The sequence below is a fragment of the Leopardus geoffroyi genome, chromosome B3 (assembly GCF_018350155.1).
Source record: "Leopardus geoffroyi isolate Oge1 chromosome B3, O.geoffroyi_Oge1_pat1.0, whole genome shotgun sequence".
NCBI classification, from domain to species: Eukaryota; Metazoa; Chordata; class Mammalia; order Carnivora; family Felidae; genus Leopardus; species Leopardus geoffroyi.
In genome coordinates, this window is record NC_059337.1 from 84,315,800 (window position 1) to 84,450,965 (window position 135,166).

Below are 135,166 nucleotides of genomic sequence, written 5' to 3' on the forward strand. Positions count from 1 at the left end.
CTGCTCTAAAAAAGGCCCCTGTGCTCCATTCAGTTCTCTCTCCCTCAGAGCCCTGACCAATTTCTCCCTTCCTTCCTTCCTTCCTTCCTTCCTTCCTTCCTTCCTTCCTTCCTTCCTTCCTTCCACTTTTTAAATTGGTGTATGTAGAGCATTTAAGTTGCATATAATTATTGATTTGTTAGGGCTTATGTCTACCTTTTTTTTTTTTTTTTTTTTATGTTTCTTCTCCAAAGATGTCCATGTCCTAATTCCTGGAATCCCTGTGAATATGTTACTTTATCTGGCAAAATAGACTTCTAAAATGTGATTAATTTAAGGACCTTGAATAGGGAGATTATCCTGAGTTGTCTAGGCAGGTGTAATATAATCAAAATGGGTTCTTAAAATCAGAGAACCTTCCCTGGCAGGGTCAGAGGCAGATGTGATTATGAAGAAAGGCACAGAGAAATGTCATGTTGGTAGATTTGAAGATGAAGGGGGCCATCAATCAAGGAATGTGGGGACCTCTAGAAACTGGAAAGAGCATGGAAATGGATTCTTCCCTAGTGACTCCAGAATGGAAAACAGCTCTCTAGAAACTTTATTTTAGCCTCCTGTCAGACTTCTAACCTACAACCAATAAGCTTGCATCATCTAAGCTGCTAAATTTGTGGTAACTTGTTACAGCAGCAATAGAAAACTGAACTTTCTGTTCTTTTGTTTGTTTCAAGTGTGTTTGTAACTGCTTATTGAAGCATTTGTATCATGGCTGCTTTGAAATCTTTGTCAAATAATTCCTTTTTTTAAGTTTCTTATTTTGAGTGCAGAGCCCGATGGGGGCTTGAATTCATGAACTGTGAAATCATGACCTGAGCTGAAAATGAGTTGGACACTTAACCGACTGAGCCACCCAGATGCCCCTTTGTCAAATAATTCTAACATGTCACGTTGGTGTTGACATCTTTCTCTTTTTCATTCAGTTTGAGATCTTCCTGGTTTGTGGTATGAGTAATTTTTTACTGAAACCTGGATATTTTTGTATTATGAGACTGTGGACCTTATTTAATTTTTTTAATGTTTATTTATTTTTGAAAGAGAGAGAGATAAGAGTGTGAGCGGGGAAGAGAGAGGGAGAGAGAGAGAGAGGGAGACACAGAATCTGAAGTAGGCTGAGACTCTGGACTTTATTTAAATCTTCTTAGCTACTAGCTTTCTCTGACACCACTGACAGGGAAAGTCTGGGAACTACCTTGTAATTGCCAAATGCAGAAGTCCAAGTTTCCCACTCAGCTTTTAATGACACCAGGAATGGGGTTCCCATTATTGCTGGTCAGTGGTCAGTAGACACCTCCTGGTCTCCACTGACACGCTAGGGGAGGCGGGAAATACCTCACTACTGGCTGGTGGGGATGAAAGTCCAGGCTCCCTACTTGCTCTTCACTGACACCACTCCAGTGGGGGTGTAGGGGCACCTTATTTTATCCTTATCCTATCCTGGTGGAAGTCTAGGCTCCCCAGTTGATTTTTGGGTGTGGGTAAGGACAGGTTTTTCTGTGGTGTTTGGCTGGAATGGAATGGTTATTGTCTAAATGTTTTATCTTCCTAGGCTGCTCCTTTTCTGGTTCTTTGGAAAAGCTTTTGTTGTGGCTTTTGTTTTCTTTGTGCTATTTAGAATTTCCAGTTGCCAGCTTCTTCAGTTTCATCTAGATATATGAGCCAAAAAGAAAACCCAGGTAACTCATCATGCTTTCCTCAGATCCCAAGGTCCCGAGTCAGTCTGCCTTCTCGACAACTTTCAGTCTTAAGTTTGCTTTATATATGACATCTAGGGTTTTTGGCTTTTAATTTTATAGCAGGAAGAGTAGGGGAAAGGATGCTTACTTACTTCCTTATCCAAGAAGTAGAAGTCTGCCAGGGTGCCTGGGTGGCTCAGTCAGTTGAGCGTCCGACTTCAGCTCAGGTCATGATCTTGCAGTTGACTAGTTCGGGCTCTGTGCTGATGGCTCAGAGCCTGGAGCCTGCTTCGGATTCTGTCCCCCTGTCTCTCTGCCTCTCCCCCGCTCATGCTCTGTCTCAAAAATAAACATTAAAAAAAAAAAAAAAAGAAGTAGAAGTCTGCCTGAGGATCATTTTTAAAGTTGTTTTTTTTTCTTTGTGGGTTTTTGGATCACATTTTGGCATTTTTTCCCCCAAGTCTACATTTTTAATAAATGTATAGTTCTATGATGGTTTGGCTTTACGTGGGTTTTCAGTTCAGGTCTAATTTGTAGGTTTTATCTCCACCCCCCCCCCCCCCCCCCCCCCCGTAGTATTAAGACATTAAGTCCATCAACTTTCCTTTACCAGCTGCCTACCCTCACTGGGATAGCTACAACTTCAGCTCATGTCACTGTCAGAATGGTTTTTCAACCACTCTCTTGTGCATTCAGCTATGAGTTTAAACAGATGCTCATTGTGTCTTAGTTAACATTTATGAGTGTTTAAAAAATTTATATATTTTATCATGGTAAAAACACACACACTAAAGTTTCCATTTTATTTTTAAAGTAAGCTCTACCCTCAACGTGGGGCTCAAACTCATGCCCCTGAGATGAAGAATTGCATGCTCTACCAAATTAGCCAGCCAGGTGCCCCTAAACTTTCCAGGTTAACCATTTTTAAAGTTGTGTGTGTTTTTTGTTTGTTCGTTTTTGGTTTTTTTTGAGAGAGAGAGAGAGAGAGAGAGAGAGAGAGAGAATCCCAAGGAGGCTGTCAGCACAGAACCCTCTGCAGGGATTGATCCCAGGAACCATGAAATCATGACTTGAGTTGAAATCATGACTTGAGCTGAAATCAAGAGCTGGACACTCAACCAAATGACCCACCCAGGTGCCCCCATTTTAACCATTTTTAAATGTACCATTAAGTACCTTCATACTGTCGTGCAATCACCACGACTATCCATTTGCAGAATTTTTCATCATTCCAAACAGAAACTGTATTCTGGATGTTTTCAGGTTATCTGCTTCTGGCTGGTAAAGTGGGAGACATTTCAGGTGGAAGGCAGAGCAAGCGAAAAGGCATGAAGTCTTCAGAGTCCTAATTTCTGAGACACAACAGAGTCTAGTGTGACAGGAACCAATACATAGATGGTGTAGTGGGAAGTGATACATGTGGTTGACAGAATGGTGTCAGCTTGTACAGGCCAAGCTAATCCCATTGGAGGTAACAGGAAAGGAAAATTATAAATAAGAAATTGAGTGGCTTAGTTTTGTTATTTAGGAAGGTAATTCCAGTAATAGGGAGATCTTGCAGAGATAACAGTGCTATACTGATTATTGTGCAAAATATGAAAAGTTTGATGTATTTCGTCCAGTTTTCTGTTTAGAGCAGGGTATCAAATCCTGTACCCGTTCCTCCTTCATGGCTGGAAGTAGAATCTAGCATGGGGCAGTTGCTAAGTTTCACCATGAAGCAGTATGCAATTGCTCAGGGACTGTATGTAGACCTAAAATAAAAGAGAACCAAAGATGAGATTACAGGTGAATCTTGACTTTTAAGAGTAGCCAGAGCAAGAACTGGTGAAGAAAATTAAGAGTTCTTTCCGTTTGTTAAATACTGTTCTTTGTTTAAATTATGTATTATTTACTCCAGATTAGGGATCAGAAAACAAAGCCAAATCTGGCCCCACACTTGTTTTTGCAAATAAAGTTTTACAGTAACACAGCCATGCGTCAGTTATGCACTGTCTCTAGCTGCTTTTGTGCTACAATCGGCAGAGTTGAATAGTTATAGCAGAGACAGATGACTGGCAGAGCCTTAAATATTTCCTATCTAAACCTTTACAGAAAGTTCGCTAAGTCCTATCCTAGAGGATTATGGGGACTGAACAGTGAAAAGTGCATGGGATCAGGCAGAAGAAATACCACAAGAAGCCAGGGCAGGAATGAATGAATGAATGAATGAATGAATGAATGAAAGAAAGAAAGAAAGAAAGAAAGAAAGAAAGAAAAAGATTTTTTCAAGTAATCTCCACACCCAGCATGGGGCTTGGAACTCAAGACTGTGAGATCAAGAGTCACACGCCCCACCCACTGAACCAGCTAGGCACCCCCAGGCAGGAAAATATTTAAAATTATATGCCTATAACTCTCTGCTGACAGCTCAGAGCCTGGAGCCTCCTTCTGATTCTGTCTCCCTTTCCCTCTGCCCCTCCCCTGCTCATGCTGTTTCTCTCTCTCAAAAATAAACATTAAAATTAAAAAAAAAATTACATGCCTATTAGCTGTAGAAATGCTACACTGCCTCATTATCCATTTTTTAGTTTGTCACTTCTGATCATTAACTCATTTTAAGGCTCTAATAACAGAAACAGCTGTTATATACATGCAAATGGTTACTGAATTAATTGTAGTAGTTAGCCAAAACATCACAAGTAAATTATAATTTTTAATTATAATTTTTATAATTTTTAATTATAATTTTTTATAATTAACTATCAGATACCTGGTTAAGTAAATGCAGGACTGGGTTATCTGAGAGGTTTCCAAACGAGGTGAGCCTTAGATACAGCAGAACACTGAACAGCACATAAAGAACAGAGATATCCACAATGTACGGTACAAAGCGAAAACAGCTGTTTAAAATAGGATTTGTATACCACGATCCATTTTTACTGAAGAAAATAATCTGAGAAATTATACATCAAATTTATTTCTATTTTGCATTTTATTGTTTTCTATTTTTTGGGCAATGGCCATTTATTAATTTTGTAACTAGGAGAAGTAAGCTTTTCATATTACTGGGGAAAAGTAATATACGTCTAATATTGACCCAATCAAAGGCTTAAATCACAGCCTCACACTTCAGAGATTTGTTCATCAATACTTTGAATATATTTTCTCAATTTCTTTGACAGTAAGGGTCACTGGCTCTCAAGACAAACTTTTACCTAGAAAGAGAATGAATAGAAAGATTAAAGGTCTGCTCAGTCATTTGTACACCATTAAATTATGAACACACTGATGTTTCTGCATGTTTTTGCTAATCTAGAGGTTTGCTTTGACACCTTTGCTTAATATAGCAAGCTCTCCTGAACTGTGAGCATAAAGGCTAATGCAGAATATGTGGTTTACGCACAATCTTCCTCATGTTGTTAGTGAAATTAACCTAAGCACCATGTCCATTTTTTTTTTTGAAATTAAAACAATGAACTCACATGTGTCCAAGCATACCTCCTTTTCTCTTGAGAAAAAGTCCAAGACATTTAAATATTTTAACATTGGAAAAAAATAGCAAACAAATGAGAGAATGAACATATTTGGAAGAACAATGTTCAAAGCATGACATAGCTGTTAAATTTTGGCTTCTCACACATTTCTGATTTTGCTAAAATATTAATAAGGATCCTGTAGCCAATATTAATTAGATCTGTAGCCAAATATGCATGGGAACTAAATCCAAAGTTTGGAAGATAGCAGCTTTTCCTATTCTCATGCTCCCTTTAGTACATATTCTGAGCACATGGCTGAAGAATAGGACAGTGATCCTTAGAAACTACAAATAAAAAAGGAAAATAAGCATATGCTTACAATGAATAACTCTCCAAACATGTGACATAGACTATTATCTGATATGAATACATGTACATTCTCCATTTTCCTTTCTGCCCACTCTTTTTTATTGTTCAGAGATAAATTTGCATATCCCTCATCTTCCTGGAGGTAGCCTAGCATATTGGAAATAAGGAATTTTGACAGCCTGGTGTCATTTACTCTGTGATCTTGGGCAAGTACTTACAAAAAAATTCATCTGAGTCAAAATCTCACTTGAAAGATGGAGAGAATAACAGCGAAAATCCTTACAGAATTGGCTTAACATACATAGTTATTAGGTATGAAGGATATAAACTTCTAAATTAACAGGCTTGGCATATAACAAGATGTGTTAATTTCTTTCCCTTCTAGCACCCTCTTACAATTACAAATTAAGTGCTTTTATTTTTAAAAATTTTTTATGTCTTTATTTTGAGACACAGAGTGCAAGCAGAGGGAGGGGCAGAGAGGGAGACACAGAATCTGAAGCAGGCTCCAGACTCTGAGCTGTCAGCACAGAGCCTGACGTGGGACTCGATCTCTAGACTGTGAGATCATGACCTGAGCCGAAGTCAGACGCTCAACTGACTGAGTCACTCAGGCGCCCCACAAATTAAGTGCTTTTACATATACAGTTTATCTGGGGTTGGAAATTGAACTCAGTAAGTGGTGCCTAGCTGACTGAAATGTCTCAACTATCTTGGACTTGAGTTTTCAATTATGTTTCTATTCCACCCATTCCATTTTGTAGTTGTCTCCTTGAAGAAAAACATAAACTCAAAATAGGAGTTGGATAACACTGTTTTCTTGGTCATGTCAACATTACATTCCCAGCCACTACTATGAATGTTATGTATGTATGTTAGCCTTGTTGCTGTGTAAAATTTCAATTACTGCAGGTATGTATGGGTGTAAGTAATGATTTCTATATCTAAGAAAATCTGGCTGGGCAGATTAAAAAGCAATGTCTTTAATTTTCACTGAGTCCGAGAAAGGCAACATATAAATTGCCAAGTCTTAAGACTGACTTTCAGACTTAACAGTTATTAGTTGGACAGAATTTTCCTTCTTAGTGTTTATTGTCAAGAAGAAAAGCACATACAAATGTTAGTTGTTATGAACATTAAAAAGTGAAGAATATTAAGTAATCAGATAATTTACTATTGAAGTGTACTTGCATTTTAGAATTCTCTCCTAAATAAATACTGAAGTACAATTTTCTAAGAAATTTGGTTATTGGTATACGAAATGATTACAAATATATCAAAAGTTACAGTTGTGAACATATGGCAAGATTTTAGATGAGAAAACAGGATGATTCTACTGCCTTCCAAAAAGCCCTAGAGAGGACACCTGCGTTTTGCATTCTAAAAAGGAACAGCTAGTCCTATGAAACTAAGGCCTCTGTACATCTTCCATCCCTAAGAAATAGCACCTCCTATTTAATTTATAAAATGTTGAGTGGTGTTTCTTAACAAGGTGGGCATATTCCAAACTTTCTTTCTTCCTTTTACTGAGAATCTCTATCAGAGACTGCTGCTGTTACTCATGGGAGGTATCTTACCTCTCAAGGGTTGGGGCAGAAAAAGATGCAAATCACTGCCATAGAGACTCAGGTACAATAAAACATTAGTTCCTATGGTCTGTATGTATCACATGCAATAGTCCAATTCTGCTTTGTAAAAATTCCAGATTCCGAATACTTGAAAAACATGTATCATTTTATTTGTACACTTAAAAAAAGTTGTACATAGAAACCTGTAATACAGTTCTGTAAAACTGAAGGAACTGTCAGGGAAAAGGGAGGGGTTACCTTTTACTGATTGTTCATTAAAGAAGTTAGAGAAATAAAACAAAAACACAGTAAAATGTTTAAAAAATTAAAGAACATTTTCCAGGTACAAATTTTATAAATACAAAACAAATTCACAAATTATTTTGAATGCTAAATAAATATCTAGTTAATAAACTCAGACTTAATATCTCCAGCCAGCATTGGTACAGCACTTCAAGGATATAAAATTGGATGCATTCATGTGTAGTGTTGAAAGAATGTGCTTATTAAACATCTTAGACATATATGCTTTTTTTTCCTAGACTGTGCTATAATAGAAGATTTATCTGTATGGACAAATCTCCCTTAATACCACACTTCTAAAAAAAAAAAAAAATCAATGACAAAATAAATCACAGGTGAGAAAATATTTTCAGAGATATTGGGACACATGAATGATCTCAAAATGTACAAAAACCTCTGTAAACCAGTACTGTAACCAATACATCTATCAAACTTATTAGATACTGAACAAAACTGTAGCAAAGGCAATCTTTCCTACATTCTCCTGAGTGCTTAATATTAAAATTGAGAATATAGTGCAGGCCACACTTCAATGTGGTCAATCAGTTGTTATTGCTTTATATATATATATATGCTTTAGAGCATGATTTAATGTTCCATTTTCATGAACAATTTGTCTTTCTCAAATATATCCTTCAGAAGGACAAAATTAGATTCGCGACTTCTTTGCAGCTGGTGGTGTGCTAACTTGATCCACATTCCCAGGCGCGACATGGAGTCCAAGTTTTTGAGCCTGAATGTGAAAAAATGCTTGAAGCCTAGTTCCAGCTTTTGCTTCACTTGTGTTACGAGGGTTGTACTCAAAGCAGTTCGAAAACATTAACTCAATATCATCGATAAATTCCGCTAGAAAGAAAAAAACAAATGAGATTAGAATAAAAGTACATAAATTATAAATATACATTTTGTTTGTATCACAGCTGGAAATGTCATTAAGAAAACGGAAGCCCACTTTTTTCTTTACATATTGAAGTCTCTGGGATACCTGGGTGGCTCAGTTGGTTAAGTGTCTGACTTTGGCTCAGGTCATGATCTCATGGTTTGTGAGTTTGAGCCCTGCATTGGGCTCTCTGCTGTCAGCACAGAGCCTGCTTCAGATCCTCTGTCTCCCCCCATCCCCCTGCCCCTTCCCTGCTGGTTCTATCTCAAAATAAATAAATAAAAACTTTAAAAAAGAAAGAAAGAAAGAAAAAAGAAACTGAAGCCTCTACTCCATATTGTTTTCATGTAAAAGACAAACAAATGACCTGACTCTACCCTGTTCCCCAAAAAAGAAATTGAAGCCTCTGAAACAAGGTAGTAGAACTAAAACTTAAAATTGTTGAACTATAAATGCTTTAAAATTGATTTGTTGAAACTATGCACTTATGCAATTAGGAATGTTATATAATTACATAGAACTTCTATCAAGATCAGATTCTATAAAATATCTAAAACTCAATTAATCCCTATGCATCTTTTATCTCTGTATACATAGACAAGCATTTTAGGGACCTCTTGGGATGCCATCTATACAACCACATTAATATACATCATTTAAATCACGAGAAAACAGCCTTTACCTCTTTAAACAAAAATAATTATCAGAGAAAAACATAAAGTACTTACATGCTAATTTATATTCACATTTGTTCACTTTTTCACGAATTATATTTAAGGCAATGGGCTTTTTGATGATGTCATAATAGTCTGGGACCTGTAAAATAATTCAAATATATCTCCTATAGAAAATTTATCAGAGATAAGTTGTGCAAAGAAAAAGCTTGGGGCACCTGGGTGGCTCAGTCGGTTAAGTATCCAACTCCTGGTTTCAGCTCTGGTCATGGTCTTGTGATTTGTGAGACAGATAGTCTGGCGTTGGGCTCTGTGCTATCAGCTTGGGATTCTCTCTCTCTCCCTTTCTCTCTGCTAAACCCACCTCATGCATGCTGCCTCTCTCTCAAAATATATAAATAAACTTAAAAAAAAAAAAAGGAGGGGCGCCTTAGTGGCTCAGTCGGTTGAGCATCTGACTTTGGCTCAGGTCATGATCTCACGGTTTGTGAGTTCAAGCCCCGCATCGGGCTCTGTGCTGACAGCTCGGAGCCTGGAGCCTGCTTTGGATTCTGTGTCTTCCCTCCCCTCTTCTCTGCCCCTCCCCCGCTCATGCTCTCTCTCTCTCTCTCTCTCTCTCTCAAAAATAAACATAAAAAATTTCTTTTTAAATAAAAAAAAAGGAGAAAAAGCTTATGATTTTGCTTGTGTGCTCTCTTTCTCTATTTCTCTCTACTGTGCCTAACACACCCTTTGTTCCATTCAAACTACCCATCATTTCCCATATTCTCATTTCTGGGTCTCCTTTTCCTAGAATGTCCTTATTCTATTTCTTACTATTGAAATCCTACCTTTCCTTAATGACCAGACCAAACAGTTCTAGTTCTTCTATAAAGAACTAATTCCTGCTATTCCCTCCCTTTGAAATGGTCAAATCAATCTCCTTTTCTTCTCCACTTCTGGAGGACCATTATAACTTCTATTACAGCACTATAACACTGCCCTATCCGCTGCAGCATATCACATACGGCCTTAAGTATATAAAGAACTCCAGCACCATCTCAAATCCCTTAGTTTAGGCCATCTCTGTTTTCTTAGGGTACCAATAACGATACTCAGTTGAATTAAATCTATTCATATTCATTACATGGAAAAAAACTTTGAGGTTATTTCAACATACTGTCATCATTCGTTGAGAATCAGTCACAGGATTAGAAAGGACTGAGAACACAATGCACCCTAACGCCATTTTTTTCAACACAGGAACCAACGTTCCAATATGTAGTGACTAATGGGAATTCTGACTACCTCAAAGTTGCCAAGAAGACTAAAATCAAATAATATACATGAACACATTTTATCAAATCTAATAATTTTACCTGGATTTTGGAAACGAGTTTCAAAAAAGGCCAGCTGTCATCATGCCGTACCAGTTCCACAACAAGTTGTTCAAAAGCAGACAATTCATGAACTCCTCCTTGTCGGCCTGAACTCCTTCGATTCAGTGTCATAGGAGATGATTCTAAATAAATGATTAAATTAATTTTAGGTGATGACAAAGCAAAATATTTGATCACTACAAGCTAAACGGTATTATAAATACACCTAAATTCTGGGGCGCCTGGGTGGCGCAGTCGGTTGGGCGTCCGACTTCAGCCAGGTCACGATCTCGCGGTCCGTGAGTTCGAGCCCCGCATCGGGCTCTGGGCTGATGGCTCAGAGCCTGGAGCCTGTTTCCGATTCTGTGTCTCCCTCTCTCTCTGCCCCTCCCCCGTTCATGCTCTGTCTCTCTCTGTCCCAAAAATAAAATAAACGTTGAAAAAAAAAAAAAATACACCTAAATTCAAAGAGAAAATTGCCATTCTGTATATATTGAGATAAACTAACTTACATTGGAGATATGAAAATCTGGGTCAAAAATTACTATTTCCTTTTTTTATTTTTTAAAGATTTTATTTTTAAGTAATCCCTACACCCAATGTGGGACTCAAACTTACAACCCTGAGATCAAGAGTCGCATGCTCCACTGACTGAGCCAGCTAGGAACCCCCACTATTTCCTTTTTGATCATAAAATTTCCAAATGAACATTCACTGGGAACATATTGTGTTTTTTCTTTTTCAATTTTTTAATGTTTATTTATTTTTTAGAGAGAGACAGTGCAAGCAGGGGAGGGGCAGAGAGAGAGGGAGACACGAATCTGAAGCAGGCTCCAGGCTCTGAGCTGTCAGCACAGAGCCCGATGCAGAGCTCGAACTTGTGAACCATGAGATGACCTGAGCCGAAGTCAGACGCCTAACTGACCGAGCCACCCAGGTGCCCCATCATTGGGAACATATTGTAACAACAGTGTACTATAAAAGAAAGTTTCTAGAACTTTATACATTTATAAAGTTTATACATTATTTTTTAGCCTGTTTTATTAAAAATACATTTTCGGGGCGCCTGGGTGGCGCAGTCGGTTAGGCGTCCGACTTCAGCCAGGTCACGATCTCGCGGTCCGTGAGTTCGAGCCCCGCGTCGGGCTCTGGGCTGATGGCTCAGAGCCTGGAGCCTGTTTCCGATTCTGTGTCTCCCTCTCTCTCTGCCCCTCCCCCGTTCATGCTCTGTCTCTCTCTGTCCCAAAAATGAATAAACGTTGAAAAAAAAAAAATTTAAAAATACATTTTCAACTATAATAAAATGAAAGTAAGCAATTCTCCAGTATTTCTGAAAACACATCCTTAGGAAGGTAACCTCTTCAGATCTAGCAAGTAGGCCTCTTTATAGATTACCTTGCATAAAAGAAAAGTAATTCTCAACAATGAAGTAAAAGATTATTCCTATAAGTCTTATTTTTTATATGGAGACTTTCTTAAAATGTTTTCTCATAAAATCTAAGGTGTATATAATGAAATACATTAGGAATGTATGAACTAGAGGAAAAGTGTATGAATGAGTAGAAAAGGGCAGCATAGTTCATATTATGAATTCAGGTGTTTAAATTTTCTACTTAAATGTAAATCCATACATTTTCCCCTTTGTTTGTCCTTGGAGCCAGGTCAGTAAATTCATAAATCAATTAACAACAACAAAATTTTTTTCTTAGCAGAGTTTTTTAGAATACAAATGCTTCAGGTGTACTATTTTTTCCAAGTAGCTTGAAGTTCAGAATTGGGGAAGAGCAAAACAGATAAGGGGATGGGAAAAGCTAAATTAGATCTCGGTGCCAAGTTACCTGATAGAACCCTCCCAAACCCAACAACCCGGTGACTGCACATACAGACTAATGGGTCTTCCGTTCTTTCACCAATGGATTCCTTAATCCTGTCATAGGTTTGAATAATACAATACAACTTATCTATAATTCTTCAAGGAACAGTAATGCTTTTTATGTTTAATTTTATTTTTTTGGAAATATCAAAGTTTTATTACTATGGACACTAAAGGAAGAAAAGAATAGGATTGAAGAGATAAATAAAGAGATTATATGGGATAGAGATTACTATAAAAAATGATTATCAGAATTAAAAAGACAGCTGATGATTACTCCCTAACAATATTACTCTCCCAGCTCTCCCCTGCCCCCAAATTCAGTATGCCAGATAGGAAACTTAACCAAATAACCCAATGTAGCCTGTGTAGGTTATGATGAATATATGTGTTTTAAAGTAGAAAGGGTGGAAGAGAATGAAATGTTAGAATATGTTATACCAAGACTGTTCAAATGTTGGCCAAATCTCTCCATTAGAAACAGAACACTAAAAATTTTTCACAACTATCTTGCTACACTACTAGAAAAATACTGGCAATATAATTTACCTTACTCCTCAAATGGCTAGCTGCCCCTTCAATGAACATTATGGTTCAGGCTGGGCTGTTCCCTAGTAACTTTGTGTATCTTAGTGACAGCTTTTAAAAAATGATTCAAAGTATCTCAACACTCAATCTTTTTTTTTTTTAATTTTTTTTTTAATGTTTATTTTTGAGAGAGAGAGAGAGAGAGACAGACAGACAGACATAGAACTCAAAGCAGGCTCCAGGCTCTGAGCCGCCAGCACAGAGTCCGATGTGGGGCTCGAACTCACGAAAGCCAAGATCATGACCTGAGCTGAAGTCGGACGGTCAACCGACTGAGCCACCCAGGCACCCCACAACACTCAATCTTTCAAAATTATTCCATTTTCTTAGGTAAGAATAGTTTAAATTAGACTTCTTCATACCTGTAGATTGTCTTTTCCTTCCTCTTCTCTTGGATTCACTATCTTGGAGAGAAAGTTTTGAAGCAACACTTAGAGATCTTGACTTCTCACTTGACTTTGTGGCAATGACTCTGAAGTTAGGGAAGTTGGGACTATTTTCTGGTGTATTATTAGCACTTTTCCTGCCTCTGCGTTTTCTACGAGGACTAAGTAGTTCCACAAATACATCCGCTTGCAGTGGGCCGTAACTCTGGCGAGTAGAACGACCGGCAATTCTTAAAGACTTAGTTTCTGTTGGAGGAGCAGATTTTATCTTTCTAAGGCTTCTACCAGTGGTTTTAGAGGAAACAGTTGTTTTGGGTGTACTCTGCTGACTCCTTGAAGTATATCTTCCAGGATCTTGTCGTTGGCCACGACTGGAGAAAGAAGAGCTAAGTCTCCCTCTTGTTTTAATTGGCAATCTAACTTGTGGTCTTCCTCGTTTTGGTGGGCTGTAAATATTGTTTGAAAACATAATTATTGTACAGAGAAATGATGCAATTAAGATTATTTCTATTCCCCTTGTTCTACTATTCAGCCAATGAGTTCTATATACATTTCTTTTGTCTTCTTACAGTAACAGTTTTTCATCACTTTTCATTACCACTGATGCTGAGGTAACCTACAGTTTTGGCCAATGACTGCAACTAAAATAGGCCTTAAACCTATGGTTCCTGAATAGTATGTTAAGAATCTCTTTGCCATCTTCTGCTTCTTACTGTAAAATACAAAACTAGGTTCAATCTTCCATTTTATTATTATTATTATTTTTTAAGTAAACTCTAACCCCAACGTGGGGCTAGAACTCACGAACTCATGACCCCAAGATCAAGAGTCACACGCTTCAATGACTGAGCCAGCCAGGCAACTCTAGGTTCACTCTTTTAATTGCCTTTAAGCTGTAGACAAGTATCAAATAACTCCATTAAGCCTTTTTTATCCATCTCCCCATATACCTGGGCTTCCAGTTTACTTAAAATATTTCCAAGAATTTCCCATATCATCTTTATGTTAACACAAATACTGCCCTTATAATCTACCGGGGCGATAGCTCTTGCTAGTTGGAGCTATTGTTGGGGCTCTTGGGTTGCTCAGTTGGTTAAGCGTTTGATTTCAGCTCAGATCATGATCTCATGGTTCGTGGGTTCGAGCCCTGCGTCAGACTCTGTGCTGACAGCTCATGGCCTAGAGCCTGCTTTGGATTCTGTGTCTCTGTCTCTCTCTGTCCCTACCCTGCTCGTACTCTCTCTCTCTCTCTCTCAAAAATAAATAAACATTAAAAAAAATTAAAAACAAAAAAACAAACAAAAACAAACAAAAACAACTTGTTTAAAATAGATGGGGCAGCTCTTTCTACTTACCCCTCCTCAGACTGGCCTTTTTGTACTTTGTCAGTTCTAAGTTGCCCTTGCTTCACATTCACTTTCCTGTTTCCACATGAATGGGGTTCAAATGTTAAAAAGGGACAAATAAAGGGAGAATGCTCTAGTGCTGCCACGGCTGGAATAGCCAGGCACTTGCTAAGTTGCAGAGTACTTGGCTATATGGTAGTATATAGAAGTTGACCCCTTCTGGGTGCTAATGTGGTAGAAGTATAACAATATAATGTGCTTCTTGGCATATCTCTTTCTCTTTGTTCGAGTATAACTCCTTGAGAAAGCAATAGGGGCACAGGGAAGCTGCATTCATCTTTATCTCATGAATATCCTCTGGAATGCTTATTTGCTGCTCCAGGCATAAAATGAAGTAAAATCAAACTTAATGGAGGTCTGAATTAGTATTCCTGTCCAAACTTGAACTCATATTTGATTTTATGATCTGGGTAGGTTCATATAGCTACTATACTTCCTCAGGAATAATTTCAAATCCTTATAAAACTAAAGCAAGGATAACCTCAGGCCACTTATTACCCACCGGTTTTTAAAAAAGTTAAGGGCCCCAACCATTCCATTTGTATTTGCGAGGTCAAGACACTGTGTGAATAAAACTCACAAACTCTCATTTTATTGCATGGACTTACCTGACTTCTTCCTCTTCCTGTGAGTCATCTTCATCTTGTTCTACCTCATATTCTTCCTCCTCACTTTGACCCTCTTCATCATCATCATCAACTTCATCATCCTCACCTCCCATACTGTCTTCCATCTCTTCATCACTCTCCAAGGATGGTCTCTGTCTAGAGGAGAGTCTTCTCGAACGTTGCTTTGGCCGACACTCTGGACAAAACCAATCTCCTTCAGGCACAGTCTGACAAATCACAGAAATGATCATTAATCATCTATCACTCAAAACCTCAATCACTCAATTTAATCTAAGAAGTAGAAGAAGGGAAAAATACCTTTAGCTTTGGCCGAACACAGTACGTATGATGACCCCGATCACAGCCATCACAAAGCACCATGTTTTCAGCATCACCCTTCTTTCGGCATATCTTGCAACGAGCATTCAGTATAGATTTAGACCATATCACGCTACGATCCAAGGTGGAGAGATGAAGAAAGACTTGGGATAGACTAGCAGAAGCAAGGAGAGACTCTCTCCAACGGTCCAGGACTGTTTTATAAGAACGTCCACTGTCACTGGCATCTTAAAAGAAAAGGTAAAGTGATTAAAGTTTCTAGGCAAACCTTAGACATCTCCTAGAACTATTTTCTTAGTAGTTTAAACAGATTTGATTTTAAAGTTTTTCTAATACTTAACAAAAAGATGTTAATATTAAAAAGAAAACTTCATGTTAAAGAAAATATTTGCTGAGCTATATCTTGTTTATGACATAAGGAATTATTTAAACCCGTATATCAAATGCTTGAAGATTTCAATAGTTAAAAAAGAAAAATAACTTAGGCAATGTGTTCTCAATCTAGTCTTTGTTACCAAATCTTGACCTAATTTAGAGGACTGGCTAAATATGATTACAAGTCAGTGACTATTCATTTGAATCAAGAATATTACTTCTTCTTTTCGGATAAAAGATGGACTTCTCTCTAAGTATCAATCATATGAGGTTTCTTTTGGGGCTGATGAAAATTTTCTGAAATTAGATCATGGGGAATGGCTGCTGAATTATACACTTTTTAAAAGGATGAATTTTACATATGTGAATTATATCTTAATAAAGCTATTATTAAAAATATCAATTCTGTACAAATGCCAACTCTGTTATCTTCTATCTCTAGGAAAATACATATTTTTTATGTTTATTTATTTTTGACAGTGAGACACAACATGAGCAATGGGCAGAGAGAGAAGGAGACAGAGGATCCAAAGCGGGCTTTGCACTGACAGCTGAGAGCCTGATGCGGGGCTTGAACTCATGAACCATGAGAGCATGACCTAAGCTGAAACTGGTCACTCAACCAACTGACCCACCTAGGCGCCCCTCTAAGAAAATAACTTTTAAATGAGGTAAATAAAAAATGCTAACACCCCATCTCCCAAAAGAACTTTCAGCACCAATATTTATATAGAAACATTTGGAACTTTCTGTCATTAATAACATCATTCCTTTATCTTCTGGACTAAAAAATTTATTAAGCGTCATTTCATTAGATGCCATTAATCTAGTCAGTCTATCATTTTACATTGGTACGTGATTTCCATCTTCAATTATTGCTGGAGCACCTGGGTGGCTCAGTCAGTTTGTGCTCAGGTCATGATTTCACGGTTTGTTGAGTTCAAGCCTTGCCACAGGCTTGCTGCTGTCAGTGAAGAGCCCGCTTCAGATCTTCTGCCCTCCCCGTCCCCGCCCCCACCTCTCCTGGCACATGATCTCTCTCAAAACAAAACATTAAAAAAAATAAGCTTCAATTATTGCTACCACCTTAATTTTCCTAAGATATACTTAATTATGAAGGGACTACCACATAATGTCAAAATTCTACAAGATATATAAGACTCCATACGTACTTTGTTCCTATTGTACCATATTTCCTACTATTATCTTAAAAAAAAAAAAAAAAGTCCTCCTGGGCCATAACATAATGCTTAAAAGAATGTGAGCTCTGCATGGGGTGCCTGGGTGGCTCAGTCAGTTGAGTGTCCGGCTTCGGCTCAGGTCATGATCTCACAGTTTGTGAGTTTGAGCCCTGCGTTGGGCTCTGTGCTGACAGCTCAGAGCCTGGAACCTGTTTCAGATTCTGTGTCTCCCTTTCTCTCTGCTCCTCGCCTGCTCATGCTCTCTCTCTTTCTCTCTCAAAAATAAATAAAAATTAAAAAAAAATTTTTTTAAGAATGTGAGCTCTGGAGTCAGTCTGCCTTGAGGTGAGTACTAGCTCCCCTATGTGAGCTTGGGCAAATTACTTAACCTCTCTGTGCTTAGGTTCTTCAAGAGTAATATGTATACTATCCACCTCTGAGAACTGGTGGGAAGATTAAGTGGGATAATGTACATAAGAAAAATAAAATGCCTGTCATGCATAAGTAAATGCTGTTAATGTTATCATTATTTCTGAATTATACTGTTCCTCCTATGCGCAACAATTTAGAAGATGACACAAGTGTGTTCTATGGTCCCTACCTTTAGGAATTAGGAAATTTTTATATAGCTGGGAGAGTGAAGATATACACGAGGAGCTGAAATCATAAAGGAACAGACCTGCCAAACACTAGTGAGTCTTGAGCTCTTGTTTGACTGTTAGGGTGAGAGAGACAGGACATGGAATCAAGGGCTCACCCAATGTGTTGAATCCTTTCTGAAAAGCTAGGACACCATAAGGCTATACCTTTAAGTGTAAGGGTGGAAAAGGATACCAGGCAGAAAGAAAGATGTAGCAAGGAAATCTGCTCATTTGGACCTTGGTGTTGGGTGGAAAGGGAAAATAAATCTACCACGAGAATATGTAACTATAAGCAATGCCTTAAAACAGTTTAAAACCTGAAAAAAACAAAATTTTTAAAGGGGGTTCAGGTTGGTAGTGACCTCAGGTGAATGGCAGAAACAAGTACAAATCTTTGCACATTCTCTCTGAAGAAATTTCCATGGATCAAGTTCTGAGGAATGAGAGTTTCGTCAAAACCCATAATGCACATGTGGAAACAAAACGTTACAAGCAAGAGCCCGCAGAATCTGACCAAGAAAGACCTGAGATATCAGAATTAGACACAGAATATAACAAAATAACTATTTTAATATGTTTTAAGAAATAAACGTTTGAAAATATAACCAAGGAGTTTGAAAATAATCAGAACCTCCAAAAATAAGAGATTAACAGCTCAATGGGAGAGGGAAAAAAATGAATGGGTCAAACGGCTCTTCAGGCAAAGCTAAAGAGAAATATTAGCCAAGTGGGAAATGCAATAATACAGTCTTTGTTTTATTTCTACCCTTTCATTTTGTGTTTTCTATTTACCTTGGTTTTTTGATGTAAGTCTTCATGAAAAGTTCTGGCCTGAGCAGAACCTCTAAGGAAGGAGGCAACAAAAATTGCTAGTTCAAAGATCTTGAAGAAATCTTTCTGGGTAAATCAGAGGACATTCTTATTGTTAAGTGTAAGAAATAAGTTTGCATAGGCCAATGTGGAAGAGTGGAAGAAAAAGACAAATTGTGAAGAAACTTTGGAATTTTGGAAGTCTGTTTGATTGTTAACTCAAAGGTTGGTGACACATTATGGGTTTGATCAAAGATGTGCTTTAATAAAATTAAACCAGTGGTAGGTAGCTCAAGGTCAATTTTTATCCCATCTACTTTTAAATATTCTATTTTTTCTTTTTAAAAGTTTATTCTCATTTATTTTGAGAGAGACATAGAGAGCAAATGGGGGAGGTGCAGAGAGAGAGAGAGAGAGAGAGAGAGAGAGAACACCAGCAGAGCCCAACGGGGGGCTCGAACCCACGAACTGAAGATCATGACCTGAGCCGAAATCAAGAGTTGGATGCTTAATCTACTGAGCCACCCAGGTGCCCCTTACTGACTGAGCCACGAGGTGCCCCTTAAATATTCTAAATACAAAAGGATGTCCATATTTTTCTACTTTTATATAGTATCAATAAGGATAAAAAGTATACATAATTGATTCCATTTTTTGGTTTATTTTCTTGCTTCTTCTCCTGATTATAAAACTCTCAAGGGGAGACAGATCTTGTTTCTCTTTTATCTTCCATCATGCCAGCATAAGTTCCTCAAGAAATTACTAATTAAAAGTATGTTACTAATATGAAATAATGGTAGAGTCATATGATCAAATATTACACTGGGAGATTTCTTATTATTAACTGCCACATACAGTAATTCATGTGACCAAGCTATGTAGGTTTCTCCAGGGGATAAAACAACACAAAAAAACTCCCACCTTCTAGTAAAAAAAAAAAAAAAAAAATTCTATAAATAAATACCATATGCAAAATAAATAAACATACCTTCCATTACTGTTCATCGTTTTCACTGATAAGTAAGTATACTAAAACTCACCAATGTCAACTTTTTATATACCACTTTTTAAAAAATGTTTTTTCTTTTTGAGAGAGAGACAGAGAGATAGTGCACAAGCGGGGGAGGTGCAGAGAGAGAGTGGGGCACAGGATCGGAAGTGGGCTCCAGGCTGACAGCAGAGAGCTCAACTCAGGGCTCAAACTCACGAACCGTGAGATTATGACCTAAGCAGAAGTCAGATACTCAACTGATTGAGCCACCCTATATATCAGTTTTTAAGTTTCATTATCTGAGGTATGAAAGGTAGAAAGGAAAATGCTAGGAAGAGGATATTGTTTTATAAGCTTATCCCCAACCCCACTCCTTTCCAAAAAAATTAAACCCACGGTTTTTCTTCAAAAGCTAAATATTCAAACCAGTGCTCAGCAACATAGAAAGTAAATTCATAATTCTTTAAAAAGACAAAATTCTTTAAAAAGTTAAAAATTTACCATCTCTCACACTAGATTGATCTTCCTCTTTTTCTTGTCCTTTTTTTTTAATCTCCCTTTTGATCTTTATTAATTTCTGTGTTACCTAATTTCAAACTGATAAAGTTAGTTTGAGGATTTTTTTCATAGCTTACGGGTAATGACTTTATGAAGTAATGACTTTATAAGGGATGAAATTACCAATCTGAACAAACAATTCTCACATATCTTACCTAAAATAATTCAAATATGAGTATCTTCCTCAAGTTAAAAAAGCCTAGTTTTATTAATGTGATTAATTAGAATAAAAGGGACATACTAAGGAAAGTGGAACAAGAGTAGAATTTTTATTTCTTATTTGCTTCCTCAAGAAACTGAAATAATCTTTGAAGCTAAACTGGGAAAATTCCTACCACAATTAATTTACTATGTTGAAAAATAATCACAAGCCTGGAGAATTTTAATATATATGCTATCTCAAACATTCACAAAGTGGAACCCCCATTTCTCTCCCACATTAAGGTATACTTGATTACCTTGATCTAATGTTTAGATTACCTTAGGGGCACCTGGGTGGCTCAGTCAGTTTGGCGTCCGACTTTGGCCCAGGTCATGATCTCGTGGTTTGTGAATTCGAGCCCTGGGTCTGGCTCTGTGCTGATAGCTCAGAGCCTGAAGCGTGCTTCGGATTCTGTGTCTCCCTCTCTCTCTGCCCCTCCCCACTCATGCTCTGTCTCTCTCTCAAAAATAAATAAACATTAAAAAAAAACCCAGATTATCTAGGGGTGCCTGGGTGGCTCAGTCAGTTAATCGTCTGACTTTACCTCGGGTCATGATCTCACAGTTTGTGAGTTCGAGTCCCACAGTGAGCTCTGTGTGGGCAGCTCGGAGCCTGGAGCCTGCTTCAAATTCTGTGTCTCCTTCTCTCTGTGCCCCTCCCCCATTCACACTCTGTCTCTCTCAAAAATAAACATTAAAAAAAAAAAAAAAAAAAAGGATTATCTTAAAAACCCAGAGACAGCTCTATCTCTTGTTGTTCCATTCAAAACAGACCCTCCAAAAGCTTAAATATAATATAAAAAGCTACAGACACCAATTATTCTATTAATTTTTTTAATGTTTATTTACTTTTGAGAGAAAGAGACAGAGCGTGAGGGGGAGAGGGACCGAGAGAGAGGGAGACACAGAATTGGAAGCAGGCTCCAGGCTCTAAGCTGTCAGCACAGAGCCCGATGCGGAGCTCGAACTCACAAACCGTGAGATCATGACCTGAGCTGAAGTCAGACACTCAACCGACTGAGCCACCCAGGTGCCCCTCTATTAATTTTTTATGTGGCAGCAATGGTAGATGATAATATCCATATTATAAATGATTAACATCTAACTTTGATCAATATTTACCACTAAAGTAAGTTAAACTTTTGTTTCACCTATTTTTTAAGACTTCAAATTGAAATTGCTCCTTTTTATCTGTTAGGATGAAATGAATGTTCCAACACTGCTATATACAAACCAGCATAAAGAACACTATAGCTCTCAGCTCTCATATAACCTACTAGATATTAGTTGCAACATTCTCCAGTGTTAACTTTTCCCCTTTGTCTAAGTTTTTAAAAAGATGTACTGATGAAAATACGGACACACTAAGCAATTTGATTTTTTTCCCCTTGAATTTATAAACAACTTTAATTGATGGCAATTTCAGAAATGGAAAAAGCTGAATTGCATCTTATCTCTTTTGGAATCATGGGATTAATGAGTAGTGGTGATATATTTCTAAGAGCTACATGGTTTACAAATAACTGTCAATTGAAATTTTAATTGAAGTAATTGTAGATTCACATGTGCTTGTAAGAAATCTCTTGTACATGTAATTCAATTTAGACACAGAAAATATTAAGAAATATTGAAGACTGGGAAGTAAGAGTGACATAGCAAATACAAACTAATATTTTTGTGAGCTTTGATCACATGTATTTATTTCTACAACTGCTACTTTCCAATCTGAAAAGTGGTTATTAAGCTCATGGTGGAATTATCAATTTATAAAAAATATGAATAGACTTATTAGAACAATGAGATACTGGCCATAAACTCTTCAATTTTAAAACAGACATTTAAAAAATATATTCACATTCTGATAGCACCATATATTTATGAAAATTTTGTTCTTAATATTCAACAATATTCACGTAATTTAAAAAGGATTTGGGCGTCTGGGTGGCTCAGTCGGTTAGGCATCCGACTTTGGCTTAGGTCGTCATCTTACAGTTTGTGGGTTCGAGCCCTGCATTGGGCTCTGTGCTGAGAGCTTGGAGCTTGGAGCCTGGAGCCTGGAGCCTGCTTCAGTTTCTGTGTTTCCCTCTCCCTCTGCTCCTCCCCTACTTATGCTCTGTCTCTCTCTGTCTCTCAAAAATAGTATTAAAAATTTTTTTAAATGATTTTAGTCTATTCAAGTTGCTTTCTCAATATGAGACCAAAAAGATATGGCTTTAAAAACTGTTTCTTCTCGCACCCCACTACTGAGATACAAACTATCTTGAATATGATGAGCTATAAATTAAACATTAACCATAGGGAAGTAGAGGCAGTTACGACATGAAAATTGATTTGGAACTTGAAACACACATTTTCCCAAAGACATAGTGATTATATTCCTAGCTTAGTCCCTAAAAGCATATTAATTTAATAAACTGCTAAAACATGATCCAGATAGTATTATTTCTATCATCCTAGCCATAAATTATAGAGAATTTCCTCATTTGTATTTAACACTTGGTATTTCTGATTTAGTGCTTCTTATACAGTGCTCAGGTTAGTGACCCACACTGTTAAACCATACCCCCAGTGGTGGAGATTTAAGTAGCTTCTTTGGGATTCTGTTTTTTTTTTTTTTTTTTTTTAAATTTTTTTTTTCAACGTTTATTTATTTTTGGGACAGAGAGAGACAGAGCATGAACGGGTGAGGGGCAGAGAGAGAGGGAGACACAGAACTGGAAACAGGCTCCAGGCTCTGAGCCATCAGCCCAGAGCCTGACGCGGGGCTTGAACTCATGGACCGCGAGATCGTGACCTGGCTGAAGTCGGACGCTTAACTGACTGCGCCACCCAGGCGCCCCAGGGATTCTATTTTAAATAACAAGAGAAATACTCATCTACAACTTTTGATCATTCAGGATCTGGCTAGTCACAGGTTTTGGTAATCTTTCTTTTGATGAAACTTACACACAAAAGAAAGGATTAACAGATACACTTAAATAGACAGTCATTAAAGATCAGTATCTACAATAAAAAGTACTTTAGCATTATTTAAAAAAATCTCAGGCTTTTAAGTGAAAATATAATCTCAAGCTTTTCCAATTAGCCAATTTTATTGTGTCAGCCCATAAATTTCTATTAAGAGGCAATTTCAAAATCATTTAAAATATAAATAATATTTTGAAGTAAAAATTGATACTTACCAAGTGGAGCTTTGAGAAAACGCCGCTCAATGCCCTGCTCTATCTGAAAAAGTGCCATTGCCAGATAATGAACCACATTGCTTACTGACTGTGGTGTGCTTGCATTAGTTGAGACAGTACTTGGAGTTTCTGTTTTTATGCCCAAAAGTCTACAATGAAAACATGGAAGAGTTTATGGTACTTAAAAATACTGTTAGGTAAGACTTGAGTCTAACTCCTTCAAATGCTTACTCAAACCTGTGTAAGAAATAGTTTCCCCAATCTCAAAGGAGATCACATAAGCTAGCAGGAAAGGGAGATAAATACATGAATCAAGAACTTAACTAAATACCAAGTCCTTTAAGGTCAGAAGGGCAAATATTTGGAGGAGGAAAGGTGGATGAGACACGGGTTAGGGGAAAGGATTTAGGGAGATGACCCAGTGGTGGGCCTTAAGGATAAGCAGACCAGGCAGCTTCCCTCTATTTCTCTTGCTTCAACTTTTACTGGGTGGGATACTTACAGCTGCCTCCTGAATAGTTTCTTAGCCATCAATCTTATTCCCTTTTCAATAAATCTCCATGCCACAGCTAAAATGATCATTTACACGTACAAACCTATTCGCTCAAAGCCTTTAGTACTATTATCTTCCCTCCCGGTACATCTTCCCCACCTTTAGGTCTCAGGTTCTTGGTCACTTCCTCTGGCACTTCCTGTGCTGTCTTCCTTGATCTACAAAGACAAGTAGCCCTCCTATGTACTACATTTGCACTGGGTATCTGCTTCTACCAGAACTCTTATCCTGTTTCATAGCTGCTAGCTTAATGTCTCTTTTCCACTTCCTTCTAAATAAATTCCTTAAGGAGAGTTATCCAAAAAGAACTCTGAGAAAGTCAAAGCATCTATCTACAGATCTACAGATATAGATTCTGTTTAATAATTCAAATAATATTTAAGCCCAACACAATTTACTAAGATATCCTATAGAAAAATGGACAATATAAAATTACTTTCTGAAATTAATAAAACCCTAGGCTCAAAGACTTTTTATTTTAAACTTGAGCAATTATCATTATCCTAACAAGCTGCCTTTTGTCTGCACTAGCACAAAGTGGAGTAAAAGAGAGTTTGTGGTTGAGGAAAATTATTTCAGTGGTTACAAGTATTAAAAGTCCTCACGGTAAGATTTTAAAACAATTTTTTGAAGAAAAAAACATTTACTAAAAAGAACCATATAGAGTGGCAAGAAAAAGTGAGTTACTTTAGAAAAATCATTTTTGTACCTGTCTTTTACTATGACCTTTGCTTGCTCATCAATTTCCATCTCTTCTATACCTTCATTCACAGTTTTAATGATCCCATTTTCCTTGTTTTCCTCACTTAACAGCTCATATCGTCCACTCTCTAAGGCCGATCTCCAGATATGTCGATCTGTAACCTGTAACAAAACTCAGGTTTACCAACATGGGAAAATGGCATATGTTGTTTCTAAGAAGTATGAGATTCAATGTACATATGAAAAATTCATGAATATTCTAGAAAAGATTGTAAATCAAAAAGGGATCTAAAAATAAGGTTACTAAGTGGCCAAAATGGAATTCATATCATTTATAGATGGAAGCTTTAGTACCTCATTTTTTATATAGGGAAATCATAAACAATTCTGAGATTGGTCACCTGATAGTACCAAAAAAGTGACAGATGATAGCAAAGGAATGAACAGAACACACATATCAAGCATGAATTACTTACAGATTTTAAAAAGGTAACAAAGAAACCAATAAACAAACCAGACTCAGCAGAGCAGGCAGGAGCTAGTCAAGGAAGAAGAAAATATCCTTACACATTTTAACATCTCAGATGAAAATACCGCAAAACAGTTATTTTAAACATACTAAAAATTACTATTAAAAAGGTCAATTATGTTCATTAAATTCTGTTTACAAAAGCAGATAGCCATATAGTACATTTAAGAAAGATTTCTATTCATATATTAGTATTTTGATAGAGGGGAACTAGCTCAGTTTTCATAAAAAATATTATCACTCCCATGTATTTATTCAAAACACACATGCCTTGCCTGTATCAAATAAGTTAACAAAAATGATGAAAACTTTGGTAATTAGGCAAAGTAAAAATGGGACCAGGTACTAACCTTGATTGCTCCTAATGTTCCTTGGTAGATTCTGTCTTCAATATCCAAAAGAAAATCTCTCAGCCTCAATTCAAGCTGTCTTTCCGCAGACATCTGAGATGAATCATATGCAGTGGAAGATCTTCCCCGACTATAGGTAGGTTTGCTATCAGTTTGAGGTTTGTCTGAAATAGTTACCAATACCTTTATTATGATTTTCTTATTAAAAACACAATTTCCCCAATGTGACAGTTATGATCATGAGATAATGGATTTATAAAAACACTTAGTAAATTCTAAAGTACTAAAAGGGGTGGGGGGGGGCAGAAATGTTTGCACATCAGATATCTGATGAGGGACTTGTGTCTAAAATATACGAAGAACTCTTACAACTCAATAAAAAGACAACCTAATAAAAAGAATGGGCAATAGGGATTTGAATAGACTTTTCTTTAAGGAAGATATACAAATGGTCAATTAAGACCGTGAAAAGATGCTCAACATTACTGGTCTTTAGGAAATACACACCAAAACCACAATCAAGTACTACTTCATACCTCTAAAATGGTTAGAATCTAAAAGTCAGATAGTAACAAGAGTTGACATGAACGTGGAAAAAATTTAACCCTCATACACTGTTGGCAGAAATATATAATGGTGCATCTGCTTTGGAAAACAGTATGGCAGTTCCTCAAATGATTAAACAGAATTACCATATGACCCAATAATTGCACTCTTAGATATACACTCAAGAGAAATAAAAACATATGTCGACACAAAAACTTGTACACAAACATTTATAGCAGCATTATTCATAAAAGCCAAAATGCGGAAAAAACAGAAACATCCATCAACTAACAGTTAAGTAAAATGTGGTGTTTACCTACATAATGAAACATCATTTGGTTATGAGAAGGTATGAAGTACTGACACATGCTACTACTTGGATGCACCTTGAAAACATTGTGCTAAGTGAAAGAAGCCAGTTACAAAAAACCATATATAGTATATGATACCATTCATATAAGATGTTCAGACAGGGAAATTTCCAGAGAAGGAAAACAAATATGGGGTTTCTTTTCAAAGTGATAAAAATGTTCTAAAAGTGACTGTGTGATGGTTGCACATCTGTGAATATTAATGAAAACCACTGACTGTACACTTGACATGAGTGAACTGCATAGCATATGAACTAATCTCAATAAAGCTGTTAAAGAATTGTGATCTGAAGTTTTTAATTCTGAAGAGAACTAAAGTAGACATGACAGTATGCCCCTAAATTTAAGAGTTCTTTACCTAGAGAAACTCAGTAATATGAAAACGCCAAAAACGCCTTATTACCTTCTTTTACCTGTTATCAATGAACCAGCCATCGTATGTTGCTACCCTATCTGCCCTTGCAGCCAATCTCCAAAGGTGTGATCACTAATGGAAACTGTCCCTGGGACCCTCAGCCAAAACCCCTAGTGAATGAACTATCATGTCTATTGTCTAAAACTAATGGCAACCTTAGTGCCTTGGGTATTCAGAGTCTACTGATCAGGGAATGGGACTGGGAAGAATATGAATCTTCCCATACGGCCATTCCTCATAATCTAAACGGAACCCAGTGAAATCTTGTCTAACTGGAAAACATTCTCTAACTTGCCAACTTTCATGGTCCAAATGAAAGAGAAGACAGAAGATGTTTTAAATATAGCTCTAATAGCTTGACAGATGTTTAATCCTGAACCAGAGATTATGGGGAGAGAAAAAGAAATAGTTTTCAATGAAAATTTACCTGAAAAATGAAATTTCTCTTCAGAAAAATGGGCTAGCTGTGCACATATTCTGCTTTTCTCTTGCAACAAAGTTTCTTTTAAGGCACTTTCTCTATGTCCTCTAGAATTTAGAGCTTCAATAAGCTGGTCTAGCTGTTCACAAGAACTGTAAAAGCACCACCGATTCGGCTTATGCACTGGTTTTGGCAGCTGCACAGAATCATCACATGGACCTTGGTCAATGTTGGAGGTAGATTCAGACATCAAAGACTCTCCAGTTTTAGTGGATACCTGAGGATCCTGAGACTGTACATTATTCTGAAATGATGAAGGTCTAGGCAACAGCATGTCTTCAGTGAGACCAGAATAATCCTCTTCAATAAATAATCCAGGAATAGAAGGGAAAATCCAATATCGCCTATACATGCGGTCTCGGCCCAAGGGAAAGATATTGGTACATGCTATGGCACTTTGGATTTTTTCCAAGAGCTCTTTCTCTTTTCGTTCATGTTCCTGTTTTAAAGCTGCTTCTTCATCAGCAGTAAGAGGCTCTCTCGTTACACAGTTGACTTCTTCCTGTCTTGTAAATTCTTTAAACCCATTTTGTCCCCTTTTCCCTATAATTGAAACATTTGATCATCATCACATCTTAAATTTTCATCAGAAAAATATACAAAGCCATCCCAAGTTACTATGTATTATGGACCAAACCGAATGCCCAACAAATTCATAGGTTGAAATCCTAAACCCCAATGTAACTATATTTGGAGACAGGGCCCTTAAGGAGGTAATTAAAGTTAAATGAGTCCAGAGAGTGGGACCCTAATTCAGGACTGGGGTACTTATAAAAGGAGAAAAGAAAGAAACCAGAGTGCTCACTCCACTTCTGGGCACAGAAGACAAGTCATGTGAGGACACAATGACAAGGTGCAATAGCAAGCTGAGAGAGGCCTCACCAGAAACCAACCCTGCTTGTACCTTGATCTTGGACTTCCAGCCTCCAGAACTGTGAGAAAATTAATTTCTGTTGTTTAAGCCACCCAGTCTGCGATATTTTATTATGGCGCAAGAACAGACTAATACTCTATGCTGATAAGAAACTGGACTTACTTACAATACAAGAGTCACACAAAAAAACTGTAATCTCACACTGGAGAGTGAGGCAGAATCTGTTATGCTGCAACATAGTTCTTTCTTTAAGGCAGGAGTCAGTAAACTAGTTTTATAAAGGTCTAGCTAGTAAATATTTTTAGGTTTTGTGGGCCATATGGTTTCTGCTCACAGCTGCTCAACTGTGCCATTGTAGCATGAAAGCAGCCACAGACAATACGTAAATGAACAAGAATGACTGTGTTCAATTAAAACTATGGTCACTGAAATCTGAATTTCATTTAATTTTCATATCACAAAATATCATTCTTCCTTCCCCAACTACTTAAAAATATAAAAAACCATTTTTAGCTTATGGATTATATAAAAACGGGCAAGGCAGATTTGGCCAATGGGCTGTAGTTTACAAACCAATGATTTTAGGTAACAGAACCCCTAATGCTTAGTTGGGTACCTAGCAATTCAAACAAAGGACATTTTCCAGCAAGAAATGTTTCTCCAGGGGGCATGGCTACATGAGAAACTTCTGGCCAAAGAGATGGGAGCAGAAGCATTAAATGTAACCTCTGGGTTGTACCTCTCTGCATTTCCCATCTTTCAACTAGCCAGAATGGAGACATGGGGATAAATCATTTTTGAACATGAGAATGGCAGCAAACCCTATGGATGGCAGTACCAACAAGACAGGAAGAGACTGGATTCCTGGTGACCTGCCAGGCCTTTTATGGTGTGTTGAAGAATTAAACTTCTCTTCTTTCAGTCACTGTCAGATTGCTTAGATGGGTGGGGAGTTACTTCTATTTCTTTGCTTGAAAGTGTTTGTATATAAGATTATAATTATCTGCTTCTTTGGGGCACCTGGGTGGCTCAGCTGGTTGAGCGTCTGATTCTTGATTTTGGCTCAGGTCATGATCTCATGGTTCATGAGATTGGGCCCTGTGTTGGGCTATGCACTGACTGCGTGAGGAGACTGCCTGCAATTCTCTCTCTGCCCCTCCCCTGCTTGCTCTCAAAATAAATAAAGATTAAAAAAAAATTATCTGCTTTTTAAAATTTTGCAAAATTCACCTATAAAGTTGTCTAGGACTGACATTTTCTTTGTAGGAAGACTTTTAATACTGATTCAAGACCTAAAGGTTTAGGACCAGTCACCTTTTAAATTTTCTCATGCATTTTTATAATGTGTGTTTTTCTAGGATTTTGCTTTATTTTTGCCTCCATTTTCCTTTTTTTAAAAAAAAATTTTTTTTGAAGGAGAGAGAGACAGAGCATGCACAGGGGTGGGGCAAAGAGAGAGGGAGACACAGAATCTGAAGCAGGCTCCAGGCTCTGAGCTGTCAGCACAGAGCCCGATGCTGGGCTTGAACTCACAAACTGTGAGATTATGACCTGAGCCAAAGACGGACGCTTAACCGACTGAGCCACCCAGACGCCCCTAAACATTTTTTTTAAAGCTTTATTTATTTTATTTTTGTGAGAGTCAGAGATGACACAAGTTGGGGAGGGGCAGAGAGAGAGGGAGACAGAGAATCTCAAGCAGGTTCCACATGAATGCGGGGCTTGAACTCACGAACTGTGAGATCATGACCTGAGCCAAAACAAAGAGTCAGACGCTTAACCAACTGAGCAACACAGGTGCCCCCTTTTTGCCTCCATTTTCAAAGTTATTTCCATAAAACTGTATATGCTGTTTCCTTACCTTTAAATTTCTATTCTTATCTGTAGTTATGTTTACCTTTTCAGTCCTAACCTTATTGTGACTTTCCCCCCAAATCAATTTCAACAAAGGTTTGTCTAGTTTGTATCTTTTTCAAACAACTAATTTTTGGCTTTGCTGTTCTCCTGTATTACAGTTTACTTTTTATTAATTTCTATTTGTATCCATTGTTTCCTTTTATCTGGAAGGATTATTCTATCTTCTACTGCTAACTTCTTAAATGAATGCCTAGGTCAATTTGCCTTTCTTCTTTCCTAATATGTATTAAAACTATGAATTTTCCACTAAGTAGAGGGACTGTATCCAACAAGTATTAATGTGCAGTATTGATTAGCTTTTTTTCAGTATTGAGTAGTTTTAAACATTTTCTAGTTTCTATTTATGGTTTCTACTTTGACCTATTACTTAGAAGTGTGTTTTAAATGAGGTGTTTAAACCTCTAATCAAATGAGGTGTTTTTTTTGTTTTGGATTTCTAAATCAATTGCATTGTAATCAGAAAATATAGCCTTCATGATACAGGAGATTTTCTGTCTACTTATAATAGCCATTTTAGAAAATAATGTAGAAAAAAAAGATACCATCAAAATTATAGGCACAGAATAAACTTACAAATCTCCTTCAGTAGTTGTCAAATGAAGATGGCTAAAGATCCTCAGAAGTAAATTATATCAACAACTTTAAAAAAATGTGTTCCCTTTGATCTAAATTTATAAAATTATTTTAAGGTAGTAGATTTCCATTCTCAATCATTTGGTACCAATTATAAGCATTACTGACCTTTGTATTTCTAGCATCTAAAAGGTACTCAATGAATGTTGAGTAGGCTATAGAATAAAAATTTCTATTTCGCCTAATATCAAGTAGTCAATACCAAACTCAACAAAACTCGCTAACCAGAAGTTGAAGTTATGTGAAACTGATCTGTTAAAAGAATAAGAATATTGCCTCTCTTCCCTAAAGTATAAATGACATGAGAATAAAGACAGAATGTAACTTCTAACACCGTTTTTTAACAAAATGGTCACCATCTAAGGAACTTATCACTGCTATGAGTTGGGCATTTAAAAACAAACACACCTAGGAATAATAAATGGAAGTAATCTAATACATATTTCAGTATAGCTGATTTATAATGTGCCTTATTAATTAAAAACAAGTAAGCATGCCCTTAAGAAATTTCTGTATTACCCCTTCTGCCTCTTTTATGTGATCTGGGGTCATCTTCATCTTCAGTGATGGTATCTTGATCAAGTTCCTTTTGCTCCATTTCTTTGCTCTCAGTGCTAGTATCAAAATCTTCCCTTTCTTCCTCCCTTAAGGAAAAAAAAAAAGATTACTTTCATTAATGAAGATATAAAATTCCATTCATGAGATATTCATTGCCTGCTTATGAAGGGCTAGCCATTATGTTTAGGAAGTAGTGGACAAAATGATATTCTTGCAGAGGAAACAGATAACACAAACAATTATAAAATTAAAATATGTAATAACTATTAAAAAAGGAGAAGTTCAAGGTGTTATGAAAACATTTCAAGGTGAACTGAAATCTAGTCTCAGGGATCAAGGAAGGCTTGTTTGAGGGGCGCCTGGGTGGCTCAGTAGGTTAAGCGTCTGACTTCGGCTCAGGTCATGATCTCACGGTCCGTGAGTTCGAGCCCCGCATCAGGCTCTGTGCTGACAGCTCAGAGCCTGAAGCCTGTTTCAGATTCTGTGTCTCCCTCTCTCTCTGCCCCTCCCCTGTTCATGCTCTGTCTCTCTATGTCTCAAAAATAAATAAACGTTAAAAAAAAAAAATTAAAAAAAAAAAAAAAAAAAGAAAGGCTTGCTTGAAGAAGTGATATTTAAACTGTGAGACTAGGGAGACCAGGGAGGGGTAAGGCAGCAGGTGAGAAGAAATCTCCATTTCTAGCAGAGGGGAAAATGTGTGCAATGGCATTGAGCTGAAGAGAAAAGGAAAGAGTTTTCTCTATTATTTTGAGAAAAATATAAAACAAAGAAGTCGTCCTAGATATAGATGAGACAAGGGCAGAGTTAGGTCATACTGGGCCTTGTAGGGAATTATTCAATAAGCAATGGGGGAAAAAGTAGAATTTAGAAAACAGAAATGATTAAAAGGCACTTTGGCTGCTATGTGGAAAAGGATCTGGGAGAGAAAGTAGATGGAGACAAGGGGCCACTGTTAACAGTCTAGGTAGCTGGCTGGGAGGTGATGGTCGACTCAGAGTAGAAAGTAGGTGGTAAGTAGACAAATAGTGGAGAAGAGAAGACAAATTTCTGATACAGTTAACAGGCTGAATAAATACAATATGGATATTTTACTCATTATACTATCCAAATTAAAACTAAAATTGTATGGGGCACCTGGTGGCTCAGTCGGTTAAGCGTCTGACTTTGACTCAGGTCATGATCTCACGGTTTGTGGGTTTGAGCCCCGCGTCCAGTTCTGTGCTGACAGCTCGGAGCCTGGAGCCTGCTTCGGATTCTGTGTCTCCCTCTCTCTCTGCCCCTCCCCTGTTCCTGCTCTCTCTCTCTCAAAAATAAATAAACATTAAAAAAAAATTTAAGTTTAAAATTGTATGAACCTTGAAATAAGTTCCACCATATTTTATTTATTCAGAGAGACAGAGTGTGTGCCTGAACACAAGCGGGGGAGGGGCAGAGAAAATCCCAAGCAGGCTCTCTAATGTCAATGCAGAGCTCACGAACTGAACTGTGAGATCCTGACCTGAACCAAAATCAAGAGTTGGATGCCGACTGAGCCACCCAGGCACCCCAATAAGTTCCACCATTCATGGTCTTTATCCAAAGCAAGGTTTGCAAACTCAAATGTGTTTAGGAGCCAGAGGGATAATGTAAATGAGGGAGGCTAGATGAGTATAAAAATATATGAAATGGTGGAATCTGTAACGTTTATTTTTATTTTTTCTAAGTTTGTTTATTTTTGAGAAAGAGAGACAGAGAGAGAGAACCAGCAGGGGAGGAACAGAGAGAGAGGAGATAGAGGATCTGAAGTAGGCTCTGTGCTGACAGCAGTGAGCCCAATACAGGGCTCGATCCCACCAACCGTGAGATCATGACCTGAGCCGAAGTTGGACGCTTAACCAACTGAGCCACCCAGGTGCCTTTCTTTTGTTTTTAAATTAAGATATCAGAAAGAAAAAATTCAGGTGATGAATAGTAACTCAACTTATTCTGGTAATTATTTTGCAACATATGCATGTATCAAATCATTATGTCGTATACTCTAAATGATTAATGCAATGTTATAAGTCACTTATATCTCAATAAAACTGGAAAGGGTTTATAAAATGTGAAAAAAAATTGAGATATAACTCACATACCCTAAAACCACCATTTTAAAGTATACAAATTCAGTGGTTTTTAGTATATTACAAGGTTGTGCAATCATTACACCCATCTAATTCTAGAACAGTATCATCATCCCTAAAGAAAAAGCCTATAGCCATTAGTAGTCACTTTCCATTTCCTCTTCCCCACTGTCCTGGTACCCACTCATCTACTTTTTGCTGTGTATTGTATTTGCCCATTCCAGACTACTTATATAAATGAGATCATACAACACATGGTCTTTTATGACTGGTTTCTTTTACTCAGCACCGTTTTCAAAGTTTATCTACATTGTAGCATGTATGAGAATTCCATTCTTCTTTATTGCTGAATAACCTTCTGCTATATGGATATACCACTGAAGAAATACATGGTTTTTTTTAACCATTCATCAACTGATGGACATTTGGGTTTGTTCCATTTCTTTGGCTATTAAGAATAATGATGCTATGAACTTTTGTATATAGATTTCTGGGTGAACGTATGCTCTTAATTCTCTGAGTATATACCTAGGAGTGGAATCGCTGGGTCATATGGCAACAAATGTTTTAACTGTTTAACAAATGTTTTAACTGCCAAATTTATCCAGAGCAGCCGCACCATTTTACATCTCCACCTGCAATGCATGAGAGTTCCGATTTCTCCACAGTCTCACCAACACTTCTTATTGTCCCTTCATTGGATTACAGCCATCCTAGTGAGTATGAGGTAATATCTCATTGTGATTTCGATGTGTGTTTCCCTAATGACTAAAGATGTTGAATATCTTCTGTGCTTCTTGTATATCTTCTTTGGAGAAATGCCTATTAAAATCCTTTTCCCATTTTTTAAGCCGGTTGTTCTTTTATTGTTGAGTTGTACGAGTTCTTTACATATTCTGGATATTATGCCATTATTATTATTATTATTTTTAATGTTTGTTTACTTTTGAAACAGAGAGACAGAGAGAGAGAGAGAGACAGAGTACAAGCAGAGGAGGGGCAGAGACACACACACACACACACACACACACACAGAATCCGAAGCAGGCTCCAGGCTCTGAGCTGTCAGCACACAGCCAGACATGGGGCTCAAACCCACGAGCCATGAGCTCATCACCTGAGCTGAAGTTGGATGCTTAACTGAGCCATCTAGGCATCCCTGGATATTATACCGTTATTAGAGATATGATTTGCAAATATTTTTTCCCATCTACTGAGCTGTCTTTTTACTTTTTTTTCCCCCTTAGAAAGAGAGTGAGTGCACATGGGTGCAAGCAGGGGAGAGAGACAGAGCAAATCCCAAGCAGGCTCCACACCCAGTGCAGAGCCTGACACAGGACTCGATCCCACAATCCTGGGATCATGATAGAAGCTGAAGTCAAGAGTCGGACGCGCAACCAACTGAGCCACCCAGACACCTCTTTCTACTTTCTTGACAGTGCTCTTTGAAGCATGAAAGTTTTTAACTTTGATGAAATCAAAGTATTCGTTTTTTTTCTTTGATTGCTTGTTATTTAGGTATCAGATTAACTTTCCTAAGCTAAATTCTATTTCTTTTTAAAAAAAAAATTTTTTTTTTAACGTTTATTTATTTTTGAGACGGAGAGAGACAGAGCATGAACAGGGGAGGGGCAGAGAGAGAGGGAGACGCAGAATCTGAAACAGGCTCCAGGCTCTGAGCTGTCAGCACAGAGCCCAATGCGGGGCTCAAACTCACGGACCGCGAGATCATGACCTGAGCCGAAGTCGGACGCTTAACCGACCGAGCCACCCAGGCGCCCCCTAAATTCTATTTCTTAAAGTATTGTTGATGGCCATATAAAATACAGCTGCTGCAAGTTTGTGACTTACAGGTATTTTTATATGAAAGTATAACTAAAAGTCAATACATTAATTTCGGAATAATGAGATTTTTGGTAATCTTCCTTTGTAGATTTTATAAAAAAAATTCTGGTAAATTTGAATACAGTTTGCCATGTACAATATGAAAAAATTCCCACTTGTATTCATAGCCAATTATCACCCCAAATATTTTCAAATGAAAAAGAGTACCTAAGTCACTAAATTACTTAAGGGGCTTTCATCTTCTCCCTATACCATCTATTAAAACCTCCAACTTCATCCCCACTCCTCAATAAACTCAGAGGAGCTTTGTGAAACATAATGCACAATGGTGATGGTGGTGGAGATGGGAGATACCACTATTAATACATTACTGGTTAAAAAGAGGCTACAGGCCCATTGGCACAATTGTTACGTACCTATGAATAAGAAACTAGAAAGCTAGTTTTTACAACTTTTGAAAGCATTTTAGAGTTTAAAGTGCTGATTTTTGTTCTTATGTAAGAATGAGCAGTGTAATTCAAACCATACCCAACAGATATATCTACAGCTGAATTTCTTTGCTCATCTTCCTTCAGTTTCTCTTGTTTCTCTTTCATTTTTTGTTCTTGTTCCTTCAGTTTTTCCTCCTTCCTTTTGCGAATTCTGAAAGTTAAAATAAAATACTACAGTCTATTTGATGGAAGATAATTTCAACTTTTAGCATCTTGTCTTCAACCATAAAATTATGGAAAGTGACCCAAATGTTATCACAAAACCATAAGGTAGTATTCATTCATAACCTCTTAGGTAAGCCATCAAACACCAGTGTGAACCAAGGTCATATTACAGCCCATTGTCAAATACGGTTTTAGATGTAAAGGAATAAGCAGCCTTCACTGGCACAACTGACTATAATCATCTCTCACCTAGCAGCTGCTTCTTCCCTCTCTTTCCGATGTTGTTCTGCTTTTAACTCCCGGAACTCCTGCTTTGCCTGTCGTAATATATCAACATAATCTTCAATGAAATCCCTAGTAGAAACTAGGGTCAGTAGTTTCCCACAGAGAGCATGAAGTATCTTCATTTTTTCTCCTGTCAAAAATTGGTAAATAAATTCTGTATCATCAATGACAAAACGGAATTGTTTGAAAAATCTTAATTTGTGGCTCAATGTGAAAATGCTTAAAAAAATAGGAAAAAGTCTCAAGATCAAACATGCCAATGGCATGTCTTCAGAAAAAGCAACTGAGTCCAAATTAATAGTTATGTAATATGCAAGGCATTTCAAATACTAGTAACTACTTTATATACCAGTTAAATACACATGAAAAATTTTCTAATAACAATTTTTTTCAAGTTTTAATTTTTGGGCTCATTTATGAAGTTCAAATAAAGTCTAAATTATAACCACACGGATTTTTAAAAAATGGCAACAGGCAAATTGCTACTCTGAAAATACTGCACACGCACAAAAAAAAAACCCACCATAAATTATAAAAACTATATGGATGTTAGGAATGAATGCACTCTACTTTTATTAGATGTTCTCTGAAATAAGCATATTATTATTTTTGTGTGTGTGAAATTTATTGTCAAATTGGTTTCCATACAACACCCAGTGCTCATCCCAAAAGATGCCCTCTTCAATACCCATCACCTACCCTCCCTTCCCTCCCACCCCCCATCAACCCTCAGTTTGTTCTCAGTTTTTAAGAGTCTCTTATGATAAATAATCATATTAAAGTCGGTATGTTTATACACTGTAATTTTTTATTTAAAAAAGGAAGTGAAAAGAAACTTCACCTTCATACACCATTTCTCATACCTCAAACACTATTCAAGCACATGTTAGAATTTAGCTGCTCCGGCTTAAATTTCTGATATACTGATAAATAAAAGTGAAAGCCAGCTAATTGTCACTTATCCTTCTAAATTTAGTAGATGTAGTAGATTAGCCACCAGGAAAATCCAAATAAAAAAGAAAAGAAAATCAGAAACAGTTAAAGCTAATAGAAAAACAACAGTAGTTTCCATCTGGGTCACTATTTGTAGTCCAACAATTTTTTTAAGACTGCTCTTTCTTTTAAAACTGGTATCATCTAAAATTTCTCATCAGCACCTAGTTTTCTGGCCTAAAGAGATAAAAGAGGGTAAGCAGGGGGCAGGTTATACAAATTCCAACTTGCAAAGTTTACCTGGTGTCAAATCATATACTGAAGTGCTTGACAGTTTCTTCACTAGACTGGGATTGCTCAAACGAAGCTCCATACAGGCATCATCTGTAGCATCAAATCCTCCTCGTTTCTGGTATCTGTACTTTGCATTTGCTGACGTTACATCAGCACCTGAAGCTAAGATGTGGAGTCTGAGGATTTCAGAAAGAGTGCAGCTATCAAGATCCAAGCTTTTCAAACTGCAGCCTATAGTTTTTAAAAAATGAAACAGTCATTTAGAATATAAGCAAGGAATCCTTAGCAATGTAAAATGCGCCTTAATAAAATTATCAATAAAAATCCAATTAAAAATAAATAAAACCCACACATACCCTGGTGCAACTGCGGCCATGCAGCTGCCAAAGATGCAACTGCAGACAGTGCAGATTTTGTGGGGTCTGCATCTTCATCCAAAGCCTCTGTTAAATCTTTAAGGAAATAAATACTTTATTCTAGTGTAGATCAAAGCTGGAATATTTGGGAATAATGCCCTTTTAAAATGATGAAAGAAACAGCAAACAGCTTAACATTCGGGAACCTCAAAAGAGCCAACACTAGATAAAACAAGCATCATTCACATCCCGCCTCGTGTCCACCTCAGACTATAAATCCTAAGACATGTACTGCACACTAATATCTTCCTTAGTTAACACAGAGAAGACAATTTCCAAGTTACCAACAAGGTGCACATACACATTCCAAAAAACATGGTAAAATGCACTTTAGAATTAAAAACAGATCTCCTCACTCAATACAACTTTAGAAAAGTCTACTTTGAAAATCAGAATCTACTTGAAGATCCCCAATCTTTAATAAATATTTTAGGATTGAATCATAACAAAGTATGGTTTGTGATCATCAAAAACCAGCACAGAAAAAGAACGAAAACAAGTTAAAGGTAGCACTACTGTCACTTAACCATTGATTTATCCTCTTCATTAAATTTCCTATATTTTGAAAACTCTGCAATCTAAGAAACCACAGGGAGATTTCCCTGTATTTTCTAAGTAAATTGCTTTAACTTTGAAAACCATCCCTAGCTTACAAACAAGACTAGAGTAAATCTACTAGCACAAATGTATTTAAAGTATTAGCATATGCAATTATTCCTAATTATAATACATTGTTGATAAAAAAATTTAAAGTGTCAACTATGAAAAAACTCTAAGCTTACAAAAACCTCTTGTTATATCATAGTACAGTGGGCATAGCTTCAGACTGAGTCAGATCATATATATTCTAGTCTTGGCTCTGCCAGTCCCCTAGTTCCTAGTTACAGAACCTTTATACAAGTCACTTAATTGCCTTCATTTTTCCTAAAGGAGTGAATCTAGATCAATGGTTTTTAAATTCTTCAAATATTTCTTGGGGAATCCAATAGAAAAGAGATAAAAGTTCCTTTGTTAAGTGGGTATGGAGATGATAATCCTGCCCATTCATCTTTTCCAACTCTCCTGCAGTGGCACCAAGGAATCCCTGTACAACTCATAGTATTCCATGGGTTAGAGTTAAAAATCACTGGGCTAAACTGTCTGTGGTTCCTTATCTTTCTACTATGTTTTCCTTCCAAAAATTCACAAGCTAACAAAATGAACCTCAGAGAACAGAATTGCTGTCCTTTACTAAAAGGAAAAAGGCAACTCTGGGATCATGTTTGATTACAATCATTGACAATTTCATGGCATTAAAGCATAGACAATGCCACACAGGAGAAGTTATTTGACTAAACATTGCAAATATGCAGGAGTTATTCCTACCAGGCCAGGAATCCAGTCCAAATGAGACATTATAATCTTCCTTACCAGAGAAATACGAGAGCTAAAACTTCCTCAATTTTCATTTTACATGTAAAGTCAAACAAAATTAATAGGCACTCTAATATTAATAACAGTCCCAGTAAAAGTGAACTGATCCTCTTCCTTCGCAGCAATTACCATGTTCAACCTATTTTATCTGTAGTCAGTTTTAATATCCTAGGACAAAGTTATAAAGGCCTTAGGAAATGAACAACCAAAAACATGACAGATTACCTTTTTTTGATTAAAAAATTATTTTTATTATTTTTATTTTATTATTTTTAGTGTTTATTTTTTTATTTTTGAGAGAGAGAGAAGGGGGGAGAGACACACACACACACACACACACACACACACACACACACACACAGCGCGAGCAGGGGAAGGGCAGAGAGAGGGGGAGACACAGAACCTGAAGCAGGCTCCAGGCTCTGAGCTGTCAGCACAGAGCCCGAAGCAGGGCTGGAACTCATGAACTGTGAGACCATCAGACCTGGGAGATCATGACCTGAGCTGAAGTCAGACGCTTAACGGACTGAGCCACCCAGGCGCCCCAACAGTTTACTTTTAATTGTGTTCACGTAGCATGTTAAAATATGTAGGGGAGCCTGGCTGGCTCAGTCGGTAAAGCACGTGACTCTTAAATCTCAGGGTTGTGAATTCAAGCCCCATGTTGGGCATGGAGCCTACTTAAAAAAAAGTAAAATGTATTCTTTAACTCAATTATTTGCCAAATGACACTCTCAAGAAACTGTATTATTACTCTAGGATTCGCTTAGAGATAGTCAGTTGGGTATATCATACCAAGAGAATACAGTTGACCTTTGAACAACATGTGTTTGAATTCTGTGGGGCCACTTATAAGTGGATTTTTTATAGAACAGTACTATAAATGTATTTTCTCTATAACATTTTCTTTTTTCCACCTTACTTTATTATAAGAACACAGCATTTAATACATATAATATACAAAACATGTATTGATGAACTGTTTCTATTATCAGTAAGGCTGCCAATCAACAGTAGGCTATTAGTAGTTAAGTTTGGGGGGCAGCCAAAAGTTATATGTGCATTTTTCAGCTAGGGGTGGGGAGAGCTGTCATTCCTAACCCCTGTGTTCCTCAAGGCTCCACTGTACAGCTGAACTGTGTCTGTTATGATTATCTTAAATTTACATTTATCATCAGAGTAATCTAGAATCTACAATTCCAACACTAAACAATGATATCTTAGCAAATACACAAAACTATGCTATGTAAGGAAGATGCTCTTGTTCCCATACTTTGAAGGGCTTCCAAGTTCATGATGTAAGACTAAAGAGAGGAATTGAAAATTTTAATGTAAGATTTTAAAAATCGCCCAAATTTCCAAGATTTGACATAAAAAGAGGGAGCCTAAAGGCCAAAGGATTTAAATCTTTTTGAAGACAGATAATTTTATAGGCAATGCTAGGGAAACAAATATTCAAATTTTCAACATCTCTGCCATATCATGAAGCAATATAGTATAGGCATTATGAGGCTTCAGAGCAGACTTCCTGAATCTCTATCCCATCACTTTCTTATTAGCCATGTGTCTTTGGGCAAGTTAATTAAACTCCTTAAGACTAAATTTCTTTATAAGTAAAGGCAGAAAATAATTAATAATGATCTGCCTATTATACCTACCTATCTATACCACAAGGGGGTATGAAAATTAAATGAAATAATCTTATGTCACTTATGTCACTTGTTTTCAGGAGAACTGTGGAAAAGCTTTTTTGTTACAGAGATAGGAGGACATGTGGAAAATACCTGGGAGAACAGCCTAGGGTACTTACTGAAACTGTAATAATTATATAAAATGTAGCCAATACAACAGGAAGTAGACAAGGGTGTTAAAATTCCAAAGCATGTTTTTTCCGCTCCCTAACATTTAAATAAATATCTTCAAAAGGTGCATTAAAACCTTTATTTAATGGCCAATACTTATTCTGGGGTATAATAAGTATTATTTTAATACTTATTCTTGTATTATTTAATACAATTTATTAATTTGTATTAGTATTTATCTGCAATCCGGTACAGGACTAGAGTTATAAAAATTACAGATCAAACAAATCATGGAAAGAAAATACAATGGCAATACAAACACCAATATCTATATACATTTTTTTCTTTACACTAGCTGATTTTCCAACATAATTTCCTTGTCACCCCACTTTTTCCCATAGTACAAAACTACAAAATTCACCTGCTTCAAATCCTGAGTTAAATACAGACTTATACCTTGTATTAAGGTCAGAACTTGGTCAACAGCCCTGTGATATTATTGGTCCTTAAGACAATCTAGTGGCTAAAACAATGAGTATTTGCTACATTTTCTGTCTTAGATAATCCATCTTTAGAGCTGGTACTGGTTATGTTAGAAAAATCTTTAGATTTTTATGAATTGTTTGCCCTTCTATCTTCCTCTTAGTAGAGTCTCATTTTATGGACTAAGTCATCTGAGATGATAAAGGGGACAGCATTGTTAAAATGACCTTGATAAGGGGCATATGGCGATTAGCACTCAAGTTAGAGAAAATATTTTGGTTGAACTTAGGCTGTAAAAGAAAAACAAAACTAACACTGGATGCATATTGATGATCCTGTTGCTTCATGAATCAGGCATTAAAAAATGAGCTCAAATTGTCTAAGGTCAACAATACTATCTGAATGGAAGAATGTCCCATCTTTTTGTATCAAGACTGCTATCAAAATGTCTCCCCAAAATTATCTTATTGTGAATTTTTATGCAACACACTAAAATAGTTTATAGATATTTTAAACAATGTCTAATGTGATATGGCAAAGTTCATGAAGAGTGTAATTCAGGAAGCCAAATGATACAAATGCTTAACAATTCCTCTGATGAAGTCCTAAACAAAATAGTGAACATACTCCATTTTAAAAATAAAAAAGGGTTTCTCTAAGAATTATTCCTACTTTAATATGTACCACATGCTGACCCTAGATATTTAAGTGCATAGCATTTAAACAGCAAAATTTCTAGTTCAAACTGTTGGTGAAATAAAAACTAAATTTTACTTAACTCTCATCTAAAAACTTTCACGTCTCAAATGAAATCAGCAACAGTATTTTCAACTTAAAGCACTGATAACAATAATTAAAGTATTTCCTTAGATGGAAGCAAAGAAATCAGTGCCATTTAGCAGAATCTCTTGCACTTACAGATACTGGTCAATGAAATCCGTAATGTTCCTAAATCATAGGAGAAATCTAAAAGAATAAAAAGCAAGACCGATTGGGGGCAGAGGTAGATATTTTAAGGTCATCAGAAACAGGATACATTAGCTGACTGAGCCACCCAGGCGCCCCAGAAACAGGATACATTAAAACAAAGTTTTTATAAAACAACTGATAATGTATTGTTAGTATATGACTCAGGAATTGGGTAACTTGGACAGCTATATTTTAGAACTGTAAAAGCGAGGTTAATCTTAAAATAACCTTTAAAAATCAGTTTCAAAGCTACAGAGCTACTATCAATCAACAAGAATACTGAGTTCTGACCTTTGGTGTCTGCATCTGTTATTTGCTCTTTGGCTACTTCCTCTTCTTCTTCAGCTATCGCCTGGAAGATGGCAGTCAGGAAGAAAAAAAGCAATTCACATAGTGGGCCTTCACTGTCATTTCCTACAAGAGCTTCCTCTAATACTTCTGTGAATAAAATGTTTAAAATGAATTTAAAGTTCTGTTCATGCACTGAAAAAACAACTCCATTGGAACAATAAACATTTTAATCGACAACAGCCTGTGCAATTATTTTTTTAAGTGTCCATTTATCAAAGTAGAGTATTATCCAAGGCAAAGTCTAAAAACAATTTATAATGATTACAATAAAATAAAACCATTAAGCCAAAAATCACTATATTCAAGAAAGTCAAGTCAGCCTCAGCAAATCAATACAATATTTCACCTTAAGTTTAAACTTCAGGTGCAAATTAAGGCACAAATTAAAAATTATAATTTTATTCTAATTTGAATAACAACGCAAAGATTTGTTACTGTTGCCCCGCTGCTCTCAGGAGCTGTGTGGGACATTACCGTTTACCAAACAGTGCATAGGAGAGGTAATCATTAGTATTAGATGTAATCCTTTATTTAAAATTTTAAAATCTAAATTTTTTTATGATCCTAATGTTGTATCCAAGTCACAATTGTTTATCTAATTTATCTTACCTAAACCAGTATTGTTTAGACCTTGATCTCTGAGGCACATGATGCATGCCTCACCCAGCTCATAAAGAGAAATTGAGGGAATGTGAAAGCCCTCCTGAAGAATATACTCTTCTTAAAATAAGAGTGGCATTATAATTCTGTCTTTGAGGGTCTCTATTTTAAGAAAACTATTTTGGTATTTGACAATTCAAAAGCCAAAATGGGATCCAAAGCCCTCCTCAATCAATGTAGTTATTATAATGTTTACACAAAGTAAAAGTACAGAGTCAATACAGAATCACAAATCAAAGGCAAGCATAACTTATCTCAAAATATGGCTGATGTCAATTCCTTCCTTCCCTACACTTAACATCCTTCCCTACACTTAACATAAACCATGATACCCTCAAGGAGTCTATTCCTCCACTCCCTTGAATCCCAGCAGGCCTGACCAATGGACTATGACAGAAACAAGGCTTGCCAGTTCCAGGCCTAGCCTTTAAGAAGGCTGGCAGTTTCTGTTCTCTTCTTCTTGGAGTCCTTAGCTGCCACATAACAAGTGTAGGCTACTCTGACGGAGTGGGATGCCACGTGGAGGAGCACTGAGTACCAGGCACGTGTGTGAGGAAGCTATCTTGACCATCCAGCCAGGTAAGCCTTCAGAGGACTCCAGTCCCAGTCACTCTCTGTAACCACATGAGAGACTCCAAGAAAGGGTTGGACAGCTAAGTCCACTGACCACAGAATTTTGAGAGATAATAATTTATTACTTTAAGCCACTAATTTTAGGGTGAACTGTAACACAGCAATTGCACTTGCCTAGGGTAACTCCCTCAGGAAACTCATCTTGAAGATCAAAAAGTTCCCCAAAAGCATTAAGAAACTCCAGAACCATCAGAGCATCACCAAAGATTTCAGGAGGTAGTCTAGTCTTCACTGGAGTTGGTTCTGGAAGTTCCTGAAAGATCAAATAATTTATATAACTATTTGAGCCAATTACAGAAAATTATAATAGATAGATACATACTCTTTACCTAGTAAGATTTATTTCATGTAGACTAGTGGTTCTCAACCCTAGATGTTTATCACAATCACCTTTGGAACTTCTTAAAAATTGTTTTACAAGTTTATTTTTGAGAGAGACACAGACAGTGTCAGTGGGGAAGGGGCAGAGAGAGAGAATCCCAAGTAGGTTTCACGTTGTCAGCACAGAGCCTGATGTGGGGCTCAAACCCACGACACTGCGAGATCATGACCGAGACACCCAGGCGCCCTGGAACTTTTAAAATGATGTGTGTCTTGGCCTTATTCCAGCTTTATTAAATCACAGTCACTAGGGACTTTTTTCTTTATTGAACTAAGAACAACTTTGGGCTCAAGTATATTTTTCACTGCATTTTCTAGTTAAGAGGGACTTTTAACCTAAGATTCTGAGATCAGGCATCAGCTGTGCCAATATTACCTTCAATGCAGGATTTCCTTAGGATATAGAATAGAATCAATCCACTGTCTACTGAACTTAGAAATGGTTCTTTATAAACTGAGATGAATGATAATACTGGATTATCAATGATCACACAAATGACCCATTAAGTCTGCGGAATAAGAAGCATTATCAAAGTTTGTTACAAAATACTAATAATGCTGTTTTGGAACTCTAAATATAGCATTTAATTCGCTATTCCTCTTAAATATGAAGAAGCCACTATGAAAGAAAAATTTCATCAGCAAAGCCACATAGGGCACACAGAGCATGGGTGTGAAACATCACATAACATACTTATACCTTAAGATCGTCACATTCCATATCTTCTCTAGGTTTACTCCACTGTTTTAAGTATTCCATATATTTTCGTTTTTCTTCACGTAATTTTTCTCTTTCCTAAAACAAAAGGTTCATAAAGTTTCTTGTAAGAACTTTGGCTTTTTAAAAAACTTTTTTTAATGTTTATTTATTTTTGAGAGAGAGAGAGAGACTGCAAGCAGGTGAGGGGCAGAGAGAGAGGAAGACACAGAATCCAAAGCAGCTCCAGGCTCCAAGCTGTTAGCACACAGCCTGATGCGGGGCTCGACCTCACAAACCCCGAGATCATGACCTGAGCCGAAGTTGGACATTCAACCAACTGAGCCACCCAGGCACCCCACTTCTAAGAACCTTGTAAAGCAGCATCATTATCACCTGAGAACTTGTAAGAATTACAAGGTATGGGCCCCATACCTGAATTACACCTGAGAACTTGTAAGAATTACAAGGTATAGGCCCCATCCCATACCTACTGAACAAGGAATTCTGGGGTTGGGACCAAGAGTTGATTTTGTTTTTGTGTGTTTTTCACTTTTTAAATGTTTATTCATTTTTGAGAGAGAGAGAGAGAGAGAGCACGCACGCACGCGCGTGGGGGAGGGGCAGAGCTAGAGGTAGACACTGAATCCAAAGCAGGTTCCAGGCTCCAAGCCATCAACACAGAGCCCGACATGGGGCCTGAACCCATGAACAGTGGGATCATGACCTGAGCCGAAGTCGGACACTCAACAGACTGAGCCGCTCAGGTGCCCCAACAGTTGATGTTTTCATTAAATCTTTCTGGTGATTCTGATGCATGCTAAAGTGTTAGAACCACTGATCAAAACAACACCTGCCAATACAACTGCTATAAATATGGAAAATGTCTCACACATAGTAGCTCCTGGATAAATATTAATTCAATCTGACTCTGTCTACAGCAGCTCTATTTCAAATCAATTAAATCCTGACAAAGTAAAGTAACAAATTATTAGAGTACCTAAAATAAAACCTCCTCCTATATTTGAAATATAGTCGTTATTTTCAAGATTCATTTAACCCTAACAGCTTAGGGATACACAGAGGGACCAGTAAGTAAAAGCAATTATCAGAACACAGTTGGTGGACTTCTTTTTCTTTTATTCCCGACTATTTCTCTTGCTCACTTGGTCTTTTGATACTTCTTGGTTCTGGTATTTGAAACTGCAAGGTAAATAATGACCCTAAAAAGTCTCCAGTGAAGCAGAGTATAAATAATTTTTATTTATTACATTATATACTTATTTTCCAATAAATGTTTAACGTATGTTAATATTATTCTCTTCCTTTGAAATTTAGGACCACTGAAGGTAATAGATGTGCACTCACCAAATTTTTAACATAAAGTGACTAGAGACAGTTACAGAACTTATTCATTGTGCTTTAAATAGTCTGCTGTACTAAGTCTTCCACTCCCCACCCCAGATAATTCTTGTAGGATGTAATAAGATGGGTGTTCTCAATCATTGTTGCTAAGAATGTAAATAAGCACATGTTTAGCAAACAAATATCCACATATGTTTGTATAGAAAGTTTTTAAAATGTTCTTACCCTTTGACATAAGATTCTACTTCTACAAATTTATCCAGGGACATAATCCAAAAATAGTAAAGACTCTTATTCATAAATTTGAACGGGTATCATCATTTATGAGCAAAAATTATAAAGCACTTACCTGTATCTATTTGATTAACTGTTACACAGTCACTAAAAATTCCACCTTAGTTTATTTAAGCATGAAAGTATGCTTACAACATTTTTAAAAACGTGTTTTTTAAAATTTTTATTTATTTTAAGAGGGAGAGAGAGCATATGCATGTGTGCACATGCAAGCAGGAAAGGGGTAGACGGGGAGAAAGAAAGAATCCCAAGTAGGCTCCAGACTGTCAGCGCAGAGCCCAATGTAGGATTTGATCTCATGAAACGAGAGATAGTGACCGGAGCCAAAATCAAGAGTTGGATACTTAAGACTGAGCTAACTAGCAGCCCTACAATAATGTTAAATAAACAAAAATACAAAATTATAAGTGCTGTATCTCTCTTTTTTAGGGCCCAGAATAAAGATTAGAAATAAATTAATCAAAGTGTTAGGAGAAAATGCGATCTCAGGGCACCTGGGTGGCTCAGTCAGGTGTCCGACTTTGGCTTAGTTCATAATCTTGCAACTCGTGGGTTCCAGCTATGCACTGGGCTCTGGGCAGAAAGCTCAGAGCCTGGAGTCTGTTTAGGACGCTGCCTCCCTCTTTGTTTCTGCCCCTCCCCTACTTGTGTTCTCTCTCTTTCCAAAAAAAAAAAATGCTACCTCTAAACATTACCATTTAGATTACAAGTGGTTTTCTTCTAATATTTTTTTTAAGTGCAGTTGCTTTTCTTTCCTTTTTAAATTGTTTTTAATGTCTATTTATTTTTGAGATAGAGCACGAGCAGGGGAGGGACAGAGAGAGGGAGACACAGAATCTGAAGCAGGCTCCAGGCTCCGAGCTGTCATCACAGAGCCTGATGGCCCAACATGGGGCTTGAACTCATGAACCTCAAGATCATGACCTGAGCTGAAGTGTGATGCTTAACCAACTGAGCCACCCAGGTGCCCCCTTCTAAATTTTCTGGAGTGTACATGTATTAGATACTTCCATCCCCATCCTAACCAATGGCCTATTTGAAACAGTTCAAGAAACTATAGGCAATTTAAATGAGCACAGTGTGTAACAGGATCATCTAGGGCCACTTGTAAATATCCCAGAAAGCCAAGGACACTGACTGACTCTGGAAGAAAACAGCTACAGAATTCTCTAGGGAATATCTACTACTAAAGATTATGAGAGATTTGCTGAGCAATCTATTTTTACAGATACTTTATTCTTCAAGGAGAATAAGAACACTCTTTCTTGTTATTTGCAGATTTTGTTTTTTTGTTTGGAAACAGCAAGAGCGGGGGAGAGAGCAAAGGGGGGAAAGAGGGAGAGAGAGGGAGAGGGAGAGAGAGAATGAGAATCTTAAGTAGGCTCCAGGCTCAGTATGGAGCCTGACACGGGGCTTGATCCCACAACCCTGGGATCATGACCTGAACTGAAATCAAGAGTTGGACACTTAACTGACTGAGCCAACCAGGGGTCTTGATCTTACTGTATTTTTTCTAATCACATATTTTACTTTTGCAAGTTTTATGCATATCATTTTCCCTAAATTACAAAGTCTAAATCATGAAGAAAATCAACTTTAAAATTGTACTTAAGGGGCTTTAGGGTGTAAAGGCCATGTATTTACATGTTGAACCTTAAATTACTAAATTTTCCAAAGCAAAAGAGAGATAAATCAACAAGTGTTTATCCAGCACTCTATGAACAACTAGAAATGTGAATCAAAGTGGTAAAAGCATTTAAAAATTAACTATGAATTTAAATATGTAAAATACTATTATATAGACAGCATAGCTAAAATACTTGAATGAATACCTTTTCTCTTTCAATTTTAAGTCTCTCTTTTTCTTCTTTCTTCTTCAGTCTCTCTTCTTCAACAATTTTCTTCAATTCTTCCTTCTTTTTCTCTTTATCTTCCTTTTCTTTTTTCTTTGCTTCTAGGGCATCTGCTTTTTCTCTTTTTAATTTAGCCTTTTCAAAAGCTGTAGAGAAGGTCAAACTTAGAACTGTTCACAGACAGAAAACAACACATTTTTTAATGTAACAAAAGAATTCCTGAAATAATTTATGGTTAAATGGGATCAGTAGACTCAGAGGTGTTGCAAACTGCTGGAGGGAGCCAGCAGGTGATTCAAATGGGAAAGCAAGTTGGCTGCATTTAAGACAAACTACTGACCAGGGACAAACATACCTGCTATTTCAAAGCCCTGCTTTGAAGCCCTGGTTCTAAGACCAGGAGCAAAGTATCACCTTTTTAGAAAAGCAGAATCTCTTCTCCCACCCAGACTTACTAATTCAGAATCTTCATTTTAATAAGATTCCCAAGTGATTCATATGTATAGTCACGTCTGGAAAGCACTGTTTTATAAAGCAAAAAAATGGCCCCAAATAGTCTGTAAGCCATGGAAACTCCAATTTGTGCTTAATCTAAGCATTAGCTTGGTTTAACAGGGGATATGCTCTCCCTTGAAATATTGTTTTAAGAGATGAACACAGGTTTTATTCATCATAAAAATTTATAGCTACCTAAGGGGCAAGAAATATTTATGCTTACAAGGAAAAAAAAAAAAAAACCCAAATAACAGAAATATGCCATTTCAGAAAGCAAGAGAAATATTCTTTCCTGTACCTAAACAGTTTTTGAAGAGAATGTTAAAACTCACCCAGTGACTTCATTTCTTCTTGCTTCAAAAGTTTGTCTCTTTCTTTAGTAGCTTTGTTCTTATAACCTGCAATTGTTTGTTTATTAACAACATTGTCCTCCTAAAAAAACAAACGGAGAAACTAGTTATAGAACACCACAACTTTTCAGACAGATGGTCTGCCTTGTTCTTACAATAATAATAAAGTTTTAAAAACTCTCATCAATTATACTTTCCTTATACTACAATGAGGTTTTATTCTAAGCCTAACAAAACTTTAATAACTTTAATCATAGTAACATACAGAATATGAGGTTAGTTCTATAGTTCTACAAATTAGTACAAAAACCTCCCAGGAAAAACAACTGGTAATCTACAAGGACAGCCTTAAATATATGCATTAGAAAAAACAAAAAATTTTTCTAAGGTACCTTATAAACTAAATGGCGTAGACATCAAATATGAAAGAAGTGCATGTCAAAAATATTCTTGTAGTAAATATTAATAATGTCAAAAGGTTTTATTTTATTTTATTTTTATTAAAAAAAATTTTTTTAACATTTATTTACTATTGAGAGACAGACACAGAGCGTGAGCAGGGGAAGGGTAGAGAGAGGGGGAGACACAGAATCTGAAGTAGGCTTCAGGCTCTGAGCTGTCAGCACAGAGCCAACGCGGAGCTTGAACTCACAAACTGCGAGATCATGACCTGAGCCAAAGTCGGTCACTCAACCAACTGAGCTACCCAGGCGCCCCAAAAGGATTTATTTTTATGGTACTTCTTGTGAGCATAATGGTGTGTAACCTGTTTAGTGTGATATTTTTATTATTTCATATTTTTTAAACATTCTTCATGTTTTGATTCCATGATTTATTCCCTGTATTTCAGTAATTGCTTATATGCTTGCTTCCACTTTGGTATAAAATCCCTGTGGCATTAAAGCTATGTCTAATTCACACTTGAGACTTCTACAGGCCTCACGCTAAGTAGTTTTCAACGCACAGTACATACACTGTATATGAAGGAATGTGTTCCTTCCTAAAGCTATGTGGGTGAGGGGAGCCAAACACTGCTCTTGATTATGAATAGTTTTATTAAGAGCTACAATGTAGTTTTCATCCATTCTCTACTTACCTGGCTAATAGATACTCGTTTGGGAGGTCTCCCTCTTCTTCTGTTAGCAGGACTGAAGATAAATGTGGGTGGATCATCAGGAAAGAAATAAGAAAAATCTTGTTCTGCTATTTTATATGTTGAAAGAGATGACGCCTTCATAAAAAAAATATAGGGTACAATAATAACACAATTAGGAAACCATTTATAGATGTACTCTAAAATGTCATGTATGACTGCTGTTAAAGACCAGGTTGAAAAGATTTCGACATAGAATTTCATGTGTTAATATACAGTATTACACATTTTAGCTGATTTACTTGATCTATTGTTAATTAGCTTTACCAGAAGGAAAACCACAATGCAAAGAATTTTTCCACATAAAATACACAAGAATGTTTCAACAGTTTCTTAAATTCTAAAACCATTACAAAATTACATTTATATAATAATCTTTTGCAGTTTGCGTTGTTTTGACTAATTTTGTATGGAATTTTCTATGTAAATAAATAATCCAATGACTTAACATTTAAAGTCCAGGGGCGCCTGGGTGGCTCAGTCGGTTAAGCGGCTGACTTCGGCTCAGGTCATGATCTCGCGGTCTGTGAGTTCAAGCCCCGCGTCAGGCTCTGGGCTGACAGCTCAGAGCCTGGAGCCTGTTTCGGATTCTGTGTCTCCCTCTCTCTGACCCTCCCCCATTCATGCTCTGTCTCTCTCTCTCTGTCTCAAAAGTAAATAAACGTGAAAAAAAAAAAATTTAAAGTCCACTGTGCTTGGGCTGGCTCAGTCAGTGAAGGAGGTGACTCTTGATCTCAGAGTTGTAAGTTTGAGCCCCACTTTGGATGTTAGAGATTACGTAAAAATAAAATCTTTAAAAAAAACCACTGTATCAACCCAATACATTTTTTCTCAACCATTTCTTAACTGCTGTACATTTTAGATTCCCCCCCCCCCCCAATTCAGGGTGATAACTTAAAGACTTTTTTTTAATTTAAAGACTTTTATCAAATTTTATTTATTTAAAAAAAAAAATTTTTTTTAACGTTTATTTTTGAGACAGAGAGAGACAGAGCATGAATGGGGGAGGGTCAGAGAGAGAGAGGGAGACACAGAATCTGAAACAGGCTCCAGGCTCTGAGCCGTCAGCACGGAGCCTGACGTGGGGCTCGAACTCACGGACCGCGAGATCGTGACCTGAGCCGAAGTCAGACGCTTAACCGACTGAGCCACCCAGGCGCCCCAAGACTTTTATCAAATTTTAAAGTTGATGTGGCAGACAGCAGAAATGCTGAAAAATTATCAACTTTCAATACAGAGTTTAAGTTCAGAGAAGTCAAACACATTAAAAAAATTTTTTTTTTAATGTTTATTCATTTTTGAGATAAAGCATGACTGGGGGAGGAGCAGCGAGGGAGACATCGAATCTGAAGCAGGCTCCAGGCTCTGAGCTGTCAGCACAGGGCGGGATGTGGGGCTTGAACCCACACGAACCGTGAGATCATGACTTGAGCCGAAGTCGAATGCTTAACCAACTGAGCCCCCCAGGCATCCCGAAGTCAAACTCATTCCTACCAGAAGTGGTGTGGTTCTAGGATAACCGCTAAATCCAAAAAAGTTTCAGAACCTGTTCACCTTTCATTCATGTCCAACTTTAACCTTTTTATTTTTGATTAGTAATTCTGAAGATTACTTTTGGCCTAACAGCCAAGATCATTATTCTTGCTTTCTCTAGAAGAAAACATGCTACTTATAGAAATATCTTTCAGAAAATGTATAAGAAAATGATACAAAAATTTAAATTTTTAACAAAACTGAAACACTTCAACTGGGGATTAAATTTTCTATGTAGTAATTGTAATCTTAGTGGATAGAACATAGCTTTTAACATTTAAAATTCAATTAGTTCTGGCCATCATAATAAATCAAGACTCTTTAAAGATTCTACATTAAAGTCTATTAAGATGGTTGTTGACTATCCCATATATATAACGCCTGAATATACAAATGCCCATACGTATAAAGATATGAGTGGTTTCTTTTCAAATATATATGCTCAAAAAAGGTCAAAATAGGCTTTAATACATTAATTGCCAATGTTCCTTATTTATACATACATAATACACAATAAACTAATATATCTTTGTGTTCTTTTAGCACTCCTAACAGCAGACTATACTTACCACATCAAGATATAACTTTATTGTCTTTGGGTGTGTGTGTGTATGCATATGTGCTTGCAACATGTATGCAAGTACACTAGAAAACCCACTAATAATCTTTTGTTACTCAAAGAGAAAATTGTTTACTGTCACTTTAACTTTCATTTACTTATTAAAAAAAATTTTTTTATGTTTATTTATTTTGAGAGAGAGAGAAAGCACAAACGGGGGAGCGGCAGAGACAGAATCCCAAGCAGGCTCTCCACCATCAGCATAGAGCCCGATGTGGGGCTCGAACTCATGAACTGCCAGATCATGACCTGAACTGACATCAACAGTTGGACGCTTAACCAGTTGAGCCACCCAGGCACCCCTAATTTTCATGTATTTATTACGCTGAACTTCTGTTCATGTTTATTGACTACTTTCCTTGGTAAAAAACCACTGATGCTCTTTATCATTTTTTCCCAATTGGGTTGTTTTTGTTAATTGATATTAAGAGATTTTTGTAAATTAGGGAAATTGGTCAACTTGCTATTTATGATACACATACCACAACTAACTATTCACATACTGGCTGACTGCCTCCCTGTGCTAGGTACTGTTCTAGCCACTTCTCACAAGTATTTGATTCATTAGCTTTTTGGAAGCTTCCTTTTAACATGGCTACCTGTGGTTTTAAATGATGCATAGACTGAGCACAATTTAAGCATTTTCTTATTATCAAGACAAATACATAAATATGCTCACATTAAAAAAATTATTTTTCAGATGATTCTATCTTATGTTTTTAAGTTTTTATATTTCATCCATCGTGAAGTTTGATCATGCCTATTTGTCTATTTTTCTACTGGGGTACTTATGTTTTTCTAATTGATTTGAGTTCCTCACTGTATTAACTGAGAGTTGTTTTCTTCTAGCACTTTGCCCTTGAAATGCATTCATTACATTTTTATTTACTTATTTTTTTGTTTATTTATTTATTCTGAGAGAGAAACAGCATGTGCACAAGTGAGGGAGAGGTAGAGAGAGCATCCCAAGCAGGCTCCACACCATTCACACAGAGCCTGAAGCCGGCCTCGAACTTATGAATGGTGAGATCATGACCTGAGCCAAAGTCAAGAGTCGGATGCTTAACTGACTAAACCACCCAGGTGCCCCTCATGATGTTTTTAAACCTAAGTAAGTTTATATTTCAAATCAGTCTTATCCTTGGTATATCTTTCCTCTTGTTCTTTTTTTTTTTTTTTTTATTAAAAAAAAATTTTTTTTTTAACATTTTATTTATTTTTGAGACAGAGCATGAATGGGGGAGGGACAGAGAGAGAGGGAGACACAGAATCGGAAACAGGCTCCAGGCTCTGAGCCATCAGCCCAGAGCCTGACACGGGGCTCGAACTCACGGACCGCGAGATCGTGACCTGGCTGAAGTCGGACGCTTAACTGACTGCGCCACCCAGGCGCCCCTTTCCTCTTGTTCTTTAGTATGCATAACATTAAGAATTGTTTCATTTCATTTCCTTTTTTCCCTCCTTTGTGTTAGATCTAACTTTGTTTTTCCAAAGTTAACCAAGTGTCCCAGTTTTATTTGTTAAATAATCTATCTTGGTCTCTAGAGATCTTAAATGCTATTTTTCACAGAGTAAATTCATATATTCTTTTTTAAACATTTATTTCCTTTTGATATAACACATATTATGAGTTACACAAATCTTAATCATACGGTAGCTGATTTTTGACACATGCATACATCCCTCTACCCATTCCACTGCTTTTTTACGTAGTATTTCTCCCAGTATGAGTAAAGTATTTCTCAATTAAAAAAATTAGTTTTTGTTTTACCATTTAACTTTTGTTACACATGTGAGATTTCTAAACTTGATTTTTCCCTTTTAATGTTTCTGAATAAAATATAACCCATCTGCTTAGTACTGGTCTCTGATGTTCTTTTTATTATATATATTGTTTTCTTATCCAGTAGGATCTGTTCTTTGAACTTATTTTTGTTTTTTTTTAAAAATATATGAAATTTACTGTCAAATTGGTTTCCATACAACATCCAGTGCTCATCCCAAAAGATGCCCTCTTCAGTACCCATCACCCACCCTCCCCTCCCTCCCACCCCCCATCAGCCCTCAGTTTGTTCTCATTTTTTAAGAGTCTCTTATGCTTTGGCTCTCTCCCACTCTAACCTCTCTCTTGTTTTTTTTTTTCCTTCCACTCCCCCATGGGTTCCTGTTAAGTTCCTCAGGATCCACATAAGAGTGAAAACATATGGTATCTGTCTTTCTCTGTATGGCTTATTTCACTTAGCATAACACTCTCCAGTTCCATCCACGTTGCTACAAAGGGCCATATTTCATTTTTTCTCATTGCCACATAGTACTCCATTGTGTATTGAACTTATTTTTGTAAGCCAGAACCACACTTAGAAAAATATAGTTGCCTCCTTCCCCTATAACATTTTCTTTTTTTAAGTTTTCCATCTATTATCACCTGTCTTGGTTGATTTTTTTTTTTTTTTTACAAGGGGAAAAAAAAGTACACTACCTGAGCCACCTAGTAATTCTAGCAACTGCAAAATAGTATTTAATCCTTAAACAGAGAGAAAATTAGTAACAATTGGCTACAGATAAAAAGAACTATTTTCTTTTTTATTTTATTTTATTTAAAAAAAAATTTTTTTTTTAATGTTTATTTATTTTTGAGACAGAGAGAGACAAAGCATGAACGGGGGAGGGTCAGAGAGAGGGAGACACAGAATCTGAAACAGGCTCCAGGCTCTGAGCTGTCAGCACAGAGCCCGATGCGGCGCTCGAACTCACGGACTGCGAGATCATGACCCGAGCCGAAGTCGGCTGCTTAACCGACTGAGCCACCCAGGCACCCCAAAAAGAACTATTTTCAATCAACTTTGAAATAACATTTCTGGGGTGCCTGGGTGGCTCAGTTGGTTAAGCATCCAACCCTTGATTTTGGCTCATGTCATGATCTCATGGTTGTGGAATCAAGCCCTGCATTGAGCTCTGTTTTGGGCATGGAGCCTGTTTGGGATTCTCTCTCTGTTTCCCTCTGCCCACTGCCTTTGCCCATGTTTTCTCTTTCTAAAAAAAAAAAAAAAAATTTCTGCGATGGTTTAACTATGTAACACAGCCCATTTCTCTCTCTTCTTCCTTCCAACAAATAATTTCACTGCTCTGATTACCTTAATTTTAATGACTCCATCTTGTGGTTCACAGTGTTGCTTCAGAAAAAGCTTTAGTTTATCACGAGAAAATAGGTGTTTTCTCCGGCTACAGTGGAAAAAGGAGGAGAAAGAGTAAAGTGTTAGTATAAAAGAATTCAGTTTGAACTCTTCATTTCAAGCCTAGGAAAAGGACAATTCATTTTCCAATGGTATTTATGTAGAAGTTATGAGAAACTTCACAAATATTTATGTAGAATGTTATAGTATCTACTCAAGTGGATCTATTATAAATGTCTGTTACAAAAATAGTATATGCATTTGGTGCTTAAGAACCATTTAGAAATCAAATAAACCTCAAGGAAAATATACTACAGAGAGTAAACCAAATTTTTTAAAATTAGATGATCATTCCTCCAAATACCACCATTAAAATTCTTTAAAAAAATTAAAGTCAGTAGATTACCAGATGTCACATAACACTGTCAACATTTATTTTTTTTTTATTTTTTATTTTTTTTAACGTTTATTTTTGAGACAGAGAGAGACAGACCGAGACAGAGCGAGACAGAGCATGAACAGGGGAGGGTCAGAGAGAGAGGGAGACACAGAATCCGAAACAGGCTCCAGGCTCTGTGCTGACAGCACAGAGCCCGACGCGGGGCTCGAACTCACAGACCGCGAGATCATGACCTGAGCCGAAGTCGGCCGCCCAACCGACTGAGCCACCCAGGCGCCGCAACACTGTCAACATTTAAATGGATATTTTGAACATTCTTGAACACAGGTTTTATCAAATTCTGAAATAAATTCATAGGATCAAGTTTCTAAAAACAGAGGCACCTGGTGGCTCTGTTGGTTAAGCAACCAACTCTTACTTTTGGTTTAGATCATGATCTCACAGTTGAGAGGATTGAGCCCCATGTCATGGAGCCTGCTTGAGATTCTCTCTCCCTCTCCCTTTGCCCCTCCCTGGCTCACAGATGTGTCTGAGCTCTCTCTCTCTCAAAAAAATATTCTAAAAATTTGCTATTTTTGATTCTCCTTGGCCCCAAATTGAGAAAAACACAAACATAACACCACCAAAAACAAAACAAAACAAACTCCAAACATTCAAATATTTCTGGAAAAGTTCTGGAAGGAAAGTAAACGTTGTTGTTGTTTTAATGTTTATTTATTTATTTTTGAGAGAGAGAGAAAGCAGACACAAGGGAGGGGCACAGAAAGAGAGAGAGAGAGAATTCTAAACAGGCTCCACGTAGAGCCCAATGAGGAGCTCAAACCCACGAACAGTGAGATCATGACCTGAGCCAAAGTCAGACGCTTAACTGACTGAGCCACCCAGGTGCCTCGGAAAGTAAATGTTTTAATTGAATTCAATGTATTCCTTTCAAGAAAAAGTCAAATTAAAAGCTTCTATGAGTGAATGAACAAGACAGAAGTTTTAAAGTAGTAGCCTCCTCAAAATGTATATTCTTTTCATATAGAAAGGATTATAGGAAAGAAAGGATTGGTTTACTGTGCTATCCCAGCACCATACATACAGTACATGACAATAAGAAGGTAATTATCTTTTGACTATTGAATAAATATACTAGTCCTCAAGAATGATATTGTCCTACATGGCACCCACTAGCCACATGTGGTGTTTTTGTTTTTTTAACCTTTTTAATTTATTTTTGAGAGAGACAGAGTGCAAGCGGGGGAGGGGAAGAGAGAGAGGGAGACACAGAATCTGAAGTAGGCTCCAGGCTCTGAGCTGTCAACACAGGGCCACACGCAGGGCTCGAACTCACCAACCGCGAGAGATCATGACCTGAGCCCAAGTCGGATGCTTAACTGAGTGAGCTACCCAGGCACCCCTTATTTATTTATTTACTTATTTAGGGTGGGGTAGGGGCAGAGAGAGAGGGAGAGAGATAATCCCAAGCAGACTCCACACTGCCAGCGTGGAGCCTGAGGCAAGGCTCAAACAATGAGTTCATGACCTGAGCCAAAATCAACAGTCAGACGCTTAACCAACTCAGCCACCCAGGCGCCCATATAGTGAATCTTCTTAATCAAACATAATTATTGTCTTTTAAACCAGCATAGATAGAAACCAAGTTTTACCTGATCTGTGTTGCTTTAACAATAGCACACTCATACAATTCTTTTTTAGTGGGTTGCACCTTGTACTTGAATAATAAGGGGTCAACTGCATCTTTTTTCTTCCTAAAAAGAGCAAAGACACAAATCATTTAATAATTCGTCTGAAAATGTGAGCTTTTAAATGGAAATCTAGTTTCTAAGAACATACTGTCACAGAATCTAAGGAGTTTTTAGTTTAGGATTAAAAAAATTTTTTTTTAAATATTTATTATTTTTGAGAGACAGAGTGCGAGCGGGGGAAGAGCAGAGAGAGAGGGAGATAGAATCTGAAGCAGGCTCCAGGCTCTGAGCTGTCAGCACATAGCCCGACACGAGGCTCAAACTCATGAGCCATGAGATCATGACCTGAGCTGACGTCAGACATTTAACCGACTGAGCCACCCAGGCACCCCAGTTTAACTAGAATTTTATAAGTTACTGACATCCCTCACAAGTTTATTAGCCAAAATAGTACAAAGCACTATTTTATCTTAGGTAGGTATTTTACTCATTCAATAAGTTTTCCTGTGTGAAGAAATCAACTAGAGATGAGTAAGCACTGAGTACCGAGTTTAGATAAGAAAATTTGTAAACAAAATAGCTCTTGGATTTGCTTTTAAGCTTTCTTTTTCATAGCTATGTAATCCAAGAGCAAAAGTGGAGATAATGTAGTTTACCCTGTTTTAAGACCTGGCAGAGGCTGTACCTTTAATCCTTGCCTCCACCAACTTCTCATCTTTTCTTCCCTTTGAGGATGCATTCATCCAGCTATCCAATAAATAGTTAAAAGCCTATAATGTGCCAAATACTAAACAATAAGGATTAAGTAGTGAACAAAATACAACTATATTGGGGAGATACAGGCAAACAAACAAAAATACACAACAGAGTAGGTGGTAAGTGCTATCAAGGGAACACACCGCCAGGTAGAGGTACTCTATTTTAGATAGGGCTTATAGGAAGTTAACATTTAAGCAGAGATCTGAAAGAAAAGAGGGAGCAGCTCATGAGAAAATCTTGAAAATAAGTTTAAAGGAAGAGAGAAAGGAGTGTAAAGGCCCTGGGATGGATGTAGGCATGGTTTCTACAAGAAGCAGAATAAATAAGGAGACTAAAAGAAGACACAGCCAGAGAGGAAATAGAAGGGCTAGATTATAGGCCACCATTTAGATTTTACTCAGAAAAGACACTAGAGGATACTGAATAATGGGGTGATAATGATTTAACTTATCAGATCAGAAAGATCACTCTGGCTGCCAGACTACGGGGCAAGAGTGCAAACAAGGATATTCTTTAGAAAGCTAATGCAATGAACCAAGTGAGAACTGATGGCACAACAGACTAAGGTGGTAGTGGTGCAGCAGGGAAACAAGTGGTTGGACTCTTAAAAAGCTGCCCCTGTACATGCAAGTGCATATGTAACGCGGGTATAAGTAAGGGTTACTGAGAAGAAAATGATATGAAAGGATGACAAAGGAAGCATTCAGCAATGAGGGTCAGATACAGTCAAAGTGATATAAACACAGTAAACACAAAGTGGGGGGTGGGGAGAGACTCCACACAAAAGGGATGCAGGAGACAATCACACAAATAAAACTGAAGTGTTCACCTTTAACAGCATTAAGTTCCTAGTTGGAAGACCAAGGATCTTTACATGGAGACCCAGGATACACAGAAACTAGAAGATATATTTAATCATTCACCCTGACTATATGAAATGCAATCTAATATTTTCTATTCTATTAAAGTTCCTCATTAAATTAATTTCACAACATACACGAGGCCATAATCTGCAGTTTGAAAAGCACTGTTCCAAAAGAGCCAAAGAGAGAACTCTAAGTGTTCAGAGAACAATACTGATGTGGGTTTCCAATAAAGGAATTTCTTGAAATGAAAAGAGGGGAAAAAAGAAAAACAAGTTTTAATGAATCAGTGGCAGGTGTTCAAGAACAACAGATTTGATTGACTGAGTTTTTAATCTTAATATAGTTTTCTGAAGAGGTGTTAACTTAGCAATTAATCACTACCATTTTATACATATAGGGGATGATCAAATAGAATTAAAAGATTACTAAAAGTGGCAGTACATAATTTTATTTTAAGTCATAATTATAAATTTGTTTATATATTATTTGTTTATAGAAAACTTGTTTGTGGACTTTATCTTAATGGATTTAAGGCTATAAAAATGTGACTTTTCATGTATAAAATTATTTTTTTGTTTTTTCTTGCTATGTCATGAAATTCATTTGTGAAAATAAAGCATAATAGAATCAAAACCTTTTTTTCCAATCAGTGCAAATATTCTTATCGGGGTTTTGTTGTAACTCTTACACAAAACTCTATACAGGATAAAAATCATAATTGGATTCTTTCCAAAGAAGTACAGTTATTAGAGACCAACAGAAACTGCTTATCATATGGATTCACCTATAAGACAGGAATTAAAAGACAATATTAAAAAGAAACCCCATTTTAATAATTTTTCTTCCTTGCTTCCTAAAGCCTAGGCCTAAACAGCTGGAATACTAAATGGAATGTAGTGACCTTAACCATGACTGTGACTAATGGACTGATTTTATTGCCAACAAGTGCAGATCTGTTACCAGTTCTATATAGCACACTAACACCTAATGTTACATTTATAGAAATCAGATTGCTATCCCAATGATTTATTCATAAAATTTTATCATTTATTTTATAAATATACAATATTTCAATATGCCCATTATATATGTTAAATTTTAGTTCTACTTTTATTTTCTCAAAATGGAAATTCCATTTGTCGCTATTCCATGGTAATATTGGTAATACAAAAGCAATTAAAATTTTTTCTATAACAGTACAATAGAAATGACAAAAGACCAGATAATTAAGCTTTCAGCACAAATGGTTACTTATGGGTTTTTTTGTTTTAATTTCAAATGCTAACCTTCTCATACATTAAAATTTCATATATGAATTACAATTAGCAAAACAATTAGGTCTACTTCTTTAAAAATAACACTCAGATTCTGTAATCTTACTAACAATTAAGCAGGTTAACAATACAGTCAGATTACACTGCATGAAGAAAGTCAGTACATAAAGAATTTTAAACAGGATATACAATATATTCCTCAAGGTTCCTAGTTTTTCCTTGTGCTCTTGCAAATTACCACTAGGATATAAGATGTTACCAAAAATGTATCTTGTTCATGTACTATTTTCAAGTTAGGATAATGTTTTTATGACATTTTAAAACTTTAAATAATACCTGCCTAGATAGGACTGCATAAAACACTGATCCATTGTAAAGGGCCTTAAATTTGTAAAGCCTTAAATCACAATAGCAGACAGAGTATATTATTACAAAGTGTTATTTACCTACCAATCTGAGTTGCTACAGATACTGTACTTAGTTTCTTCTACAAACCCTAAAAGCAACTAAACACACTGACGTATACTTGGCATACCTGCCTACTAAAATCAGATGGTAAGCTAGTGAATATTTTCAGGACTTTCAGGACTGTTTTAATTGGTACTGTCTATCAATTTAGTTCAATTTTCGGAGAATTTGTGATTGCAAAGGAGCAAATTGTACTTGGCTCTTTCATTAAGAAAGGAAATTTGTATCATGTAGTTACAGAGACTGGTCTCAACAAGATGTGAGGGTTTTCAAATATAAATTTTCTTTAAATATTTTAGTAACTTTGAAGGGAGAGGAACAATAGTAGACATAAGTATAACATTACTCAATCCACACTTGATGGGCAAACATGAGATGAGTAAAGGAACACTAAGAGCAGATACACAATATGCATGTTTCAAAGAGCAGGACTAACAGATAAAACCCTAAATCTGTTATGTTCTATATGATGCAAATTAAATTATCTTCTCTAGTCTTAACTTTTTTTTTTTTTTTTAATTTTTTTTTTTTCAACGTTTATTTATTTTTGGGACAGAGAGAGACAGAGCATGAACGGGGGAGGGGCAGAGAGAGAGGGAGACACAGAATCAGAAACAGGCTCCAGGCTCTGAGCCATCAGCCCAGAGCCCGACGCGGGGCTCGAACTCACGGACCGCGAGATCGTGACCTGGCTGAAGTCGGACGCTTAACCGACTGCGCCACCCAGGCGCCCCTCTAGTCTTAACTTTTATTTACTGCTACAATTGTGAGTAGCAAGTCAATTTTTAAAATAAAATTTGCTTATATATACATAAAATAAATGAATAATTTTATTTTATTTTATTATTTTTTTTAATTTTCTTTTTTTAATGTTTATTTATTTTTGAGACAGGGAGAGACAGAGCATGAACGGGGGAGGGTCAGAGAGAGGGAGACACAGAATATGAAGCAGGCTCCAGGCTCTGAGCTGTCAGCACAGAGCCCCACGCGGGGCTCGAACTCACGGACCGCGAGATCATGACCTGAGCCGAAGTCGGCTGCCTAACCGACTGAGCCACCCAGGCGCCCCTAAATGAATAATTTTAAATTTAAACTATTCTTTATATTATAATCTACACAAAGTATCCTAACTGTATAAAATTAGCCTCATCTCATTCTTTTTTTTTTTAAATTTTTTTTTTTTCAACGTTTATTTATTTTTGGGACAGAGAGAGACAGAGTATGAACCGGGGAGGGGCAGAGAGAGAGGGAGACACAGAATCGGAAACAGGCTCCAGGCTCTGAGCCATCAGCCCAGAGCCTGATGCGGGGCTCGAACTCACGGACCGCGAGATCGTGACCTGGCTGAAGTCGGACACTTAACCGACTGCGCCACCCAGGCGCCCCATAGCCTCATCTCATTCTTAAGTATATTTAGATCTGTACAGCAAAGGCTCTGTCATGAATCCCATGGTAAATAGCTGAAGGAGAAAATGACTTCATAGTGTTATTCTAGAACCCAATTCTGGCAAAGATGTTGGAGAGTTCTGCAAGAATGTTAAGCTGAGGGTCAAAGAGCACTAAAATATATAAGGCTGCGATGTCCATGACTTTGTCCATGGCTTTGTGATAAGAAGAGTAACAATTTTCTCAGCCTCTTTCACAAATATAGTTTAAGAAACATATGTTTAAGGTGTTAATACCCATCCTCAAAATAAATAAGTAACCTGCTTCCTAAAACCCTGACTGCTGCCCGCCAACAAAAGCTGACCTACAAAGGTAAATATGTAGTTTACTGTTTAATTCAATCAGATTCTGCAGTCCATGCCCAGACTGAGGAGTAAGCTAATAATATGTTGTTCTGAGAGAAAGCAACTTTATAAAAAGTCAAGCCTTTAATTTCTTACTTTTACTGATGTAAAACTAACTTTGAAAAAATTAATGAATATGCTCCCCCAAATGTATCAAAATATTCTATTAAAAAAAATCTGATGACTAGAATATATAAAGAACTCATAATTGAACAAAAGGACAAATAAGCCAATGTAAAAATTGGTACAGGACTTGTATATGTTCCAAGGAAGATACACAAATGACAATAAGCACGTGAAAAGAGGCTCATTATCATTAGTGATTAAGGAAATTCAAGTCAAAATGACAATGAGATACCACTTCATCCCACTAGGATGGCTATAATCAAAACACTCGAAAAATAGTGAGTGCTGGTGAAGATGTGGACAAATTGGAATCCTTATATATTGCTGTTAAGTATGTAAAATAGTGGAGCTGCTGTGAAAAGCAGTTTGGCAGTTCCTCAATAAGTTAAGCAATTGTCATATGACTCAGCAATTCCACTTTTGAGTATATACCCAAAAGAATTTAAAATAGGGACTTGAATACGTGCTGGTACATCAATAATCACTGCAGCATTATTCATAATAGCCAAAAAGTGGAAACTCAAATGTCTATCACTTGAATGGATAAAAATAATGTAGTATATACATACAAGGGAATGTTTAGCCCTAAAAAGGAATGATTACAAAAATTAGCCTCATCTCATTCTAAAGTATATTTAGACAGGTATACCAAAGGCTCTATCATAAATCTCAACATGCTACAACATGGATGTAATTTGAAAAATAGTACTAACTGAAATAAGCCAGACACAAAAGAACAAATACACTATGACTCCACTTATATGAAATATCTAGAATGAGTAAATTCATAGAGACAGAAAGCAGATTAGAGGTTACTAGGTGATGGAGGGAGAGATGGGAATGTAGAATTACTACCTAATGGGCACAGAGTTTCTGTTTGGGGTAAAGAAAAGGTTTTGGGAATAGTGGTGATAGAGGTACAACACGGTGAATGCAATTAATGCCATTGAATTATACACTTAAGATTGTTAAAACAGAAAATATTGTTATATATATATCTTAACCCTTCACTCCCTCAAAAAACGCTGGTGATCATCTTAATGATCTATGTAAATTCTAAATATGTTTAATTCTTTTTTTTTTAATTTTTTTTTTTTTAACGTTTATTTATTTTTGAGACAGAGAGAGACAGAGCATGAACAGGGGAGGGGCAGAGAGAGAAGGAGACACAGAATCTGCAACAGACTCCAGGCTCTGAGCTGTCAGCACAGAGCCCGACGCAGGGCTCGAACTCACGGACTGTGAGATCATGACCTGAGCCGAAGTCAGACGCTTAACCGACCAAGCCACCCAGGCGCCCCTAAATATGTTTAATTCTAAATATGCTGCCTTAGTATGTCTTGCAGATATTATGAACTATGATGCTGGAAAACTTTTCTAACTCTGAACTTCCATTTCTCCTCAATGATATAAGAAAATGATCATCTACCCTTTTAGAATGGTTCTGAGGAATAAGAGAACATATGTGGGTGCCTTTATACAGCTCAACTCATGGAAAATGCCAATAACTGTTCCATTCCCATCCCTTCAAGTCCCCTACTGAAACATGAAAAACTCTATATTATCTTTTATTGTCAGGGAGCAACCAAGACAAGGTAAATTTCTTACTTACTGAATTAATAGAAATAAAAGAACAAAGGTCCAAAGATGACTATGTTTCACCTTTCCTGGTATCTTAGGATACAGTGGTAGCAAATCTACAAACAAGTAGGCATTTTATGATGCTGATGTATAGTGAAGGCTCAGATTTTTTGAGAATCACAAACAAGTTAAAATATCTGTGAATAAAGTAATTGACCAGCTTACTCACTTTTCCTACTGCAAGGGTCTGTCCCAAGTACCTATATTCACGGGATAAGGCACAACATATTTCGATAGGAAATTATGGTCAAATTCAGTACTATTCTGTGATAAGCTTGTTATAAGTGGCACAAGTGCTCTAAATGGCACATATAACAAGCAAAATATTTACTATTACTAACTGGGATTATGAATTAATTTGCTTTGTATAACAAGCAAAATATTTATTATTACTAACTGGGATTATGAATTAATTTGCTTTATACTCAAAGTAACAAATTAGCCACAAACTATGCATGTAGTTCATATTCAAATCTATAAGGAAGAGAAAGGACATTAATGAGCTGAATAATAGAGTGCTGAACCTAAGAGTCTAGACATTCCTTATCCTAAGCACCTCACAGCACCTACAAGAATTAGAAGATTAGGTTAAGGGTTACTACAGGGGCACCTGGGTAGTTCAGTTGGTTAAGCATCCAGACTCTTGATTTTGGCTCAGGTCATGATCTCATTATCTGTGAGACTGAGCCCCGTGTGAGGCTTCACCTGCTTGGGATTCTCTCTCTCTCCCTCTTTCTTTGTGCGTGCATGCATGCATGCTCTTTCTCTCTCTCAAAATAAATAAACTAATATATAATTAACTCCACTTAAGGGTTACAATCTTTGATACGCTCCAAACAAAACACATGAACTACTGTCAGAGCTGCTAAAGGATATATATTAACTACATAATCCCCAATAGTTTTGCATCATAAACCTTATATTCAATGAGGGACACAAATGACCTATTAATTTCTTTTTCTGCTTAATTGTAGCAATTCAAAAAATGCGATGTATCAAGACTTAATATATAGGGCCATATCATGCTTCATTCACTCATCTAAAAATCATTTTTTTCTGTCAGGCAATGTACTAGCTAGGTGACTTTGTGCAATGCCAATTAACATTTCTAAAGCAGAGGTTCTTCTTGTTAAATAAGGATAACAACATTCTTCTAGGAGTGACTAATATGCATGTAAAGAACTTAGCACACTGCCTAGACAGCAAATGCTCAAAAGCCAGTTATAGATACAATAGTTCAAAAACATCAGACAAAATAGTCCAAGTCAGAAGTTGAATTACAAGGTTCTGAAGGAATTTGACAGTTACTGATATTTCAGAAGCAAAGGAGATAAAGGAAGTAGTTAAGAGTAGCCTCAGGGAGTTAATATCCAAAATATATAAAGAACTGATCCAACTCAACACCAAAACCCCCCAAATAATCTAATTAAAAATGGGCAGAGGACTTGAATAGAAATTTTTCCAAAGAACACATACTAATGGAAAACTGACACATTTTAAAAATGCTCAACATCATTAATAATCAGGGAAATGCAAATCAAAACCTTACACCTGTCAGGATGGCAAAAATCAAAAAGACAAGAAACAAGTGTTGGTGAGAATGTGGAGGAAAAGGAACCCTTTGATAGGAATGTTAACTAGTATAGCCACTGTGGAAAACTGTATGGAGGTTCCTCAAAAAATTAAAAATAGAAATACCATATGATCCAATAATTCCTTGTATTGGATATCTACCCAATGAAAACAAAAGAAAATTCAAAAAGATATATTCACCCCATCCCTAAGTTTATTTCATTATTTACAACAGCCAAGATATGGAAGCAACCCAAGTGTCCATCCATAGATGAATGAGTAAAGACACACACACACACACACACACACACACACACACACGGGAATATTAGGCAGTCATAAAAAAGGATGAGATCCTGCCATTTGTAACAGCATATATGGAACTAGAGGGTATTATGCTAAATGGAATAAGCCAGACAAATAACATATAATTTCACTTATATGTGGAATCTAAAATCAAATGAATAAACAAAAAGCAGAATCAGACCTAAGTACAGAGAACAAACTGATGGTTGACAGAGGGAAGAGGGATGAAGGGATGGGCAAAATGGGTAGAGGGGAGTGGAAGATACAGCCTTCCAATTATGGAATGAATAAGTAACAGGAATAAAAAGGTATAGCAGTAGGATTATAGTCAATGGTATTGTAATAGCACTGTATAGTGATAGATAGTAGCTATACTTTGGTGAGAGTATAGAGTTACTGAATCACTATGTCATATAATGTAAGTATAGAGAAAGTCGTTCAATCACTAAGTCATATAGCATATATACAGAGAGATGTTGAATTACTTTTTTTTTTTTTTTCTAAATAAGCTTTACGCCCAGTGTGGGGCTTGAACTCATGACCCTGAGAGATCAAGAGCCACATTGCTCTACCAACTGAGCCAGGCTGGCACCCCCAAATTACTATGTCTTAAATCTGAAACTAACGTAACACTGTGTGTCAACTATACTCAAAAGAAAAAAGCGGCCTCAGGTTTCTTATTGGAATATTATTGCACTGTTCACTGACAACAGGGAAGGAAAAAAACATAAGATAGACTGGAAAAAGAATTTTTAAGTTTGAGATGCCTATAAGGCAGAGAAGGAACAGAATGGAGCAATAAAGATTTAGAATAGGAGGGAGTGGAACGAAAACATGTAAGAAGACTTTTAATCAGTTGAAGACAGCTGAGATTTTTAAATTTACCTGTAGACAATGACAATCTTTTTCTTTTATGTTTATTTATTTTTTAGAGAGAGAGAGCGTGAGCAGGGGAGGGGCAGAAGAGAGAGAAAGAGAGAGAGAGAGAGAGAGAGAGAGAGAGAGAGAATCCAAAGCAGGCTCCAGGCTCTGAGCTGTCAGCACAGAGCCCAACGTGGGGCTCAAACTCACTAACCGCGAGATCATGACCTGAGCCGAAGTCAGATGCTTAACCGACTGAGCCACCCAGCGGCCCCGACATTGCCAATCTACATGTGTTTGTAGGATTTTTCTCCAGGAGCATTCAGCTGACTCATGTTGTCAACTGACTGAATTTCAGAAAGTTAGTGTCTTTACCATATGCACCATAAAGCAATTAAGTATAATAATTAAAGTACAGAATGAATTTTCTCAAGTAAACAAAAATGGAATGTGTTAAGTGCAATTGAATGAGGTGAACTTCAAGTGCTCCTAAGCAGCTGACTACAATTAACAAGATAGCTTTCAATCTTGAAAATTCTAATGTGTGTTGTTGAACCACATTTCCTAGATGGATTTTATACTGTATGATTACAAAGGAAGAAAGGAAGGATTAAAGAAAAACTTATTTCAATGGGATATCATTAGTCAATCTGATACACAGTTAAAAAATTAACAAAAATCACTTACCCATTTTGAAAAGAACTGTTTTGTGTTTCTGAATCATCACTATCACTGATGACAATAGTTTCTCCATCTACACTGCTGATATGTCCATTAGCAAAGCCATTTTGATGTGATGGAGGAAGGACTTCCAAAATCCTACACTGCAACCTAAAGAAAATTATACATTTAAAAATGCAAATTATTTTATATTTTATAATCAAACATTTCAAAACAATCTAATTATTATGAACAACTGAAAAGATATTTGCTTTTGTAGAGACTATGGCTTATTGATGTAACTAAATTAAGAAAAAAGAAAATCTGTAACATCCAATTTAAGAAAAGTTAGATACAATTTAAAATAATACAAAGGTCAATTTATCAAGATTCTTAGCAATTATATTCTTAAAAAAATTTTTTTTAATGTTTATTTATTGAGTGACAGAGACACACACACACACACACACACAGAATTAGCAAAGGAAGAGCAGAGAGAGAGAGAGAGAGAGAGAGAGAGAGAGAGAGAGAGAAAGACAGAATCCAAAGCAGGCCCCAGGCTCCGAGCTATCAGCACAGAGCCCAATGTGGGGCTCAAACACAGGAACCAGGAGATCACGACCTGAGCTGATGTTGGACGCTCAACCAACTGAGCCACCCAGGCGCCCCCTTAGCAATTATATTCTTAACTAAAGTTACTGTTTAGAAAATCAAATACTGGCATAATATGTCATTATACAGGTTGAGTCTTATTTTTGCAAAACATCCAATATTTTAAATACGGAAATTCTCCAGATCATAACCTGGAGATCATTCTTACTGTAGTTTTTGTTGGGATTTCTGATTGCTATAAAACTTCCTATACACTAGTTCTACTGCCTCTATTTTGGGTTCCCTTACTTCTGCCCACTCCATCTGGGTTTTATGGGCTGCAATTTCAGACATATTCACCACAACTGAAATATTCCTCAATCCCATTTTCACTATCCCAATTTGCAACTGATAATTAAAATGTAGTATATCCATACAATGGAATATTATTCAGCAAAAAATAAATAAAAATAAAAATGAAGTACAGATGAACCATGAAAACATTATGCTAAATGAAAGAAACCAAACATAACTGCCACATAGTATATGATTCCATTTATATGAAATATCCAGAAGAGGCAAATCCATAGACAGAAAGTGGCTGCCTGGAAGGTGGGGGCAGAAAGGGAAGAAAGTGAGAAAGGACAGCCATGGGCACTGGCTGACAATGGGCATGGGCTTTCTTTTGGGGTATGGAAAATATTCTCAAATTGGTTTATACTATGGGCTGTACAACTATGAATATATCAAAACCCATTAAGCTGTACATTTCAAATGTGTGAATTTTATGGTGTGTGAAATATGTCTCAAGTTGTTGAAAGAAGACAGAACCATAAGTAAAAAGGTATATAGTAGGGAGTAACAGAGAGAAAAAGTGCATTGCTGGAATTCTATCTATAGCCTCCCTACAACTCCTGGGCAATCCGGAGGTGGGGGTGGTGGTAGATTTTATTAACTAAGAATATCTTAACTATATATACACCTACCAATGGGGTAAATCCTTTTTCTCTGAGAAAAAGTGACTCAAGATTGGACAATTTTCTCACTACATCATTCATTTGGTCACCCTATATATTACAAGTTTTGATATATTGTGGGCATTCGTAAAACTGCCTATTCACTATCCCCATTCTCCTAGGAACTTCAAAATTCCTATATCCCACCTTCTTCCACATGTTGGAGCTGTCATGTTCCTACAAGGGCCTGGCCAGGGTTATTGATACTGGGTAGGCACCTTTTTGCTGAGCCAATACATCTTTTCCAAGATTTTAAAATTTGGAATCTAGAGAGTAAAAATTAGTCCCTCTCCTATCATGGAATCTATACTATAAGGTATGAAATTCTGGTGCTTTTGGCAGCCATGTTTCCTGCCACAACCAACAGGTAACTGTACAAGTAAGAACATAAAGTCTACAAGAGACATGAAAGGAGAGATGACAAGGGTACTAGAGGCAATCAATTCTTATTCCTGTTCTTCCTTAGACTTAGTTGTGCTTTGCTCATCTCAGGTTTAGCTGTTTAATCTTTCTTTTGATTCAATAAATGGATAATTGACCCTTTTACCTGTTTTTTCAAAATGAATTTTTGTCACAGCCACGACAAAGAGACTCATACAATTCCAGAAAAGAAACAGTATATTCAGAGCAGATTCACTTTGGGAAGCTGGTGAATTTTTATACAATAGCATTTATTCTCATTAGTGTACATTTTATCATGTGCCTATAATTATCCATTAGGAGAACATCTTTAGTATGCCCTACAATATCTGATAGCACCGTTAGGCACTGAGAAAACCTGGACCATGGATCTACTGCTAGGAAATTTTTGCACCCAAATTGAAGAAAGCAACTGCTTTTACAGCACCCCAAGGCATAAGAATCAACAAAATGGAGACTATGTAGGTGAATCCAGCCCTCAAACCATCTTATCTTCATTCTTTGCTCATTTTCCCTCACTCTGAGTCTAATATAGGTTCAATTAAAAGTATCATATGTGGCTCCTTTACAACTTGCTCTTAAAGAATTGAGAAAAAAGGGAGAAGACTCAAATTACGAAAACCACAAGCAAAAGTGGGGACATTACTAGTGATTTTTACAGGAACTAAGAAAGATTTTAAGAAAAAATTATGGACTGGGGCGCCTGGGTGGCTCATTCGGTAAGCATCTGACTTCGGCTCAGGTCATGATTCAGTTCATGAGTTTGAACTCTGCGTCGGGCTCTGTGCTGACAGCTCAGAGCCTGGAGCGTGCTTCAGATTCTGTGTCTCCCTCTCTCTCTGCTTCTCCCCTACTCACACTCTGTCTCTCTCAAAATAAAATAAACATTAAAAAAAAATATTTTTTTAAAAAAGAAAAGATTACGGACAATTGTATGCTAACGAATTGGATAACTTAGATAAAATGGACAAATTATTAGAGACAGAAACTACCAGAACTGACCCAAGAAGAAATAGAAAATCTAAACAGATCTATAAGTAGAAAGGTGATTGAATCAGTAATCAACCTTCCAATGAAGAAAAGCCCAGGACCAGATGGCTTCGCTGGTGAATTCTACCAAACATTTAAAGAATTAATATCAATTCTCAAAATCTTTCAAAAATTGAAGAGGAGAGAACACTTCTTAATTCATTTTATAACACTAATAATACCCTGATACACAAACCAGACAAAAACATGGCAGAACATATGAAAAACTCTTGTAACTTAACAAAATACAAACAACTCAATTCAAAACAAGCAAAGGACCAGAACAGACATTTCTCCAAGAAAGATACAAATGGCAATAACCACATGAAAAGATGTTCAGCCATCATTAATCATAAGGGAAATGCAAAATCAAAACTGCCATGAGATACCACTTTATACCCACTAAATGCCAATTATTTAAAAAAAAAAAGAAAAGAAAAAGAAGTGTTGGTGAGGAAATAGAGACATTGGAACCCTGTGCATTGCTGATGAGAATATAAAATGGTGTAGTTGCTCTGAAAACAATATGGTGGACCCTAAAAAATTAAACACGGAATTACCATATGACCCAGAAATCCTACTTCTAGGTATATACCCAAAAGAATTGAAAACTCAACAGATACTTGTATACCAATGTTCATAAGGGCATTATTCACAATAAACAAAAGGTGGAAACAAGTGTCTACCAACAGATGAATGCATAAACAAAATATATATGTATGTATACACACACACACACATACACGCACAATGGAATATTCAGCAGCCACAAACAGGGGTGAAATTCTGATATACGCTACAACATGGATTAACCTTGAAAACATCATACTCAGTGAAATAAGCCAAACATAAAATAACAAATATTGTATGAATTCACTTATATGAAGTATCAGGAAGAGGAAAATTCATGGAGACAGAAAGTAGAATAAAGGTTACCAGGGTCTGGAGGAAGGGAGAAATGGGGAGTTATTGCTTAATGGGTACAGAGTTTCTGTTTGAAATGATGAAAAAGTTCTGGAAATAGTAGTGATGATTACATAACACTGTGAATGTACTTAATGCCACTGAATTACACATTTAAAAATGATTACAATTTAAAAGGATTAAAAAAAAAAAAGAACTTTTTTTTCTGTTCTAACAGTAAAGCCTAAGACGGCACAATTACCAAGCTAACTACTTTGGTAGCAAAGGGAAATGGTGTAAAAAAACCTGCAGACTAACTTTCACCATTGGCTGGCAGAAATAAACCAGTGTTTCTAAAGAGGAACAACTACAGGAAATCTTATAAAAAATGTTAATTATGTAATCTAATGATAAAAAAGTTCGGTAATTTAGTGACAGGAACTGCACAAAAGTATGCAAGAAATCAAATGGACCCACTTAAAAAAAATGTATTACTGAGGCATAGTTGACAATATAATGCTACATTCATTTCAGGTATACAACACTGTGATTCAACAATTCTGTACATTATGCAGTACTTACAACGATAAACACAGTCGCCATCTGTCACCATACAGTGTTATTACAACATTATTGACTATATTCCCTATTCTGTACTTTTCATTTCCATGACTTACTTATTTTGTAACTGAAAGTTTTTCTCTCTTAAACCCCTTCACCTCAAATGGACCCTGGGTATCCTATCCAGGAATGGTTTGCTCAGAGTTCCCCATGGTGATGGAGGGAAGGGAAGCTCTTCAGTGAACATTTGACAAGGTTCAAGTTACAAAAAGAAATAGTTTTTCACTGGCCGAGCTCAGCTGAGTGCTCCAAAACGGTGATGGTGGTGGTGGTCACGAAGGAAAAACAAAATAAATGAATCTACTCTGGGCTCAGGTATGGTTGATGTAGTGTCTAAAACAGTTTGACAGTCCACTGAAGGGAATAGCCTATGACCCCCAGTAGGGCCCACAGAGCTCTAATAATTTAACAACAAATTTATTTAAAACCAACAGAAAAATAACAGATAGAAATATAAATCCCTGACAGAATAAGGGAGAAGCAAACCAGTACAGTACAGAGATAGACATAGCCTAGAATGTAGGAGATATCTTATATATAAATTATACTAGTTATTACCAAAGCTATCAATTTTGCACAAACCACAGATTTAAAATTTTTCTTTCTTCCTTCCTTTCTCTTCTCTTCTTCCTTCCTTTTCTTTTCTTCCTTCCTTTCTTTCTTTCTTTTCTTTCTTTCTTCTTTCTTTCTTTTCTTCTCTTTCTTTCTTTCTTTCTTTCTTTCTTTCTTTCTTTCTGCATTTCTGCATTTCTGCATTTCTGCATTTCTGCATTTCTTGCTAATCTAAGCAAGGCCAGGCCTACTCACTGGTGCTTAGCTAAATATCAGTTAACTATTCAAAATGGCAAGTCGACACTTTTTTTTTTTTTAATGTTTTATTTATTTTTGAGAGAGAGGGAGCACAAGTGGGGGAGGTGTGTGGGCAGGTGGAAAGAGGATCAGAAGCAGGCTTCATGCTGACAGGAACTCACAAACCGTGAGATCACGACCTGAGCTGAAGTTGGGCACTCAACCAACTGAGCCACCCAGGGCTCCCAAGTCAACACCTTGTAATAGATTTCCAAATAGACTTAGTCTGTGTCTTTCAAATCCACTTTCTACAATTTCTTGGTTCTAGTGAGTCCAAAGAAGATTGGAGTGTAAAAAAGGTGGAAGAATCATGAATTAAGACCTAGCTAATGGGTTTCCGAAGATACAGAACCTTCCTAAATTAAAGTTATGCTCTATTATTTGAGGACAGAGTAGAGGCTGACAATCAAAAGATGGTCCTTATTATTATTAGAGTTCCTGTATGTCAGATTAAGTACACAAGTTACACATAATTCTCTCTTCATACCAACTCTGCAAGTTATAAATTTTGCAGTGTCAGAAAAGTTAAATCACTTGCTCATGGTCATACAGTCTGTAATGATACAGCCAAAACTTTAGCTTTGACTCTGAATCTTCCACTCTATCACTGGAGTTGAGGGAGAATAGATACACTGTATTGACTCAAGGGTATTTCAGAGCTTTAAGCCTACACAGTCAAGAGGCTCCTAAGGTGCTAACAACTTAAAATACTTTTAAGAGTGAAACCAAGTCTGTGGAACAGCAGCAAGAACAGAATCTGAGGACAAAGAAGTTAGCAACAAATCTATAAACAGTGACAAGCTAAGCATGGAAATCGACTTTTATAAGAATATGGTATATCCTCTTCCCTCAAAAAGTTGTTTTTATTTTAAAAGTAATTCGTTTTATAGCCAAATTATGGAAAGAGCCTAAATGTCCATCAACTGAAGAATGGATAAAGAAGATGTGGTTTATACATACAATGGAATACTACTTGGCAATGAAAAAGAATGAAATCTGGCCATTTGTAGCAACGTGGATGGAACTGGAAAGCATTATGCTAAATGAAATAAGTCAGGCAGAGAAAGACAGATACCATATGTTTTCACTCATATGTGTATCCTGAGAAACTTAACAGAAGACCATGGGGGAGGGGAAGGGGGGAAAAAAAGTTACAGAGAAGGAAGGAGGCAAACCATAAGAGACTTAAATACTGGGAACAAACTGAGGGTTGACGGGGGTGGGGGAAAGGGGAAAGTGGGTGATGGGCATCGAGGAGGGCACCTGTTGGAATGAGCACTGCGTGTTGTATGGAAACCAATTTGACAATAAATTATAAAAAAAAAAAAAAGTAATTTGTTTTAAATAGTCATAGTTCAGGGGCTCCCGGGTGGCTCAGTCAGTTAAGTGTCCGACTTAGGCTCAGGTCATGATCTCGTGGTTCATGAGTTTGAGCTGCATGTGGGACTCTGTGCTGACAGCTCAGAGCCTGGAGCCTGCTTCAGATTCTGTGTCTCCCTGTCTCTCTGTCCCATCCCCACTCATGCTCTGTCTCTGTCTTAAAAAATAAAAAAATAAAAAAAAATTAGAATAGGTTCAGCGAACATCCACCATCACATCTAGATGCAAAAAAAAGAATGAAGGGGCGCCTGGGTGGCGCAGTCGGTTAAGCGTCCGACTTCAGCCAGGTCACGATCTCGCGGTACGTGAGTTCGAGCCCCGCGTCAGGCTCTGGGCTGATGGCTCAGAGCCTGGAGCCTGTTTCCGATTCTGTGTCTCCCTCTCTCTCTGCCCCTCCCCCGTTCATGCTCTGTCTCTGTCCCAAAAATAAATAAACGTTGAAAAAAAAAAAAAAAAAAAAAAAAAAGAATGAAGAAAAAATTTTCTCCTTGTGATGAGAACTCTTAAGATGTATTTATTTGCTTAACAACTTTCCTATATGTCATACAGTAGTGTTAGCTACAGTCATGTTGTACATCATATCCCTAGTACTTATTCATTTTTTAATCGGAATTTTTTTAATATATATATTTTTGAAGATTTATTTGTTTTTGGGAGGGAGAGCACAAGCAGGGAAGGGGCAGAGAGACACGGGGGACAGAAGATCTGAAGCGGGCTCTATGCTAACAGGAACGAGCCCGATGGGGGGCTCGAACTCATGAACTGGGAGACCATGACCAGAAACAAAGTCAGACACTCAATTGACCGAGTCACCCCGGTTCCCCTATTGCTGGAAGTTTGTACCTTTTTGACTACTTTCCTCCAATTCTCCCTCCCTTCTATGTCCTCTTATAGCATTTCTTATCCAATCCTTTATTAATTTTTCATATGTATTTCACTTATATTTGCCCTGCAAACTCTATCCCTACTACCTGTGTTCTACTTGAGAAAAAAAAAGTACTAGTGCTTTACTCATATTAGATTAACCTGTGGCATCCAACACAGTAGTTTACAGACACAATATTGAATTTAATTGACTAAAAGAAAAAATTATGACTCAAGACTCTATCCCATCAAGTTTTATTTTCTTTACAACATTGATCAGAATCTGAATTATCATGTTGATTTGTAGGTTTCTGTCTCTTGCACTTGAACCTAAGTCCCTAGTCCTTGTCTTAGTCACTACCCTCTTTCCACTACCTACAAAGTGACAACTGAGCACACAATGCTTGTTAATGAATCATAAAATTTGACTTTGTGTATACTTTTAAGTACTAAATTTAATATTCCCTACCACTTCCAAGAAAAAAGACATAACTGCATTTTTCATTCCTGGGAACTGTGCCAAAAGATAGAAAGTCAATAGGGGCGCCTGGGTGGCTCAGTCGGTTAGGCGGCCGACTTCGGCTCAGGTCATGATCTCGCAGTCTGTGAGTTCGAGCCCCGCGTCGGGCTCTGTGCTGACAGCTCAGAGCCTGGAGACTGTTTCGGATTCTGAGTATCCCTCTCTCTCTGACCCTCCCCCTGTTCATGTTCTCTCTCTGTCTCAAAAATAAAACATTAAAAAAAAAAAAGAAAGTCAATAAATAAAAATTACAGTTTTTTTCCATACTTGCAGTCTCCTTTTGTTGCTACTAGATAGCATTCTTTCATCTAAAACAAAATATTTGAAAAGAAGAAAGCTTAAACAGCTCAGACTATAAAAGTAAAATAATTAAAGTACCCTCTGATAAGAACAGTGATTAAGAATTTAACCAGGAAACCTGTTTAAATACTGAAGCTTTTTTCCCCCTTAGAATCAATGATCAAAAGATGATGATTTTCAGACACTTACAATATGACCTGCATCACTCTTAGAACAAATGATCAAAAGCTTAATCTAACCACATATATAAAATCCTGTATCTCTTCCCATTTAGACAAATTATAAAATGTTCAGGTAAAGGGAAAAGTAAATAGTGGACAATGAGTACATTCAACTACAATCTTTTAATTCTATTCTTTAATTTTTTTTTCACTCATCTGTTTCTCTCAAACAGAAGAACACGGATTCTGACACTGCCTGTGCTTGGAAATTATACTACTTGTGACCTTGAGCAAATTTTAGTTAATTAACCTCTGTGTATGAGCTTCTCAATTGCAAAATGAGCAAATGAGCACTTACTACATATGGCTGTTGCAGGAATTAAATAAGGTCTTATAAATAAAAAGCTCAGTGTCTGGCATATATAGTAAGCTCTCAAAAGTTTATAGGTATGGTCATCATCTCCCTAAAATGACATATAGCAAACTCTCAAGAACAGTGACTATGATGTAAGAAAATTAGGGACTGACTAAAAAAAGGATGAGTCATCACAGCTGGAAGACTCTTCTTCACTGGTCTCTGACAAGTACTGGAAGGAATAAACATTTACTGAGTGCTTTATGTGGCAGGCACTATGCTGGGCTCCTAACAAATACTAACTACTGTGGCAGATGACTGCCACAGTTATGGCCCCATTGAATCATACCACTCTGATTCCCTCCCACATGATCTCTGGATTTGTTCATGTGACTTGCTTTGGTCAATGGAATACTAGCAATATGTAGCATGCTGAGGCTTGAAATGTGCTTGCACACTGAAGCTTGCCCTCTCTTGCTGCTGGGAACCCTGCTACCACCCTGGGAACGTGTTTGGATTAGTAGCTTCCTGAAGGGTGAAATGAAAGTAGCCACCCAACTCTGAGGCCCCAGATATGTGAGTAAGGCTATTCTAAAGTAGAGGATCTAGACAATCCAGCCCCAGACAGGCCAGCCCAGATCACAGGAACATTTCAGCCAACCAATTGTGAGAATAAGGTTTATTGATTTAGGCCACTTAGTTTTGCAGGCAGTTTGTTATTCGGCAAAAGCTAACACAACCACCCTATGAATATAGATAGTATTTCAGTTTTACAGATTAAGAAAGAAGGTTCCCAGAAACAACAGTTTGGCTCCAAAGGATTTTCTACCAAGCCACTTCTGCATGCCATACTCTGAAGTTCTAAATAAAAAAGGGATCTCTGTAAAGCAGTACCTTTCCTCTATTCCAGGAATCAGCACACTATATGGCCTGTGAGCCAGATCTAACTTATCTCCTGTTTTTGTATGTATGGTCTGCAAGCTAAGAATAATTTATACATATTTAAATAATTTCAAAGTCAGAAGAAGACTTTGTGATATGTGAAAATAACAAAATATTCAAGTTTCAGTATTTATAAATAGAGAACTATTAGAATACACCCGTGCTCATTCATATACTGTCTATGGCTGCTTTTGCACTCCAACAGCAGAGTTGGGTTGCTGCAACTGAAACCATATGAACTACACAGTCTATAATATTTACTATCTGGCCCCTTATTTTAAAAAAAGTATACCAACATCTGCTCAGAATTATTCTCTTGGCGTATGTTTTTAATTTAAACAACAAAGGATTCTTCCTGGCCTTTAATGATGAGTAGATTTTATTTGTACTTTTGTCACTCCTTTTCCTTTCACCAAAAATTAGTTTAGCTTATGTCATTTTTCCTAGTTCTTCTTAACTTTAATCTTTGGATGGTCTCTGACTTCATCAAAGAAAGACAGATAAACCTCATTTTTAAAATACTAATTGAGAACCATAGGTCAAATGAATTCCACTTACACACCATACTACTGGCCTCTAAGACAGCTTGGAAAATTAACAGACTACAATTTTATCTTATTCTCAACTAATTCAAAGTATCTATGAAGAAAGTTGTTTATTAAGAACTGATCTTATATTGGCCAAATGAAACAGATCCCAAAGGAGGTAAACAAAGATATAGGAGAGAGATTTTATTCAGAAGAGGCTCTAATTTCTCAGACCTAAACCCATGTAATAACCATGTAGAAATGAATTTCCCTTTTATTTCTAAGAGGGATTTCAGGACAGAAGTAGCTATACATAGTCTCTCCTTTTTTGTGATATTAGTCACTAATATTCTCTTGCCCCAGGGAAATAAGAATTTCAAAACTACTACTGTTCTACTTCACCATCCTGCTACTAACCAAGTTCAATGAGATACAAATCGAAGTAAATATCTGATTTCCTTTTATGTTAGAAAAGAGGTGAACCTCACTTTATTTACCAACTCCCCACTTTTATCATTTTTCTTACCTCCACAGTAATGACTAAGTCCTGGGGGGAGATTCAGCTTACTGTTTGTACTTGGCATTAATGCAAAGGATCAGTAAAGAAGTTGCCAGAGACTAACCACCCTCACCCCCAATATTTAACATTCAAAGACTTTTGAGTGGCATTAGACAGATGTTCCTATTCGTTAAAGCAATTTGAATGCCTTTACAATACTGAAGAAAATGAGTAAGTATGTATGATCAGTCTAAACTTTACTGAACTATTTTTTAAGTCCATACAGAAATACAACATAATCTTTATAAGTGATTTAAATTAAACTTGCCTAGAAAAAAAATTTATTTTCATTTATTTTTGTGACTATAGGGATTTTTAGAGTATAAAAACAATTTCCCAGGATGGCCTAATTTATTATTATGCAAGTAATAAGGATTCTAAATTTTAACTCCTGAACTAGCAATGACAATCCAGGAGTCAGTAGGGTTGTAAGTATGGGTCTTTGGTACATACAACAAACACTATATATATCTAAAGAAGGTAGTTTCACTTTAACTTAGAATTCCAAAGAAAGAACAGCTGTTCCAAACAGTCTCCTTTTTTTTCTTTTTTGTATTAAAAATTATATCATCAACATACTAGGGTCACTGAGAACTAAAGATTGAAAACAATTTTTGGATGTTGTTAAAGACTCTCTTTGGCTGAGAACCAGAAATTGTGACCTTAAAAGATCAATAGTGGGGCACCTGCCTGTCTCAGTTGTTAGAGCATGTGACTCTTGATCTTAGAGTTGCGAGTTTGAGCCCTATGTTGGGCGTGGGGCTTAATTAAAATTAAAAAAAAAAAAAAAAAAAAAAAAAAAAAAAAGATCAGTAGTGTAAGCTGATCAATAGAAAGCCTACTTTCTGAAAGAGTTATGATACGAATTTAACCAATACATGTTGCTAAAAATTCTATACTATCTTTGCATCTAAATAGGAAGCCTTCTTTTTTTTTTTTTTTTTTAATTTTTTTTTTTTTCTTTCAACGTTTATTTTTATTTTTGGGACAGAGAGAGACAGAGCATGAATGGGGGAGGGGCAGACAGAGAGGGAGACACAGAATCGGAAACAGGCTCCAGGCTCTGAGCCATCAGCCCAGAGCCCGACGCGGGGCTCGAACTCACGGACCGCGAGATCGTGACCTGGCTGAAGTCGGACGCTTAACTGACTGCGCCACCCAGGCGCCCCAGGAAGCCTTCTTTAATCCTTTCCTAATAACTTATATTTTTCTCTGCCTTCAAAAGATTTCTACTCAAATAACCTGTTCCCAAAACTTCTCTTTGATTAATCCCACCTGGATCAAGTCACTGACATCCAAACATGTATGCTTAAATAAAAATAACTAAATCTGGGGTGCCTGAATGGCTCAGCTGCTTAAGCATCAACTTTGGCTCAGGTTATGATCTCATGGTTCACGAGTTCAAGCCTGCACAGAGCCCACTTTGGATCCTCTGTTCCCCCACCCCCTGCCCCCACCTCACCTCTCCTCTTCTTGGGCTCTCTCTCAAAAATAAATAAACTTTAAAAAAAATAACTAGATTTGGTCCTCACATATCTTTTATGTTCATCCTACCTTCTCAATATATTTAATATTTCTCTTTGTCCTCAATATTAATGCAGTTTAATTAATTTTGCTTCACTAATACCATTTAGGCTAGCAATATAAAAAAAAAAAAAAAAAGAACCCAAAGATCTAAAAGTTCATTTTCAGGGCACCTGGGTGGCTCAGTCAGTTGAGTGTACGACTTCGGCTAGGGTATGATCTCATGGCTTGTGAGTTTGAGCCCCGCGTTGGGCTCTGTGCTGACAGCTCAGAGCCTGGAACCTGCTTCGGATTCTGTCTCCTTCTCTCTCTGCCCCTCCCTGTTCACCCTGCGTCTCTCTCTCCTTCAAAAATAAATAAACGTTAAAAAAAATAAAATAAAATAAAAGTTCATTTTCTCATTTCCAATTCTAATAAATACGAAGTGCCTACTTTCTATATTATAGGTTTTAATGCTAATTTTCTTTTACTTCATATGACTAAAGCACTTAAAGCATTCCAGCTATAAAGCTATAGGAAATATACTTTAATACAGTTAAAAAGCTCAGGGTGCCTGACTCTCAAGCGTCTGACTCTTGATTTCAGCTCAGGTCATGATCTCTCGGTTCACGGGATCGAGCCCCACGCTGGGTTCCACACTGACGGGGGCAGAGGGAGCCTGCTTGGGATTCTCTCTCTCACTCTCTCTCCCTGGTCCTCCCCCTTGCACACGCATGCTCCTTCTCTCTCAAAATAAATAAACTAAAAAAAAAAAAAAATACAGTTAAAAGTTTTAATTGGTTGGTCAGTATTACAATGCCAAATATCAGTTTCTCAGATTAAAAAGAATTCTGCGATCTTTATTTTACAGAGCAGTTCTAAAAATAATACTGAACAATAGTCTCTTATGCTCCCTAACCAGATAACACTTTGTAAATTTTAAATCTAAGTAGTATGGGGATAATATTTGGGAAAATCTGGCTATAAATGAAACTCTTCTGGAAAACAGTGTGGTGGTTCCTCAAAAAATTAAAAATAAATCTAGCCTATGACCCACTGCTAGGGATTTACCCAAGGGATACAGGAGTGCTGATGCATAGGGGCCCATGTACCCCAATGTTTATAGCAGCACTTTCAACAAGAGCCAAATTATGGAAAGAGTCTAAATGTCCATTGACTGACGAATGGATAAAGAAGATGTGGTTTATACATACAATGGAATACTACTTGGCAATGAGAAAGAATGAAATCTGGCCATTTGTAGCAACGTGGATGGAACTGGAGGGTATTGTGCTAAGTGAAATAAGGCAGAGAAAGACAGATACCACATGTTTTCACTCATATGTGTATCCTGAGAAACTTAACAGAAGACCATGGCGGGGGGGCGGGGGGGGGAGTTACAGAGAGGGAGGGAAGTAAACCATAAGAGACTCTTAAATACTGAGAACAAACTGAGGGTTGATGGGGGGTGGGGGAGAGGGGAAAGTGGGTGATGGGCATTGAGGAGGGCACCTGTTGGGATGAGCACTGGGTGTTGCATGGAAACCAATTTAACAATAAATTATTTTTAATATTAAAAAAACAAAAAGAAACTCTTTGGTACAGTTCCAATTTTGCTATTTCCACTGACTTAATTTATATAGGGAAAAAGATCTATCAGTGAAAGGTCAGAGATTTGGAAGAAAATACAGTTTATTATTTTCAAAGGGAAAATTCATACAAGGCTAGCAAAGAAATAACTTTCTCCAGCCTCAGAAAAAGTGAATAGCTTTTTAGGAACCAGTAGTTTAACCAGTTTATGCAAAACCAATTAGAAATGATGCACATCTATGTATTTTGGTATAAGAAAATATCTAAACCACTACTAAGTGAAAAAGCAGACTGATATATTTTTTTAAATTTAGTGTAGTATAGAAAAAAAGAAAACTATGCACTAATTTTTGACAGTGATTATCTCTGAAAGAGCACTTGGGAAGTGCACTCTAGGCCTTCACCTTTTATAATTTTCTCTGATACATATGGATCTTTATGGGAGAAAAAGCAGATTTTTAAAAAAATTATAAAGCTCAGTCTTAATAGGCAGAGCACACAATTTTTATAGTTCATGTAAAGACTTTAGTTTTTTACAGAAGTTTTTAAGATTCACAGCAAAACTGAGAGGAAGATATTGAGATTTCCCATATACCCCTTGCTGCCCCACATTCATAGCCTCTCCAATTATCAACATCCCCCTACCAGAGGTACATTTGTTACAAGTGATGAATCTACACTGACACATCATTCTTATTTGAAGTCTGTAGCTTACATTAGAGCTCAATCTTGCTGTTATACATTCTATGGGTGGACAAATGTATATGACATGTATCCATCATTACAGTACACAGACAATTTTCACTGACTTAAACAGCCACTGTGCACCACCTATTCACCTCTCTCCAGTTCTACCTCAGTCACGAGCAACCACTGATCATTTTACTGTATCCACAGTTTTGCCTTTTCTAGGACATAAGTTAGAATCATACCATATGTACCCTTTTCAGATTGGTTTCTATTACACAGTAATAGTCATTTAAGGTTCCTTCTGGTCTTTTCACGACTTGATAGCTCATTTCTTTTTAGCACTGAACAATACTCCATTATGTGGATGTACCACAGTTCATCCATTCACCTAGGAAAGGACGTTTTGGTTGTTTCAAAACTTGGAAGTTATTAATAAAGCTGCTATACACATTCATCTGTAGGTCTTTGTGGACATTAGGTTTTCAACTCCTCTGAGTAAATACCAAGAAGCATATAACTTTTGGAAAATTCGGGGTCACCTATCCATATCATAAGAATTAAAATGAAAGCATATGGTACACTGCCTAGCATGCAGGAAAAGTTCAATAAATGCTAGTATACTCTCAATTCTGCAATGCCTTCTAATGCTACCAAACAGTATACTAAGCCAGGCCAGTATACTTAACCATTAGCTAGTAGTTAATGTTTATTCCATCTCCTTCTTTCCTGTCAGGTGCCACTTCTTACTGTCAATATACCTACTTTTTAGAGATAGCCCCTCACATCTGTTGCTTCAAACTCCTGTGAACTCCTAGAATATCTTGACTGTACTTATAAAATGTCTGAAAACAAGTTGCCCAAAGTCCACTTTAATTTTAAAAGACAACCAAATACACAATTATATTGATTCAATTTTTCAGATTCTCTCAAACTCTAGCTCTATCCTTCAACTGAAAGATGACTCACAAATCTAAAATGTGTATTTGTTGTGTGGTTTTCACCTTATTTTTCCTGATTTAATTTTCCAATTCCAGGGTAGGGTGGAGAAGATGGGTTTATGCTTAACTTAAGCGCTTAAGTTCTAGATCGCCATCCTCCCAACGCTTCACTAAACAATGATAATTAGCATTAGCTTGTGTAGCATTTTTTTAAAAAAAAAATTTTTTTTTTTCAACCTTTATTTATTTTTGGGACAGAGAGAGACAGAGCATGAACGGGGGAGGGGCAGAGAGAGAGGGAGACACAGAATCGGAAACAGGCTCCAGGCTCTGAGCCATCAGCCCAGAGCCCGACGCGGGGCTCGAACTCACGGACCGCGAGATCGTGACCTGGCTGAAGTCGGACGCTTAACCGACTGCGCCACCCAGGCGCCCCTTGTGTAGCATTTTTTAGAAGACCACGTACAAACGTGGGATGGCTATCTTCAAAACCAAACAACTGTCTTTCTTAGTGAAATTAACTGTGGGGTTTCTTTTCAAAGCTACAACTGAGAAATTTGATTCCTGGTTACAGTGTCCCAGGCAATTATTGTAGCCTCACATCCACTATGGATATCTCTCATGAAACAATCCCCCTTCCCCCACCAAACTGCATGGTCCCCAATATGCACATTCAAATACTAATAAGACACTGCTATCAAATGGCAACATTATGTAATACAGATTTAAAAAATTCACATTCATTATATCATTTCATCCTGTGTGGCAAACCTGGGAGGGGCAGGGATCCATTTAATAGATGAAAAAAGACAAAAGCATAAAGAGTTTAAAATACTTGCTCAGAGCAAGTAAATGGCAGAATCCAAAACCAAGGAGGCAATGATACAGTTCCAGTGAAAGAAATTACAGTGATTTTGTAAATCAGTTCTATCTGAATTTAAAAAAAAATTTGTTTTTTAAAGTAGGCTCTATGCCCAACACAAGGGCCGAACTCATGATCCTGAGATGGAGAATCACTCAGTCTTTACCGACTGAGCCAGTTAGGCACCCCAGTTCTACCTCAATTTAAATCCTACCACTTACTACTTGTAAGACTGGAATGGAAGCTCCATGACTGTTTTGTTCACTGCTGTATTTCCAGCATCTAGAACAGTGCAAGTACACAGGAGATCAGTATATATATGATAAACATTATAAAAAAATCACTTGACTTCTTTGGACCTCTGTTTTCCTCATCTGTAAATGGAAACAATAAGGTCTTATCTGCTGGTATAATATGTACATAAAGCATCTGGCAGGTATTTAAAATTAATAGACCTGACTCCTAGTTTAGGGTTCTTTACATAAGACCACCATAACACTCTCACTTCTTCTGTAGGCTCTAAGGAAGTAGCTGAGAACAAATGTCTGTACAACTGGTAGGCAAGCTGGGTGGTAATCAGGATGGAGGAGATAAAGAGCTAAATCCTTCCTTCAGTCAAGTAGTCAGCTGTTCTCTTTACTATTCTGCCATAGCAATGACAAAGATCTTCTAGAAGAATCTGTTAGCTGATTGCTTATTTCAAAACAGAAAGTCTTGTTGATTAGGGAAGCACCTAATCTATACTTATAAAAGGCAACAAGAAAGAGGGGAGGAATACTGAAAGGTAAACGAGACAAGAAGAAAAGAATACTGAGGTGAAAAGATCCAGAATACCTATACTTATTAACTCAACCTAAGAATGGCCTCTGTCCCATTTCTCTGTAACTCAGCATGTTCTTTCCAATAAATCTAATTCTACAGGATGAAGCAGTCTTGAAGACCACTAGTAAGTACTACCAGAGACAGAAACAAAAGGTTTATGTAATTAATAAGTAGAAACAAAAGTTAAAAGCAAAGGGAGATGGTACTACAAATGGTACCATCAAGAAAGTGAAAAGACAACTCCTAGAATGGAAGCAAATATTTGCAAATCACATAAAGGACGTGTATCCAAAAACACAAAGAACTCTTACAACTCAGTAACAAAAAAGATAAAGAACTGAATTTATAAATGGGCAAAGAACCAGAACAGACATTTCTCCAAAGAAGACACATAAATGATCAGTAAGCACATGAAACAATGCTTAACACAGTCATTAGGGAAATGCAAATCAAAACTGCCACAAGATACCATTCCACACCCACTAGGATGGCAAAATAAAAGAGATGGACAATAACAGACTGTGCACAGATATGACTTGGTGAAGATGTGGAGAAACTGCAACTCTGATACACTGGTAGTGGGAATGTCAAATGATGCAGTAGCTCTTGAAGTGTGGAGGTTCTTCAAATGCTAAACACAGAGTTACCATACAACTTAGAAATTCTACTTCTAGGTATATCCTTAAGAGAACTGAGAACATATGTTCACACAAAAACTTGTACATGAATGCCTATAAGAGCATTATTTAGAATAGCCAAAAAGTGCAAACAACCTAACTATCTGTCAACTGATGAATAGACAAAATGTGATAGATCCATACGGTAGAATTTATCATTAAAAATAAAATACTGATACATGCTACAATGTGGATAAACCCTGTACACGTTACACTAGGGGAAAGAAATAAAGTTACAGAAAACTATGTATGATTCCAATATAAAAAGTTTTAATGCAAATAAAGATTACTATGATAAATATTAATGACTAGATAATCACAAATGCTTAAGACTTCAGGAAAGCAGCAATAATTCAATAATTTTTAACTTACTGCCATAGATAATGTCATTTAAAATTTTTTATATGAAAAATTCATTCTTTTCTTGAAGAGCTGCGAAAGAGAACTTAGTGGAGTGTATAAAACTCAATCCTCATATTATCAAAGGAGCTTACTAAAACTCAGGAAGAAATACATGCATATTTTAAGTATTAGGTAACACAGTGAGGACAAAGTAGATGATCTTTAAGTTTTGTTTTTTTTTTGTTTTTGTTTTTTTTTTTTTTTTAATTTTTTTTTTTTTTCAACGTTTATTTATTCTGGGGACAGAGAGAGACAGAGCATGAACGGGGGAGGGGCAGAGAGAGAGGGAGACACAGAATCGGAAACAGGCTCCAGGCTCTGAGCCATCAGCCCAGAGCCCGACGCGGGGCTCGAACTCACGGACCGCGAGATCGTGACCTGGCTGAAGTCGGACGCTTAACCGACTGCACCACCCAGGCGCCCCTTTTTTGTTTTTTTTTTTAACATTTATTTATTTTCGAGACAGAGAGAGAGAGAGCATGAATAGGGGAGGGTCAGAGAAAGAGAGGGAGACAGAATCCGAAACAGGCTCCAGGCTCTGAGCTGTCAGCCCAGAGCCTGATGCGGGGCTCGAACCCACAGACCGTGAGATCATGACCTGAGCGAAGTCGGACGCTTAGCCGACTGAGCCACCCAGGCGCCCCTAAGTTTTTTTTACTCTGAAATAAAGATGGAACTTCCATATAATGGAACATTTTATACAGTAAATAAAAAAGAGAAGAAAGTTGTTTCATAAAGCAGTGGACTGATCTTCAAGATATTTTAAATGAAAAAGGTATACAGTATGTTACCTTTTGCATTAAAAAGGGGCAGGAGATTGTGTGTGCTTACGCATATATGTGTACAAGTATCTAGGCAAGCACATGTTTTTGGTGGTTTGTGTAAAAATTAGCTTTGGAAAAATATATACGAAACTGCTAACACTAGGGCTATATGTGGGGAGGGTAAGAGAGTACTGGGAGGACAGAAGACAGGAAGTTTTCCTCAGTTTACCTTTTTGTGTATTCTGAATTTTGAGTAATGTGAATGTATGGGTATCAAAAGGAAAAATTAAAAGTACTTTACCTTGCACCATTGTTCCTAATGACTTCCACAGTTTCTTCAACAAAATATCGATCCTTGACATATGCAAAAATATCATCACAAATTTCATGTAAGCGTGAACGATGGGTAAGGTTGGTCAAGTATAAAACTGGAATAATTAGTGGTTCTGGAAAACTCTGAAGATTCTGTCTTGCTTTTTTCTCTGACTCAAGTGCTTCCTGATAGGTCAGTCCAGGTCTACCCGTCACAGCACAACTCCACACAAGACTGTTGCACAGAATGGTTCGTTCAAAAAAGTCACTGATTAAAAAACAAAAACAAAAATCCATTCATCACCTATCATTTCACAAATTTTACATTAAAAGCTGATAAAGGATTATGCCTTCATTGTAAAATATTACATAGAATCATAGAACGAGGGTTTAGTAACTGGTCAACTTACACATTAATACAAACCTAAGAAAAAGTATATTTAAACTAGACATTTATATTTTGCAATTTAAAGGTACATTCAGCCAAAATTGAACTTTGATTTCCATCACTTTTGAAATTGGGAGTAAACTGCAAATAAACTCAACCTTTCTTTTTTCTTCTAATATTAAAGGTGTTTGTTCCAAAGCAGCCAAAACACTAGAGACAATTTAAGCACTTAACCATGAACTTTTAAAAGCTTTCACGTAATAGTGAAAAACTGGCAAATCTAAACATCTAATGATGAGAAAGGTTAGGTAAATTACAGTACTTTATGTAATGAACAATCATAGTCATTAAAGAGTATGAGAAGAGTTCTTAAAAAACATGTTTACCAGAAAAAAAAAAAACTTTCCAGTTTGATTCCCTCCTATATTTTTGTAAGTTTTTTTTAATGTTTTATTTATTTTTGAGAGAGAACACGAGTGGGAAAGGGGTGAAGAGAGATGGGAACAGAAGATCTGAAGTGGGCTCTGTGCTGACAGCAGCGAGCCCATTGGGCTCCAATTCACAAACCCTGAGATCATGACTTGAGCCAAAGTGGGATGCTCAAATGACTGAGGCACCTAGGCACCGCCCCCCCACCTCTATTTTTGAAAGTAAAAGCTTACTAAAAATATATATATATGGTCCCACTTGCATCAAAAAGAAAGAAGGCACGCAGGCAGGCAGGCAAAGAAAGATAACCTAAAGAAGCATAAAAGACTTCTAGAATGTTCTACAAAAATCCAGGCAAGAACTACAGAGTAGGGATGGGCCTGGGGGACCATTCTACTGAGTGCTTTTCTGCACTGTTGGAATTTCTTAATATGAGCATTTCTTTTCAAAAATTCTATCAGTCACTTTTAAAATGTGAGAGATCCATAATATGGAAGGATCTCTAAGGTATGTTAAGTAGAAAAAACCCAAATCACTGAATAACACAATCTCATATACGTTAATCAGAATAACAAAAATGTGTATTTATACAAATATTATAAGCAGATGTTCATTATGGAGAAAGGGAGGGACTGCAAAGGAAGGAAAAGGAAAATTTGTTATTCTAAATATTTCTATATTGTTTGAATTTTTATAAGAAGCATGTACTTGTAATATTTTTTTATAATCAACACATTTTAGAACAGAGAAGGTTATACATATGTAAAAAGGGTAACAATGGTTGCCTCTAAGTGGTAATATACGAGTAAATGTTTTTCCCTCTCTATACTTTGGTGTACTTTTCAATAATTATTTGTGACTGATATAATTCACTATTCTCTAACTTTTTCTCCTTCCTGAAATCTCCCTTTTCCTTCTGTCATCATTCTAAAAAGTATTAAGACTACTATATGTTGGGGCGCCTGGGTGGCGCAGTCGGTTAAGCGTCCGACTTCAGCCAGGTCACGATCTCGCGGTCCGTGAGTTCGAGCCCCGCGTCGGGCTCTGGGCTGATGGCTCAGAGCCTGGAGCCTGTTTCCGATTCTGTGTCTCCCTCTCTCTCTGCCCCTCCCCTGTTCGTGCTCTGTCTCTCTCTGTCCCAAAAATAAATAAACGTTGAAAAAAAAATTAAAAAAAAAAAAAAAAAAAGACTACTATATGTTTACTTCCTGATTAGTATATCTGTAGAGGTTATCCCTAGTAGTCTGATCTCCAAACAAGATTTGAGGTAATTCCATTAACATGGTTTCATTTGTATATTCGTCTGCAGAACAAAATTGAAATCTATGGAAATAAAGAGAACTAATCCTATCTTAATATAAATGAGATCTAAAGAGGTTACCTGCATACATCAAGTTACATGATTTTAATTTAGTACAAAAAAGATTGTTTTGAAGTCTGCACCTTTTAGTAGAGGAGATAATGGATATATACCATTAAAATTAAAATTACAAAGTGATTAAAAGACAGAAGCAGATATCTTTTGGGAGTTCAGAGGAAGGGAAGGAGGAGAGATAGGCAAAAAAGATCAAGAAATACCAGAACGGATTTTAGAGGAAATAGTGTTAAAAAGTTAGGTTGTAAAGGAAAAGTAGAGTTGAAGAAAGAAATGTCAGAGAGAACAAAGATGAGTGTAATCTGGTTCTCATAATCAAGAAAATCTAGGCCAGGGGCACCTGGGTGGCTCAGTCGGTTGGGCGGCCGACTTCGGCTCAGGTCATGATCTCATGGTCCATGAGGGCTGTGAGTTCGAGCCCCGCGTTGGGCTCTGTGCTGACAGCTTGGAGCCTGGAGTCTGTTTCAGATTCTGTGTCTCCCTCTCTCTGACCCTCCCCCGTTCATGCTCTGTCTCTCTCTGTCTCAAAAATAAATAAATGTTATAAAAAAAATTAAAAAAAAAAAAAAAGAAAATCTATGCCAAATAACTAATTTATTAGCTAAGAAATTGACAACAGATATACCCAATAAGTGGTTATAAATGGTGCAGAACAAAATGAACGAATGGATGGATCTTGAAAGAGCTCTTAAGTTTTACTTCCTAAAACCACAGTTCACTTAGAAAGCTTTATATAAGTTGTCAACTTTTTCCTGTTGGAACAAACATATCTGTAAGACTCAGCTTACCAAGCCAACACACCTGTTGTGTACAACACACCTGTTGTGAATGTGTACAATTAGCACATGATGTATGTAAGGTATACTTTTATTAATTTAAACCATACTTAATACTACCTAAGAAAAACATACTTCAAATCTAGGTATCTTACATTAACTAGTCTCTAAACCAGAGCTAATAGAAACAGAATGCTAGCCACACATATAATTTTAAATTTTCTAGGGGTTGCATTTAAAAAATTTTAAAGGGAAACAATCTTTTTATATATTAATTAATTTTATATATTTAACCTAATACATCCTCAAATGCTTTATTTCAAATCTGTAATTAATTCTAAATTCTTCAATGTGTAAATATTTTAAATTCTTTTTTTTTTGTACTAAGTCTTCAAAATCCAGTATATATTGTGCCTTTATTGCACATCTTAATTCTGATTATCAAGTTCTTAATAACCCCCATGCCAAGTAATGGCTCCTGTGTTGGACAGCACAGCTCTAGCTATAGTGATTAGGTATTTGGTAGGTCATGGGGTATTTGGTGTCATTGTCAGGGAGACAGGGTACTGAGCTGCAATAAACACTATTTAGATGAGTTGACATTGTTCAAAATACCAAAGAGAGCAATGGCACAAGTGCCACAAACCTCCTCTAAACTTGTTACCAGGCAGAAAAATAGGATCGTTAGTAACCATCGTTATACATACAGCTGTCTTTCTATACTCAGGTTTCCACCTCCTCTGGCAAAGTGTTTGTACTATTTGTGGTTCCTGTGTCTATCTACTCTGCAAAGTTGTTATATTACAGTCCCGTTGTGCACAAAGATCTACACTCAGGAAGAGGGAGACCGAGTACACTACACAGTAGCCGTTTTAAAGCAAGCAAAAAAAAAAAAAAAAAAAAAAAGCCCAAGGGCTATTTCTCCCTATTCATCACCCCTTAGCAGCATGGCACCAGCATGGCACCATCTCTGACATTTTACACCTTCACTTTCTCACACTGCTGTAATTCCACTCTTCACTCATTTTTCACACACATTCAAGTATGTAGGATTTTGTTAATAATAGTGAACTCCTGGGGGTAGGTTACAGTGACTCTTTAATTTCTATACTATAAGAACATAAAATCATGAAAATTTTATAGGAAGCACATTTTTCCATTGTGAGCAAAAATTTATAAAGTACAAAATCCTGTTTTATATGAATATGTTTAGGCAAATGTAGATTATTACGTCTCCAATTTATTAGTACATTAGTACATTCCTTCAACAATCTTCTTTACCAGAGATGAGCATACTACTCGCCTGGAGGCCAAACCTAGCTTTCCAACTGTTTTTGTAGTTTTATTGGAACACAACCACACCCATACCTTTAGGTATTGTCTATGACTGCTTTCTCACTAACTCCTATGGAATTGGATAGGTACAACAGACACTATGACCTACAAAGCCTAAAATGTGATTATATCTGGCCCTTTAAGATTTTGATGACTTCTGCTCTTTACCTTTCTTTCTTTCTTTCTTTCTTTCTTTCTTTCTTTCTTTCTTTCTTTTACTGGAAGGAGTGACAAAGAATTATAGTCATCTTCAATGCACCACAATTCCTGCCTGGAGAGCATTTTCATTCTGACGAGTCATTAATAAGAACAAAATCCTCTGCTTACTTTTATAGTACATCTGATGTTGGGAAGAATTTTCCACAGATTACTTCTGGTCCCCATACATTTTTTTTTTTTTTTTTTTAATTTACATCCAAGTTAGTTAGCATACAGTGCAATAATGACTTCAGGAATAGAATCCAGTGATTCATCCCCTGCATATAACACCCAGTGCTCATCCCAACAAGTGTCTTCCTTAATGCCCCTTGACTTTTCCATTATTTCTTAAGGAAAACTTGCTTCTGAGTTAGCAGGTCGACTATTGGCAAGAACACACCTCTAATTAATGTAAATTCAACCAATTCTATGGTGAACAAACTAAGGAACAAAGAGCAACATACTGTTAACTTACAAGGTTATTTGGAAAACTAAAAATCTAGTAGAATAAGATTAAGAATGAAGTGACATATAGAATGGCTAAAATTCATAACACAGAAAACAACAGATGTTGGTGAGGATGTGGAGAAAGGGGAGCTCTCTTACACTGTTGGTGGAATGTAAACTGGTACAGCCACTCTGGAAAACAGTATGGAGGTTCCTCAAAAAGTTAAAAATAGACTACCCTATGATCCAGGAATTACACTACTAGGTATATACCTAAAGGATACAAAAATACTGATTTGAAGGAATACATACACCCAGATGTTTATAGCAGGATTATCAACAAAAGCCAAATTATGGAAAGAGCCCAAATGACTTTGATGAATGGATAAAGAAGAGGTAGTATGTATGTATTATACACACACACACACACACACACACACACACTGGAATATTACTCAGCCATCAAAAAGAATGAAATCTTGCCATTTGCAGTGACATGGATGGGACTAGAGACTATTATGCTAAATGAAATATGTCAATCAGAGAAAGACAAATACCATATGATTTCACTCATATGTGTAATTTAAGAAACAAAGCAAATGAACATAGGCAGGAAAAGAGAGAGAGAGGCAAACCCTAAAACACACTCTTAACTCTAGGGAATAAACTGAGGGTTGCTGGAAGGGAGGTGGGCAAGGGATGGGTTAAATAGGTGATAGGTATTAAGGAGAGCACTTGTGACAAGCATTGGGTGTTGTAAGTGATGAATCACTAAATTCTACACCAGAAACTAATATTACACCGTATGTTAACTAACTGGAATTTAAATAAAAACTTGAAACTAAAAAAAATAAAAAATAAAAACAAAAAGAATGAAGGGACATAAAAACCAGAAGCCAAATATAATTTAGAAAAGGTAAACACGAAGTGTACTCTACTTAAGGGACAAAACTGTATCAACTAGACATAAGAAAGACCCAGCACAATACTGCATAAAAGATCTAAAGGACATAAACTCCTCTGTCCATAAAAATAATTAGTATAGCTGAGCAATGCAGCCACAGGTTAAAAACGAACATAATTCCTGATTTAAACAGCATGCAATATACAAGAGATGGAAAAGTACAAATCATAAACTTAGAAAAGTAGTAACTGCTGTTAAGACAGGATAGATTGTTGTATTAATTTCTTCTACTGACAGGGTTACAAAAGCAGGAGATTAAGAGATCTTGGGCATGGCTGATTTAACATGCCTTATGTTATACAGAAAAAAATCAGCTAGATGATTCGGCTAGATGAAAATTACATTTATTACATTTATCCACAAATGGTCAGGGGAAAAATTAGATTAATTAAAAATATAATGTTTACTTTTAAAAAACATTTAATGAAATATTACTCTGCAGTTTACTTAGCACTGCCTCAGACTTAGATAATGACACATAAGGCAGACTCCTGAAATCTGCTGATGCACCAAGGTGGGGAACAGCAATAAAGGCTTTTTGTATCTAGAGACTAAAATCTTAAATAGAAATCAACAAAAGTGAAACATTATGGTAGCTTAACAGAAGTCCTAGCTTAACAATAATGAATGTGAAAAAGACAAATTTTAAGTGAACTGCAAATTCATACTTCTAAGAGTTTTTATAGTTTCCTTAGCTTAAAAAGTATCTTTAGAGCACCCTCTGCTAAAAATGTCATTTTTCTCCATTCTGTGTCTTGATAGTTCCATCTTTCAGGACCCAACTCAGATGTTCTCTCCTTATTTGAAGGCTGTTATCAGCTCCATTTTCTATGCTCCCATTACACTGGCTCCATAGCATATATGTGATTTATGCCATTGTGTTATACATTCATTTCTCACTAGAGGGACAAATTATCTCAATATCTCCAGACTCTCCAAAGCATAGTGTCAAAGAGTAATAAACAAATGTACTCTCCACTGGCAGTCCACATTTATTTTTGTGTGTATCTAGATAGAGAAAAGTACACACATATGAATGTGAAGGAGAGGAAGAGTGTCTGAATCTCAGCTTACCACTTGCAGAATGTGACTCTGAGTAAGTTACACAACCTTACTGAACCTGGTTCCCCTCTATAAAATAGGGATATCTTCCATAAACAGTTAATATGAACATTAAATACGATAATAATACTGGTTGCTCAGCATATTGTATGTACATGCAATAAATAGTATCAATTCTAACTGCTCAGTACCATATTTGCAAAGAGATCCTAGAAAAATACACAGAATAACTAGTGTGATACAGGAACAATGTCAGAAGAACAAATAAAAGGCTTGAGAATCTTTGAAGAAAAAGTTTGGCATTGGTAAGGGTAGGAAAAGGGATTAGCTGCAAAAAGATAACCAACGAACTCCCAAAACCCAATTAGGATGACCCAAGCATAATATCTTACCAGCTGCTCCATGGTAGACTGTCTGCAAAGAGGGTTGAAGGTATGCAGCCTCCTTAGAAATATGACTTGGTACTTGTTTCTCACAAGAGGTGGAGTTTATTTCACCGCCTCTTTAATCTGGGCTAGCGCCTCGAGATTAGCTTTGACCAACATAATACAGAAATGACACTGAGAGACTTCTGCTCTCCCCCTGTTGGAACCCTGAGACCAGCACCTAAAGCAGTCCATATTAGTCTATTTTTTTAATTTTAATTTTTTAAACATTTTTTCAAGTTTATTTATTTTGAGAGAGACAGAAAAAGTCCAAGTGGGGGACAGGAGAGAGAGGGAGAAGGAAAGAGAGAGAAAGAGAGAGAGAGAGAGAGAGAGAATGAATCCCAAGCAGGCTCTGTGCTGTCAGCACAGAGCCCAACATGGGGCTCAAACCCTTGAAACTGCAAGATCAGGACCTGAGCTGAAACCAAGAGTCTGATGTTTAACAGACTGTGCCACCCAGGCGCCCCCATGTTAGTCTTCTGAAGATGAAAGACCACATGGTCAGAAAAGCCATCCCAGTATTGATATATCACCACATTGAACACTTTAAATATCTTATAATTCTATTAGTCAATTATCTCAATAAAGTGAGAAAACACACACACAGGAAAGAAAAGCGATCCCAGCTGAGGTCCCTGACCTATGACTGAGGCTACCTCTTACTCTAACCAGCCTCAGCCTAACCTTCAACTGACTATAGCTAAATGAGCACAGAGACCAGCAGAAACCACACTGGCAATCCACAGAATAGCGAGCAAATAAAATGTACCACTAAGTCCATTTTGGGCCACTAAGTTTTAGGTTGGCTTGTTGCACAGTAACTGATAGACATATTCTGCCTGAAAAAAGAATGTATTAACACAAAACATGGTAGCCTACTAAGTGGATGAAAAGTAAAACTCAAGGGTAGCCTGGGTAGCTCAGTCAGTTTAATATCTGACTTTAGCTCAGGTCATGATCTCATGGTTTGTGGGTTTGAGTCCCAAAGCAGGTTTGCGACTGTCAGTGTGGAATCCGCTTCTGATCCTCTGTCCCCCCCCACCCTCTTTCTGCCCCTCCCCCACTCGTTCTCTCTCTCTCTCTCTCTCTCTCTCTCTCAAAAACAAACAAAAAAGTAAAACTCAAAAAGAAAAGCATTTAGGAATCTGTTCTACCATCTAAGAAAAAAAAGACTCCTGGACCCAAACATCTGGAACATGTAGCAGATTTACTTCTAAAGGGGAGCTGAAAACCTAATTTGAAGACAATAGTTATGAAGATTACCCAACTTTCCTTAAAAACTTCATGCTCACGGGGCACCTGCGTGGCTCAGTCAGTTAAGTGTCCAAGTTCAGCTCAGGTCATTATCTGTCATTATCTCATGGTTTGTGGGTTCGAGCCCCACATCAGGCTCTGTGTTGACAGCTCAGAGCCTGGAGCCTACTTAAGATTCTGTCTCCCTCTCTCTCTGCCCATCTCCTGCTCACACTCTGTCTCTCTCTCAAAAATAAATAAAATATTTTTTTAAAAAAAGACTCCATGCTCACTAAAAGGCCTTCAGATAATAATCAGATTCCATGCATAGCTGGCCTGTATGGACATCTTCCCCCCACTGTAAACTAATGGATCCTAGTCTATACATTTAATATCTAAAGCTTAATCACTGGGCATATGGTAAAGAAGTCAAATGTCTGAGCAGACAACAGAAAGTGGTGCCTATGGAAAGATCTAGGCAGCAAGCTTGAATTCGAAGCAGGGCCCTACGTTCTTGGTGTACATTTCTGCAAGCTCAACAAATAATAGGAAGAATTCTCCCTAATATGTATCATGCAGACAGTAAATAAGAATATAAACTCTAGAGTCTTAGGGGAGTGAAAAGTCTAATCTCACCAACTGTTAGATACGTGGTTTTTGACACTGATCTTAGACTTACTCTCTTTATCCCAAATCCAGTTTCCTCATCTGTAAAAGAGGGTTGCTGAAAGGACTGAATTAACAAATGAGCTGATGAACCATGAAAATCGGGTGCTTTATAAACCAGTTAAACACCTTTCAATGGAAAGCCAGGTTGAAGCATAAGCTGGTCTGTCACTGACAAAGAGATTCCTACTTTTTGTATGAAAAGTGTAATTCACTCAGAGATGGTAAACACATTCCAATACCAAGGGGCTAAATGGCTAAAAAAAAAAAAAAAAAAAAAAGTAATTTTATTTAGGAGATTAAGTCATTGGGTAATACAACAAATCATCTTCCTAGCCTACAAATCCAGAATTTCTAGTATCCAGATCTGACTGCTTCATTTTTAACAATCCACAGCCCAAAATAAAAACAAAATTGTCAGCTAACCAAATTACAGAACAAATTTTTATCTTATCTAATAAACCGAAGTACATGCTTTATTCTGCTCTTTGCCTACAAGCTCAGTTTTATTTTTTGTTTTTTGTTTTTTTGGTGTGGTTTGGGGGGGATAAAATCTTTTTTTTAAGTATAATTGACACACAATGTTACATTAGTTTCAGGTGTTCAACTTAGTGATTTGACAAATTTATATATTATGCTATATTCACTACAAGTGTAGCTACCATCTGTCCCATAACACTATTACAGTATCACTGTATCGCATAGGTTTTTTTTAACCTATTTTTTCTAGATTCCACATATAAGAAAGATCATTGGTCTGACTTATTTCACTTAAACAAGGTTAATCCATGTTGTCTTCAATGGCAAGATTTCATTCTTTTTATGACTGAGTAATATTCAATTGTGTATATACCACAATTTCTTTATCCATTCATCCACTGATGAACACTTAGGTTGTTTCGGTATCTTGGCTATCACAATGCTGCAACGAACATGGGAGTGCATATAGATTTCCAAATTAGTGGGTTTTTAAAATTTGGATAAATATGCAGAAACAGAGTTGTTGATCATTTGGTAGTTCTATTTTTAAGTTTTTGAGGCACTTTCATACTGTCTTCCATAGTGGCTGCACCAATTTGCATTTCTACAAACTGCACAAGGGTTCAGTTTTCTCCACATCCTATCCAGCAACTGTCTAGTTGACAATAGTCTAGTTGATGCTAGTCTTTTTGATAATAGCCATTCTAACAGGTTTGAGGTGGGATCTCACTGTGGTTCTGATTTGCATTTCCCTGATTAAGGGTATATAGTGTCTTTTAATGTACCTGTTAGCCACCTGTAGCTCTCCTTTGGAAAACTATTTATTCAGATATTCTGCCCATTTTTTAGTCAGGTTTTTTTTTTCTTATTGAGTTGTAGGAGTTCTTTATAATTTGAATATTAGCCCCTTATTGGATATATAATTTGCAAATACTTTCTCCCATTCAGTAGGTCACCTTTTTGATGTTTCCCTTCACTGTGCAGAAGCTTTTTAGTTTGATATAGTCCCACTTACTTACATTTGCTCTTGTTGCTTCTGCTTTCAGTGCTGGATTTAAAAAAATCATCGCCAAAAACTATGCCAAGGAGCTCACTGTTTAGGAGCTTTCTTCTAGGAGTTTTATGGTTTCAGGTCTTACTTTCAAGTCTTTAATTCATTTTGAGTTTACTTTTGTATAGAACACAAAAACAATGGTCCAGTTTCATTCTTTTGTACCTTAGCTTATCATTTGCCTACAGTTAATGTGCTATTTTTAATGAGTCTTCTTTACTTATGGAAAGCAGGTCAAACAAGAGTTAGCAATTAGTTAAAGAGCATGTAGTTCAAACAAAAAAAAAAAAAAAAAAGAGAAGGGTTTGTACTGTATAATCGCTAAGGATCCATTCTGGTCACAGTCCCTGACTCAAAAAATTCTTGGTCTAGGAAAAGAGAAAATTTGAGGCAACAAATGTATTATATTAGCATGCAATAATAGATCTTACACTAGATAAAATGGAGGGTGGATCATTGCTGCCTAGGACAAAGGAGAAAATGTTAGACTATTTTATCAAGTAAGATGAAGACAGAAAACTATTTAACAATTAAAAGGTCACTGGGAACCTCTACTAACCAGAGTCAGAGGGAAAAGTTACTTTGCATTGTGTTGCAAAAAGAAAAAAAAAAAAAAAAAAAAAAAAAAAAAAAAAAAAGGGCAGGGAAGTGTAGAAACTCTCTTTGAGACTGATTAAAACAGAAAAAGTTATACTTAAATCAAAAACCTGAGCAAATAGGTGAGCATAGTGGTCTTTACACAAATACAAAAGACAAATATATTCATTTAATGCACTTAAAGGATAATCTTCAAACAAATTCACATAAGCCAATTGGTGGTTTAATGAATGAGTGAAAACAGGTTTCCTTCTCCAGACTTGTGCCAAGGGTCAGATTATCATAATACTAAGGATCACCATATACCATACACCATGAATGCAATTTTGGAAAGATCTCTCTGTAATCATCTAAAAGAAAGTATTACAAAATGTAACACAATTAAATGTCAGTCTTCTTCCAATTTTGCCAATTCAAAGTCACAAAGATTAATACCTAAGAACACTAGTAGCTCTGCTTTGTTCAGGGTAAATGATATTAAATATCTTTGCTCCAAAACCAATGGTCTCTCCTGAACTGCTTATAAATTCCAAAAACCCAAACACTTCATCACAGAGAAAACAACAAAAACCAAAAAATCAGCTATTTAGAAAAATCTGTTAATGTTACAAGGCTACAAAGGACACAATTCTTATAATATTAGTGGAAGGTACTAGGTTTGGGATACCAAAAAATGTATTTCAGCATTTCAGATTTCTCCATGATTATAGTAAGTCATCAAGAACCAAAGTATATAAAAAGTTTAATTCAAAAAGGATATAGCCATAGTCATGCTCCCTTCTGAAGTGAGAAAAGCTTCTTAAAAAGAGAAGATTGCTCATATCAAGGGAGAAAAGTTTGAAACTTAAGCCGGTTTTCCATTTTGTTGGCACTTTTAAGTACAATTGTTTTTAATTGGGAATTATTACCAAGGATTTTAACTTAAACTGAAAAAAAAAAAAAGAAAGAAAAAGGAAAGAAAGAAGAGAGACATCATCCTTGTCAAGTTACCTAATCCAAATTCACTTAAGTAGTTACAAGAGTGAATATTTGAGTAACAAAACAAGTCTGTACAGGAGCTGAGTTAAGATGTACACTCCTATATAAAAGTACTGTCTGCTGAAAAACTTCTCTAGATATAACATGTTCATGTGTGACTCTTGCTCTGGAGCCGAAGAAAAAAGAGAAGCCTTACTTAAAATAAAAGCTCAAAGGAACTGACTTTTCTAACTTCACTACTCATTTCTCAGACAGGTGCAGACTTTGCCTAAAGCCCTCCCTTGATCACAAAGCCCCCACTCCGAAAAGGTGCCTCCTACACACAATTTATTTGGTTGCTATAACACTTGGTTTCTAAGCCACAAAGAGATTCCTTCAGAGTGGAGAGAATAAAGGGAGCATAAGAAAAAGGGAGGATCAGGCTCCTTCATTGACTGACCAATTCAGGTTCTCACTTGGAGATCCTGTTTTAAACACACATCTCTAAAACACCCCGGGTGTTTGGTGTCACAGGACAAGGGGATCTCCTGGGATAAACCGGGCGAGGTACTGAAGATTTAGGAGTTGAAACTACACACGCAGCAGCTCCGGATTCTTATCAAAACAATAGCGAGTGGCACATGTCAGACAGCCCACATGCGCAGGGGGATAAAGAGGAGACTGGCTGAGGCTGGAGTTGAACTTGTCTTAACCTCCCCCAACGCCCACCTCCGCCCTCGGGGCTACGCGAAAAAAGTGATAACTAGGGGTGCCCAGCGCCCGGCTCTCTCCCCGCGTCTTCCCCCCCCCCCCCGCCCCCGCCCGCACCCGACTTCTCCCTCACCAAGGTCTCCCGGGGGCGGAGACGCTGAGTTCTCCGGGGCCGGGAGTTAGTCACCAAGAAGAGGCGGTGACAGAGCGCTCGGCTCGCGTCGCACACTCCGAGGCCTAGCCTCACCGGGCGAGAGCCCGCCGGTGGAGCCCCTCGTGTCCCGCCCCGCCGGGGAGCCCACTCCCTCTCCGAGTCTCAACTCCGCTCCCTCCCTCCCGTCCTCTCCTTTAGGCAGCTAGCTCCAACGTTCAGTCTCCACTCCCGACCGAGGAAACGACGCCCAGTCCGGCCGTTTCCTGCCCCCGGGGGCGGGGATTCCCTCCCCGGGGCCGGGGGACGGCGGCCCCGTGCCGGTGACCCGAGCGGGGATCCCCTCGGCCGCCGGGCGGGGATCCCGGAACTGGCCCCGGAGTGCGCGTGTGGCCGAGGCGGGGAGGGGCGACGCGGGGAGTTTCCGCTGCCCCGCGGCCGGGCGGCAGCGGCGGCTGGAAGCGGTCCCCACCGCCGACCGAGGACTCCAGCCTTTTCGGCCCCGACCCGCTCTCCCCACGCGCGCCAACGGCGGGTCGCGCCGCCCGGGAACCCCGCGCAGTCACCGTCGGGCTGGGCGGGGGGGGTGGGCAGAGAAACGCGGGCCCGCGGCCAGCCGTCACTTTCAAGTCGCCCCGCCAGAAGCCCAAAGCGAGCAAAAGAAGAGACAAAAGGACGCTGGGGAGGGAGTCCCCACACTCCCTCGCACCCCCCGCGCCCGGCCCGGCCCTTACTCGTAGTGGCGGAAGATCTCGTTGGTGACTTTACAGTAGAAAACTTCCTCGTCCGGCCGCAGGTCCGCGGGCGGCTTCTGTCTCACAAACGGCTTTCGGTGTAGCAGCGGCATCTCCTGTCCGCCGGCGGGCTCGCCCGGACCCTCTGCCGCCCGCGTCGGCCCCGCTTCCCTATCAAAATTGGAGGGAAAGGAAAGCCGGTAAGGTGGGGAGCGCTCGGCGGCGGCGTGGGCCGGTCCGCGCGCCGGGGGGGAGCTCGACTGCCTTTTGTGTGACTGACGCGCCGCGGCTGCCACCCGGGCCGAGGTCGCTCCGGCCGCTCCTGGGGTACTGAGCGAGCCGAGCCGCCGCCTCTGCCCTCCCAGCGCGCCCCACCTCCGCACGCCCGGCGGCCGGCTCACAATGGGGCCGCACGCCCCGCCGCGGGCGGGCGGTGCGGGGACGGCGGCGGCCCCCTCCCCCAGCGCCGGCTCCCGGCCCGCCGCCGGGCTCGCAACGTGCTTGGCGCGCAGCCGGCCGGCCCGACGCCGCGAGGAGCTCGCTGCGGGCGGACCCCGGCGCCGCTCCGCTTTGTTCCCCCGCTCGCTTACACTTCCCTGCCGGCGCCGGCCGGCTTGCGAGCGACCACACGGAGCCCCTCACCTGCGAGCACGCCGACTGCCACCTCTCCACCTTTTCAACTACAAGGGTAGCGAGGGGAGGCTCTGTCCTCCCGGGGGGTCGCCTCTCGCCGGCCGCGCCGCCGGCCGCCGCTTGTCTCGCTGCCACGGCCTGGCTCCGCGCGGGGGATCGCGTCCCACCGCCACTTCCCCGCCTCTCGGAGCTCCTGGGAAGTTTCTGATCTACTTTCGGCTCAGAAGGAGGAAGAGCTGTTGGGAGGAGCTTTTCACTTCTCGCTTCTACCTTTTTATTGGCTGCTCGATGACTTTTACAGCCTGTCACTGATACAGGAAGAGACGGCGGAGAGCCTGGGAGAGCTACATTATTAATTAATGGAGCAACCCCTTGTGTAGAATCAGAAGCATCCTCCATGTTTGAGATTATCAGCCAAGAGATCTAGGGAAGGCGCTGGGATTTCATAAACACATGGCTAACAAAGTAAAGCCTTCATCTTCGAGTCTGGCACCGTCGCTTGGTTTCACGGTGGGCAAAGGATTCCAGTTAAGATTTAACTTTTATTTTAAGATGGGAAGAGAGATGAGACATAAAAAATATAAACTATTTTGATATGTTCTTCAATATTAGAATTTTCATGTCTAAAAAAATATTTTGCTTGTGTAAGCATCCTTCTTGGAAAGAAAATACCTTTTCTTGACAGCAGTTCTCTTTAATATTTAAAGAGGGCAATTCAGTCAAAGATCAGAGGAAAAGACCAAAAAGGTATATATTACAAAATGTCATCATGCCTATGGGACCACCATATATTTAAAACTAAAAAACACACCTTTAGAAAGTAGTATTTGTAATGCGCCGCTGAAAATATTTTGCAAAGTATCAACATTTAATTCAGTCATACAGAATTTTAAAGATTATGGATTTGCTAGTGAAATTTACCCGAAAGCAACTTTCCCATATTCAAAATTTCCACTTGTGAAACTAATTTTAATGCACATAATACTTGTGACTCTTGAATTAAAAAGAATTTTTGAAACTACAAATAACTCCAAATGTTTGCCAGTTTTGTTTTAAATCATCTTTTTTGCTACAGCCCTTGACATTTGCTTATTTGCGGATTAACATGTAAGAATGAGTCTAAAAGATAGCAAGTTTGAAGAACAGTCGTTCAACAAAGGACATAACTAAGTACCAGCAATGTGAAATGATCATAGTTATAGAAACAATGTAGGATCATCTTTATATCTTCAACTTAAGTACATGAATACATTGGAGCAGAAAATGTAAGGAATCTATTCAAATGGCAAGAGTTATAATTTTTTAACTTCTTTCAAGATACTTTTATGGCAGCTAGCAAAATAAAATTTTGTGAAAGACACAATATGCTTGGAGTGTTTTAAAAATCATTAATAAAATTAATGCACCTTACTGTACAAATATAGAAGTCACAGAGGCTTGGAAGTGTTCTCAGTACTAAATATATATATTCTTTAGTCTGGATAAACTCTTCAAAAAATTTTGCACTCAAACATTTTAACTGGCCTCCAACAAGTACTTGAGTAACAATTTATTATTCCCTACCTAGAAAGTATTTAATTTTCCAGGTGAAAAATTTAGAGCCCACAACGGCTCTCAACGGGGGAACGAGGAGGATGGATAAACTTACAACTGTTAATGAAGCATCATTCCCACAATTCAAAATCCCAACTTAACTGTTAAGCTAAAAACAGGAAATTTTCTCTGTATAATATTTATATTTCTTAGAGCTCACGAAGTTTTTTAAGTTTTTATGTAAATTCAAGTTAACAGTGTAATTTTAGTTTCAGGTGTACAATATAATGATTCAACACTTGCACATGTCACCTGGTTGGTGTCTATTTGATAAGGTGTTAAAATTTTCTTAAAATCACAATAAGAAAATGTCAATTTTATTTTTATTAAATCCAAAATTTTAAACAATTGGATTCTTTTTAGTACTAACTTAAAAGTTAAATTTTATTCTACTTTATCAAAATACTATTTCCCTATTACCATACTCAGATTTCAATACTATCATCCTATATAACTCAGTTCTCTGAATTACATACATAGGATTTATTTTAATGATCTGTGATGTTTAATAAATGTTATATAGCTGTTCATTGTTAATTCACAATAATGTAAGTTTAGTAAGTTATAATTAACATATTAGTTTAGTGGGGGTCTTTTGTTTTCTTAAGTAGGCTTCACATCCAGCACAGAGCCCAGTTTGGGGCTTGAACTCATGACCCTGAGATCAAGACCCTGAGATCAAAACCTGAGCTGAGATCAAGAGTCTGACATCAACCAACTGAGACACCCAGGTGCCCTCCATGTTTAGTTTTGATGTATTTATCATACTTGATCAAATTGATAGCCTATCTAAATTACCTCAAAATTATACCTTTTAAATTTATCCTACACATTTACTACTGAAAGCTTACCTAATGTACTTATTTCATATTTTGATATCTATATTAATTACTAGTTTATTAATTACTACTTTATTTATTAATTACTACTTCTAGGCTTTTGAGAATGAAAAGCTTATTGCTATATTCAGGAAGTAGTTAAGAATAATGTCATGAAATAAGATTTTGTGTAAAAAAATGGAAAATATTGTAAAGCAGACTATGAAAATTAAAGTACACGTTAAAAAGGATAGAAAAAAGAAAACAATGAAATTAAAATCATTTAATTTTTTAGCAATTTAAGTAAATATTTATCAGGCTTTTCTGATGTGCTAAGACACTAGCTTATAGTATACACTATAAATGTAACCTGGCCTTAAAAAAATGTACAATCTTGTAGGGAAGAGATGATGTAAAGACAACGAAAACAAGAATGGTGTGAGTCCTAATGATCATGAGTAATATAATGCAAAAAGAGAAGTAGAAAAGATTAGAAGAAAATATAGTAGGAGGACCCATGATCTGTTCCAAATGAAGTTATCCACGGGGCACGATTTGAAAGACAACAGAAAGCTCTGCTCCAACATTTCCTCCTGGGTCTCACGATGCAATCCCCTACCCTCCATTAGTTACCCCTCTGGGTGAAGACACAAATTGCCTCCACTTACATGTAAAATGTAAATATGCTAGTTAGGTAGGACGTAATGTTATATTAGTCTAATGTCTTCAAGACATAGTTTAATATATGAGAAAGCATACTTCCTTATGTATGTAAAAACAACAAATCTATGAAATATGTATTTTTAAAAAGGTTGAGCTTTTCCTGTCTTTTCCTGTCTTCTATTGACTGATCAAGAAAGGCTTTATTTAGGTGGTTTGATGACAGTAATTACTAATTGCTGAAAGAAACCTTTGGGAACCCTTGTTTCTCTCATTTTGCAGCTGAGGAAACTTAAATTCAGGAACTGAAATCTTGGCCACTTGACTCCTCGTCCAGTCTCTTTAGACCACATTGCTCTTTACCTTGGATTCAATAATATCCAATTTTCTTGTATACCCATCTCACACTGTATCTATCAATAAGCTAAAATACCATTTCAAATCTTTCCCAAACTGCTAAAATTGCGTAAGGGAATAAGATATATTACTCATGATCAGAAATAATAATTTATTTTTGAGAATTATCCAGGAATTTATTTTTGAGAATGAGGATAACGAGAATCCTAAATTTGAAGAGCTGATGAGTCCTATCTTCATGCTTCAGTTAACCCATCTAACAAATATAAACACTTTATATCCCTTACCTCTAAGGAGCAGTTAATAAAAGTACTTGAAGTATAGCTGCCCTGAGCTCTTCTGAGAAAGATGTCCTAGGTGAATATGCAAGGAATATCTTCAACTTCGTAATTCCTTTCCTCAATATCTATATTCGACATCAGTCTCAACCCTCCTATGTTCTCTTTTCAATGTCTTCCTAACTAATTCATGGCATCTGACTTATAAACAATTTCTATATATTGTTCTTTAGAAACAACATGTTTTCCTTAATATCTGAAGCCACTGGCCCAGTGTTACGTTAATGGTTCTAAACCTTAGCTGCCCATTGAAATCACCAGAGGAGTTTTTGAAGAATACTGATACCTGAGCCATACCCCCAGACCAGTTAAAACAATATCTAGGGGTAGGGACCCAGGCATCTGGAACTGAAAAATCTACTCAGGTGATTATAATGTACTGCCAAGGTTGAGAACTATGCTTAGAGGAGACTGGATTCTTGACACTAAAGTGGTAATGTTGGCAAATTTGGGATGCATTTTTTTATTCAACCCCTTGTGATTAAAGCTGTGAAATTATGGGATGGTAGTAGCAGTTGAAAGAATAGTCTATGGCCATCATCATTATCACAATAGTTTACATTTAATGAATGATTCCAGCTTGTGAAGCATTGTGCTAACTAAGGGCTTTAAATGAATCATCTCCCAATTCTCACAACAAACTAAGTATTATTTATTATTTCCATTTTACAGACAAAGCTGTTGAAGCTAACAGAGGTTAATTAAGCAGCATACCCAAGATCATACAGCCCAGAAACAGAAAAACCCAAATTATCAACTCCAAAATCCACACTCCTTACTACTATTCTATATTTCATGGGATTGATTTGGTAATCTAACTTAGATATAAATTGAAACAGGGAACTTGATCTTATGCACTAAACAATTTAGAACTTACAATGATTAAGAACATATGTTAATAATAAAAGTACTAAAGGACTCCATGAAGAACTTTTAAAATTATCTCAGAGGGGGAAAAGCCTAGGTAAAACACAAAGCCCATCTATAAAAATAATTCTATGAACTAAAAGTTAAAATTTTTGCATGACAAAGGTACTACAAAGTTGTAAGACAATTTTCAAACTGGGAAAAAAATACATACTTACAACTCACTGACAAAGGCATTTACCTAATATGTAAATTATATACTAAATATATAATATATAAATATATAAATTCTTTTTTTTTAAATTTTTTTTTTAATGTTTTATTTCTGAGGCAAAGAGAGCGCCTGAGTAGGGGAGGGGCAGAGAGAGAGGGAGACACAGGATCAGAAGCGGGCTCCAGGCTCCGAGCTGTCAGCACCAAGCCTGACGTTGGGCTCGAACTCACAAACCGTGAGATCATGACCTGAGCCCAAGTCGGTCGCTCAACCGACTGAGCCACCCAGGCGCCCCTATAAATTCTTAATAATAACAAATCACAACCCAAGAGAAACAGAAAAGGAAATACAAATGGCTTTAAAAGACAAAAAGCTCAACCTCACTCATAATAAGAGAAATGCAAATTAAAACTACATTTTTAAGGGTAACATTTTTCACCCTTAGGATTTGCACAGATCACCATCATTTGTTGATAAGTCTACGGGGAAATAGGCACAACTTCTATGAAGGGCAAATTGACAATATTTATTCAAAATTACAAATACACATAGACGTTCCATCCTCTAGGAAGATATCCACAAATATATTTGAGTAGAAGACTATTTGTCTTTGTTAGGAATAAACTAATATTAAAATTAAATATTTTAAAATTAATGGAAATGTCCATAACTAAATAAATGATATGTCCATACAATGGAATAGTATACAAACATAAGAAAGAATGAGGAAGTTGAAAAAAAAAGACAAGATGCCTAAAAATATGGGGCACCTGGGTGGCTCAGTCAGTTAAGTGTTTGACTTCAGCTCTGGTGGCCCATGAGTTTGAGCCCCACATGGGGCTCTGTGCTGACACCTCAGAGCCTGGAGCCTGCTTCGGATTCTGTGTCTCCCTCTCTCTCTGCCCCTCCCCTGCTCATACTCTCTCTCTCTCTGTCTCTCAAATATAAATATATTTTATAAATAAAATATAAAATTTTTTTTAAAGATGCCTAAATATATGTTTGGGAGTTAAATACATATATGCATTTGCTTGATACATAAAATGCATCTGGAAGGATATACAGAAAAATAACACACTAGTTACCTCTGGGAAAAGATTTGTTAGTGGACAGGGATAAAAGGGAGACTTACTGCAGAAGAAAGATGAATCAAAATTTGTGAGATACACAAATTAGATGTAAAGAGGCCAGTCAGGACAGATAACTGATATAATAAAGTGTTTCCCTCACAAATGGAAATAAGTTTAGAACTGCAAATAATAAGTAAAAATGTCTGTGTTAAATTAATTACAGGGCCTAGGACAGTGCCTTTCCCATGATAGGAGTTCAGCACATTTTTGTTAGATGGATATATAAAGTACAAATTTAATTTGATTACAGTGAAAGAAATAGAGCCAGATGGATGGCTGCTTTCATCTTAACCTGGAGATATAATTTATTTATCTATTTATTCTTTTTTTTTTTTTTTAAATTTTTTTTCAATGTTTATTTATTTTTGGGACAGAGAGAGACAGAGCATGAACGGGGGAGGGTCAGAGAGAGAGGGAGACACAGAATCGGAAACAGGCTCCAGGCTCTGAGCCATCAGCCCAGAGCCCGACGCGGGGCTCGAACTCACGGACGGCGAGATCGTGACCTGGCTGAAGTCGGACGCTTAACCGACTGCGCCACCCAGGCGCCCCTTATCTATTTATTCTTTAATTTTTTTTAATGTTTATTTATTTTTGAGAGAGAGAGAGAGAGAGAGAGAGAGAGAGAGAGAGAGAGAGAGAGAGAGAACACGAGCAGGGGAGGGGCAGAGAGAGAGACAGAGACACAGAATCTGAAGCAGGCTCCAGGCTCTAAGCTGTCAGCACAGAGCCCTACACGGGGCTTGAATTCAGGGACCGCGAACTCAAGACCTGAGCTGCAGTCGGAAGCTTAACCAACTGAGCCACCCAGGTGCCCCAAACCTGAAGATTGAATTTAGATTACACATTACCAAATAGTCTTTCTAGATTGCTTATGTTAATAATTAGTTATATACCAATTTACAGACCAAATTATACAATGTTCAGTCAAATAGTTTGTTAAAAAGACATACAAAGAACAAGTAGAAGATTTTAAAATATGAAATATAGGGTTCTTTTTATTTTTATCAACTGCAAAACTAATTTTTAAGTTTTAGTTTATCTGTAGTAAAACAGCTATCAGATAAAAGTTGCACTAATGTTTGCCATCTCATTTATGGACTAATTTCTGTTAATATTGGAGTAGAAACTACTGGAATATATTTTGTTCCTCTTTTACTTTCCCTTTAGTGCTCAAGCTGTAACCTTCTATCAGATATCATTTTAAAAATGATTTTACAGGGTGCCTGGGTAGCTCAGTCGGTTGGGCATCCGACTTCGGCTCAGGTCATGATGTTGCAGTTTGTGGGTTCAAGCCCCACGTTGGGCTCTGTGCTGACAACACAGAGCTTGGAGCCTGTTTCAGATTCTGTGTCTCCTGTATCTCAGCCCCTCCCATGCTCACGCTCTGTCTCTCTCTGTCTCTCAATTAAAAAAAAAAAAAGTTAAAAAAAACATTATTTCACAATTAAAAAAATATTTTTTTAATATTTTAAAGAGTATATACAACAATGCCTGGAACACACCAGGTACTCAAAACCTAAATAGTAAAGTATTATGATCTTTCATTTTTCTCATATTATTTCCTATATTTAAATAATTAATATTTATAATATTATACTTATAATGTTTATAATTAGGACCATATCTTTTTTAAAATTTAGGACCATATATTTTTCTAACCAACTACTTGTAGTTGAAGCATGATATTAGCATTGTAAATAGTGCAAATTTGACACCAATAATGCCACGTATCCATGGGCTACCTGGCAATTATGGATGAAGAGAGAGAATTAAGACAGTTAAAATTCAGGGATGCCTGGGTGGCTCAGTTGGTTAAGTGTCTGACTCTTGATTTTGGCTCAGGTCATGATCTGATGGTCATAAGATTGAGCCCATTTCGGGCTCCATGCTGGGCATGGGGCCTGCTTAGGATTCTCTCTCTCCCTCTCTCTCTCTGCTGCTCCCCCACTCATAATCTCTCCCTCTCAAAATAAATAAAATAAAGTCTTTAAGACAGTTAAAATTCAGAATCCCACTTTTCAGTCCGAAAATATTCTTAATCCTCAGCTGATTTCAATGGCAATAGTGAATGATACCTTTGAACTTTAATGAATGATTTAGCATGTTCAAGCTGGGGTTATTAGCAACTCCTTACATTTTCCGAAATGATTCATCCATTCTACCCCTTCAAGTTGCAAAAATTCATGTAGTCATTTCATAATGCATCATCACCTTAACCATATACAACCATAACATACATACAGTCAGAATTAGCATGTATATAGCAAGAGGCTGATTATAAATGTACAGAGACTTTTTTCTCATTAGATTGGATCTCCTCAGACCTCCTTGGAGATCTTGCTCAGTCAATCGTCTTCCCTCTAATACCAAGCTCTCCTTCACCACTGAAATCTCTAACCTGAGGCTATAATGTAGTGCAAGTCTCTTTCCTTGGGGGGAAAATTTTAAGTTCATCTCTCTTTATCTTCAGCATTGTTTCTCTTCTTAACCAACATTTTAAAAAGGAAACCTATGCTCCTTATTTCTATTTCTTTATTTCTCAACCCTCCATAGTGTCCCTATAGTTCCCTAAAACTGCTCTTAATTCTGACACCCTAATTACCAAATCTGATGGACTCTTGGCAAGAGTCCACCTTATCAGTCTGTTACTTGACATCCTCTTCTACCTTGGCCTCTGTGAAACACTCTACCCTAGCTCTCTTCCAACTCCTCTAACTTTCCTGAGTCTCCTTGGCATCACCTATTCCTCTTCAACCTATTTCCCAAACCCTGATGTATCTCATCTTTCTTGCATCCATTCTCTTCTCTCATCACTCTTGAGCGAAGCCTTCTCTAAATCAGCATCTCTTCCGAAAAATATACACTGCCCTTTTCTCATTAGAACATAATGTCCTCTAGGGTCTTCTTGTTTCCTTGGGGACTCTACCATAGCTCCTTGAAGGGTTCTGAGATGAGAATGACTCATAAAATTGACCTTTTATAAAGATTAATCTGGGTGTGGTATGTAAGACTGACTGGATTGAGTAGTGCCTAGAGGGAGGGAAACCAGTTGAAAAGGCACAGAAGTACCACTATGGAATGACAACAGCCTGAATTATTACCTTGGCAAAGGAAAGGAAGAAAAGCCAGGAGAAATATTTTGGTGGAAGTATTTAAGGACAATACTTGATGACACATTAAGGAAGGGAGAGGAAATGTCGGAGATGACTCAAATGTCAGACCTGGGAGACTAGACAGGTATTAACATTATTAACAGAAATGGGGTAATCAGTAGAAAAATAGGCTTGGGAGGAAGATAAATCTTTTATTTTTTATTTTATTTTATTTTTTAACGTTTATTCATCTTTGAGAGACAGAGAGAGACAGAGCATGAGCGGGGAAGGGGCAAAGAGAGGGAGACACAGAATCTGAAGCAGGCTCCAGGCTCTGAGCTGTCAACACAGATGCAGGGCTCGAACCCACGAACTGCGGGATCATGACCTGAGCTGAAGTCGGACACTTAACAGACTGAGCCACCCAGGCGCCCCCCCCCCCCGCCTTTAAAAAAATTTTTTTTTTTTTTAAAGAAAATAAATCATTTAATTGTAGGCATGGAACATTAAAGCAGAGATGCCCTATAGGGGGAAGGCTGGGCTCTGAAATCAAAAGAGAAATCAAGATTGAGGCTATAAGTCAAGGAACTGTTTCCAGAAATAGGATAATAAAAACTACTAAGTTGATGGATACAGTAGTCCCCCTTATCTGCAGTTTTGCTTTTTGGGGTTCAGTTACCCACAGTCAACCATGGCCCAGGAGCAGATGATTCTCCTTCTGATAAATCATCAGTTGCCTAAGTCATAACACATAGGTCATTCACCTCACCTCACCTCATCTCATCAAGTAGGCATTTTAACTTTTCACATCATCACAAGAAGGGTGAGTACAGTATAACAAGATATTTTGAGGGAGAGAGACCACATACACATAACTTTTATTGTAATTGTTCTATTTTATTATTACTTATTGCTGTTAATCTCTTACTGTGCCTAATTTATAAGTTAAACTTTATCACAGGTATGCATGTATAGGAAAAAACATAGTATATATAGGGTTCAGTATTATCCACATTTTCAGGCATCCACTGGGGGCCTTGGAACATATCCCCCTTGAATAAGGGGGGGATTGCTGTATTACTATATAATATTTGTACACAAATATTAATATGTAAATAATATTTGCTAACTAAATAAATCTTTTGATGTTATCTCCTCTATTCCAGTACCCAGCCAAAGTACCAGGATGCCCAAGACACTCACCAGAGCTCTGAAATATCTCACTGTCCCACCATGAGTAAACCCCAGCATTTGCCTTTTCTGTTGCTTCTTCCTGTCATTGCAAGATATTACAGAACATGGTTTTTGATCTTAGGAGCCTTCACAAACACACTAAATTCCTTTTAAGTCATCTCATGTTGATATTCTATTGAACACTCTACAATAGTCTTTGTAAACTTCTTGTCACTTTTCTCAAGCTGCCAACCTATCTTTCCTTCTTAGCCTTACCTTGCTCTTGGCACTTACCTTGCCTCCTAACTTAAATACAGCAGTCCCCCCCACTTATTCACGGGGGATATGTTCCAAGGCCCCCAGTGGATGCCATTCCATATGACTTCTGTTCTCAACCCAAATTTTCTTTTCTTTTTCTTTATGTTTATTTATTTATTTATTTTTGATAGAGAGAGATTGAGTGAGCAAGCATGAGCAGGGGGAGGAGCAGAAAGCCAGGGAGAGAGAATCCCAAGCAGGCTCCACACTGTCAGCACAGAGCCCAAGGCAGGGCTTGAACTCATGAAGAGTAAGATCATGACCTGAGCTGAAACCAAGAGTCAGACACTTAACTGACTGAGCCATCCAGGCGCTCTTCAACTCAAACTTTCTTCTATTTTCACCCCACCCTTCTTTCTTTTCCCATCGTCTTCTCCTTTCCAAGGCTATCTCTGTGTCTTTGATCACATTTCTTTCAACTTCTAGGACCTTATTCCATGACTTCTTTCTCAAGATCTCCCCACTTCACTGGCTCCTTTCTTTAAAAAAAAAAAAAAAAAAAAAAAAAATTTTAATGTTTATTTATTTTTGAGAGACAGACAGAGTGTGAGTGGGGTAGGGGTAGAGAGAGAGGGAAATACAGAATCTGAAGCAGGCTCCAGACTCTGAGCTGTCAGCACAGGGCCCTAAGCGGGGTTCCAACTCACGAACCACGAGATCATGACCTGAAGTTGGACGCTTAACCAACTGAGCCATCCAGGAGCCCTTCACTTGCTCCTTTTTTCTGGCCTACTAACTTATTCAAGTCTACCTTATCTTTAGAAAAATTTTTTCTTTCACTTTGATTTCCTCAGAGCTACCACCTTATTACTTTTTTTTTTTTTTTTGCTACTAAGTAAACTTTACAACTACATGTAGTCTTGATAGTGGTTTGAATTCTTGCTAGAGCTATTTGTATTAGTATGTCCTATATGTTTACGTCAGAGTCTCCAAAATGTAAGTTTTTGTAGGGCAAAAAGCATATATAAATTAATCATAAAATGTTTTCAGCTATAACTAATCAAGAAATGGTTGTGAGATTTGGGATGCTGACTTCTGAGAAACAATAAATAATGTAATACTACTTTACCATTATCTGTTTCCAAGGAGTTAAAATTGTAAATGCACTTAGAGTGGTTTTGGTAATGGTTATCTCTTAGTCACAAGTCAGGATTTTTCTGATGTCTATAACAATAGCAATTATACCATTTAAGGCCAAAGTAGGAGCCTTGGGGGGCAATCCCTATGGCAACAAATGTAGATGTTCACATGAGAAGTGGGCAGTCAAGTTTTAAACTTAGAAGGCACCATGAAAACACTACTTTTTTCCATTATTAATTTAGATATAATCAATCTTCAGAAAAGTTATTTACTTTATGCTTTAGAATTTTCTATCAGGAAAGTTGACACTGCCTTCCCCTCTATACTCTATATATACACCTACATTTCTCCTTCTATCCTAAAAAGCTACCTTTTAGCCCTGTTCTACTATAGCTGCCTTCCTAACTGATGAAGTTAGAGAACATGCCAGAATGTAATGCTATGCATTTGAATCTAAGAGCTAAAGAACAAAACATTTTAAAACTTAAAATTTTAAAGAATTTTTAAAAAAATTTATTTATTTTGAGAGAGACCACACACAAGCGGGGAGAGAGAGAGAGGGAGAGAGAGAATCCCAAACAGGCTCCACACCGTCAGTGCAGAGACCGACATGGGGCTCGATATTGCAAACTGTGAGATCAGACCTGAGCAGAAATCAAGAGTCTACTGCTTAACTGACTGAGCCATCCACGTGCCCCAAACTTAAATTAATTTTTATAACCAACTTTTAGAAAAAGTTATTTTCATAATTTTGCAAAAATGTATTTTATGTTATCCTGACAAAATTAAGTCCCCACAGCTAGAAAATATAAAAAAAAAAAAATTAAAGATTGTGATTTGCATCAATGCAAGTTTATTCCTCACAGTTAAGTATAAAAATTCAATTAAAACATCATTCAGAGAGCAACTGCTTGGTATAAAGCACTTTGCCAAGCACTGAGCTTAATATTTAAGTATAATATAATAAAGTCATAACAGCTCAGAGTAAAGCTTTGTGTTACATACATGTCTAGAAACACATTCTATACTGTTATTCTCATTTTATAAATAGTAAGGCTGAGGTTTAGCAGAGTAAAGAAATTGTTCAAGTTCCCACAGAATGTAAGTGGAAGAGCTGGGGCTTAAATTGAGATTGATTAGATGTCAAAGTCTATTCATCCAATAAATATTTCTTAGTGCTTTCTATATGTCAGTCACTGTTCTAGAGGCATGGGCTACATTAGGGATGAAAACAGAAGATCCCTACACTCTTGGTGTTTATACTCATTAGCTGACAACTCCTCTGTCTTCTCTCTTCCCACAGATCTACACACACACACACTCTCTCTCTCTCTCACTTTCTCTCTCTCTCTGTTACTTTTGCAAGATTAATCCTTCTACCTAGGTTGTTGATTTTATCAACTTTATCATAAGTCTCCTTTGAAGCCTGGCTTAATCAATTATTGCTTCTTCCACTAGATCCATTCAACTACATTAAATATACACAGGTCTCATCTTGAAAAATGCCTCTACTTGTCTTACTTCCATTCTTTTTTCTTGTTCCACACCATACCCTAAATTCTACAACACTCATTCTCTCTAACCCTCTGCTACCTGGTTTTCCTTCCACAGATTGTTTGCAGTCCTCATGCCTCTCTGGATTTGTCTACATTTGATGAGGCTGATCACTCCTAGAAACTCCCTCCTTGGTTTCTGAGAAGTCCTATTATGCTGGCTTTAAACGAATGGTGTTTCTACATCCATAAAAGTATCTTTCAGAAGGAAGAAGACCTTCTCCTGTGAATAATGTCATCACAGTGATACATTGGATAAGTCATAAAATTGGCTAATTTTTTTCTGGAAATCATCTAGAGGAATTTTGTCTCTTTGTGTTTTTAAGATCTTTCTAATATAAACAAGACAATACATATTCATATTCATTGCATCATGTATTTCACTGGAAAGCAGAGATAACTACAACTGACATAAAACACACAATTTCTACCACTCAGAAGATAATTCAAAACTACCTCTGACTCAGAAGCATATATAAGAATTTTAAAATCCTGGATTTGGAGTAATTTAAAGTTAGCACAAAAAATCCCACATAAATCAACTGTATTACAGTTCCATAGTAACAGTGTTTATTATAGTGCCTCTAAATTATTAAGAAAAGATAAAATTATGTTCAATATACTATTCAGGAATTTGGAATGTGTATACTGTATATATGTGTACACACAAACATTTTAAACCTTTCCATTGTGAAATACACTGAACAGTACACAAAATAAATATATAGCCTAAAAATTTACAAAAAACACCACCTAGGTAAAGAAAGAGAACACAGTCTATACCCTCATGTTTATTAGATTCATCTATGTTGCTACACATAGCTGTAGTTTGTTCATATTTGTTACAATGTGGTATTTTATCCTATGCATTAATAATTTATCCACTTTTTCTCTTGATTAGCAATGGATTATTTGCAGTTTTGCCTATGAATACTCTTGTACATGCCTCTTGGGACATGTGAATGTATAGATAGTAATAGAATTGTTGGGTCATAGGATATACACATTTTTAGCTTTAATAGATAGTTAAATGGTCTTCCAAATTGGCACTCCAATCCACAACATTAGGTAAGTTCCAGTAACTGTCCATCCTCACTAATACTTGGTATTGCCTTTCTTTTTAGCCATTCTGGTGGCTATGTAGTAATTCCTCACTGTAGTTTAAATTTGCATTTTCCTGATTGCTTAATGAGGTTAGTTATCTTTTTATATGCTTATTGGCCATTTTGATTTTTTCTTAGAGGATCTGTCCTCTTTACATTTTAAAGGATTTTGATATTAAGTGGTTAAAATAAACAGAATGATCTTTGTTAGGTGGAAGGGGGACAAAGAACAGCTATTAAAGCTCTTTAATTTTGCTCCTGGGCTCTCTGAGCAAGACAAAAAAAGACCAAAAGCTGCTGTACAGCCACAGAGAGTCATTGTTTCTATGGAGTGAGCTTGATGCCAGCAGATAGAGGGAGAATATTATTTTCTCAGTAGGCTTTGGAGAAATTTATGTTTCAAAATATAATGGAAAAGTTTTGTGGCATCTAACAGGACAGAGAGGGTAGAACCAGAGGGACCCTGCTCTATCTCATTTCTTCCTAGGCCTCAGGATCAAGAAGGATTGAGCTCAAAGAATGGACTTCAATCAGTTTCTAGTGGTTTTTGGTAGCAGCAGAGAGTCTCATAACCAGAAAAAATATTTTTGAGAGACATTGTAAGACTCCCCGTAGTCTAAAAGTGAAGCTGCAGTGGGGGCTGAAACGGGAGGGGCAGCTAACCACTGGGTGATCATATATGGGAAATTCACAAATATAGAAGAGTTTCATTTCCCCTCCATGTCAGATTATTGAAGCTTTTTGTAAATTCTGCTCTGTCACATGAGAAGAACTGCAAGACATCTCTACAATAGTTAGGGATAATTAATCACGCTAGAGGAACAACAGGCTGTTGCAGAAAGCAAATGCCTTTGAAGCCCGGGCTTTTAAATTTCCATTTGGCCCATAAAGCCTTGAGAAACAAAGTTTCCTCATCTATAAAGAGTGGAGATAGATTCCAGTCTCATAACTTTAAGGCATACATAATCCATAATATCCAACCCATTCTAGAAAATAGAATGCTATGGAGAGCCTTATTACTCATTTTACAAAGTTAGCATAACCCTGAGAACAAAATCTGAGATAACTTGTATACAAAAAAAGAAAAATATAGACCAGTATCATTTATGAAAACTGATGCAAAAAAATCCTAAATGAAATATCAGCAATCAAATCCAGTAGTATATTAACAGAATAACACACCCTAACCAAGATGGGCTTATTCTAAGAATGTATAGATGGTTAAACATGAAGAGATCAATAAAGAAGTTTCACCACAAAAATGCATCAGAAGAGTAAAAATCCAAGATCACTATGAGAGAGAACAAAAGAGAACTTGATAAAATTCGATGTCTGTTCCTGGTTTGTAAAAAACAAAAGTATAAACAAAGCCACAATAAAACATAAGCAGCAAATTTCAAACTTAATGTTAAAACTTCAGTTACATTTTCAACAAAATCAGGAACAATAAAAAATCCCCACTATTGTTGCTATTATTTATATCTGCTCAGGAAGATAGCTAAGAAATGAGACAAGACGAACAAGATATAGATATTTTTAAATAAGAGAAACTTATTATGTGAGGATGATCTAATTGTCTGGAAAACCAAGAGTCAACTAAAAAAACAAGCAAACAATTACCACTAATAAGAGAGCTTCAGAAAGATGTTTGTTTACAAGGTAACTTTTTCCATACAGTAGCAGTAACCGTTTGGAAAATGTAAGAAAGATCCCATTCAAAAAGAGTCCAGACTGAGGCCTTTGACTTGATACTTCTTCTGCTTGAAATATTTCCCCTGATCCTTGTGTGTCTGTCACTCTCTCATCATTCCTGTTTCATCTCAATGTCCTGTCCTTTATAAAGACTTCTCCTCATTCTAGGCCCTAACACTCTTAATCATTTCCAGAGGCAGAGACTGCTGCTCTGTGTGTTCACATGTGTTTATTTTTTCTCCTGGGTACACAAAATACATTTTCCAGCCTTCCTTGCAGCTAGTTGGGTCCATGTGACTGAATTCTGACCAGTGTAATATGGGAGAAAGCTCCACTTCTGGAACACAGGGGAAAAAACCTTGCAACCACTTCTCTGCTCCCTGTTCTCTTTTCCCACCAACAAAATGAAAATACTCCAAAGACCTAGAGATGGTGGAGCTACAAGAAAGGAAGTAAGAATTAAGGAGTTTCCGTCCTTGAGTCACAGTTCAGAAGAGAATTGCTCAAGGAAGTCACCTTATCAGGAACACCCACATTGGCCTATTACACGAGCAGGAAGTAAGTTTATTTCTTTCAAGTAAGAAGTTTTTGGGTTTTTTATTACAACATTAGACAACCAGACTCATACATTTACTATGTGTCAAATATTATGGCACTTTACAGGCATTAAGTAAGTTAGCTCTCACAAGTCTATTTCCATTTCAGTTTGCTTGCCTAAGGTCACATAGCAACTTGAGTGGTGAAGTCCCTGTTTGTTTTTGGAGCCTTAGCTCTTTACCACTAGGCTATACTGATTCACCAGAGCAAGAACTTTCCTGAAAAAGAAGAGGGATGAAGACAACCTTCCTTACCTTACCAGAAGGAAAACATATTATAAATATCTAAAAATAAAAAAGAATAAACAGGACAGGTGGACACACAGATCAATACAACAGAACTACAGATAATCCCAACAACATACCCAAATGATTTTTGACAAAGGTGCAAAAGCAAGTCAATGAAGGAAGGAGAGCTTTTTCAATAGATGGTGCTGGAATAATTGGACAGCTACAGGCAAAATAGAAAACCTCAACCTAAAACACATTATCTTATATAAAAATTAACTCAAAATGGATCATGTTTAAATTTAAAACATAAAAAATATAAAACTTTTAGAAAAAGATAAGGGGCACCTAGGTGGCTCAGTCGGTTAAGTGTCTGATTCTTGATTTTGGCTCAGCTCATGATCTCACAGAGCCTGCTTGGGATTCTCTCTCTCCCTCTTTCTCTGCCCCTCCACCCCCTTTCACAAAAGAAAGAAAAAGAAAAAAATTTTCAGATCCTCTGCCCATTGTTTAATCGGATTTTTTTTTTGTTAGTTATATGAGTTCTTTAAATATTTTGCTTAAAAAAAATTTTTTTTTACTCTTTTTAAGGTAGGCTCCAGGCCTAGTGTAGAGCCCAATGTGAGGCTTGAACTCATGATCCTGAGATGAAGACCTAAGCTGACATCAAGAGTAGGATACTTGGGGCATGTGGGTGGCTCAGTCGGTTAAGGGTTCAACTCTTGATTTTGATCATGATCTTAAGCCCTGCATCGGGCCCTGTGTTGACTGCAGAGCCTGCTTGAGATTCTCTCTTCCTGTCTTTCTGCCCCTCCCTGCTCTCACTCTCTCTCAAAATAAATAAATAAACTTTTTAAAAAAATTTTAAAAAAGAGTTGGACATTGAACTGACTGAGCCACCCAGGTGCACCTAAATATTTTGGATTTTTACCTATCAGATGTATGATTGGCAAATATTTTCTCTCATTCAGTAGGTTGCCTTTTCATTTTGCTGATGATTTTCTTTACTTTGCAGAGCTTTTTAATTATATATATAGTGTGTGTATATATAACTGTGTGTGCACGCGCGTGTGTGTGTGTATTATAAGAAGAACTCTCAAAATTCAACAGTTAAGAAAACCCAGTTAGGGAAATGGGCAAACGACATGAACAGACATCTCACTGAAGAGGATAGATAGATGACAGATAAAACACATGAAGAGACGTTCAATATCGTTAGCCATCAGGGAAATGCAAATTAAAACCACAATGAGATATTGCACACACGTATCAGAATGGCTAAAATAATGAAAGATGGCAAAAACAAATTCTGGCAAAGAGAAATTGAGATCACTCATACATTTCTGGTGGGAACGTAGAATGGTGCAGTCAGTCACTCTGGAAAATAGTTCGGCAGTTTCTTATAAAACTAAAAATGCATTTAGCAATTGCACTCCTGGGCATTTATCCTAGAGAAATGAAAACTTAAGTTTACACAAAAACCTATAACAGCTTTATTTGTAATAGGCCCAAACTGGAAACAGCCCAGATAGCCTTCAACGGGTGAATGGCTAAACAAACTGTGGCACATTCACACCACTAAATATTACTCAATAATAAAAAGGAACAAACCACTGGTCTAATAACTTGGATGGATCTCAAGGGAATTATGTGGAGCAAAAAAAATCTCAAAGGGTTACATACTGTGTGATTCCATTTATATAACAATCTTGAAATAACAAAATTACAGAGATGGAGATTAGTTTAGTGTTGCCAGGAGTTACAAATGGGGGTGACAGGGGTTAGTGTGAACTTTGTGGTGATGGGACAGTTCTATATTTTGATTGTGGTTATGATTACATTAATTACATATGACAAAATTTCATAGAACTTTATACACACGCACACACACACACATGCACACACAAGTGCATATAAAATCTGAATAAGCTCTACGGATTGTACTGATGTCATTTTCCTGGTTTTGACACTGTACCCAGGTTATGAAGATGTTGCCATTGGAGGAGACTGGGTGAAGGGTACATGGGACGTCTCTGCACATTTTTTAAACAACTTCCTGTGAGCCTATTATTATTTCAAAACAAAAAGTTTGAAATGTTGCACAACCCACAGGTGGAAGCTTACAAAATGAAATTTTAGAGTCCATGGTATGCCAGGCCTTTACTTGGACCTCCTTGGAAGCTTTTTACAGGGAAAAACACTTTTTTTTTTTTTTTTTTTTTAGTTTTGAAGGAGAGACAGACAGAGCATGAGTGGGGGGAGGGGAAGAGAGACAGGCAGACACAGAATCTGAAGCAGGCTCCAGCCTCTGAGCTGTCAACACAGAGCCCAGGTGGGGCTCGAACTCGCCAGCCATGAGATCATGACCTGAGCCGAAGTCAGACACTTAACCAACTGAGTCACCCAGGTGCCCTACAACAGTACTTTTAACATGCACACGCGCACGCGTATACACACACACACACACACACACACACACACACATGGATTCATTGTCCAATCCGGAATGCAAGTTTTCAATTCTAAATTGGCATACTATCATGAACTCCCTTTCTATCACAGACAGACCACTCCCACCATTTTCCCCTTTAGTGAATCAGTGAACCATTTTTTAATTTCTTGTTTGTGTTGTCTTGCCCTGGAGGTAAATAAACTCAGTTCCCCTTTAAGAAAAGGGAAGGGGCAACAGACAGACAAATCAATGGAGCAAAAGAAAAAGTCCAGAAATAGCCCCAGTATAGGTAAGAATTCAGAATACAAAAAGGTAGGATTTTGAAGCACTGGGGGAAGATGGATTAGTCAAAATGGTATTGAGTCAACTGGTAAAATATTTAGGAAAAAATTATGTCTATCCTAGGATATGAAATAAATATTATATGAAAAAGAAAACACAAAAATACAAAGCCATATTATTCTGACTTGAACGTCTACTACTAAGAGAAAAAATTTGTAAGTATTATATAACCTTGGTGTGAAAAAAGACTGCCTAAGCATGATACAATAGGTAGAAATAAAATGGAAGAGACTGATACACTTAACTATATAAAAATAAATTTTTTTACCAAAAAATAAAAATAAAGAGCAAATGGAAAACTTACAGAAATATTTATGATAATTATGACAGGTAAAGGTTTAATATCTTTTATAGGTAAAGAGCCCTTAGAAAGAAAAGGAAAAAACCCAATAGAAAAATGGGCAAAGGACATAAAACCCCTTATAAAAGAAAAAATACAAATGACCAGGCATTAGGAGAAAGATGTTGTCTCATTAGACATTAGAGATATGGACACCAATTTTCATTTTTTAATCCTCAAGGAATAAATTTTACCCACTTTTTTTTTTACTAAAATTATATTCCCCAGAAATTTTGAGTACTGTTGGCAAAGATTTATATATAAGTGTCCATCAAAGTTCTATTTATATTAGTAAAAAGAAAACAGTTCAAATATTTAGCAAAAAGGGATTAAATAAATTATGGTAAATCCAAACAGACTACTGTACTGACATTAGACATGACGTTATAGAAGTGTGTTTTATTTCCACGGAAAGATATTTTTAATATTTGATTCAAACGCAAAAAGAAGTTACAAAACAGTATGCATGATACGTCTTAAAGGTATATCAAAATTTTAACTGGCCAGCGTTTATTTCTGGATTGATGGGTTAATTGGTTCTTTTAATTTTTATTTTAAACATTTTCTTTGTTGTTTTGACTTTTCTGTAATAGGCATATATTGTTTCTATTATAAAAATAAAAAGTAAGGTTGGCTGGGTTCTGTTTGTCATTAACTACTGCAACTCAGTAATTTTTATGACAACCAGAAGACAATACATCAGTAAAACTTAAAAAAATTTTTTTTAAATGTTTATTTATTTTTGAAAGAGACAGAGAGTCACAGAGTGAGGGGAGTAGAGGGGCAGAAAGAGAGAGGGAGACACAGAATCTGAAGCAGGCTCCAGGCTCTGAGCTGTCAGCACAGAGCCTGACATGGGGCTTGTACCCACAAACCAGGAGATCATGACCTGAGGTGAAGTCAGATGCTTAACTGACTGTGGGTCACCCAGGCACCCCATCACTAAAACTTTATGTTAGGTCTGTGAAAAAGTGTTGTTTACAATACGCACAATGAAATAGTTTGTTTTTGGCAATATTGTAACATATGAAGAATACAAAATGCAAGTATGGATCCCCCTCAAACACCACCATCCCAGTCCCTAAAGTTTGGTTGATTGCACCTGTCTCCACACTGCTCTTGTAGGTACTGCAAACACAATTGAACATCACATTCTTCCTGCTTTCCCAATTCTCTCTGTTGAAGATATTGGCAATTTCATACACAAAAACACAAGGGGAAATGGATTCAGAAAAATCATTGCTCTAGTAAATCAACTTGATCATTATTATATCTATTGTCTAGCAAAGGTCAGATGACCCTAGGTATTGATAATTTCTCAGTCTTCTAATTGCTTATTTTAAATGAGATAAGTTGTTACCTTTCACAGAAAGTAGTAAGCACAGTGTCTGCCGGCAACAGGCATTTGGTATTGTTTTCTCTTCCCTTTCAGCAGTATTCCTACTTATAACAAGAGTCTTTATACACAGCAGCAAAATCAAAATTAAAGTGGTCAATGTTGTCATTCACTCTCCCACTGAGAGTCGGACTGATCATGCCTTATCCATATAACCTGAAAGACCACTTTTCTACTTCTAGGATTTGATGTTCATTTAACTTGATTTTACCTTTTTTTAAATGCTGGGTGCACATTCAGTGTAATGTGATATGGGCCCAACTGTCTCTAGAAAAATGTCCCAGCAGCCTCCCCTGAAAGTTACAGCCCCACTCACATATTTCACCTCTATTCCTATGTTGTTTCTGTTCTTCCCCAGAGCTCATGTAGGCCTTCTGACCAAATTCACTAAAGAAAACTCCCTCTGAGGCCTGTATGCTACAGCAACAGCAACACTGGAGCAACACGCAGCTTTTCTAGGAAGGTCCTGCATCATATGGTGGCTCAATCCCACTCACTTTGAAAGTAAAGCTGTCTGGGACTTGCTATCTATGGAGTGTTTAGTCTCTGTCCTTTCTATGATTCAGCTTCCCAGTAAAAAGCATATTCTCTCTGTTGTAACAAAGTAGTAAGTTTTGTTTTAGCCTGAATATTGCTGCTCTGGGTTTTGAATGGCTTTGGGCTGAATATTGCTGCTCTGGATTTTGAATGGCTCTGGGCTTACAAATTATCTGTTCGAAGCATATAACTTTCTATGCATGTTCTCAAAGATAGCCTAAAATTTAATTATGCTGTAACTCTGTTCTTCATAATGGGTTACACAACTGGGTACACCCCTGTACCTTCTGGAGCTCACCCCATTGCATGATTGGACCTTGGGAAATATATTCAAACGTTGAGATTCCTGAGGGGCAATCAACACAGAAGGCTTTCTGCAACTTGCACTTATCTGTTTCTTATATTACCTGTGTACAGTTTTAAAGTTTGAAGCAAAGTAGCAGATCTAATAAAAAGCAAATTCTGAGCTGTAGCATTTTATGTTTCTGTTTGTCTTTTCATGTTACAAACACATTCCAAGGCTGTTGCAACTAGTCCCTTCAAGAACAAAAGCTCGTTACTGTGTCTCAATAGTCTGAGAAAACAAATTGCAACAAGTAGTGCTAACGTGTCCAAAATAAGCAGGACCTGGGAGAATGTGAGGGGTCCAAAAGTTCTTACATAACTGTAATTGGCCAGAATAAAAACTATTGCCCTAAAATTATATTTTGCACAAGTCAGATGTAAATACGTAGGCCAAGCCATTGTTTTGCAAGATTAAGACTATTCATCTTAAAACATACTAGACTAAGCACATATCTTCTCAAGGAAGCATTTCCTGTACCCTGCACCCAAACACCCATAACACTGAACACTTCTTTCTTGGTTCCCTTATTCCCCTACATAGCTCTTATAATATATTGTACCCATTTGTTTATATGTTAATAATCCTGGGATGGAGGTGGGCAGGGACCTTACCTTCCTCCCCTAAAACAATACATGGCACACTGCAGTCTCTTATTTAATATATCCTAAATGAATGAGTAAATGAATATGAATGAATGTGAGGAAGAATCTGGGTTATATTTTTTCCAACTCCATTGTATAAACCTAAAGGATCTAAAATAGAGTTCTGCTGTTTTGAATCTTGAACAAGGTTGAAATAAAATCTTGTTAAAAGTGGGATGGAAAAAAAAATGGGATGGAAAGAACATAGCAGCCCCAGGAGGTTTAGTTCCTACCATTATTCACTAAACTTCTGGTGGGGGGTGAGGGGGATCCAGTTTTCTTAGTGGTGGGGTTAACATATCTATAAAATAAGAAGTTTCAACTAGATGCCTGCCACAGAGTAGCTTATTTATAGATTTTGCGAGGCCCTTCCTTATTCTATAGCACAGAAGTGTATCTTTGTCTTTAGAAAAATTGGTATTAGTAACACAGTGTTTAGAGTGATTGTTATTAATGTAAGATCTTTTGCTTTTCACATGCCATTGTCCTTATGCATCAGCAGGACAGTACTTTTGTAAACACTTCTGTTCTAACACCTGTCACTTTGTATCATGATTATTTGCATCCTTGATGGCTTCTCATTAGATAGCTAGCCCTTCAAGGACAGATGCCAGCATTGACACATCTTATGTATCATTGCATAACCACCTCTAACACATGTCTGGTGCCCGGTGGGCCTCCAAAAATTTTTTTTTGAAAAATGAATTAATTGTTAATATTTTTAAATTTAGGAGTTTTCATGGCTATTTTAAATTCATTTGTATTTCTCTGTGGCTTATGTCATTATTATTCAAATTTTAAATTTCATTTTAAATATGTAAGAAAGCCATATTAACTAGGAACTGATTCATATGTCAAGTGGGCAGATCACAGAATTTAATAACCTATAAACTGTTTGTCAGAGGTGTTGTGAATTTTAATGTCTTTAAAATCTTTTACGATGCTGGGATGAAAGACATTCAAGAATAATGCATCATCATCAATAGTGCAACCACAATCTAGACACACAAATTTAAAGGTACATCTAAAATGCCATTTCAAATTTTCTAAGAAGACATGCAAATGTGCCATATCATGCTACAAACAATATTAGAAATAGTTTAATTTTTATTAGTGTTTATTTTTAGTCCATTATTTCTAGCTAAAATGTTTCATCTTTGTTAATAGAACTTAGTCTTCAACTACATTTTAGGAGGATCTTTGTTTTGTTTTATTGTTGTGGTGGTTGTTCATATAATTAACTTTCAAATTACTTTACCTCAAAAACATGACTAGGGGTGCCTGGGTGGCTCAGTTGGTTAAGCATCTGACTTTGGCTCAGGTCATGATCTCACAGTTTGTGAGTTTGAGCCCCATGTCAGGCTCTGTGTTGACAGCTCAGAGCCTGGAGCCTGCTTTCCAGTCTGTCTCCCCCTCTCTCTGCCCCTCCCCTACTCATGCTCTGTCTCTCAAAAATAAATAAACATTACAATTTTTTTTAAATAAAAATAAAACATGACTATACTTCATGGTAAAATCACTTAATTTTTCTTAATTCCCATTACCTAATTCATAAAAATCCCTTTAAAAAATTTTTTTAACGTTTATTTATTTTTGAGACAGAGAGAGACAGAGCATGAACGGAGGAGGGTCAGAGAGAGGGAGACACAGAATCTGAAACAGGCTCCAGGCTGTCAGCACAGAGCCCGACGCGGGGCTCGAACTCACGGACCGCGAGATCACAACCTGAGCCAAAGTTGGACGCTTAACCGACTGAGCCACGCAGGTGCCCCAAAAATCCCTTTTTTTAAACAATCACTCAAATCAGTTTAATTTTCCGACTATCACCACAATTACCATACACATCCATGGTTTGTTGTTGTTGTTGTTGTTTAGTAAGATCTACTCATGTCACTTTCAACTTTAAAACATTTCAATGTCTTCCCACTGTTCTTAAAGTCCAAACTCCTTAGCACAGCCTTCAAAACCCTGGACATTCTGATTCCCCACCTATTCTTCAGGTTCCTGTCACAATACCTTCTTCTGGCCTTCTCCACCCACACTGCCCTTCTTTCAATCCCTGGTACTCTTGGATGTCTCCTGGTGCTGTTTTCTCTGCCAGAAATATTCTTTCCACTGTGTTTGGCTGGTTACTGGTACTCATACTTCAGAGATCATCTGTGTAGCCCTCTTGGAAGCCTAGTGTGACTTCTTTGAGTAAGTTGAATCTTGCTATAATCTCTCACAGCACTATGTGCCTCTCTCTCATAGCCCTTACCACAAGTACAGCTTTACATTTATTTGTGTAATTATTTCATCATTTTGCTTCTTCCATGAGAGCACAGACTATTTTTGCTCACCATCAGATCACCATCTCCTAGAACAGTGCCTGGCATGTAGATGCTCAATAAATATTTGTTCATTCTGTTTTATTAATGCTTTGTCTAGATTCACCATAGAAATGAAAATAATAAAGATTTAAAAGAGAATTTAGAAAGTAGGATCATATATAATGAAATCACTACTCAGAAGTTATTTTTATTAGTTATTAAATCTGATAATGGAGAATTACATGAGATCAGAAGATGTATGTTATAACAATGTTCACCAACAATAACTTTTTACTAGTGTATATCAATGTCACTCTGTCTTTTGAGCTGTCACTATGAAATAATAATAAAAATAACAAAATTGAAAATAAAACAAATAAAACAAATAAACAAAATTGAAAATAAAACAAAATAAAAAAAATAGCAAAATTGAACATTTCCCATTTGTAGGCACTGTGTTAAGTACTATACATGCATTATCTCATTCAATCCTCACAAAGAATTAACAAAATTCAGAAGTTAAGGTGACTTGCTTAAAGTCACACAACTACTAAGTGATAGAGATAATGCAGCCAACCCAGATCCGTCTGACTCCTGATTCCCCTCCTCATCCTTTTCTTAACCACAAATATCTGTATGCTAAGAGATACTAGATCATCATAGACTTTGATGTTAGACCAGCTCTGAGTTTGAGACCCAGCTGTCGCACACACTAGCCATTTGATCTTAGACAAGTTATATAACCACCTCACTTCCACCCTAAACCTCAGCAGAATTCTGTAATACAAAATGGAAATAATAGCACCATCTTGTATGGTTGCTGTAAAAATTAGGTATACTATAAAGTGCCTGACACATAGTACATATTCAATAAATCAGTTTTTATTGTTTTATAGATGTCTATTTTTTTCAAGTAACTTGTATTTGGCAACATTATGTCTTAGATTGTTCAGGATAATCCTCTTTATAATTCAAAAACAGTGTTACAAAGATATATTTGTCAGAGCATGTGTCCTATTTTTTTGGTTTAGAAAATAGGATCATTATACTCAAGTATTATTTAGCTGAGTACTAAGCCTATTAAAGATACCTAACATATCAATGTTAAATAACTGAATGATTATTGTATAGCAAATACATGAAGAATTCACAGGTAAACAGAAAAAAATCTACTTAAAATAGATCAGAAAGAATAAGCAGCTTTCACAAATGATCTCTGATTAAGTTCTGAAAATATAGTTCCAATTAATTTTTACAATTTGATGCGATAATGAAAAAGTAACATCACTGTGTTTACATTTAAGTCTATAGTTACTGATTAGTTAAAAAGTTATGATTTGCCATTCATACAAGCAAAATAAATAAACGAGCAAATATAATGTTTGTAAAATGATAAATAATATTTAATCACGCTCATGTGAAAATAAAAAGAACTATTTAATTGAAAGAAATACATATGATTCAAATTGACCACAAAAGTATTGAACATTAATTAAGCTATTTGGATAATGGTAAACATGCACAAGTGCCTTTCAACATGATTACTGAAAACAGTTCTGCTTTTAAAGCTATGCCAGTTCTTTTCCCCAATTCTAAAACCTTAGGGAGTAATGCAAACTAGTATAGATTGAAAATAGAATCCATGAGATCTGCAACTGAAATAGTATGTGGTTTATACACTGTGTATACATTAAAAATTGTAACTCTTTATATTCAGCAGTGTTATTGACTCAGAACCTATAATTGGCACTAATGTAAGGTGTCAATAGTTTTCTTTCTTGTTTTATTCTGATTTGCTCATTAGGGACAAATTTCACACACAAAAATTAAATTCTATAGGAAATCCATTTTGAATGTTCAACACTTTCAAAATCTTGATTTAATCTTGATTTAATGTTTATACAAATTGTTTCACTCACTTTTAAATTTATAATGCTATATTTGTACCTGTATAATTTTATAAATGGTAATACTGTAGAAAACCACAATATTGTGACTCTAAATATCATAATTATTGTTTACTGTTTTCATAGTTATAATGTAATGAATGATCATTTAGTTCTGTGACATTCCTATAAAATATGAAATTTTGTTCCTATTTTATAAATGATTAATATAGGAATGCATATAGGATATGCAGTAGCAACAAAGCTTGGAAAAAGCTGAGTTTCTGATATATGATTTTAGAATTAATCTCCTAATTCTTACCTTAACTCTGGATGTCAAAAAAAAAAAAATTCCCACATGGGAGACACAATTAAGTAATAGTCCCCTAAATAAAGAACTATTTTATATTTAAATGATATATTGCTTCCAAATGTACAGTACTTGTCAATTAATTTGTTTAGGAGAAAGACCACACTTGTAGATAAGCTAATTAATCTGTTGCCCAGGTGGGATTTGAAAGCCACGGGGAAAGGCCTTTCTCAAACCTCTTCCCCAAATTCCCAAGATAGCTGTCAGCCATTAACATGTTAGTTTAAATTAGTTTATCGGTTACCAACCTGTGTAAGACTTGTAGGAAATAGGAACTCAGCACAGAAAGGGAAAGAAAGGACAATTGCCAGGCTAGTAAATCTGCAGTGGAGACTGTAGGCAGTTTGGGGGAGCAGCAGCAGGACACGAGTCCCTGGAAGAATGCAGAATGCAGAAAGATGCCACAGCAAAGGAGATAAAGGATTTATGGAAAGAAATTTCACATATTTCACAATTTTTCAAGTAATCAAAGGTATTTAATTTCTACAGCCATATTCAAACCATATTCAAACAAATATTCAAACAAGCCATATTCAAACAAAACAGTCAGATCTTAAATACTAAATAAAGAGAACAAAAGTTCTAAAAGGCTAAGAAATACTTAAAAAATTACCTTTTTTTGGTGTTGAAAAGTTACAGGCTGAATTTCATATTGCTGTGAATGTATTCTATTTATTCTACTGGTTTTCTCCTCCTAGCAGTTAAAAACCAGTAACCTACAGGAAAACAGTAGTATAATCCCAACATTCTATTAAAGTTGACCATAATCAGTAGCTGAGCCAATACTGAAATGGTAAGGTCATTTATTGTAATCTATAGTGAAGTAAAGATATATGTGTGTGTTTACTTTCTTTTTATTGGAAATATGCGATTACAGAACATTTAAATTATTGGATAAAAACATTAAAAAATATTTTTAATGTTTATTTATTTTTTAAAGAGAGTGAGTCAGAGCATGAGAGGAAGAAAGGCAGAGAAAGAGGGAGACCCAGAATCCAAAGTAGGCTCCAGGCTCTGAAATGTCAGCTCGAACTCATGAGCCCTGAAATCATGACCTGAGCAGAAGTCAAACGCTTAACTGACTGAGCCACCCAGGTGCCCCAGGAAAAACATATTTTTATTCTCCTTTCTCAGTTATTCTCTGTGCACAATTCTAATAGATGGATTATGATCAGGTGTTGAGTTAAATATCTGAAAATATAATAAAAGGTAAAGCATTTAGAGAAGGGTGTATGTCCATGTTTCTGCCTATTTCAGATAAGTGCAGGGATGCCAAGGACAGAAAAGAAAGCAAACATTCAAGTGGGCCCTATGGGTACCACTGAATCCACGGACTTCTCAAAGGGTAGGGCAGAGGAGCTAGAAAAGGACCATTCCCATTTTTGTTTTTGTTTAGTTTTGTTTTCATTTTCATATGTCACTGAAGGAAAGCAGAGTGTTTTATTAAACAACAAAAGCAAAAGCAAACAAAACACAACCCATCACCACAGACACATAATAGGGATGGAATTAAGAAGAGATGAAATTGCTTAGTCAGTGGCTTCCAAGAATCATCTCAAGTCTGAGTCTTCAATACCCCACTGACAACTTGAAGGAAGGCAGGAAGACAAGCTTTAACCACTAGTGTAGAGAGAGCAGCAGCAGAAAAGAGAGAAGTTTGTTATGGTGGTTCCTCACTTATGCCTTGATGTCAGGCAGGCTTGGGTTTGAATCCTACCAATGGCTCTTGACAGCTGCAACTAAACAAGGTGTGTCTATTTCCTGGAGTTAATAATAGTGCCTAACTCAGAGAGTTGTTGTGAAGATCAAATAAAATGGGTGCCTGGCATAAATTAGGTAAACAGTCATCATTATTAACTCTTCTCTACTACTGTTCTGAACTTGGAAAGGACAGATTTTGAGGCACATCATAAAATATGTTATAAGTGACTTGTTGCTAAATACTTGTTGAGCCAAATCTGCTGTAGCACTCTGACTGTATGCCCAAAAGAAAAATAACAAACATTTAAAATCTATATCTTGGAAAAAAATAAATCTCTATCTTGATATAATTTTAAAAATCTTTCAGCCATAGGCCATAGATTTTCTTTAGAAGTTAGTGGGAGGAAATACTTCAAAAAAGAAATAGGCCCACTGCTTGAGAGAAATAGTATGATTGTCACAGCAGAAAAAAGAGAGAGATGGGCTACTTGATTATTGCATAGGTCTCATCTTCTAAGCAAAAAGAAATATTTTTGAAGTGGAAAAAATCAAAATACTACTTGGAAACTGGTCTCCAGTCCCTCTAACATAAAACTGAATCTTATCCATACCCAGTGACAAGCTTTAGAATCTGAAAATCTATAACATCAGTATTCAAATTTCAGAACTTTAAGACCAGCTAATTTTACATACAGAATTTCATCTACCCCATCCCATCTAGTTCATTCACACAAGAGTGTGTATTGACTAGGGACAAACATTTTACCATCTCCAGATGGAGAGTAAACTCCTTGATTATTCAACTTTGTCCAAGTTCAGCACATCATGATCCTCATTCATGTATGCTAGATGAATAAAACTAAAAAGCAGATGAGAAGAAGCCTACAGTACGTGAAGAAATAATAAACACTATTCTTATATTCTTACTTCTACAGAGTTCAAGACTCCGGGACTCCTGAGAATTATTCCCTTAGATGCTGAAAGAATTTGCCCATTGATTTCAGAGTCACTGTTAGTAATCTCTGAGAAATAATATAAAAAGAGGGGTAGTGGGGGAGCAGGTTTCTAGAAACTGTAGCCTGAGAACTTTACAAATTTTCAATAGTACATAGTCTAATAATTACACAGTGGAAGACTTGATTCTGGTAACCTGCAACATTCTGTAGCCGTTTATTAAACATTGGTTTATGGGCATTAATGGAAGTACATAGCGATCATTACAAGCCACCATGCGTTCTCTCAGAATATCATTCAAAATGAATTCCCCTTTCCTTTTTTGCTAAAGTTACTGGGATGGTATATCAGGGGAATTCTACACCTTATTTTTACTAATCACCACGGCTACACCGTAAGATTAGCTGGCCACTGTGATAGCTATTTATGAGTACAGAATTTTAACTGTACAAAAAACTAAAATCTCTCAGGTGAAAGCTGGAATTAGCAGGCAGGGATGAATTAAATCAGGGTTCTGAACTGGAATATTTAAGGTAGGACAGAAACACAGGCTGGAACCAATTTATGGTTTCAGAGTGAGCAGACAAGTCAGAAACTTTCACTGTTCATCCCAACAGAAAGACAAAGAAGAAGTGGTTATCAGCAAGCAAGAGACATTTATCAAGGAGACCAAAGAAATGGTGGGAGAAAAAGCCTAACCAGGCCGGTGCAACAGCCAAAAAATTCTGGGGATGCAAGTTGCATGGATAATGCTTTTGGTCATGGTTGTTTTCTAATGCCGATACCCCATCAGATCCTTCTTGGTTTTTGAGTAACCAGGACCCTAACAATCTCAAGTGGTAATTCTAGAGCACTGTTTCTCAACCATGGCTGCAATTAAGGATTTTTAAAAATACAGTGCTAAGGGTCCCAACCCCAGACCAATTAAATCAATCTCCAGGGGTGCATCCCAGTCCTCAGTGTTTTTGAAAAGCTCCCCAGATAAATTTAATGTGCAGTGAAGGTTGTGGATTACTATCCTAGAGGGAAATCTATGGTATACTGCTCTCAAACTTCTAACATGCATACAAATCACTTGGGGGCGGATCTTATTAAAATGCAGATTTTGAATTAGTAAGTCTGGATTCGGTCCTCAGATTCCAAATTTACAACAAGCTCCCAAGTAGTATTGGTGGGGTTGGTTCATAGACCATACTTAGAGTAATAAGACTCTTGAACAATGCTACAGGTCTCTAGTTCCAGCCCTTTTCTGTTGAAAATTTTATATTGGATTAAGATCTACAGGCATGGTTATTAAATATGATAATTAAAGAGAGAGCAGTTTACCTCAGAATTAAGATTTAAAAATATTTTCACAGGCTGATGGGGCACCTGGGTGCTCAGTCGGTTAAGCATCCAGCTCTTGGTTTCCACTCAAGCCATGATTTCACGGTTTGTGAGTTTGAGCCCTCAGTGGTGCTCTGTGCTGAGAGTGCATAACCTGCTTGGAATTCTCTCTCTCTCTCCCTCTCTCTCTGCTCCTCCTCTGCTCTCCCTCTCTCTCTCTCCCTTAGAATAAATAAAGAACTTAATAAAGAACTTAAATAAAGAACTTCTTTAAAAATATATTTTCATGAGCTGAAATAAACAAGGTGAAATCATTCCTTAACAGGGACCATTTAAAGTTTGTCATCTAGGGGCGCCGGGGTGGCTCAGTCGGTTAAGCGTCCGACTTCGGCTCCGGTCATGATCTCGCGGTCCGTGAGTTCGAGCCCCGCATCAGGCTCTGTGCTGACAGCTCAGAGCCTGGAGCCTGTTTCAGATTCTGTGTCTCCCTCGCTCACTGACCCTTCTCCGTTCATGATTTGTCTTTCTCTGTCTCAAAAATAAATAAACATTAAATTAAAAAAAAAAAATAAAGTTTGTCATCTAAAAAATACAAACAGGGTGCCTGGGTGGCTCAGTCAGTTAAGCATCCAACTTCGGCTGAGGTCACAATCTCACAGCTTGTGAGTTCGAGCCCCGCATCAGGCTCTGTGCTGACAGCTCAGAGCCTGGAGCCTCTTCAGATTCTGTGTCTTTCTCTCTCTCTCTCCCCTCCCCTGCTCACAATCTGTCTCTGTCTCTTAAAGATAAACATTAAAAAAATTTTTTTTAATACATAAATAATAAAAATTAAAATTAAAAAAAGTCTGTCACCTAAGCTAATTCTGAAAAAAAGGAGGAGATATTAAAATATATTAGCAATAATAATTTCTCAGTGTGGAAATAGCTTCAGGCTAATTAAATTAAATAGGAAGCAGAGAAATGCATCTTAAAACATGAGA

General features: G+C 37.1%; 2 protein-coding genes across 6 annotated transcripts; both read right to left on the minus strand.

The window, feature by feature from the left end:
• Nucleotides 1-7,252: 7,252 nt before the first annotated feature.
• Nucleotides 7,253-102,966, minus strand: BAZ1A (bromodomain adjacent to zinc finger domain 1A). 5 transcript variants are annotated; one of them, XM_045450676.1, is made up of 27 exons: nucleotides 102,781-102,966; nucleotides 102,139-102,309; nucleotides 88,146-88,424; nucleotides 68,587-68,730; nucleotides 58,198-58,299; nucleotides 56,107-56,194; nucleotides 50,764-50,898; nucleotides 49,650-49,749; nucleotides 48,802-48,968; nucleotides 45,314-45,409; nucleotides 44,347-44,485; nucleotides 42,880-43,026; nucleotides 37,862-37,957; nucleotides 37,512-37,736; nucleotides 36,243-36,408; nucleotides 35,866-35,979; nucleotides 31,352-31,476; nucleotides 27,355-27,951; nucleotides 25,596-25,759; nucleotides 24,724-24,878; nucleotides 23,462-23,610; nucleotides 15,502-15,749; nucleotides 15,184-15,410; nucleotides 13,146-13,615; nucleotides 10,323-10,465; nucleotides 9,019-9,106; nucleotides 7,253-8,256 (listed from the first exon to the last, which is right to left on the minus strand). In XM_045450676.1, the coding sequence occupies exons 2-27, from the start codon at nucleotides 102,249-102,251 to the stop codon at nucleotides 8,060-8,062; spliced, it is 4,674 nt and encodes a 1,557-aa protein (XP_045306632.1). In that variant the 5' UTR covers nucleotides 102,252-102,309; nucleotides 102,781-102,966; the 3' UTR covers nucleotides 7,253-8,059. The 5 variants fall into 5 exon arrangements, with proteins under 5 accessions (XP_045306632.1, XP_045306634.1, XP_045306633.1 ...); XM_045450678.1 differs by lacking the exon at nucleotides 88,146-88,424 and having other exon boundaries at nucleotides 102,781-102,892; XM_045450677.1 differs by lacking the exon at nucleotides 102,781-102,966 and having other exon boundaries at nucleotides 102,139-102,637.
• LOC123583709 (translation initiation factor IF-2-like) lies at nucleotides 102,313-103,170 on the minus strand. Its single transcript, XM_045450829.1, has one exon. The coding sequence runs from the start codon at nucleotides 103,168-103,170 to the stop codon at nucleotides 102,313-102,315; it is 858 nt and encodes a 285-aa protein (XP_045306785.1).
• Nucleotides 103,171-135,166: the final 31,996 nt, after the last annotated feature.

What these genes read in the sequence shown, in the direction of transcription:
- BAZ1A (XM_045450676.1), bottom strand. Translation starts at nt 102,251, where the DNA reads ATGCCGCTGCTACACCGAAAGCCGTTTGTGAGACAGAAGCCGCCCGCG. An exon ending in AGAAGAAATGAAGTCACTGG is followed by an intron (nt 48,969 to 49,649) that starts GTGAGTTTTAAC and finishes CCTTCTCTACAG; the next exon opens with CTTTTGAAAAGGCTAAATTA. An exon ending in AGAGAAATTTCATTTTTCAG is followed by an intron (nt 25,760 to 27,354) that starts GTAAATTTTCAT and finishes TAACTATTTCAG; the next exon opens with ACAAACCTCAAACTGATAGC.
- LOC123583709 (XM_045450829.1), bottom strand. Translation starts at nt 103,170, where the DNA reads ATGGAGGATGCTTCTGATTCTACACAAGGGGTTGCTCCATTAATTAAT.